Source organism: Eutrigla gurnardus (genome assembly GCF_963514095.1).
Source record: "Eutrigla gurnardus genome assembly, chromosome: 16".
In the NCBI taxonomy this organism is placed as follows: Eukaryota; Metazoa; Chordata; class Actinopteri; order Perciformes; family Triglidae; genus Eutrigla; species Eutrigla gurnardus.
In genome coordinates, this window is record NC_139927.1 from 7,233,290 (window position 1) to 7,334,403 (window position 101,114).

General features: G+C 43.2%; 8 protein-coding genes across 12 annotated transcripts; 2 read left to right on the top strand and 6 right to left on the bottom strand.

Moving 5' to 3' along the window:
* Positions 1 to 216: 216 nt before the first annotated feature.
* Positions 217 to 2,934, bottom strand: rps12 (ribosomal protein S12). Its single transcript, XM_084030807.1, has 6 exons — positions 2,863 to 2,934; positions 2,692 to 2,738; positions 1,785 to 1,901; positions 1,482 to 1,584; positions 1,117 to 1,218; positions 217 to 302 (listed from the first exon to the last, which is right to left on the bottom strand). The coding sequence occupies exons 2-6, from the start codon at positions 2,703 to 2,705 to the stop codon at positions 240 to 242; spliced, it is 399 nt and encodes a 132-aa protein (XP_083886933.1). The 5' UTR covers positions 2,706 to 2,738; positions 2,863 to 2,934; the 3' UTR covers positions 217 to 239.
* Positions 2,935 to 3,600: 666 nt separating this feature from the next.
* Positions 3,601 to 5,025, bottom strand: LOC311026885 (SH3 domain-binding glutamic acid-rich-like protein 3). Its single transcript, XM_084030601.1, has 3 exons — positions 4,867 to 5,025; positions 4,503 to 4,670; positions 3,601 to 3,912 (listed from the first exon to the last, which is right to left on the bottom strand). The coding sequence occupies exons 1-3, from the start codon at positions 4,909 to 4,911 to the stop codon at positions 3,850 to 3,852; spliced, it is 276 nt and encodes a 91-aa protein (XP_083886727.1). The 5' UTR covers positions 4,912 to 5,025; the 3' UTR covers positions 3,601 to 3,849.
* Positions 5,026 to 5,438: 413 nt separating this feature from the next.
* On the bottom strand, positions 5,439 to 15,452 carry LOC311026633 (scavenger receptor cysteine-rich type 1 protein M130-like). 2 transcript variants are annotated; one of them, XM_084030306.1, is made up of 17 exons: positions 15,316 to 15,452; positions 14,264 to 14,341; positions 13,991 to 14,017; positions 13,532 to 13,843; positions 12,224 to 12,517; positions 11,818 to 12,132; positions 11,032 to 11,319; positions 10,514 to 10,828; positions 10,081 to 10,380; positions 9,551 to 9,859; positions 8,863 to 9,177; positions 7,939 to 8,247; positions 7,542 to 7,835; positions 7,099 to 7,434; positions 6,899 to 7,003; positions 6,254 to 6,338; positions 5,439 to 6,143 (listed from the first exon to the last, which is right to left on the bottom strand). In XM_084030306.1, exons 2-17 carry the CDS (start codon positions 14,313 to 14,315, stop codon positions 6,002 to 6,004), a joined length of 3,798 nt encoding a protein of 1,265 aa, XP_083886432.1. In that variant the 5' UTR covers positions 14,316 to 14,341; positions 15,316 to 15,452; the 3' UTR covers positions 5,439 to 6,001. The 2 variants fall into 2 exon arrangements, with proteins under 2 accessions (XP_083886432.1, XP_083886433.1); XM_084030307.1 differs by lacking the exon at positions 15,316 to 15,452 and adding an exon at positions 14,474 to 14,611.
* Positions 15,453 to 23,392: 7,940 nt separating this feature from the next.
* Positions 23,393 to 30,277, bottom strand: sh3bgrl2 (SH3 domain binding glutamate-rich protein like 2). Its single transcript, XM_084030697.1, has 4 exons — positions 30,023 to 30,277; positions 26,921 to 27,106; positions 26,389 to 26,469; positions 23,393 to 25,359 (listed from the first exon to the last, which is right to left on the bottom strand). Exons 1-4 carry the CDS (start codon positions 30,065 to 30,067, stop codon positions 25,345 to 25,347), a joined length of 327 nt encoding a protein of 108 aa, XP_083886823.1. The 5' UTR covers positions 30,068 to 30,277; the 3' UTR covers positions 23,393 to 25,344.
* A 599-nt stretch (positions 30,278 to 30,876) lies between these two features.
* Positions 30,877 to 37,416, top strand: lca5 (lebercilin LCA5). 3 transcript variants are annotated; one of them, XM_084030308.1, is made up of 10 exons: positions 30,877 to 30,937; positions 31,664 to 31,739; positions 32,566 to 32,973; positions 33,331 to 33,572; positions 33,748 to 34,053; positions 34,195 to 34,332; positions 34,418 to 34,514; positions 34,637 to 34,773; positions 34,885 to 35,074; positions 35,158 to 37,416. In XM_084030308.1, the coding sequence occupies exons 3-10, from the start codon at positions 32,580 to 32,582 to the stop codon at positions 36,072 to 36,074; spliced, it is 2,421 nt and encodes an 806-aa protein (XP_083886434.1). In that variant the 5' UTR covers positions 30,877 to 30,937; positions 31,664 to 31,739; positions 32,566 to 32,579; the 3' UTR covers positions 36,075 to 37,416. The 3 variants fall into 3 exon arrangements, with proteins under 3 accessions (XP_083886434.1, XP_083886435.1, XP_083886436.1); XM_084030309.1 differs by lacking the exon at positions 30,877 to 30,937 and adding an exon at positions 30,949 to 31,581; XM_084030310.1 differs by lacking the exon at positions 30,877 to 30,937 and having other exon boundaries at positions 30,950 to 31,739; positions 34,888 to 35,074.
* A 201-nt stretch (positions 37,417 to 37,617) lies between these two features.
* On the top strand, positions 37,618 to 43,168 carry fam167ab (family with sequence similarity 167 member Ab). Its single transcript, XM_084030350.1, has 3 exons — positions 37,618 to 37,734; positions 41,040 to 41,476; positions 42,370 to 43,168. Exons 2-3 carry the CDS (start codon positions 41,141 to 41,143, stop codon positions 42,631 to 42,633), a joined length of 600 nt encoding a protein of 199 aa, XP_083886476.1. The 5' UTR covers positions 37,618 to 37,734; positions 41,040 to 41,140; the 3' UTR covers positions 42,634 to 43,168.
* A 2,583-nt stretch (positions 43,169 to 45,751) lies between these two features.
* Positions 45,752 to 53,002, bottom strand: ccm2 (CCM2 scaffold protein). 2 transcript variants are annotated; one of them, XM_084030678.1, is made up of 10 exons: positions 52,620 to 53,002; positions 49,283 to 49,459; positions 49,045 to 49,128; positions 48,667 to 48,850; positions 48,224 to 48,360; positions 47,853 to 47,988; positions 47,589 to 47,646; positions 47,358 to 47,493; positions 47,139 to 47,277; positions 45,752 to 47,030 (listed from the first exon to the last, which is right to left on the bottom strand). In XM_084030678.1, the coding sequence occupies exons 1-10, from the start codon at positions 52,647 to 52,649 to the stop codon at positions 46,735 to 46,737; spliced, it is 1,377 nt and encodes a 458-aa protein (XP_083886804.1). In that variant the 5' UTR covers positions 52,650 to 53,002; the 3' UTR covers positions 45,752 to 46,734. The 2 variants fall into 2 exon arrangements, with proteins under 2 accessions (XP_083886804.1, XP_083886805.1); XM_084030679.1 differs by lacking the exon at positions 52,620 to 53,002 and adding an exon at positions 49,984 to 50,118.
* A 7,125-nt stretch (positions 53,003 to 60,127) lies between these two features.
* Positions 60,128 to 98,187, bottom strand: xkr6b (XK, Kell blood group complex subunit-related family, member 6b). The gene is made up of 3 exons (XM_084030924.1): positions 97,436 to 98,187; positions 61,903 to 62,099; positions 60,128 to 61,214 (listed from the first exon to the last, which is right to left on the bottom strand). Exons 1-3 carry the CDS (start codon positions 98,002 to 98,004, stop codon positions 60,244 to 60,246), a joined length of 1,737 nt encoding a protein of 578 aa, XP_083887050.1. The 5' UTR covers positions 98,005 to 98,187; the 3' UTR covers positions 60,128 to 60,243.
* Between the last annotated feature and the right edge of the window lie 2,927 nt (positions 98,188 to 101,114).

Here is a 101,114-nt window from a genome sequence, read left to right on the forward strand (position 1 = left end):
GTATCATATATTCACGGTACGGAAGCTAGTCTTAAAATGCAGACTCTGCTCGACTAAGTTTAGCTACCAAACTGAAATGCATATCTGAACAGACCCTGACTTTACTCACTGCCAGTTGGATTCTAGCAGACTTGCTTTTGGACAGTTAAATATATCGTAAAGGGGGGGGGGGGGGGAAGAAAGAAAGAAAATAAATAGATCACTTCAGACAACTGCTTCAATATCAAATTTTTGACACTTTATTTCTTGCTTTTGAAGTATTCCTCAATCACATCCTTGGCTTGGGACTCCTTGCCATAGTCCTGCAGACAGAAAAACAGTTTGAGATGAAGAAGGTAAACTAAACTAACTTCTAAATTACAGCCTCAGCAATATTACTGGCGAATTATGCCATCACATCTGTGTCAACCAAAAGTAACGACAACAGACATGCCACACATTTCTTTGGGGCATATTTAGAAACTATTTACAAAAAAGGGGTCCTGTGGAGTCCGGGTCCGACTTTCAAGTTACTCACCAAAACATGCATAGTGCACAGGTGGTATTACTACAGCTCAACCCAAATTACTTGAAAGTACAGTGCATTTGCCGTTGGAGCAGTACTGTACAAAAAGACAAGGACCACGAGCAGAGAAGCTTAGCTTACGACAGCAACTCATCTAGAGACCTGGTGTGTTGCGCATTTTTTCCTCAGCAGAAAACAGACCACGAAGAGCCGCTGCAGTATGGACTCATGTCTTAGTACATGAAGCGCCAACTACTCGGAGAGCCATCCGAGCGCCCCGTATTTTGCATCTTACACATTTCTCCAAAACTCAGAGCCTTATCTCTTTGGAAACTAGAAATTAAAAATGGAGGTGCGTCGATTTGAATATACCACACAGTTTAGATTCATTACAGTGACCTGCCAAACATGCAGCATATTGACAATTGTTTATATTTGTAGCCATTCTTAGGGACCCCAGTCACCACAGGTAAATGACGGGGCTCGTACCCTGGCTTTCATTTAGCCAAGCGTTATCATCAACAACAGCTGCTAAGCACGAAGCAGAGCAGCTGCACTTGACTGGCAGATCTGGAGGAAGTTTAAAAACCCTGCAACAGAGCATGATTTACCTTGACCACGACACAGCTGCAGCCCACAATCTTACGGGGTTTGCCCTCACGGTCGATCTTGCACAGACCGACCCATTCGCCGAGCTTCTTGTTGTCGTCAACCTGGAAAATAAGTTTAACAGTATCGTAACTTGTGTCTTACCCAACAGGGTAACTGCAGTGAAGTGAAGGGCCACCTCTCAGTAATCAGCAGAGGGAGACAAAACCATCATCAGCACAACACATCATGCTAACTTTAACTCCACTGTCAGTGCACAAGAAACCTCAAAACAAGAGGACATGCCTGTATAACTGAAGGACTCTAAATGTATTTATTGACATGCAAACTTGACAATAAGGCCAGGGGTGTGAAGCAGGCTTGTTACCTTTATCAGGTTGATTTGATGCTCAGCACAGAGGGCCTCCACCAGCTTGACGTATGTGGGCTCGTCGCAGTTGCCTGCAAGGGCGCAGAGATGGGCTTGACGCCTGCAGAACATGGAATAAACTTGCATTAAAAGGCATGTAAACCATTTCAAATAGTGATGGCACATCTCAGACAGCAATCAGGTAAAAAAACAGCAGACTTCCAAACAAGAGTTCATTAGCGGGAGCCAAGACAGCATCAGCGAAACACCTGCTGAGGCCAAAAGTGCATATTGATGGAAGTAATGAAATTAAAAACGCACTTGTCCAGAGCCTTGGCAGCCTCACGGATACCACGGGCAAGGCCATCGTGGATAAGCGCGGTCTTGAGCACTTCAGGGAGAGCTGTGTTTACATCCATCACACCTCCAGCGGCGACGCTGCTATGACACACACATGCGGACAAGGGAGAAAAACAGATTTAAAATCACATTTACCAACATGGGCACGTCGAAATGGTGGATTCCAGGAGAGCTTCCAGCTATGTCAGAGATGGGATCTCACTCATTGTAGAGTGAAGGGGTATCCGACAAAAGAAAGAGAGTCATCATTCAAGCACCAGAAAGCTCACCGGGAGAGGAACTTGCATGTAAACAGGCGATTTGGGTTATAATGGCTTGTAATCTGACCCTCTCCATAAAAAGAGATGATAGATTACACACATTACCTTGTAGTGCTTCTGATCATATTACAAAAACTATTTCCCACATCTAGTGGGGATTTATATGTAGTACTATCATAAAAATATGAATATTTTGGGTTGGTTCAGCTAGGGGTCTTTTAAGTTCACGTTACTGCTTAATGTAGCTACATTTATAATACAGTAGTGTTACTGCAGCGAAATATAAATTAAACTTGTTTTTATTATTTATCATAAGGGCAGAGCAAGGACACTTAAACCGACCTTGCTACAAGTTTCGGCCAGCTTTACACCTGATCGCTGTAAAAGCTATGAAGTGGCCCCATACCCCGTTAGCATGCAAGCTAGCCAGTTAGCGCATAGCAAAATACCATATTACACCTAGCGTTACTTAGCAACAGTCGTTTTGGGTAACCAGAATAAGTTTATATGACAGAACTACCACCACCTTTTCCAGAAAGTCATAACCGTTTTTTTAAGTTACAAAATTGTGAGCTAACGTTAGCGACAAATAATAGCGTCATGCTCACCCTTCCTCGGCCATTGTTGATTATCGATGGATGGTGGACTTAAAGATCTGCAATAAACAACAGAAATGAAAGAAGAGTCAGTATCCAACGTAAACAGTTCGCTGTTAGGAGTTTATATATTAAGATGTTTCATTAATCCTTTAGATTGTGTCGGTAGTGCATGAAGCGTACCCTGTCCTCCTCTTGGGTAGCGGTAAAAGAGGACGTCATAAACGTGCGACATTTGCTATAAATCCGCCAGGACCCATCCTGTGTCCGTACAGTGGCGTCCAATGCGGTGCCTGTTGTAGTTTCAAATAAATATAAAAGATTGTGACATAATTACGAATAAAAAGGTTATTCAATAGAACTACGAAAGCCTTAAATAATTCAAAATCATTTTAATAAAAAAAATATTTGAGAATAAAGCAGTTTACAATGCAAAAAGCTCTACTCTAAATACATGTAACTTTTTCAATCCATCAATGTACTTTTAAAACTAAATGTATATACATTGTGTCATTTTTAAAATATTTACATTAAGTATTTTCTTAATATTGTGGCGCCCTGTGATAGTGAAAACCCCCTTCTAAGCACGAGGGTAATTGGTTTATGGAGGTCATATTCTCTGTTTATGCATGGCTCTGCAATGTAACTGGCATTATTATTTCACACTATTTCGTTCTATAGTGTTCACACTGTCCACCAGTACTTTGTGGTTATTTGCAGTCAGTAGGGGTAACTTTGATTAGACTGTTACACTGTAGTTGTGGTGCCACTTTCAGATTTAAAAGCCCAATCTTCATTGTTTCTTTGCCATTGTGTTTTATTATTGTGTTATAAACCCAAATTAAAGGCTACAGTAACAAAATCCGCAGATACAACTTTGTATTCCCTTTTGCAAAAAAATAAGACACAACAAAACTCATGTGCAACAGGCAGAGCTCAAACGATTTAATCATTCTTATTTTAATCATTCAAACTGTTCAGATGTGCAACACCAAAAATTCTCAGAAGCCGTTCCCTGAAAAGAAAGGCAAGCACCCACCACACTGTGAGACAAATGCATATCCCTGAGCTTTGAGCATCAATACGACTTCTGTCACAATACAATGAAAGGAAACAGAAACGTTACTATAGTGATTTTTATGTTTATTGTCTCATTGGTCTCCATTCCTTTTAGAGTTTGAGAAACTTCTCTAAATTTTCTTCCTCAATTGCATTTTCGAATGCTGTGTAGTCCTGCAAGAAAGAAAAAACGAAAGAAAACATGTCAGAGGTTATAGATTTGGGGGTGAGGGTGAAAAGCAGCTGTCATACAGATTTATTTAAAAAAAAACAAATCATTTTGGAAGGATCAAAGTTGCACTCCTAAAAGCAATAACAACAAAATCTGAATGGAATGATGAAATGATGACTCAAAACCCTCCGGGAGCAACCTGGAGTGTGTTGTTGGGGGAGTGATCTTTGTGTGCCAACATACCTGTGTGTTGATAGCGTGTGTGTGTGTGTGTGTGTGTGTGTGTGTGTGTGTGTGTGTGTGTGTGTGTGTGTGTGTGTGTGTGTGTGTGTGTGTGTGTGTGTGTGCGTGTGTGTGTGTTTGTGTGTGTGTGTGTGTGTTTGTGTGTGTGTGTGTGTGTGTGTGCAAACCAGTGGTTGGTGTTAATATTTATTTAATTGCTGTGTCTACGCCCTGCACAAGCAATCTTTTTTCTCCCTCTTTCCAAATGCAGGAAGTGTGTAAATGATTTGCACTTAATTATATTACTTTTGAGCAAGTGTTATTGTCAGTACGACTTATTATTACGTGCAGGTTATTGTGTGAGACTTACCCCGCAGTAGACGTCTCCATTGCATATTTGAGGGGGCAGCGCTCTCGGATCCCCTGCCAACTCCCTCATCAACTCCTTTGCTTTGGGATCCTGACAAATGTCGACAGCTTCGTAGTCGATTTTCCTGCTGCTCAGGACATTTTCGATTTTTTGCTGGTTGGTCTTGATCTGGAAAGGACAGCATTTCATCAGAAATATTTGCAAGAATATTAAAAATCATGTGTAGCCCTTTGAAGCCAAGTTATAGTTTGCATAAAAATGGTCTTCGCCGTCCACAACAAGCAGTTTGTCGACAAACACTAAATGGTCTATGAAGTACTCTGAAGTACAAGTAAAAAAAAGAAAGTGAGACTGCATACTTTACCTCTCGGGAAGCGCTCACGCTGGAATAAAACACTTTGATCGGCATAGCAGCTATTTTAACTATGAAACTTTAAACTAGAGTCAAACTGAGTGAAATGCAGAGCGAGAGAGGGCGTTCTACTATACAAGTATGTGGAGCTGGTTTGATGAAACAGCAGACAAGGTGAGCAGGTTTGGACAAGGCAGGACACACCCACTTGTGTGACTGCCATTCCAGTTAGCAGTATAGCCTGCTGGTGTTGATTGTGCAAGCACACACACACACACACACACACACACACAGTTCCACCAGTGGTGAACGGTAACTATGTACATTAACTCAAGTATTGTGCATAAGTACATTTACTTGTACTTGTATGCAACTTTTAGGATTTCCAGCCACTTTATACTTGGGTTTTTCCATTTAAAAGAGACATTTGTGAACAATTTATGATGGCTGGTTTTCATTATTGTGCAGATTAAAGTTTAAAAATGATTATTTAAAAGATTTAAACAAATTCAGAATGAATTGCCATATGATGGTGTGAACATTTTTACCCATCAAACATTCTGTCTAATGAAACGGTGCACGTGTTGTATGAAATACACATTTATTGATCAGATCACATAACACCAACAGCAAATTGTCATGCAAATCAAGGACAATGTAAGCATTATCTTCTTTCGGGTCAGTGGATTGTGATTGGCAGAATCTCGCAGAAAAATAAAAATCACAACAAGGAAGTATGAAAATGAATGGAAACTTGTATGCTATTTAAAATCACATTTTCAATTCTTTTCAAGCAAATAACACAGCATCTATTTTGAGGATATGCAAAGAGTACATTTCTAAATTATTTGTGTAAAAACACCCTTAAAACAGTTCCCTTTGGTGTACCTTAAAGGGCAACTGAACACCAGCTGAAAATCGTGTTGTTGTTTTTTTCTTTTGTTGCAGACATGCAGCAGTTTTAACTTCTCTCATTGCTGCCATGATGTGGGAACACCTGTGGCATCACTGTTGGGTGTGGCTGCAGGTGCAACAGACTTAAAACTTCCAACCAGAGAGAGAGAGTCATAAAAGCCAGCCTTCAACTATCTGGTGTGATGTAATTTCAATTTTCGGGAAATCACATAATTTTTTCCTCGGCACATTTTCAAGAGAGAACGAGGGGTTCGAGCTCGTAACACACTCTCCCAGCCAGGTCTTCAGGCACAGTTTCAACGGGTTTATCAGCGTTGGCGTCTTCCGGGCCGCTGCTTTCATGTGCACCTTCATTCACTTGGGTGTTGCGGTCCCTAAGGGGGAAAAGGAGGGGGATAATCTCAATCATAAGGGCGTCTTCTAAGTGGTTTGATCTAAAATAATCTTGGTCAATAACAGGGTTGGGTTTGTTTTTTTTACGTACCTTCCATCAAAAACTCCATTGTTCCTCTCTTCAAAATCTTGCTTTATTGCTCCTCCAAATCTGCTACTAAACTGAACCAGGGTATCTGAAAAGTACAAACAAAAATAAAAAAACAATCCACGAGAGCAACTAGGTCCATCAAAAACCATCATAGGTTTTTAAAACCAGGATTAACTGTATTTTCCTGTGATGTCACAACGACATATTCCATTCCATGCTTTACTACAGCGGAAATGGATGGAAAGCAGCCGAAAACACTGAACCAGAGCAGTAAACCTGCTAGTCGTAAAAAAAAAAAAAACAACCATCCGAGAGATGCTACACTCCTTCCAGCTGATGGAAGCTGCAGAATTAGATGATAATTATCTGTTGGTTACACATTGTCTTTATTTATTTTTTCATGTAAACTCAACACTGATGCATTATCACTAAACTTAAATCAATGTGGAGAAAGATATAAAAAAAAAAAAGGTCAAAGCTGGGGAGAAGTGAAAATGCAACTGTCGCGTTATTATTTTTTCCAAAGTTGATATAAATATGTTGCTCATGCAGCTTTAAACAATTTAGAAATGTTATGCCAGTAAGACAAAGGGGGCATCGGGGTAATTTTATCATTTGAATAATGTGCATATGTCTGCCACTTACCTGCCCCCCACCTCCTCTTTCTCCAGACCAGGTAACCTACAACCAGGACCAGCACCACCACCACTAGTGAACCCACAACCGCTCCTGTGACTGAGGATGCTGCTGCTGTAGGGGTTAAAAGGTCATGCAGTGGCGTTAGCGACACAGAAAACTAGCCATAATAAAATGAATAAACTCTGGTGGGGTTCTTTGGATCTTACCGCCCACAGAGACTTGGAGCGTCTTGGAGCTTTCAGAATGGAAAGACCTCGAGGAGATGTTCACGCTGTAGGTGCAGCTATACTCCCCTTGGGTTTTGGAATCGATGTCAGAGAATTCAAAGTATGCCAGGTAGAAGATAGTGTGACCAAACGATGGCAATATTTTACTGGTGTTGGTTTTCTTCTCTCTCAGAGAGAAGGAACCTCCGGGATATCTAGAATGAATGGAGCAGGTGACGGAGAAGCTGCTTCCTTGACTGACTGCTATTTTGTCGGGGCTGTAGATCACCATCGAGTGGGGAGACGTCAGGGAGATGCTGGGCTTCTCCAGTTTCACTGCAGGGTAGAAGAGCGATTTTTACAAACTCGTATAGGACATCATGGAACCCTTTCTCGCACGGTACAACGTCCGTGTTCAACAAATAAAGTGGACTGTTGTTTACCTGTGATGGTCAGTTCAGCAGTACTTCCTTGAGGAAAGTTAATGACTTGTTCGGGCAATTTCTTTTGATATTCACAGAAGTAAGACCCCTGTTGGTCGAAGTCCATTTTCGCAAAGACAAAGGTCGCAGCTTCGTTCTCAGAGAACTTTTCCATTTTAAATGAGTCTGCCATCCTTTTCAGCATGAATGTCCCGCCAAAGTGTTCTGTCACTACAGTGCAGGTGATCTCAACTTTCTCGCCCCAGTTTACATTTGGAGAGGGACTCAAGGTGATATGGGGTTTCTGCAGAGAACCTTTAACAGAGAAGTTGTAGTATAGGTTTTGTCAGAACCAACGCAGCTTCACCTCATACCAGACTTTCATTCACAGACTCTAGAAGTGAGGCGGTGCTCTTACCTAAACAGATGACCCCAGCGTCTTCACCGTGGCCGCAGTTATTTTCTCCAAATTTGGGATGCCTGCAATGTGTGAGAACAGCCTCTTGGCCGTTACACTCCACGTTATCCAGCCATATGGGACCAGTGCCTCTACCGAAGTGGGCGCTCGCAGGGGCGGAAACTGCATGACCGCAGCCGAGCTGTCTGCAAACCACATCGGCATTGGGCATCCCCCATTCGTCGTCACACACAGTCCCCCACTCGCCTTTATAGAAAATCTCCACTCTACCGGAGCACTGTCCCACGCCGTTGACCAACCGCATCTGAGCTGCATGTGAAAACAGAAGTGAGTCCAAATAAAAAATAAATACATAAAAAGAGCCCTCGAGACATGCATTTCCATACAATTCTGAAAAAGTGTATTTAAGTTGCCTGTGTGTGTTTTTGAATACGTTGAAAGCATCATTTTTTCACACCATCATAACCAATTACAACCGCCAAAAAGGAAAAATATAATATAATATATAAAGACATAATGATGTGGAATACTGCCTGATGTATTATATGTCACTTTTGCTATGTGAATGGTGTAATATTTTAGGAAATACCCTGTTGTGCTGAGCCACTAGAGCTAGTAGTCTGTTAGCTTATTTTGGGTAAGAAAACCTGCTAATCAAGCTAACTAATTAGCATGTTATATGTGATTCATAACTCACAGAGGCTAGCTGCTTCACAATTCTTCCAGATTGTATGCAAAGTTAAGCCAAACAGCTGCCAATTGTGTATTCATTTTATATTTACTCTTGACAATAAAGCAGACTAGTGTATTTCATAAAATGTCAAATTTTAAGGAATGAGTGCACTTGATTGAAGAAGAAGTAATCAATTTACCACTTCATGCTAACAAAATTGTGTCCCAACCGAATCGTTCCGAAGGCCTTACCTGCACAAACAGCGCCAGCATCGTGTTCGTGGCCACACGTCGCTGCTCTGAAACCTTTCTTCGAGCATTGCTGAAGGGATGTCGTGTTGTCAAAACACGAATTGCCCGCCTCCACCACCGATCCAGTGCCTTGGCCAAATAGGGCATTGCCGGGAGCGCTCATTGCTTTCCCACATTCCAGCTCGCTACAGATCAGCTGAGCTTTGCTCAGGTTCCAGTCGGTGTCGCACACCGTTTGCCACGTGTTGCCGTGGCGGACCTCGACCCTGCCAGAGCACTCGTCCTTACCATTAGTCAACTGGACCGCCAAACTTCCTGTAAAATGGAAGTAAATCAGTTCTATTGATTCATTCAAGCATAGCTTTACTGTAATACAGCCTTAATAGACAAAGTGAAATCATCTATTGTTTTCTTTCTTTTAGGGTTCAGCTTGAATATAAAACTAGCCTATACATTTTAGCACATGAACGAAATGCCGTATTTAGGTCACATGATAGCAATCAACCCATCCCTATGACAACCTACATTATCTGGGGAGGAAGACCAGAAAGTGGCAATACAGTATAGAAGCAAGTTTGGTAAAAAAAAAAAAAAAAACAGAAAGGGAAAAAAAAGGGCCATACAAAAAGAGAAATAATAATACAAAGAAATAGGAGAGACACAACTGTCTTTTTTCCTCTTTTCTTACCTGTGCAGATCACACCAGCAACTGAGGTGGTGTTGCAGGTTCTGTCTCTAAAGGGTCTTTGCGTGCACTGACCCAGCGTCAGCTCCGTTCCACCGCATTCAATCTGATCGATCCAGGTGCGTCCGCTGCCGTGGCCGTACTCGGTCATGGTGGTGGTCTTAAACGTCCTCCCGCAGTCCAGCTGTTTGCACACCACGCTTGCATCATTCACATCCCAGGATTCACCGCACACATTCCCCCACTGGCCTTTGTCGAAGAACTCCACCCTTCCGACACAGCGGTCGTGCCCATCGGTCAACTTCACGTTGCCTTGAAAGGAAAGTTACATTAATGGACAGTCCTAATTTGGTGTTTCGTCAATAATTTGTGTACTTTTTGGGGTCATGATTGTTGTTACCCTAACGTAACCGGATGACTTTTATTTGATTGGTGACACTACTAAAATAAAGTTTGTATCATTGTAGTTTATAACTCCTTACACAGTAAGTGACGGGGAATTTCTAATTAAGACCAATTTAAGTTCAATTCACCTGAACATTCAACAGACACCTCTTCGATGCGATCACGGCTGGCCCTGGTATGGTCTCTCAGCGTGCATCCGGCGAGAGAGGTCTCTCGGCCGTTACAGTGGACCTCGTATCCTCGCAGATGTTCGCCTTGACCGTAGGATCCGGTGAACTTGAGGGGATCTCCACAGTTCATCTCTCTGCACACCACCGTAGCCTCATTCATTCCCCAGTTGAAACTGAACGCTGGTGACCATTGTCCGAGATGGTAGAACTCCACCCTGCCGGAGCACTGGCTACTCCCATTGATCAGTCTGATGTCAGCTGAAGAAGAGAATTAGCCAGTTAGTTGGTGTTTGAAAGGAATACCTGGTTCAGATAAATGTAAGCATGAAAACACTGTGTGGAATAAAGCAAATGGCCTGCCGACAACAGAGCGATAACCGAGAGGATGTACCTAAGCACACCACACCGGCGTCTTCGCCGTGGCCACAGTTGTTTTCCCCGATGCTGGGATGGCGGCAGTGCAAAAGAGATGTCTCATTCCCCAAGCAGCCCATGTCATCCAGCCAGATGTCTCCATGGCCCTGACCGAAGAAGGCACCGGATTTGGCCATCTTAGCTGTTCCACAGTCCATGGATCTGCACACCACCTCAGCATCTTTGATGTCCCAGGCATCATCGCACACTGTTCCCCAGTGGCCGCCGTGCAGAAGCTCCACTCTACCGGAGCATCGGTCGGTGCCGTTCACAAGCCTTAACGGTGGATTACCTGAGGATAGGTCCACTCATGTAAAAGTACTCACTAGCTGAAGTTATCATGAAGTATTAGGCCTAATCCAGACTGTCAAATGGACTCAGTTGAGCAGCTATTAAGGTACTTACTTAGCTGCCATTATCAGGCTGAAATATTGTCTTTGCTATTCTAGTTGAATGGTGCCACAGTGCAGTATATCACTATCTTTTGTGTCTTACCTGCACATGTGAGAGAAGCGCCTTCGCACGACCCCGTGAACTCTCGAAGTGCACACTGGGAGATGGAGCTCACATTGCCAGTGCACCTACTTGTAATCCCTCTCAGTCCGCTGTCACCAAAATTCACGCTTTCTGCAGATTTTTTCGGAGATCCACAGCTGAGTTCCTGACACACCACCGCAGCCTCCTCACTGCCCCAGTTATTACACATCTTGCCCCATCGGCCGTCGTGGAAGACCTCCACCCTGCCGGAGCAGCGGTTCGTCCCGTTCAGCAGCCTGACCGTTTCTGCAAAACGGTTAAAGGTTGAGTAGGTGAATCTCTTCAGAAACACTTTCTGTTATAGAACTTGAAATCTTCGTAACATACCGATAGCAATGAATACATGAATTGCTCTGACATAAAAACATTTTTTTAAATGTCATCTGTGAACGTGGCAGGACTGTAAAAAACCCGTCCAATCAAGTCGGGCTGGGGAAAATAATTGGACGGCCTGCCTGTCTGTCTGCTTACTTCCTGATTGCGCGCACTCTGCTGATCTCATTGGGCGCTCTGGGGGGAGTGGCTTTGAACAGAGGTCTGAATGAAGGGGGCGGGACTTTTTCAGTAAGCCAATGCGTGAACTACTCTGCCTTTAAGAAGAGTTATTGGATTTAAAATGTTCAAGAGGATTTCATAAAATTGTGTCATTTGGTTGGTTGTTTGACTGCACTTGTCATGAACGTGAAAAAAAAAACAGATTTACATCACATTGAACGACAAGGAGTGTAGCGTGTGTGTTGTCACCTGAGCAAACAACGCCAGCATTTTCGTTATGGTTACAGTCGTTTTCTCCGAATCCTCTGTGCGGGCAGTCGGTGAGAAGCTTCTCATGACCAGTACATTCCATGTCGTCCAACCAAACCTGGTGTGGACCCGTGCCAAAGGCCGCCCTTTGCTTAGCCGAGATGGGGGTCCCACAGTTCATCTCTCGACACACCACAGCCACTTCCTCCATACCCCATCGGTCATCGCAAACTGCTCCCCACTGTCCCTCATGATAGACTTCCACTCGGCCAGAGCAACGATGCGTCCCGTTCACCAACCGAGTTTCTTTACTGTCTGTCAGGTGGGAAAAATAAAAATCAAGGGCACGTCTATTCAGAAGCCATCCATACCCACGTAAATTATTTTGAACACACGGCTGCCTTACGTGTACAGACGACTGTAGCATCCAAGCAGCTTTCCTTGCTGTCTTGTAACGGGCACTGGGAGATGGAGGTCTCGTTTCCAAAACAGTTGGATTTGATGCCATTCGTTTCGTGTCCCTCTCCGAGATTTATAGGCTCAAGCTGAGCGACAGGCTTGCCGCAAGAAATCTCCCGGCACACTACGCTGGCATCTTCCGTGTCCCAGTCACTGCTGCACACTTGTTTCCAGGTCGCATCATGGTAGACTTCCACTCTGCCATTACAACGGTTGGTTCCGTTGATCAACCTCACGTGTTCTGGATATGATGGTGATAGAAATGTTTAAAAAAATCAATACATGTCCAACTGTCCAAACTACAAGCTCCTCTAACAGATAATCAACATATTGTCATATATAACATTCATTCACAATTTTATAGGGTGTCTGCTGTAGTATTCATTGGGTGCAATCATTAGCCAGGCAATCAGTTGAAAAGCCAGGATATCAACTGTTCCAGTCTTATTGAAGTGCAATACATGATGAATACACCTTCACTCTACATCTTGTTGTTTTGTTCTGAACCAAGATGTAGAGTGAAGGTGTATTCATTGGAAGCATGACTGCATGATGACTTTTCACCAAACATCCAGACCCAATCCAAAAAAAGAAAAAGATAAAAGAATTAGGTCAGTTGTTGACTTTGAAGTTTTGGTTTATCTCCCATCTCTACCGCCTGCCCTTTGCTCTTGACATTTGCAGCAGCTGGGCATGCACCGACCTTGATGTGCTTCTGCTGAAACAAGGGTTGTAGCAATCATCTCAAAGTAGTCAACAAAATGATCAACTGACAATACAACCGCTAGATGTTTGATGCAATATCAGGATCATGAGCTGCTAAAATAAATGCTGCGATGGCTTATTTTCTTAACAGCTAAATTTCCCAATTTCACTTCCACATTTCTGCTCTTCACATTTTGAGTACGGGCCTTCAGCTTGGCTAAGCATAACACATTGGAAGCAGAGGATGCAGCTAACCTGGCTGAAAATGCACCAGCACCTCTATAGCTCAAAAATGAACACGTTGTCTTGTTTGTGTGTGTAATAATAAAAATGTGCATTTTTATGTTTCCTCTGCTTCTAGTTTTTATGCTAAGTAGCTTGTAATGATATCAATCTTCTGAACTATTTGCAAGATAACACACATGTCCAACTATTGCTTTCAGAAATGTTAAATGTGAGCTATTTGATGAAGTGTAATTGAGTGTTATCCTGGTGGACACAAGCGGGTCAAATGACGCACACATCACTAGGTGAATGAACTCCGTCGTACCTGAACAGATAACCCCAGCATCTTCGCTGTGGGCGCAGTTATTGTCCCCCAGTGGTCTGTGTGGGCACTTTAAGATGGAGGTCTCACTCCCAGTACACTGCACGTCATCCAACCAGATCATGTTGTGTCCCCCTCCAAAGAAAGCGCCTTTTTTGGCCTCAAGAGCCATCCCACATTTTACCTCCCGACACACCACTTCAGCGGTGGGAAGGGTCCAGTGATCATCACACACCGTTCCCCAACTGTTTGAGTGGTAGACCTCCACTCTACCGGAGCAACGTGACGGCCCCCACAGCCGAATTTCATCACATTCTATAGACAAAACAAAGCACAATAGCAGGTTGTGTCACCATGAACTGAGTAACAAACATTTTTTCATAAATGCGGGGTGCAGAAATTGAAATATTGAATTAATAGGCATGTGCTTTCATGTATGAAAAATAATTTGAACTTACTAACCTGTCAGCAGTGGTAGACTCAGTAGACCTAAACAAGAATGTCAAAAGTTTCATAGATATTTAAAAACATGGCATCCAAAAGTCTGTAATACTGTCATTCATCAAATTCATTACCAGGACAAACGAGATGTACCATGATGTGTCAAATTACAGTTTATTCTTTCACTTCCTTTTACTGAATACATTTCTCATGCACGCACTCAAGCTGTTAACTGCCAAGACAAAAAAATTCAAAAGGAAGAAGTCAATTTGAAGGATATAAAATGGAACTCACCTATTGAGAAATAATAAACCAAATGTAGTTTTTCAGCAGAAATGAAGATCATGTTGCGACTTCAAAGCAGATCAAATGCTGTCAAGGTACAGTAAAAAAAATGTTAAATGTTACTTTACTGTGTCATCTGTTTTAGGCCGAGCAAGAGAAGTTTGCTCATTTTTGAAAGTTTGTTTTTTTATATACCAAAATCTACGAGAGCCAACTTACCTATTAAATCCAAGCGCAGCTATTAAAATGAACTCAAATCTAAAATCAAAAGCCGATCACATGTGAAACACCCAAAGGATAGAAGCTCCATGTACAGATCCAGTAATTGCTACAAATAAAAGGGGCTGCCTGGACTTGGACTACAAACTGGAAGCATGTTGACATTTTGATCAATCATTAAAGACCGGGGATGAGATTTGAGGTCGAGATTTTGTTGTGTTTTACACAATATCTACATTACTATTTGAAAAAGACTTTCAACAGAAAAATACACCCTGTGTGTAAAATAATGCTGGAGAGAAGTTGTGATAGGACACAATAAATGATCTGCAGCAGAAAAATAAAAGGGAAATGTAGACCAGAAGGAGGTGTTTATGTCAACCTTCCATGAAGAAGTGTGAGATCGTAAAAAAAACTCTCCATAGAACATATGACTGGGTGAAATACTGTATGTTGAATAAATAATACTCTTATAATGCTGCAACAACTTTTACATCATTTTGTATAAAAAAAATGCACATTCAATTTGAAAATATGAATGCTAAATTAATTCCACATCCAGTTCCGTTTTTTGACTGTTATTTTGCAGTGGTATTCTTATTTCACTTGCAATCCTGGCATTAATTAAAAAATAGTATTTTTAAATGTTGCTGTATATCATGTATTTGGTCTGTCCTGTCCTGATTTTTGCCATCCTTTTTTTTCCTCATAATGATATCCAATATCAGGATTGTGGTGAAAAACAATCTTTATTGTCAATCTAATAATAAAAATCCTCCTCTCTTAGGTGCAATACAACGCTGAGCTTTAAAATATCAAATTTTTTACATATAATTTCTTACCTTCTCATCGGAATACCAGAATAATTATGGTCTCTGAGCCAACAGAACTATAATCCACTAAAGACTTGTTCTTTGACAGAATCGGTTCTTTTACTGCATCTTATCATCAACGTGACTCATAGGAACTGGGAATGGCAAACACTTCCCCTTGTGAATGTCTTAACATCAGTCATTTTGTATTTGTTCCATTTCCTGTTATGGACCATCAAATACTGCAGTCTTCCTTTTAAAGGTGGGAGAAACAGAATAATATCACCACTGCACCTTTGGAGCCAGAAAGTAATGAGAGAACCTCCAACCAAAAAGTGCCCAGAACAGACAACGTGGATAAAGATGCAATTAGTAAAATATTAGTAATGGAATTGTTCATATAGTTGGTGGATGATATTTTGTGCATATTTATGATGTAAATGAATATTGTAAGACAAATACTTATTTTAACATCTGTCTAGGGAGAACCTTTGGGCTAACACTGGCTCATTTATGTTTTTTTTTTTTCTATTGATGAGTAAGCACTGTCCCTATTAAACTAATACAATCAAATAAATCACATGTACAGCAAGTAGATTCAATCTGTTGTCATCTGAGTGCCATGGTTATCCCTTCCTGTTTTTTCTTTGTTTTTTGATGAATGTTGATTTAAACAAATAATAAAAAAAAAAATGTCGTGGTTTTAACCGCAGTTAAAGTTCCTCACTGTCGGATACATAAAGGCGGTACAAGATATTGCATAACTGACTATTCAGCATTTTAGGCTGCTTCGTTGGGCCATCTGTTTGCACACATAATGAATTTCCTTAATTTGCCTCCGGTTGCTCACACCTCAAACTTCCTCTTGATGCTGCAGTTTTGTCACAGTATTTCATATATAATTGATGAATCTCCCTTTTTTCCTCATACTGTATGTACTACTAGTAGTAAGCCGTATTATTTGTTATGTTGTGATTTTGTGTTGCAATAGGCATTTTAGAGTTGAGTTAAGTAAGTCAAACCCTGAAACCCGTGAGGATATGGTCTAAATATGTAACATCGAATATGTAACATAAGAAACTATTGGTGAATCGCTAAAAAAAATTGGGTAAGCTACTAACAAAAATTTAAAGACTTAAGACTTCATTTACAAACATGTTACCTTATGTTACGGCCACCTTCCTTATCTGTTCTGGGTATGTGTATCTCTGTTGTGCAGCTGTGTTATGTTAAGCAGGATGTGCGGTCCCTTGCCAAGGATTGGCTGGCGCAAGACCTGCCTACTTCCTGGTTCCAGCCGGTGATCTGATTGGTGCATCGCCTGGCAATCATCTCCAATCATCTAGCACCTTCCAGATCATCACTCTGTTAAATAGCTGCCCTCAGTTGTGATTTTGGCCCTTTATGATCAACTGGCCTCGTGTGTGTTGTGCTCCCCTGTAGTGAATGTGGTAACTGTGGTAAGGAAATTGGGCAAGGATCTTAGTGGGGTTAACTGACACCATCCAGACACCTGTCGATGAATTATGTTAGACTCACTAGGTTTAGAGGGTGCTGCGTCTTTTGTATTTTGATTATTGATGAGATGGATGAATTGATTTTGAAGTAGCTAATGGCTATCTCTCATTTTGGAGAGACCTCTTTAAGTTATATTCATTTCTTTGAGTTAAGCAGCATCCAACAGCCCTTTTTCCGTTCTCTTTGTAAACCCAGCAAATACTTTGTAATTTTACCAAAAACATTCTGGTTTATGTTGCTCCCCTTTTCCCCACGAGCCGGGTCGTAACATAAATGGGGGCTCGTCCGGGATCTCTAAATTGAGGTCCTAGTGCAAGTTATTTGTTGGCAGAGCATTGCCATTGATTGATTGACTGTTTGACAATTGGTAAGGGAGCGCAGCTGGGTAATTGGGCACCATGGCTGGGCGATTTGACTTGGAGTTCTTTGTAGCCAATCCTACCTTGAGTCAAATAGCTAGCTGTCGGAAGGATGAGTTAGGCCAAATTGCAATCCACTTCGGAATCACTTTTGCTAGACACCTGTTGAAAAGAGAGCTCAAAGCTCTAGTAATTGATAAGTTGGTGGAACAAGGGGTGATTGTAGAACCTGAGCAAATTGAGTCTGCTGCCATTGCTGTTGGCATCCCAGCTCCGGCTGAGGAGGGCCAAAGCCTTGAGGCACAAACAGCCTCCAGGGTGGAAGGCGGGGCAGGTGGGCGGGTGAAAACGCCGTTCACAATTCCTCGCTATGACCCATCCCCTTCGATCAGTACTGGCCCCAGAGACAAGGCCCGACTGAAGGTCCGCCTTGCCCGTATCCAGTTGGAAGCCCAGGAAAAGATCGTGAAAGGCAGGCACAGTTCCATCTTCAGCTGGAAGTAAAAAAGCTGGAGATTGAGGCTGACAAAGCTGTGAGGCTGCGGAAGCTCGAGCTTGAGACTCAGACAGCAGGACAAGTGCGAGGTGCACCTGCTGGTTCAGGTATGACACCTTCTTCCACCATCTCCCCTAATGTTGGTAAAACAGGATTTAATGCTAGTAAGCATATTGCTTTAGTGCCTGTGTTTCGGGAGACTGAAGTGGACTCCTATTTTGGTGTGTTTGAGCGTATTGCATTGCAGTGGCTGGCTGAGGCATGGTCACTCTTACTTCAATGCAAAATTCATGGAAAAGCCCAAGATGCCGTTGCTGCCCTCTCCTTAGGAGACAGTTTGAGTTATGATGCCGTGAAGACTGCAATTCTGCGTGCTTACGAGTTGGTCCTCGGCGCGTATAGGCAGAAATTTAGAGATCACAGGAAAGCTCAGAGTCAAACTTATGTTGAGTTTGCTAGAGAGAAGGGAGTTATTTTTGATAAATGGAGCACTACTTGTAAAGTTAATGACTTTAACTCATTGAGGGAGTTAATTCTGATAGAGGACTTCAAGAAATGTTTGCCCGAGCGCATTGTAGTGTATCTCAATGAGCAGAAAGTAAGTGCCTTGTCTGCGGCGGCAGTCCTAGCGGATGAGTATATGTTAACGCACAAGGCTACTTTCTCCTCAGGTCCTGCTGAGGGGTCACGCCGTAACATGGGGGTCGTAACCCCTACTGCTGAGGGGTCACGCCGTAACACGCCCCGTAACCCTGTCTCTGCTACTTCATCTCCTAGTCCGCCCCGATTGCAGAGTGCGGAGCGGAAGTGCTTCTACTGTCACCAGACAGGTCATATAATCGCTAACTGTTTGGTCCTTAAAAACAAGGAACAAAATGCTCGTGTTTCCCAGCCTAAAGGTGTAGGGTTGATTAAAGCTGAGTCTTGTGTAGTCCCTGAGTGTGACAAGCAGGAAGATATTGACGTTTGTTTTAAGCCGTTTGTTTTCGACGCCCTTATTTCTCTCACAGGGGAGCCTGCTGACCAGCGCTCTGTGCGTGTCCTGAGAGACACACCTTGCTCTCAGTCCGTTATTCTGGCCACAGTGCTTCCATTTTCTGAACAATCAGCCTGCGGTTATGGCTCAGTATTACGCGGCATTGAGATGGGATACGTCTCTCAAGCAGTACATAGTGTCCACATCGAGTCCAAATTATTTACTGGACTTTTTCCTGTCGCAGTCTGTTCCGAGTTGCCAATCCAGGGTATCGTTCTATTGATGGGTAATGACATTGCCGGAGGTAAAGTCAACCCTGCACTGGAAGTGTTAGATTCACCAGTGGGTGATGAATCAACTCCAGTCGCTCAGCTACCGTCCACTGTGTTTCCCACCTGCGCCATTACGTGCGCTCGTGCGATTAAGAATGAAAATGATGTCCCTGATTTCCTGTTAGCTGACAGTGTGTTTATGGCAGCTGTTTCAGATGAAGCTGAGGTGGAGAAAGAGGTGGTGAAGTCTGCTACATCTCAGGATGAGGTTGCTGTGCTGGGATGTTTTCCCAGCCCAGGCTCAACGTCCCCCAGTGATGGGGCACTCCCAGTCACCCGAGAGCGCCTGATCGCTGCGCAGAGGGCTGACCCAACATTGCAGAAATGCTTCTCAAGTGTGGTGAGTAACGGTAAAGCAAACGGTGAAAAAGTAACTTATCTGTTAGATAAGGATGTTCTAGTTCGTAAGTGGTCCCCTTTAAGTTACACTGATTCTGATTGGGCTGCTGTCTATCAGGTAGTTGTACCTTCGGAAAATAGACAGCATGTTTTGACAGTAGCACATGAAAGCCAATGGTCTGGACATTTGGGAGTGACAAAAACCTACCGGCTCATTCTCAAACACTTCTTTTGGCCCGGATTGAAATCAGATGTAGCCAAGTTCTGCCGTGGCTGTCATGTGTGCCAACTGGCGGGTAAACCAAATCAGCCTATTCCTCCCGCACCATTACATCCGATACCTGCGATAGGGGAACCTTTCGAACGGGTAATAATACTGTCGGCCCCTTGCCCAGAACTAAAAGCGGAAATCAATATTTACTTAGTCATGTGCGCTGCCACTCGCTTTCCCGAAGCCATCCCGCTGCGTAAAATTACTGTTGGGGCTATAGTGAAAGCATTGACCAAGTTCTTTTCCACTTTTGGTCTTCCCTGTGTGATTCAAACCGATCAAGGTTCCAATTTTCAGTCTAGACTATTTAGTCAGGTTCTTAAAACACTGGATGTGCGACATGAAGTTTCTTCTGCATACCACCCTGAATCCCAAGGCGCATTAGAGAGATGGCACCAGACGTTAAAGTCAATGCAGCGCAAATACTGTGTAGAAAACGAGAGAGAGTGGGATGAGGGGATCCCGTTCGTGTTCTTTGCTGCCCGTGAAGCCGTTCAGGAGTCTTTAGGTTTTAGCCCCGCAGAGCTTGTGTTCGGTCATACTCCTCGCGGTCCACTTAAATCCCTGCATGACCAATTTTTGTCCCTTAACACATCACTTAGTACCAATGTGCTAGATTATGTCAGTCAGTTCCGGGAGCGTTTGCATCGGGCTAATGCACTCGCTAAAGTGGCTCTGTCAGCTTCCCAGTCCGTGATGAAGCGTCAGTACGACCGCGCGGCTGTTCCTCGCCGTTTCCAGGTAGGAGACAAAGTTTTGGCCTTGCTGCCAGTTGCCGGATCTGCTCTTTCCGCCAAGTTCTCTGGTCCTTATGACGTTCGGGAGCGCCTTAGTGATACGGATTATGTAATCGGCACCCCTGAAAGAAGGCGGAAAAACAGAGTTTGTCATGTTAATATGTTGAAGTTGTATCATGCCAGAGAGACCAAAACTAGTCCAGTTGATTCCCTGCCGTCCCCGGCCCCTGTTCTGGGAAATACTTCAGGTGTCTCTGCACTGATCGTAACCGATCAGCCTTATCTGATGATTTGGAGCTGTGTCCCTCTGTTCACCAGGGGGTGCGTCTCCGGAACTCTCAGGCGTTGCAAGCGTTACCATCCCAACTACAGCATCTGACCGCTGAGCAGCAGCAAGATGTTGTCGATCTTGTTAGTCGGTTTCCCTGTCTTTTCAATGATGTTCCCACACAGACAAATGTCCTTCAGCATGACATCGTAGTAACTAATCCACGGCCTCTTAAGCAGCATCCTTATCGTGTTAATCAGATGAAGCATGAGCTGATGAAGGAAGAAACGGAGTACCTCCTACAGAATGGCTTGGCTGTGCCCAGCTCAAGTCCCTGGAGTTCTCCTTGTCTTTTAGAGGCTAAGTCCGATGGCTCCCCCAGGTTCGTAATGGACTTTCGAAAAGTAAATGGTGTTACAGTTCGTGATTGTTATCCCCCACCTAGAATGGAGGACTGAATTGACAACTTGGGCACCGCCAAGTATGTCAGTAAGTTAGATTTGCTAAAGGGTTATTGGCAAGTTCCCCTGACAGAGCGCGCCTCTAAAATATCTGCCTTCGTTACTCCCGATCACTTCCTACAGTATACGGTTATTGCATTTGGTATGTGTAATGCTCCGGCCACTTTTCAGAGGTTGGTGAATACCGTGTTGGCTGGATTAAATAACTGTAACGCCTACCTGGATGATTTGATCATCTATACTGAGACTTGGAAGGAGCATGTGCGAGTCCTTGAGCAGGTGTTTTCCCGGCTTGCGCAGGCAACGCTCACCATAAATTTGGCAAAATGTGACTTTGGTAAGGCCACTGTCATCTACTTGGGGAGACAGGTTGGACAGGGTCAGGTGCGACCTGTTGAGGCGAAGGTCGCCGCCGTAACAGAATTCCCCATGCCGACCACGCGTAAAGCTCTTCGACGGTTTCTCGGAATGGCAGGCTATTGTAGAAGTTTTTGCTGTAGCTTTTCTACCGTTGTACAGCCCTTAACCAACCTGCTCAGCCCCAAGGTAGATTTCGCCTGGTCTCCAGAGTGCCAGCACGCGTTCGAGAGTGTAAAGATACTCTTAAGTCATGCCCCTGTGCTCGCTGCCCCAGATTTCGCTAAACCTTTTAAACTTGAAGTAGATGCCAGTGCGGTTGGAGCTGGTGCAGTCCTATTGCAGGAGGATGTTAATGGTGTGGATCATCATGTGTGTTATTTTTCCCGTAAGTTTAACAGGCACCAGAGTAATTATTCAACCATTGAAAAAGAAGAACTTGCTTTGCTGTTGGCCCTACAACACTTCGAGGTATATGTTGGTTCCAGTTCTCTGCCAGTTGTAATTTACACTGACCATAATCCACTTGTTTCTTTCCCGCATGTATAACCACAACCAGCGACTCATTAGGTGGGCCTTGGTCGTGCAAGATTACAACCTGGATGTACGTCATAAGAAAGGATCTGAAAATGTGTTAGCTGATGCGCTATCAAGGGTATAAAAATAGTCCTAGTTGTAAGGTGGTGGTTTTGTTACAAACCTATGGTTTTCATCTTAAGGGGAGGGGTGTTACGGCCACCTTCCTTATCTGGGTATGTGTATCTCTGTTATGTTAAGCAGGATGTGCTGTCCCTTGCCAAGGATTGGCTGGCACAAGACCTGCCTACTTCCTGGTTCCAGCCGGTGATCTGATTGGTGCGGCGCCTGGCAATCTTCTCCAATCATCTAGCACCTTCCAGATCATCACTCTGTTAAATAGCTGCCCTCAGTTGTGATTTTGGCCCTTTATGATCAACTGGCCTTGTGTGTGTTGTGCTCCCCTGTAGTGAATGTGGTAACTGTGGTAAGGAAATTGGGCAAGGATCTTAGTGGGGTTAACTGACACCATCCAGACACCTGTAGATTAATTATGTTAGACTCACTAGGTTTAGAGGGTGCTGCTTCTTTTGTATTTTGATTATTGATGAGATGGATGAATTGATTTTGAAGTAGCTAATGGCTATCTCTCATTTTGGAGAGACCTCTTTAAGTTATATTCATTTCTTTGAGTTAAGCAGCATCCAACAGCCCTTTTTCCGTTCTCTTTGTAAACCCTGCAAATACCTTGTAATTTACCAAAAACATTCTGGTTTATGTTGCTTCCTTTTTCCCCACGAGCCGGGTCGTAACACCTTATCACAAAAAAAAGATTAGGAGTAAAATAAAGAGTAGGTAAAGGTGTATGTTCCTGACTGCTCATACTTTAATTAACTACCTAACCAGTTCAAGCAGTTAGAAGGTACAAAACATGTGAAGGCCTTCTCCTTTAAGTTATTTTTTTTTTTCAGAATTGTTTTCAGATGCGCCATAGACCATCGTAAATTGCATCTGTGATGATAAAAATGTAATCACTACATTTCTATGTTCGAAATATTGAGGTTTTATGGGAAATCTGACCTTTGACCCTTCCTCTGCAGGTTTAACCCCCTCTCTGAGATAGTTTTTCCGACACACAGCTTTCATACAACATCCAAATCACCTCTTCCAACAAAGCAGATATCGATCGTCTGGGTAAATCATTACAGAAATGGAGATTTGCATCATTTTCTGATGGGAAATTACATCACAACCCATCCGGGACAAGGGGGCACGACGAGCGTCCCGACAGGATGGTCATGTCACAAGCAGGATAATCGACCCGCAGAGTTGAAAGAAGAACAGATCAAACGTGACTCTATTATGAACAGTTCAGTTTTCTTTTGATTCAAATACAGACGAAGAAGCAAACAGCATTTCAGAAGTTGGTGAAAAAGCTTTAGCGCTGTTGAAGGTGTATAGTGTTTCTAATAATTGATAATTAGTCACCGGGATGGTATATTCGATCCAATAACTATTATCTGATTAGAATCCAGCTCCTCAATCTCCCACCCGACCACCTCACCGATGTCTGGATTCTGTATTCCAGTTCATTTTTCTTCTCCGGTCGCAATCACTGCACCGGTCCAAGAGGTGGTGACGTTGATCCACTGAGTTTATTCTGACTCCGTATGACATCAGCAACACAAAAATGTGTTTACATTTCTTGTTCAGTTGCCAATTTGCTTTTTCTGCACAAAAAAACAACTCCCCACCACTTAAACAAAGAGGCTTCAGATGAATCCTCTAAAAAAGGTGCTAACAGTGTGTACCGCAGCCTGAAGCCTATTTATGCCCTGTAGTTGGACAGAAAGACACAGAAGGCAAATGAACTTCAGAAAATTGCATTTTATAGAGTAAAGTGTCACTGAGTGTAATTCATTAAAATGCTACAATGAAGCACAGAGTCACAGAGAGGCGTTTTACATTACATAACAGTACGTACATCAGTTGGTCCAACAGTCATCACGTCATTTCACAACACATGAGGATACAACTCAACAACGCCTGAATGCCGTTAGTGTCGACGGTGGCAGAGATACATGGAAATACATCGTTGTACGTGGTTTAGAGGTCCTTTCACGTGGTGGCACGGCATTTAGGGAAGACGGATTAGTGAGGGTGCATCTGTTTGTGCTTCATGTGTAAACATAAAGGAATTGGTCAACCACCCGCCCGTGATAATTTAACAAGGACGAGAAGAGAAAATGCTTAGCGTTGTGTGTTTGGGACATAGAGTGCAGATTGTAGAGACGGCACTAGTTGGCCACGATGTTTTCAACCTATGTATTCATAAAACAAACAAAAGGGTGGCACGTTGACTCAGCCATATGGAAACACAGACAGAGAGAGAAGGGGAGCTTTGAGACTTGATTATCTCAGAGCAATAATAATATCTTATCTCCCGTCCTGCCTGATAAGACGTGGGAGGAATAATCTGTGAAGTGCACTCCTATGGCTCGTGTCGATCCCTCACTGTAACCACGCTTCGTTGATAACGGCCTGGATTAGAGGATACAGCTGGCACTGTTTTTTTATGCCGTCAACAAATCCCATGAAAAGACCAAAACCAACAATGAATTGATCCTTCGTCAGAATGAAACTGTTTATTCTGAGTCGATCCCACAAACAGCGTCCTGCGGTGAATACTCATCAGAACACCACATGTATGAAACTACTTGGCCTTTAAAAAAAATTAAACTATATATTTGAATGATTTAGGTCTTCAGCCGAGAATGGGCCAGAGACTGGGGGAAAAAAGCCAAGAACGTACTGAGAGACGGACGAAGACATTGTTGGTTTTTGATCTTTTAATCAATTAGTTTGGCAGTGGAATGTTACGAGAAAGACACACTCACTCACTCACACACTCACACACACACACACACACACACACACACACACACACACACACACACACACACACACACACACACACACACACACACACACACACACACACACACACACACAGGTGACTTTTGCTGCATTTTAGATTGACCTAAAGCGAACTGGTCTACTGATCCAAAGCTGCTACATCTATAGTTTGCACAGAACGTATGCTACCGACAGTGTTTCACCGTCATAGTGTTGAAGGAAAAAAAAATACGAATACGACCATCAAGAAGTGAATCCTCTTCTTCTGTGAACAAGTCTTTCATCAGAATCAGACACTTCTCGGAAACGCAAGTATGAGTGTTGAAAGAGTGTTTAAAGGTCAGCGGAGGTCGTATGGGGTGAAATCCACGGGGTCTGATGTTTGGCAACATGCTGGCATCGTAGCCGGGGGGGGGGGGGGGGGGGGGGAGACAAGGGAGATAAGGTGAGGCCATTTTAGTCTTCATATGTTAAGATTCCCCCAGATGTCACATACCAGCTGTTTGCTCCAGGCTATGACTCAGAATCCTATTGGGGAGACAATAATAATAGAGAGATTAAACAATTATAATTTACATTCATCGTAAATTTACTAGAACACACATGCTACAAAGCCAGACATCTATGCTTAACATGAACCATGTATCCTGCTGGTTCATAACTAATCAGATCTCCTCTGACTTAGTTATCCAATCAACTGTTAGAAGAGAGACATACAAAAGGGATGTGACTGGGAGGTAAATCAAATAAACATGCCTAAGTGATGAATGATGTGATGTTTGTGGAATATGAGAGGCACTCTGCTGTGTATTGTTTCCAGACCAACTAATCACTGAGATTATCTCTGCCCAATGGTTGATGTGGGAACTATGATTATCTCAATTCTAAGAGGATCTTTGGGAGACGCAGTAAGTAAATATTAATATTTGTTAAACAGACGAGGAGACAAGGCAATCTAGAAGGAAGCAGTGTAAAAAAGAAGATGTGATGTTTTGTAATGACCTGCCATTCCAGGATGGAACTATATGATATGGTGAAAGAGGTTTATGTTGTCTTTATAATATAATAATATATTGTATTTTATATCGTATTTTTCTACCAATATACCTGCACTGTTTGTTATTCAAGGTAATGACTGTCTAGAATGAATTTTATTATAGCTCCAAGAGAAGAAATTAATCATGAAGATAATTTCATAACTGTGCATTTAAATTGCAGATAATTATTTTAATTTTGATGATGATTAAATGAAATAATTATCTGCAATTTAAATGCACAGTTATGAAATTATCTTCACATACAATATAATTATTTTATTTTCAAGATGAATGATTAATATTTCATAATTTCATTAGAAATCTTAAAGAGATTCAGTATTATGGCATATAGTTACAACCAGGCACACAAGACCAAGACATAACTACTGCGATATCTTAAGGTCAAAATTTAGTCACTTCCTGTTTGTCGTTTTTGTGTGCGTGTGTGTGTGTGTGTGTGTGTGTGTGTGTGTGTGTGTGTGTGTCTTCAAAATGCCTATACATGTTTATTTTCCCTTACTTTCACTGAGGGTTGGGCACTGAGCCCGAGGAATGCAAACACAGTGTTGTCCTCCTTTGATTGGAAGAAGTCTTCATAGTCCTGAGGGAGAAGAGGACAAATGAGCACGTTACATAATCTCTATTGAAAGAAGGCCTGCCAGATAGTTCCTCCACTTCTGCTTTTATTGTAATTCAATGTCCATGACATGGCCTAGCTGTTGGATTACCTTGGCCAGTGAGAGTGATGGCAGAGCAGAGCAGATAATCTGCCCCAGCCATGAAACTGGATTAGGACCGGATTACAGAGTGGTGTGCAAGCTCAGTGGGGGACGTGAACTGGCAAGCACTAACTGGTTGAACTCATCCGCTTGCATAGGTAGCCCAACCTTGGACTGGACACATGCGATGCATTTTGGTGAGTATGAGGGAAAACTCCTCATGGCAGGCCTACCCTTAAAGACCGGATTTGCAAGAATACTGAGAGACAGAATGCAGTCCGAGTGGTGGATTGTTCATGGTAAAAGCTGAGAGAAACCAACACGCCATCGTACCCCACAGTATTGATCCTCGTTGAAGATCTGTGGAGGCAGCGGGTTGCCTTTCTCCGGCTGCTTGTCTCTGGGGATGTTGCGATACATCCAGAGCCTCTGCTCCTCCACCATGGTGATATCCACTTCCTGGAAGCTGATCCGATTGGCCTCTAGGAAACCCACCACTGCCTGCTGATGCTTTTTTACCTGGGAGGGGTCGAGAAAAAAACAATAAAAGAAAAAACAAAAACAGTGTAGTAGAGGAGGGTATTTTATTAATGTATTTTTTTTTCCTTAAAATATTTTAATATATTCATAATGTGTATCTTATCCACATCTCGGGCAGCAGCCACGGCACACTTTTCCTCTGCCCCTTGGACCCTACAGAAGCACTTACCTGGATATCGAACCCTGGCCTCCGGGGTCAGGGAGCAGAGTTTAACCAACCACACACACACACACACACACTGAGGCCCCTTGGACTGCTCAAATAAACCTTTATTATTTAAAGCATACATGATGATGTCCTGCACACTTTCTTTCTGGGTAGTTGCGCCCCTGCTGTAGACTATGCAATGAACTTTCCCACTGATGTCTATGGGGATGGATACAACAGCTCCCAATGGTATTATCCCCCGTGCATTCTCTGCAATGTTCTGTGTGTGAGTGAAAACACACAAGGATAATTTTAGAAGACAGAAAACTCCCATGGAAGGGAAAGTCGTAAACAGAGGGGCACAGTCTTTATGTTTTGGAGTTTTATGATTAGAATGATGTTAAATTGGCTTAAATGCAAAGGGAAACATTGTTTCAATAGAATGTAGCATCTTTTTTATCACATCTAGCCTGTATCATTTCTAAAGTCCAATAGCCAAAATCAAACTATCCATATATATATATATATATATATATATATATATATATATATATATATATATATAAATATATAAGAGTGTGTGTATGTAAGCGGTAGATGGATGGGTGTGTGTGTGTGTGTGTGTGTGTGTGTCAGTCCATTGATGTAGTGAAGCCGAGGGCCACAATGGAGCCATTGTTTTACCTCAAAGACAATAAGGGATTGTTCTGACGTGTCTTCTGATTGTCTGTGCGTGGTCATAAAACAGCTTTATCTGGACTCTCAAAGACAGTAAATGAATTGCAAATTTACGGACTGCCTTTAGAGAGAGAGAAGCATGTCTGTTTGCTCTGGTCAAAGGTTAAAACTCCATATAGAACGGCTTGTCTGGGTCTTTGCACCACATAGCATGGTCTCTGATATGGAACAAATGATACGACCTTCCTCTGAGCTGAAAAGCAGGCAGCGGGAGTCTAAATAATGAAAGAGGCTCCCCCAGTGAGGGTGAGTGAGAGTGTGTGTCAGGGGGCGGACAAGTTCAGATTTTTGGTACAGATCGCACCCCTAAACGGACATCCACAGCACAGTTTATGAGCATACATGCATTGTTTGGGAGCACGTTCTGAGATGGATTAAATGGAGGTTAAGACTAATCCTGGAGTCACGGACAGAGAGGGACACAGGGAAAGAGATAAATAATAATAATAATAATACATAAAAATCAAATCACAAGCAAAGAAAAAAATCAGAAAAGAAACAAAAAAAGATACAGGACTGTTTCCTCTCGGGATGATGTCTGATTTTCTCTTATATCGTGATTCAAAAACACTCACGATAACTTGAAAGCAGTGAATTTCCATCATCAGCTGAACAATAGAGATAAATTTAGATGTTTATGTGGAAATGTATGTATCCTTAATTTATAGGGAGACTTTATGATTTCAGATTATTTGATTGTTTTTCACTAAAAAGGATGTTTAGTAAAAGAAAGTATAGTGACGCTATAATAAAATGATATGTGAGTATGTTTGTATGCCATTTTAAGAGTTTGTGCATATTTTGATGATTATCATGATCATTTTGTGAATCGCAGTTATTTATTTTAGCAGGATAAACTTGACACGAAATGTCTCATCCCACTAGAATCTATTTTTTTTTCACTGAGGGTGTGTGTGTGAGTGTGGGGGGGGGGGGGGGGGGATAACCTAATTTTGCACTTTCATTCTGTGCTGATGATTTCCGCCTCACTAATCCGCTGTTGTTACACTGCGAACTGCTCATTTTATGAGGACACTGTATGTTTTGATCATTACTTTCACATCGAGCCCATTCTTGTGTTGCACATATATCTGTTTTTCACATTTCATCTCACTCCACACCACCATCTCACTCTCTCTCTCCCTCTCTCTACACATATCAATGTCACTTTAAATCGGCCACGGGATCCAGTCTCACCTTCTCTCTTTATTCAATCACATGTAACTCAATTCACAAGCATTCACAGTAAATTACATTCACATGAGCTCAACACTGACTGACCCAAATGGTGGACTTCTTCACGCTTGCACGACTTTGCTCCGTGTGTGTGTGTGTGTGTGTGTGTGTGTCAGAGAGAGATAGAGATAGTCTGTTGTTTTGAATGTATGTGTCATAGAGTTAAAAATAACTTTTTGTGTAAACACTCGCACATATTGCTCTCCCATTCTAGAGATGAAGCATGATAAAATAAATATATTACTCATTTCCCCCATGACCTAAGACTTGAAGCACCCACAGAGGAGTGTTGTTTGATGATTTTCTACTGGCACTGCATTTCAGACAGCTGGGCCTTCTCAACATGTGTCTGTTTTTTTCCCCCCAGGAAACAATCCAGCATGAGGGATGCTATCATGGTTGTTTTCATTATATCTAGTGTTTTTCATCATGCATTGCTACGTAAAGGAATTCAAAAGTGAGAAAAAAAGGTGTAAGTCCAATTGAATATACGATAATTAAAGAAATCTCACATCCGAGAAGAATACAACAGGCTGAAATTGACAAATCCACCCTGGCATTCAAAGATGTGCGTCTTAGAGAATAACCCGCCTTGCTGTTTGAACGATGCTGATTGCTTTTACTGCTTGTAAACAGTGTGAAGTCGCGCTCACAGTCTGGTACACACAGTGGCAATAAACGAGCAGAAAGATTCCCACGTGTGTGCGTGTGACATGCCTGCATACGTTACACAACTACACAAACAAGCTTGAAATCACATACAAAACACTCACCGCGACCGAGCCGCTTGAGGAGGCGATGTAAACCTTGACGACCATATTAATCCCAAATTACTGTCAGACAGTCGATAAACAACCTGTTTGGAGGCAGCGAGGAGGAGCGTTTATTGCCGCAAATATCAAGTTCAGCCGCCGGCGGTGTTTCAGGAGAGCGAAGACGCGCGTCTCCAGTCTTTAAACTGAGTCATGATAATAAAACACTGTGTGCTGCTGCTGCTGCTGCTGCTGGCCGTGACGCTCAACCAGTCTCACTGCACAGATACACACAGACATCATGCGAAACACTGGACTTCCGGTCATAGTTTTCAAAATAAAACATACAGCAATAGCATAGAACAACAATTATAGTGCGCAATATTGTAAAATCCACCCATACTTTGAGAATATTAAATCATTATGATTTGACCAAAATAAGGGGTCAGATTCACATTGTTTAAAGTATGCATGTGCGTTTAAGTGATATACCCAATTTAGTTTCTCCATATTTTTTTCTCAAATGGTGCCAATTAAAGAACTGACAGACTGTGTATGTATATGCACAGATACATTTCAACATGTATTGCACATGCAGCATGAAAACATAATAACAGCAGCTGTGAATATTGCAAGTTTTGACACTATACTGGTATGTTACATAAGGTCAGGTAGCAGGTCATGGGGTCATGACATAAATCTCAAACGCCAAGCAAATAAAGTGACACACTTTGTATGCAAATATACAATATACTTTATGGCATAAGCACTATGTGGTGCCAGATAAAATGAACATACAGTTACTACAATCACAACATGAACCACAGCGCCACTCTGGTGTTAATGCGGTACTGCATGGGGTGCTGTGGTTGCCATGGTACGGCATCAGCGGTAGGGCAGGAGCAAACCTCAAGGCGTGCAGTGGACCAAAGAAATGTATCTGGAAGCTTCTGGTTGTCGGGATTACTTCTTCCTGCTGTTTTGCTGTAGACTATTACAGGACGGTACATGTTAAAAAAAAAAACGGTAGCGATGACTGTTTCTAAAAAGGACGAACGTATATGCCTTCGTATGTTTGACGGTAAAGTTAGCTAAGTTAGCTTAAGTTCATGCTAGTAGTTGAATCGCTACGTAGCTAACGTTAGCCGATCGAGTCGAACCAGGAAGACGTTAATTACAGAGTTAAACGTAAACCAGACGAAGCCGGGAAGCTTTGAAAGAGTAAAGGTGAAAAACGGACAGGTTGGTGCTAGCAGTTACCACCTGTTGGTGTCCGTTTTTTTGTTTGCTATGATAGCATAATAAGCTATCAACAACAAGGCAGTCACCGTTAGCTAGCTTTCCACAACCCCTTATGGGGCCATCGCTCAGCTAATGTCTTATTAACGTATATTTTATAATGTTGCATATGTTAAGAGCCCACTGAGATGTGTGTTTGGCTTCGGGTAATTCACTAGACCCATTGTAGCTCTTAACGTGAACGTTTCCTCTCACAACAATCCACCTGTCAACAGCAGACGGCATACTTTAATCCAATCTGTCCGTGTCACTGAAGGGGGGAAGCTAGTAATACCACAAGAGTAAGCCCTTGATAGCACGCTTCTGTTTGTATATGTGTGTTTTTACTTGAGAGCTTGTGTCCTTAACTAGTGTCGTTATCAGAGAGACAGCCAGCCATAAGCACGATGAAACAGAAGACGTGAATGATGATGTCAACAGAAATGATGGCGATGACGTGGTGAGTGTCAGATTCTCTGACGTTGATACTACTCTACAGCCAGGCATAGTCGATGGTAATGCTACTTCATATAATTCAAGTAATTAAGCAATTTATGGTGATGCTGCTGTGTGTACTGTTGTTGCCATAGATACATGCCCATCAAGTCAATCTATTATTGCCAGGGCTGATGAAAGGGCGAAATGACTGCATAACCTTTATATTACATTATTACAAATATTATTACATTATTACAAACATTTAAGAGTCTACTAGCTACGAGTCCTAGATTCTGTGTTTATTATTCAGACTACTTATTTTTGTTGATGTTTCAAATAGAGCAAATGTGTGGAAATGTTTGACATTTGATTTGTGTAAAAGGTATAAATACCTACCCTTTAGCAGGCTGGCAACATAAGAGACTAGTAAATGTTTTGGCAGTCGGGAAAAAAACGTCTGTTTAATATGTCACCAGGGCAGATGGGGGCAGGCTTGCGTTTTGTATGTAGCAGCAGTGGTGTGGAGTAGTGATATCATGCAGCCTCATGGAAAATTCCACCTCATGAGTGTTGTCGCTTAGTGACCGAGACACACAATACGGAAATCCTGAGAGAAACCAGTTGGCCTCGCTTCTTATTACCGTTTTGGATGAAATGTGAGGATTTTTCCCTGAAGCAGTACAAATTATGTGGTCAGTTAACCAGGGGACTTTTACTGTAAATTTGTTAAAGTTGCTGTTAAATACGTCCTGTACAAGTAAGCCTATGTTATTGTTACATTGTAACTCAGAAAAAAATAATGTAATTCAAAGTTTCTTTCCAACTTTTTGTGTTTACATTTAACGCAGCGACAAGTGACATCATGGAATCTGAAAAGACAACTGATCCGTATGAAGACAACCGGGATGATGATCAGAGCCGCCAGTCACTCCGCAGTACAAAGATTGATTCCCAAACATCATCCGTCCAAAAGCGCAAAAAGAACATCCGGGACATAGTCCAGGATGAGGGTGAAAAAGACGGCGGTGTCGAGAATAGATCTAAAACCCAAATCAGGCGTTCGGATCCAGATCGGGACCGGGTCTCAGATGGAGAGGGACGGAGAAGTAGTGAGTCGTATTACTCTGAGGACTATGAGAATGAATCTCCTTCAGAACGCTCAATCTCACCATACTCCCAGTCCCGGACTCCATCACCTACACCTCCAAGAGGCGTGCGGGCGAAGAGGATTTCTAACAGCCCCCTCCACAAGACAGGTATATTAAGCAAGGGAATTAGAAGGATAGATGGATGCATGAATGAAACGTAACCCTCACTGGTTAAATTTGATTTAGTGTCCAGGTGATGGCAGTGTAAGGCTGATTTCACCAATGGTGATTTCTATTGAGACATGAAAATATGTATGAGCAGTTTTTTTCACCCTTAACATTGACTGACAATCAATTGTTCTTAATGAAGTTGCTTTTGAATATTGTAAACATTTGTAAAAGTTCTTAACAACACACACTATGATTTTGATTAGTCTTTAGCCTCAAACTTAGGATGTGCAGTTGTCCATTTGTTTCAGTAGTGGCCTGTAAAGGTTTACTGTCATTACCTTCTCTACCTTGCAGGTGGTGTGGGGAGCTGGGGTGCGTCCCGTCCGCAGCGCCCCGGTGGCCAGCCCTTGACCCAGCAGCATCGCAGGGGAGTGCGTTCACAAAGCAAGGAGTCCACTCCCCCTAAAGCCCTGGACCTGGTGACAAAAAGGATGCTTTCAGCCCGCTTGCTGAAGATCAATGAACTGCATAACTCACTTGCTGAGCTGCAACAGCGCACTGATGAGCTGCAGAAGGAAAACCGAGTTCTCAGACAGGTAAACCTATGCCTCTAGTTATGTATGGGTTAAATATATGACACCATATACCAGATACACACACACACTCATCTTTGCAAGAAAATCAATCACATAATCTCTTACCGTTAAAATTCTTTGTATCAACTTGAACACCTGCGCCATCCTCAAACTGAATTTCTCTTCCATGCTGCAGCTTCAGGTTCGTCAGGAGAAAGCCCTGCATCGCTACGATGACACAGAAAGCGAGATTTCACAGCTACTGTCGCGCCACAACAACGAGACCCACGTGCTGCGTGAGCGACTCAGGCGTACGCAGGAGCGGGAACGGGCAGCTGAACGCCGGATGAAGGACAGCGAGGAGCAGCTGCAACGGAGCCAGTCCACCATCGCGAGGCTGAAGAAGCTGGTCGACCAGCGAGAGTTAGGAGCCAGAGACGAGCTAAGCCGCAGGCTGGAGGAAGAGAAGACACGAGCCCAAGAGACAGAATGCAAGATTAAGGTACATTTATGTATTTACAGACATTGGAGACCCTCTGAATTGTATCTCAGGAGTTGCCTAAATATATCCGGTGTTCATCACCAGACTTGAGATTTTTTCCATGTGGATGGAAAGTATCTGTTTGTGTGTGTGTTTTTGAAGGAGCTTGAGCGTAGCATGGAGCTGAGCAGCAGCAGTTACCAGAGGCAGCTAGCTGCAGAGAGGAAGAAGACAATCAGTGCGCAGGAAGAGATCAGGATTCTTCAGGAGGAGCTGGGACGACTGACCAATAAACTCAAGGTCCATATACAGAAAAATATACTCAAGATGATGATATTATGATTGGTTATTAAAAAAAAAGCTTTGTTCTATTATTTTCTCACAGGAGAAGGAGAGAGAACTAGATGCCAAGAACATTTATGCCAACCGCATGATGAAACCCGCACTGAGAAAAGATGTTGACAGTGGCGCAAAGCGGAAAGGTAAGGCTTTTGAAAACGGATGATTTTGAATATAAGTCATGAAACTAGAGCTCTGTATGAACGTATCATGGTTTGGAATGAGTAGACTCTTAATATATAATCTGCTTTTGTTTCACACACAGTCCCCAGCAGAAGCAGCACCAAGGCAGTGCAGACCAAAGACAGGGCGTCGAGTCTGGATTTCCCCACACCTCCCCCTGCCATCAGTGATGCCCATGTGGACAGCGAACAGGCACCTGACGAATACCTATCACTCAAGGTAAATTCACTCCACTTCTCTTCACACCAACGCCCCCACGTCTTCCTCTGTCGCGGTTATTTCACTGTCATTCGCCTCTTATGACTCATTCTCTCAATCCATTAACGTCAGCAGGAGCCTGACCGAGGGGACAGACAGGCAGAGTCAGAATACAGACTTCAGAAATGGCAACAGCAGAAAATGAGAGACAGAGAAGCAGAAGGAGACAAGGAGAAGGAGTTGGTGAAGGAGAAAGAGGAGAAGCGGCAACTCAACCGGGAGCTAAATGTGCTTGAGGAGAAGGCAAAGACACACGGAGATGGTAAGATGAGCAAATCATGTGCATGTGTTTAAGTGCATATATATAATGTATATTATAATTGTATAATTGTCTTATGTCCACAGGCTGGGAGACCAAAAAAGATGAAGACGACAGAAAGAAGAAACGCTCCCCATTAAACCAGGAGGAAGAGTACAACAGGAAGCCTGGCCATGTTCAGGAAGAGGTGGAGAGGTGGAACCAGGGCACTCTGGCCAATCAGGAAGCATCTGAAGAAGCCCGTCGCAAAAAAGAACAGCTGCTGGCTAAGATGCGTGAAATAGACCGTCAGATCAACGGAGCCCAGGACCCCATGTTTGCTAAATCCGATCCTTCCGAGTCCAATAAGGCTAACAGTAACCATTCTTCTCCTCGTCTTCCTGAGCAGAGGAACTATAACGCCTCGATTTTTAACCTCACTGAGTCAGAGTCGGACAGTTTGCGTGCTGAGGCTGGAAGCAGGGAAGCTGGGAGGAGAAGAACAGGTGTGGAGGGTGGAGCTGCTGCGACGGGAATGGGGAGGAGAGCGCCACGGACCCAGATCTCCGAGGACGACCTGGCATTCGGAAGCTACGCCCCTTCTTTCGGACACTCAGCTTCCCGAGGTTCTTCCGGCTTCCCCCCGCCTCCGCCCAAAGAAGACCGGGAATCCGCATTAGAAGCAATAGGTGTTTTTAGCCTCAGAGGCGCCGAGACGGAGAAAGAAAAGGAGCCGGAAAGAGGAGGGGGAAAGGAGAAGAAGTCTAGCCTCATGCAGCAGCTATTTGGCGCCCTGGCACCACATGCAGGTGACGGTTTAAGCACCTCCAATAAAATGCAGGTCCTCAACAGTCCTACAACCACCAATGGAGTGCGTTCAAGAAGGGAAGGACTGTTCAGCTTCAACTCGGGTTCTTCCACTCCTCCAGCATCCTCCATCAACACCCTACACGTCACAGATAGCAGGCCTGCCATCCGTGCCATCGCCTCCTTTGACGATGACATAGAGGAACTCACTTTGTAAACATTAATTTAGAGCAACTTACTTCATGAGATGAGATCTGAGGGTTTGAGGGAGTCAGCAGGCCATCACTGATATATATATATATATAATGAAAACAATCTATGAATTCAAGTGCGAACGCTATTTATTTCCCAATAAAAATATCTATATTTTCAACAGAACCAAACATATAAGTGAAAAAAGTTTAAAATACTATATAAATGCAAACTAATTTAACTTGTTTTACAATTTTTTTAATGTTTTGTGTAGAAAATGTGTAATTTAAAGTGATCTTTGAGCATTTAAGTACATGTGCATGGACACATGGATGACAAAAACAGTTATAGTGTCGCTGAAATTCGTAATACTGGATGTTTGATCCTTTGATTTCTAAGGTGGCTTTTACTGGTGTCACTCATTAAGTTTGAAGAGATTTCTCAGTTTGCGTTCTAGTTTTTTTCTGGTAGAACATGACTGATAGTTTATCTGACCAAAAGAATGCAAAGCCACAACACAGCTAGTCAATAAACAAACACAAACTCAACGCAAGCAATACAGTCACAACGAAGCGGACTTTGGCGGCAAATCACGTTTCTTTGCGTTTCACATATTAGCGCTTAACCATATTTTGTAGTAATTATAGTTTTGGGTTGCTCTTATTGTTTGTTTGAGATTATACACTTTTTATGTGTAGCTTTAAATTTGAGTGTTTCTGCACAGTCAATTTTTAAGTCCTACCGGTACCACTAAGCAATAATAATAATGATGTTAAGACTGCTAACTGAACTATATCAAACTGGTTATTTATCCAACTTCATGAAAGTCATAATTTCCTGGAGGTTTTATAACTACCAATATTGTCCCAATATAAGGAAAATGTCATTGGCCCGATAGAAACATGCTGATTTCCTATTATCAAACGATAGTAAATAATTAATGTAAGGTGATTGGACGTTTGTGTAGTGAAAGTAAATGAATGTATTGAATGTTGTGTTTTTAAGAACAAAAAAATGTAAATATAAATATTTTCCCAGGGCCCTTGTCCCCTGCACTGATGTGTCCGATGTGATGGCAGCACTACACCTGCAGACAATCAGCACTAACTACAGTGTCTTTAGTAGAAGCTACAAACTATATGGACCTGAATAGACAACATGTTTTATTTTTATCTGTATTTATTCTTTAAACGTTCTTAAAGCTTACATTTCAATTTCAGTAATTGATACTTAAACAAACAAAAAAAAGCTCGCTTTTTGACACATTTTATTTATTCTGTCAGCATTTATTATACGAACTTCCGTAAAGGATGTGATCACTTTGTGTTATGTCTAATTTTTTTTCACATTTTGTATTTTGTCCAATTGCATTGTCACAGAAAGTGTATTTTTTTTGTCAAATTTAAAATAAATAAAAAAAAACGATGTTGCCTAGTTATCGGACTGTGGCGCACTTGCAGTATCCATGCGGCGGGAAGTCTGGTAGGGATTCCTGGGGACGTCTCCAAGCAACCAGAACCTGACGCAACCGTCCCGTCCCGCCCCTCCTCCGGCAGCTCTGCGCTCAAAAACAAGTGGACCGTGGCCGTGGAGCGGTTAGAGGATGATATGAGAGAGAGGAGCCCACTTCACTGATGTCGCTGCGCGAACTTCAAGTTGGACTGCAGCTGCGGGATTCTCACAAGGTAAACGAGTTACAGTCTGAGTTACAGTCGTCCCGAGGCTGCCGGCGGTGTCTCCGCCCGCAGCGCGAGGCAGCTGAAACCAACGTCTGCGCGCGTGAAGAAGATGCAGCCGCAACATCACTCCGTGTTGAATTAATAAGCTTTAGCGCGCTACTCTCTGTTTACACAAATTATGCTAGGCTAATATTATACCCCGGAGAGAAAACGATGAGGACTAGCTACATGTTGAGGAAAACGAACTTGCTCGAACAAAATGCGGGAAAACTGTACATAAAGCCCAAATTAAAGTTTAATTATTTGTTTTTAACTCCAGAGAAGGAGGTTAAGCTGTTTTACATGCCATATGAATGTTTAGCTTTTTTTTTTTTTTTTTTGCCCATAACACATTATTGAGCAGAGAACAGTGTGTGTGTGTGTGTGTGTGTGTGTGTGTGTGTGTGTGTGTGTGTGTGTGTGTGTGTGTGTGTGTGTGTGTGTGTGTGTGTGTGAGAATTGGCATGATAAGAACCCATTCCTTGAAGCCTGTTTAACTTTAAGTTATTGTGATTTGATTAAGGTTAAATAGTTAATGTTTGATGCTTACAATGACATTTACACTGTAACACAATATCTATGCAAATGTGTGTTGTATGTACTTTTTTTGTTTTGTAGAAAGTACCTTTTTTTTTTTTTTTTTTTTTTTTTTAATTATTTAAATGTATATACAAGCAGAAAAGAACACACGTTGATACTGATATCCAAATGGGTTTTCATCTTAATTTGTGGTTACTGTAGGCTGTTAATGTGGTGTACTTTGCTTTATTAAGTTTCTGTTGCCATAACGGAGGAATCCAAAATGTCACAGTAATTGGTTGTTTACCTTTTATGAATGGCTTTTATGTTCGGCTACTTATTCCTTTGCGTCACCTGTTGATGTGGATAATGCTCGTGTTCTTGTGTGTGTCTGCTCAGTTACACTAAAGCGATGAGTTACTCCGTGGTCATGTTTGTTATGTAGACCTGACTGCATGCATGAGACGGACTTCTTACATTCTCTAGCCAGACCAGGTTTTTGGCGTCTCATAACGCCACAAAATCCATTTTATTGGTGTGGTAACGCTGCTACTGGGTTTTGCCGAGCCATCAAATTCTGCTGCCAGAGAGGAATACATGGGTAATGCTGGGTGAGTTGATTGCCATTTGAGACATTTTGGATAATGACGATAAATGGTCTCTTTATTTTTCCTCATTTCCTGCATTTGTATTCTCCCCCGGTCTACTTTTGTCATTCAGGATATTTTGGCTTCGTTAAAATCCAAAAAATGTCCTGCAAGTCCATTCAAAAGCATGATGAACATGATTATGCAGCCAACAATCATCATGTTGACTCTGCAGTTCCTCCTTTTTAAATCAATTCCTTGACTACTTAACACACGCTTTAAAAATGCATGCGGATGGATTTATTTTCCCCCTCCTTCATTGGTCTCCTGTAACAATGCGGTCTCCAGAGACAGACTGATTCCTTCAGAGAATAAGGAGAAGAGCCATTCCCTTTATACCGCAAAGCAGCTACTCTTCACAGTCAGAGGTCTATTTTACCTTGCAGAACATAAGCCTATCATTAGATACAAGGGCAATGACTTCACTGCGGGTCTGCTGTGCCCATTATGGAATACCTCGGCACTAACCACTTATTGAGTACTTGAAGACTTTGTAAGAAGACACTGGGCAGACTGTCTGCTGTTATGAGCGTGTGTTTGCTATATCCTTTAAGAGGCTGCATGAATGATTTAGTTTGAGACTGAATTAGTCCTTCCTGTGGATCTAAACTAGGCAGATTTAAAAACAACACTGAGATAGTTGGAGGCCAGTAAATTGAATTATGTATGGAGTTTTAGTTAGTTAGTTAAGTTTCTTTAAATATGTGATAGAACTTTTAAACCATGCTAGATTGTCTGGACTCAAGTATGTCAACAACTATTAGATGGTTCGTCATGAAATATTGCATTCATGGTCACCAAAGGTCGAACCCTATCTTTAGCAATCTCCTGAATTTTCTTTTATGATAAGGAGTAGGCTTCTTAAATGTGCCAATATTGTTCAGGATTTATTTTTTGTTTGATCAGTTATTTATTTAACGTTTGTATTGGGGAGGATAAGCATCCCTACAGTCATAAAAGTGACATAAGGCAGAGTGTAATACCACAGTTCCCTTTTCTCTCTTGGAACGAGTGCAGCAAGCAAGCAAATTACTGAAAACAGCTGAAAAAAAGACCATTTTCTCTGGTAGCTTTGACCAGGAGAAAAGTTTCCAGTGGCATGCTTTATCATTCCTTTAGCAGCTGTGAGGCCAGTTAACAAGCGGCGCCTGTCATTTGTAGTTAGCTCCAAAGATGAGGTGTCATTAGTTACAGACGACACTGTGAGTGAGGGATGCGTCTCAAACAGATATTAGATGTGACACTTGAGACGTTTTCCCCGAAAGCTATTAAACTCCGGACACGGCCAAACCTTTATGATCGGACAAAAAGCTGCCATGTGCCATGTAATCTCCGAGGTGTGTGGTAAGACCTGTGAACACGTTTATAATGTATCATTTGATGGTTTGGATTCCTGGCTGACGGGGAAATATTTGACCATATGGTGTGCCGGTACAGATCTGAGGAGGTATATTATGTCCAGAGCCTGTGGCAAAGAATTATATAAAGCTTTAGCTCTAAAAGGAAACAACCATTAAAAAAAAAATACCTTTGTTGCCAAGTATCAAATGAAGTAGTGAGTTGGGACACCTTGAGCAAGCATTGCTGCCCACAAAAATAAATTAGTGCTCATATATTTGTAACGTACATTATTAGCTGCAAGTATTTGCTAGATTGCTGTTAAAAGAGCAATGTGCCACACTGCAAGTTGTCTGTCACACGTTGGTTAAGGCAATAAGCCCTGAGGACGGGAGGTGGAGAATTGCTGATTCATTTACAGGGCCTGTGTCGTTGCTATGGAAACAGTTTGTTCCTGTTAAATAAAAAAAAATCCTGGAGGTGTGTTCCCTCATCCATACTATTTGGTGCGTGAGGAGGCGAGTGCTCCATCTAAATCCGTTTACAGAACACGGAGAGAAAGTTCACAAACATTAATTCTGCTCATCGTTCAAGCTGTCTGAGATTTAATCGAATCGGTCATATAACGCAGCCTGTCGTCGTGCCACAGCTGAGGGGTCGCCTCGCTCCTCAGATGTCACATTCGTTTTTTGTCACTTGTCAGTTGGATGTGGTTGCTAGTGGCGTAGTCAGCTTTTTTTCTGAGCTTGCTTCTTCTCTCCTCTGCAGATCTAAACTCAGCCTCCAGGACACCAATGGAGATTTCAAGGAACTTTTAACGATTAACTTTCCTGCTAGAGGCAGTGGATGCCGGAAGGGCGAGCAGATTAATGATGGCGGCCCAATCGACTCCTGAGATTTTTGCTGGCAAACCCCTGGAGGAAGCCGAATGTGGGGTAGATGCGGATTTGCCTACGGATGACCATCTCATGAACTTGAAGGCCTTGACTGAGAAACTGAGACTGGAGACCAGGAGGCCTTCCTACCAGGAGTGGAAAGCTCGGCTCGAGACGGAAAGCTTCGGAGCGTCAAAAGGTGGAAAATGCCCGATCCAAGTGGAGCCTGAAGGGACAGTCGTCGCCCCCACAGAGCGCCAGTCGCCATCAGGTGCACTGAAGGGATTCGCGAACATCGATGAAGCTCTCAGTTGGCTGAGGCGGGAACTGGTGAGACATTGCTTGAATTATTTACAAAGTAAAAAATGATCACCTAACTGTGGAATATGGAGCAATTTGCTGTACGCCATCTCTAAAATATTTTATTTCGTGTAGTATTTGCAGCCAGTGGATGGCCCTATTTCTTGTTTAGGCACTTAAGTTAATACTTGACATTAAAATACACACTTTCATTCACATTTTTAATCTGAAGAGCCTCATAGTTTTGCAGTTAAAGCCATAATAGAAAAATAACTTGAAAGAACTGCTTTCTAGCTAATTACAATTTGGGCACAATGTCCAATTAGTGTCCCGAAGAATCCCATTCACGTCCGTGAGTGAGACTGACTGGTTTTCTGCGAGTGTAATCACTTTTACTCTGCTCAATTACTCTGCACATTCACCCGCAGTTCATAAGCTTGAAGTGAGCACGCAAAGAGGCGCGGCGGGAGGCAGAATCACACTTGCACACAGCGTGTGGCCACAAACGTTTTGCACAAACACTGTGGACGAGGGAGATGATTCCTGATCTTTTGCACACAGACAGTGGACAATTGAGAGGGCTTATCATGAGAGACTCGCTTGTGGATGTCCCGCTGTGAGTTTTCTTTTTTAGAAAGGACTGAATGCATAAACTTCCAGCAAGTCTACATCATGTCTAGGGGGTGCACATTGTTGTTGGAAACATAGTTAGCGGTAAAACACTCAAACTTAACAGAAAAGTTTTGGGACATTTTGGGAAGTAAGCTTATTAACTTTGCTGCGGGGAATTAGATGAGAAGGTCGATCCCACTCTCATGCCTGCACATAAAGATTAAGCTACATTTGGCTAAGCTTAGTATAAAGACTGGACATCTCTAAAACTCACAAATGAACACCCCTCTCTCCCTCTCTCCCTCCATCAGACAGACATGCGCTTGCAGGACCAGCAGCTGGCGAGGCAGCTCATGCGGCTCCGCAGCGACATCAACAAGCTGAAGATAGAGCAGACGTGCCACCTGCATCGCCGGATGCTCAACGACGCCACCTTTGGCCTCGAGGAGCGGGACGAGCTGTCCGACCTGCTGTGCGAATGTCCGGTCACCCCGGGGCTCGGCCTCTCGGCCCCGCTGAGACTCATCGGCGTCACTAAGATGAACATCAACTCTCGACGTTTCTCGCTGTGCTAGTGGCGTTCATGCCTTTTAGGGGCAGAAAATCCTGAAAAAAAAAAACAGCCTGTCGCATACTATCTGTGCTCCGGTGCAACGGACTGTGGTGAAAACCTTTTTTACCACAATTTTGTGAGGATGAACCTAGATGTAATCCCTGTCTGACAGTCCCTGTAATCAAAGGGGGAGGTTTAGGTAATGTATATTATTTAGAAAGAGTGTAGTAGGTACATATATAGAGTGTTTGCCACTAAACTATACATGGCAGCTATATACAGAAACCTCTCTGTCTTAAAACCGCAGCAGATTTTAGACCTTTAGGCCATCACGACTTGAAACAGAGTACTGGCCATTTTTACACTACGGTAAAGTAACCTCAAGCTTATTTCTGTCCACTTTTTTAAGCCTTATCAGTTTTACTTTTACCATTGTGGAGTCTATCTACAAGCCAAGATCTAACCAAGCACAGATTCACGATTTAATTATATTCTCCCTGTTATTCATGTCAAGAATATTCCCCCCCCCCCCATGTCCTGCAACGTTATCTACATTTTTAAATATGTTTTAAAAAGATGCCTTAATATTACTACAGTACATATATTTGAGTTTCCGTATTTGAGGTAGCGAGTAGTTTAGCATGATTTTTTTTGTAAAATTATGAAAATGTTTTATTCTTTATAATGACTGTAGGTGAACTCAGCAGGGTTTCAGGTCATTTGCCGAAGTAAAGAGTGTATTCAGCTCTTGGTTGGTGATTGAGCCACGATGCTACGTGACAAGGAAACGATAACTAGATCAACTTGATCTTGTGTTTCTGAGCCTATAAAGGACTGGAACATACCTTAAAACTGGTTTGGTTAAATATGACACCTCAATGGGCCATGATGAGTATGATTAAAGAAATGTACTGGAAATAAATAATCCTTTTCCTCTTTTCCGGTGGCTTCTTGTGTACAGTACACTGTGTCTTAAAGTTCTCCCTGAACCGTGGACAAATCTGGACGATGAGGCATGTACAATACTGAAGATTAGTCCAACTAAACCAGTAACCATAGTTACTCTTAAGCTTTCTGGATCAACCTGTTGGTGATAAAGACCTTTTTTTTTTCTTTTCTATTAGAAGACTTTTTTAAAGCTACTGTATTATAATAAAAAAAATACTGTGGGAGATTTTTTAATTCCAGAGGAAACAAAAAACAAGACGTTCTTTGTGCTCGTTCAGTCCAACAGCTGTCGCTGGGGTTTGCCATTTTATTAATTTCATGCCTAAAGCATCTCATTTGCATGACAAAATGACTTGACGGGCGTAAAATCAAGGCCCTCCGCTGCCGACGCATGAACACCAGAAACTCGTAAACTTGATTTAGGATGGTTTGGACAACAATATGATCTGCATTCTGTTTCTTCAAATAATGTTATATCCTCCAGTTAGATTCCCATACATCTTAAATTAGTATGCAGTCTATTGCTTTATTCACCTTTTGTCTAAGAGCTTTTTTCTCATGTTCACACTGGGGATGTAGCTGCCATCCTGTTCCAGGAATTTAACAGATGTAACACCACGACTGAGCTGCAGACACCAGCGTGAATGACTGACGGAAACCTCGGAAAGGTGAACCGCAGGGTGAGACTGGCGAGAATCCCAGACTGCATCTTCACGCCGAGCCTTTGTGTGGGAGTGCCTCGGTGGGCTGCATCCCATCTCGGCAAAGATTTACTGGAAGGATGAGACGTTTGACAACCAAACAGCCCAGAGATGAACACCAATGGACAAAGCGACTATTTTTAATTGGTGGGTTAATCCCCATTTTCTTTGGGATGCTGACCTGGATAATGTGATAACATGATGTATTCTTTTTTCTTTATTTGTGTCGCTTTGCAAAGCTAGAAATTTGACCACACTTATCAGTGAGTTACTGAAAAACACTTCACCAGCAAGGGCACTCTTTGTTTTTAAATGGAGTGGAAATAAGAGCTGAATCAAGCTGTTTCTGTTGGAGAAACCAGGCACGTTGCAGAGGCTTAGACTTGACCACACGATTAAACCCCTGGAGTGTCGAGACAGAGTCTTCTGGTTGCTGGAAAAAAGGTTTATGGGGTCAGATTAACGCTTGGATGCATTAAAAATGTCCGGGAGTTGCAAAGAAGCTGGTAAACCATAGCTTTCTATGCAATGGCAGAATGTTTTAAGCTTTATTAGTTTCCTTCAATCACTGTCTAAAACATTCATTTGAAGTTGTCCATCCAGTGTAGTCATATACTTCTACGTTTAATCCACTTGCCATTATGGCTCTAATCTAAAAAATGTTCCATTCGTGACTACAGTGATCTGTAGCGTGATCCTGCCAGGTGACGGGACGCACTACAGGGGATCCGGTCGTTGTTGTGAACATAATCGGCAAACTCTTTATAAAGCAGCATGCGATCTTTTAATGACTTAATTAGACCAACTGATCTGCTTGGTAATTACTTGCTGCGAACGAGGAGACACAATGACTCGCTGTGTTCTAGAAACTGGATTAAGGGGAGAATTTACAGGAGGCCAACTAGGAGTCCGCTAAGCACGGTTCAGTTACACTGAGACGTTAAAAACACCCTTGCTTGTGTCATGACAAAGAATCTGTATTAGCTCGGTGAGATCATCTGCTTTTTGATTACCTCATCCTTTTGTTCGAAAGCAGACAGTGTGGCTATTTGAACCCAGGTGTAGTGTTCCAGTCATGTGCAACCGCTCCTGTACAGAAGCTCTGGGACCAGCCATTCCAGGTCTACTGGGGAAACTCAAATAAAAGTAGATCTGTGAGAGAAAAATGCCTTAAAAGCCTGGTGGGAGCATTACAGAGTGGAATGTGCTCAACTCAAACTGCCCTGCCAATTTCTCGTCCCCCAGACTCACAAAACTAATCCCTAACTTTGAGGGAAACGACTGGCACGATTGCTTTGATGAAACTGAAGTTCCACAGCAGCTTAAGAGCGTCCATGCATATGACCGGTCAGAGAGGATCATAATCGGATTGACCCTTCACCTCTCGTGTCAGTTTTGGTGTGTGAAAGTTACATTCAATGAGGTTATTCTCATTTAAAACAGCTTAACAAGACGACAGGATTTGAAAAAATACAAAATAAACGGCCAGTGTAAAGTAGCTGTTATTTAATAACCATGATTTCAACAACTGTAGTTACAGTTCATAATTACCTGTCTTGTGTGTGACAGACAGCTGGCAGCAGTACTGCAGTGTAAAGGCACAATGACAGATAAATGTAATGTCACGAGACACAACAAGATGACCTGCAGAGGAACATAAATCATAACTTTACATCAGCCATAACCTGGCGACTGGCTTTGTCAAATACAGTCCTCACTCAATCGCCTTAACCGAATGAGAATATTTGTTTTTACAGCATTTCCTTGGTCAGTCTGAGTAAGGCAAAAATATATAAATGAGTAAACATTGATAACAAAAGGATAGTGTAAAACAAAGTGGTACACAAACTTATTGAGAAACAAAATATAGCAAAAACGTTACACTTTCACAGCGACACACAAAATGTGAAAAATAAATGAAGAAAACCAAAAGGTTCTCCTGGTGGAGGAAGCTGATTGACCTAGAGTAATACAAAAGCACAAAGTACAGCCTCAGTCTTAACCTTCTTAAACATGTACACAGTCCTCTGGTGGATCATCCAGTCTTTGAGGGTGTTCAAAAGAGACTGAAATAGACTCAAAGACTCGCTACATCGCTGACAGCCGTGGCAGATACTGCCAATAAATGAGTACAAATTCAAAGGAACTTCAAAAAATATATATCAGAGGCTATGAATCCCTACTGAAATGCAAAAAAAAAATAAAAAATAAAATAGCCAACTGTCATCTAGGGTCTGCATAAGTGCATTTGTTGACTTCATGTTTTTGTGGTAATCGGTTGAGGTTTTTTTACTTGAGGGACTGTGGAGTGACCTCTTGATAATTAGAGGAAAATACAATCAAGCAAAATCTTAGGTCAGTGCTAAGGGCAGCCTTCATCTGATCCGCTCAGCTCATGCCTACTGTTTTTGAGGAGTGGCTGCCATTACATGTCCTCAGCCCTTTGCAAAAAAAACAAAAAAAAACTTCTGTTGTCATGGCGTCACCCCCTCCTGGTCCATACTGCAGCCGAGAGCTTCAATGTCATTACTGATGTCGGTGATCATACGGTCCCACTCGTCTCCCTCGGACGCCTCCTGGCCCTCGTCTGAGGCGGCGCTTCCTCCCGCTGCTCCGTTGCCATTGGTGGTGGAATCGGAGGCGGAGCTGGCAGTGCGCCGGTAACGACCAAAGCTGTCTGTAATAATGCCTCGGCCGTCCTTCACACCGATGGTCTCGAGGAAATTCTCAAAGTGCTGGCTGTCCTTCTCTGGTATGAAGGGACGCAGGCCTGCAGGGCAACATCATAATGCATATGGTCAGGAATTGTGCCACGACGTCTGTCTTTTACCACATATTAACAAAGAAATAAAGATTACGAGGAACTAGAATTACGTACCAAGTAGAAGGAACTTCCTGCTGTCCCCATAGAGTTGTCGCAGGTTAATGCAGAACTCGTGGATGGAGGAACCATTGCGGTATTGGTGGAGCAGGGTGGCAAACTGCTGGATCTCCTGTGATGATAATTTTGTCCGCAGCTAGAAAGAGAAGAAATCTAGATAAGTCAAAACAAAAATGAAGGAAAGGGACAAAGAAAGAGGGTGGAATGTCGGCATACTGTGGTCATGTAGTCCTGCAGCAGCTCAGCAGCAGTGGTGCTGAGCTCTCCTTCACTCGCCGTCTTCGTCTGAGGGGATGCTGGGTTCGATGCTGATGGAGAGTTACCTTCTGCATCCATAGAGATCTGGAAAGGACTAAGAGTAGAATGCATATCTTTTAAGTCACGAGCACAAAGTAAAGATGTGTCAAAATCATTCTCGAACACTGTGCCATATATAGAATTACTTACAATGTGCCGGCTTCCGCTTCAAAGGCCTCCTTTACATCCACTTTGTTTGAAGAATCATCTGCAAAATACAAAAAAAAAGGACATTTGAAAGGTTCATATCCATCTTAATTTCTGAATCTTAGCTTGAGAAAAAGGTAAAACTTCAGACATCCACAGCGTAAAACAATATTAACCTACACAACACCTCTTATCAAGTTTCATTTTTAAAAATGGTTTCCGTTAGTTTGTTTTTCTTCTAGAGAGCTAGTCTGTTGTTTCCCTTACCACTGTATAGAGAAAGGTGTCTCGTAGGTGTTGTTGCACCATCAAAAATGGCTCTGTCCAAGAAGTCGATGGTTGATTCCGTGTAAACGATCTGAAAGACCTGGCTGAGCAAAAGACACAGCTCCTCTGCAGCGGCCTAAAAGACAACAAACAAAAGTCATTTGGCATTTTGCATTCAGTGTTACTAGAGTGAAGTTCTTCCTGCCTCACTTGGTCCATGCATTGCATCCTTTAACAAGCAGCACTGCATGTGGATAGGAACAAAACATCCTCAGTAAGTTAATGTGGTTGGCACCTTAAATCCATCATCCACCTGTGTAACTAAAAGGAATAAACTCTGCAGATTTCCATTCGCAGATGCAAAATAATACCTTATTATCAACAGCCAGCACAAGCAGACAGCAAACCTCCACAAGCACAGCTCCACTCTCTGATAAGGAGCTCAGGGTCTGAGACTTGTTGAGATCAGGACATGAACTGGGACAAGGAGATCCTCCCGACTCCTGGGCTGAAAAACACACACAGACAGATTTGATCATTCAAATGTTTAACTTAACCCATTTAATGCAAAAATCTAAACTTTTCTTCATATATCATTTCACATTAGTGCTAGAAAGTCCTGTTCTAGAAAGAGGGTTAAGTGCTTGTTTTAAATTGGATTTAATGTGATCAGATTATCCAGGTGTCGCCTGTCAACATGATCACTGTATGAAGCTCCTGCTCCTCCTCTGTAATCTCACAACAATAGGACACAGTTTACAATTTAATTTTAATATCTCAACACTAACTGGAACTCGTAAATGTTTTTTTTTACCCGTTTTGATCACCACAAGGTGCAAAGAGTCGTCCCTGATGTAGGAGACAGCAGCAATATCATGGATGGGCACTCTCAGGATGATGTCTTCTCCATCACGCCATACAAACTTTATGTTGTACGCCGACAAGCTCACCACTGCATCCTGCTCCGATGTCAGCTGGCCTGCCAACTGATGGGACTTCTGAGAATCATAGAGACATACAATGTGGGTTATTATCCCTGTTAGGATAGAAATTATGAATACCATATCTAAAAAGCACGAGCATTAAAGCTTTAATCAATCTTTTATGTGAGTAACTATTCAACACGCTGAAAAGGTGCAAAAGAGAAAGAGAAAGCAACCAACTGGTGGATCATGCTGAATCAGATACTTACCCTTGCATTGTCAATGAGCTGCAGCACTTCTGTGCGACTCGATGGGTTCAAGTATCCTGGGACTGATGTCAGCTGCCCCAAGTACTGGACAAGACACACACAGACAAACGTTTCACTTTAGAGTTGGACAAAAATATACTAGTAAACAAAACATACCGTAGTCTAATATGTCATAATTTCCTCCTAAGTGAATAGTGCTGCAACATTTTTAACACATGTGTAGGGTAGTCACACTCACTTTGACTTCCTTCTCAATATAGTCATTAAGTAGGATGTCTGGGTCAATGCGGTGGTCGGGCTGAGAGAGTGAGAAGGTGTGGAGCGCCCTGCGCTCAGTGGCCTTCTCCTGGGCCTTCTTGTCTCTCCCCTTCTCTCCTTTCAGGAAGACTCGCTTGAACGGAGACACGATACCAGGCTGGTGAATGAAGACAAAGACAGCGGGGTTGAGCTCATTAGAAGATTGTGAAACCGCCTTCCAAAATGCAGCAAGAAATTAAGACTCAATGTGTGTAGATATGTAACATTTCACACCCTAAATTATAAGATATTGTAATATCTGCCATGCAAAATTATATTATAAATGTCTCCAGGAAAATGAAAATCCACTACATACATATGATGCGCTGATAGTGGGATGGCAACACAGTGAAGCAATCAGAAATGCAGCTGCAGGTTTAATTTCTCAAACTCAAATATCAACAATTGCATGTGCACAAAGAAACAGCATTTCATAACACTGGATGGGGTTTTCAGTGAAAGTCGGAGCAAAACACGATGGATCGTTACATCATAATCATGACATCAACAATAGCTACCACACGCATCACCAGACAAAAATGTTCTCCCTGTTTCCCTAAAAACGTCTTTGTATTCACATAAGAACATAATACAAAACACTTCATAGCATGTTTCTAGCTCGGAGCATTTCAAAAAGCCTACCTCGTTCTCCATGTACCCTCTCGCTAGCAGAGCGATATAGCCTGGGATGCTGCTACGCTCACACTGTCTGAACTAGTCACCTGTTGCCTCCACTCACACACACAGTGACAGCTGCCAACTGGTGACAGACATACAGGATCAAGCACAGTGAAGGGGTGTGACCTCCCTCACACAGGAAGGGAAGGTTCTCTGTCTCTGTACTCGGGCAGAAGAACAGGAAGGGCACTAGCCACAACTTCCTGTGATGACACGATTTCATGCTTACAAAAAAAGTGTGACATCTCGTGTTGTTGTCAAAACTGCTTCACCGATGTGGAACAGAACGCAGACAAAACGGTATGTGCGGTGAGTGATGATCACTTTTGCACCAGATTCACATTTTATTGCGACGCACGTCGCTGCTAAACCACAGCAAGACTTTGTGCATTCTATTATTATGCTAACCACACATGTCATGTGCATTGTTATTTGCTGTGCAGATTCAGTGAGACGAGAGGTGCAGACAATCTGACTGAGTTCAAGCCAAGTTTAATCACCTGTTATCGCCTCAACAATGATGAATGCAGCAAGGGGTCAGAAAGGTGTATTTGACTCATTCTGGTTTCTGCCTGATGTGCGGACCGCGGACATTAGATCACATACTTTAGACTCTATAGAGCACAACCTACGGCCAGTGCATTATTTAACAGTACGTAGCTCGTGAAGACAAGCGCATTAACATTTTATGGCTCATCCCTGTGAAATGTGAGACAAAAGCTACCATGGCTGACCTCAGCAAATTCCCTCAAGATGAACAAGAACGTACGCCTTTGCGCCCCGATGACAGGTGGACTTCCAAACTTAAAAACCATGACAAGTTTTCTACAGCGACGTGGTGAAATGGATCATTCCGTGCTGCAGCACTTCCGTTACATAAGAATGTTCCTGATACATTCCTGATTTGTTAGTGTTTGTAAGTCATTCCCACTGGGCTTAAAGCAAGCTAAAACAATGCAACTGTCAGATTCTTGAACTTCTCCAGATAACTTTGACAGTTTCCATACTTTAAAATGTGTTCATATAAATCAGTCGGCAAAGGGAAAGTAACACTATCGCGTCACCATAGCAAGGGCACGCTTTCACTTGAACCTGTGATGATAATAAAATTATATTCTGTATCATATAATGTCAAAATTACATCCGTGCCAAATGCTGTACATTATCACCACCAAGTGGCACATACAAGAAGTGTATGCAGTAGCGACACAGAGCTCATTCCACCCTGACCAGTAGGTGTTTCTGACAGTTATGTGATGCCATTGTGTTTTAGTGCCATTATAACACATTTAAGCATATTTTGATGATAATCAGAATTGTATTGTGAATTGCAATGATATTGGCCAGGATAAACGTGACATGAAATGTTCATATCCTCCCATGCCTAGATGAGAATGTCTGGGTTACTTAATGCTGACAAAAAAAAACCCAAAACATTTCCTTGCCACAACAAAACCTCTTCACACTCGGATATCACTTCATTTCCTTCTAAATTCCCCTTCACATAAAGAGGAGGTGGAATTAGATGGGAAGTAACATGAGTGCTTTTGTCATGGGAGGGGGGGAAAAATGATGGAATGACCAGCACAATCAAGAGCAAAGATGTGAACCTAACACACTGGACTTCTTGTTACACTGGTGAGAGCTTATCAATGTCATGTCCTGGCTAGACAAGGGAGGAGGAGGGTCCTGCCTTTCATTTCCCTCCTGTGTCAATCAGAAGAACTAAAGGAAAATGTCCCTTGTGTCTTTTCTAAGGCATAAAGATAAAAGAAATGTCAGCTATGTGTCTGGACATACCGAACAGTCTCCATATCAAAACGGGATCATTAGGGCAGCGTGTGTGTGTGTGTGTGTGTGTGTGTGTGTAGTGGATGTGTGAGAGAGCAGGCTGGCGTGCCGATTCCCTTTAGCGTTGACTGACACTGATAACCGCTGCATCTGACAGCTGACGTTGAACACAGACCCTCCACGGCCCACGCCTACACATAACAACGAGGGTTATTACTCGGGGAAACCCGGCTGTGCTTTCATTACCTTGTTGCGAAGACCGTCCCTGTGGTAAAACTAGCGTCACCCTCACTGTTTACAACCCCACAACAGATAAGCCATCAGCCTGATTAATAAAAACAACGGCCCGTGTACGTGACATTTCACTTTTAATCACCGCGGTCACACGCTAAATGAGAACACATCTGGATTACAAAACGAACAAGGAGACGAGTGATGTTGATAATTAGCTATGAACAATAACACCAGCCACCCTGGAGCTCTTAGTTATCCTGAGCCGTGAACTAAAATATAACTTGAAATACTTCACTCGCGTTTAGGTCTCAGTAGGTTTTTCTTAAATTAGCGTTGCCATAATTTCATATCCATTCGGTAAGTGACATCTATCTCGCATTTAAAGTAAACCCGGTTAATTGAAAGCTCAGTAAATGTGCCAGCGTGTCAGAGTGACTGCTTTTGCCCCACTGGTCGCTGATATTTTCTTGATACTGTCTAAACTAAGCCGACAGCTAAGCTAGCCGGGTCTGACTAGCCACTAAGTTAGCACGCTAGCTTGTCAACTTGCAGTTAAAAAAAAAGTAACGACTTACCTTTTTCACTTTTTTCACATCATCCTCCATTTCTACGGATATGTCCTCTTCTTCATATTCAGTCCAGCGTGGAGATCCAGGTGAGACGAGACATAACTTACTAGCTACCGAAGCTTTTGACCAGCACTCATCTGAAAGTAGTTAGCTTGCTAGCTCAGCCTAGCCTAGCCTAGCATTGGTAAAGTGATGCCGGAATTTAAGCGGATAGCAAAACGCCATCCTGATTTTTTGCCTTACTCGACAACCATTAAGGGGCAAAAACACCGACTTGCCACCAATGTGAAAACGGTATGCTTCAGTGCAGCCAACACAACTAAAGATACAGCCTGTATAAGAGACAAACTCGGTTAAAACAGGCAAAACTTTTCAATAGTGCCGCCATTTTGGGCGTTGAACTGTGGTCCAGCATGCTTTGCTTTGCACAAACCAAAACAGCTGCTACTGTTTATTTCAGAGATAACAACCCCGGAGGCGGTTTGGAGAAGCGGTAGCTACTTTTAGTGTCACTTCACGGGCAGCTCGTTCAGGTAATATAATAAATACTGTGATACTTTTAAAAAGGGTTGAATGACAAAAACTTAACTCCAAAGAAGTATAACTATAAATGCGGACAAGCAACCTTTGAATAGGTGACTATTGTAACGTATCAAAAGTGCTTTATTAGAAGACACATTTCCCCCCAAGTTCTCATTAGCAAAGCACCAAATCCCACTTTTTTTGATAAATAAGTGTCCTGTAGGCTTTTTTAATATCATAAAAGACACATAAACACTCCTTCCAGTGTCCCATTAAGACATATGTATAGCTCTTCTTGACATGCAGCTTACAGATGCTCTTTATCCCTGTTTTCCCAGGACAAGGATGGAGACAGAGGCAGATGAGACAAGTGGAGAACGACAAAGGTGAGAGGATATGAAAGTGGATGAGAGACTCACAAGGTTGGCTGCTTGAGTGCCAACATAAGTACAGTGAATGTCAATGGCGCTTACTTTTTAATAAAGTCTGTCTGTCTGTTATTTTCCTCAACTATGTGTGTAAAGCAGGTGAACGTTATATTTGTTTGAAGTATTTCTAATTCAAATAGCAAATTATATATAATAGTAATTTTGTAGTTATTATGGAATCCCTCTATATACTGTATATTTTGAAGTGATTCTTCTTGCAAAATGTGCCCATCAAAAGCACTCATCCTCCATATCCACTGAAGCTAAAACTGGCCTGCAAATTAAATACAAGTCTTTTTACAATTGTTCCAATGTGCAAAATAATTCCTTCGGAATTTTTGAGTTAGTTAGCTAGATGATTTAGATCTGCAGCCCTGTTAAAAAACCCTTATTCAAACCACACAGGTGTGTTCACTTATTTTGTCTGATTAGCATTTTCTCAGGTCGATTGTCACATTCGTCAATATTTCATCATTGGCCATATTTGTGCAGCAGCTTGGTGCAATAATCCCCAGCAATCAAAATGAATGAAAACGCCTGTGCGAGTATGACATCGTACACCTTATGCAGACCACATGCTGCAGCGGCCTCCATCAGTTTGAAATGTGAAACATGCATGTGAATACAGTACTACTACATTGCACTTTCAAATACTATATTTATTTTTTCTCTTCTGGGATGAACAGTCTGATATATGAATCTACAGTAAGGCTTAACATTACATTGTCAGCATAATATTTCTCTTTTCATCTAAAAACCAAAATATACAAAAAGAACTGTAGCACCATATGTTATTAATAATATTCATATTGTTCCCAAAAATAGGACATCAGTTTTGCTTTTTTTTTTTTAAAGAACAGGGATTCCATGAAACAATTTACCTACATTTTTTATATTTAACAACAACAAAGAAATCATTCCTTATACGTTCTCAGTCCCAACATAGGTTGTTTGAGTACACTTTCATAAAGATGCTACAGATTGTAGCAAATTTGTTTACTGACATTGTGCCAACTTCTGGAATACCCCGAGTAAATCATATAGTCTAGGGAGTATCCTGATAGATTTGTGAAATACACCAACAAGCTAACACAATCTAGAAATTGATTGAATATAAACAAAGCAATATTTCCCAACGACTTTGATAACATTTTCAAAAATCAGCAGCAATTAATATGACAACCATAGTCGCATCATTGGAATATCAAATCCATTTTTAAACAAAATATTACAGCCAATTCTACAATAACAACAAAAATAGATACACACAGATACATATAGATGACAGGAATTTACAACACAGCAATCACGTTCTATATATTTTTTCCCCAAATTCCAGTAGTAGAAGTACATTTGTGCTCCTGTGCATTTGCCAAAAAAGATGCATTTGATCATCTGCCAGTTTCATTCTCTCAGAGAAAAGAAAGGGGGAAAAAAAATTCCTAGTGCAGATCGAATCATAATGAAACGAAAACATACCGTATGCTGAAACTAATATATTTAATAGTATCTGTTGTTTTTTTTTGTGTTGATTGGAAAATCAAAATGGCACCATTGAGAGTTGAGTTCTGCTGTAAACTGTGGATTTGAGGTGCTAGCTCTCGAGCATTTTGAGACTGCAAGTGCGTGGGGCGCAGGCCCCTCTCAATCTACCGGAAGGCAATGCTGTCAGAAAGCTCAAAGGTGGACTGCAGTCCACATCAGTAGCACCTTATAAATGTGTTTATTCAGCACCAGGTTATTAACAGAAATGAAAGAAGGAACCAAAACTAAAGGAAGAAAAATGCACCGTTTTACCATCTGAGCACACTGCTCCAGTAGTCAAACAGATGGCCGTGACACGAAGGTACAGACCTGAACCAAGTCACACACACTACGATGACCTGCTGCTACACATTAATGCAGAAATCAGAGGGTTTGGTGTGCAGTCGGGAGCACGCATGCTAAATGTTGAGGGTCACCTCACAATGACTTTTAAAGGCATGCTGGGAGGTGGTGTGAAAACCAGGAAATTAGGTTATTCAGAAGTGAATCGGTGATCAGGCCTGTATTGACGTTTCCGTTGTAAGAAAATGCAACATAAGTGTTTTGGGTTTTTTTTGTGCATTTTGTCACCGTCGACTTCTTCCGTGTTTTGTTCCAACTGCAGGCTTTATTGTTTTGGCTAAGGGATGTATTCTTCACACGAGACAAACTACACAGAAAGTTTACGTCTTGGCACTACAAATCATTCATCATTGCAAGACAGAAGAAGATCTAAAGGCATAGACAAAAAAATACAAAACGATCATTGACCAAATCGCTCGGTTTTCGTGGCTGGCATCGGTTAAGACTATCCATCAAACAAAACGCTTTTGAGTTCAACTGTTGGATTGCGGCTCGCTGAATCAACCAGGGGTCTGTAGTGATTCAGCGTGCACTAACATAATAGAAATGTGGAACGCTATGTAAGTACAGAGCATGTTCACTATTGCAATACTTTGTCTTTGACAGATCCAATAACTGGGATTCAAACTATAACCACCACTTGCTTCTGTCACACTGTGAAGTTTGGGTCGTAACACCGTAACTAGGAAAAACAGTGCAGTCCTGTGGGTGACAACTCGGATGGAACGGTGAGGTTTAATGGCGTCATGGACTGAGGTGCGAGCTCGGTGTGAACTTGGCTTGATCTGGTTTTTCGGGGGACACGGACGGGGAGGATGTGTTTCGGTGTTGTCATCGTCTCGGTGAGTGTGCTGGCATGGTGAAACAAGTAACGAAAGATATTGGCATTGTTGTTTGCGGACCTGGCTGCCATGGCTGGATTGAAGCGCCCAAAGTAACGAGGCACAATGAGGAGCGAGGAGAACGAGCTCGCTGTTCGGACGCCCCTCGCTGTGCGTTGTGGCTCTGGAGATAACCTCACAGAAATAATGCTCTGTAGGGGATTTTCTTTGAGACCTTGTTAATGGTATAAATTGTGGTCGCCTCAATACTACACTGTATAGTAATGGCTTCCACTTGCACTCTTGTGTAGCTTAGCTCTTGAAACCCATGTATAATTTAAAGAAAATAAGAAAGATACTCAACTAAAATTTGCTTATTAACCATCTTCTATCGTTCTTTTCACTAGATACCGAATCTGGCAAAACTATGATAGATACGTCAAATGTACTGCCTGTTTAATACAAATTACTTGTACTATTCTTTGCAGTCTTAATTAAAATCAATTAGTATAATTAACTGTCATTACTGCTATTCTAATGGCACAGTTAAGCAAGCGTAAATACTCTGCGTTTTACGACATCAAGCACCACTATGAAATGCAGCCCAGCTGTACATAATCTTGTTTATGATGCTGTATAATACAGTCGAAACGCACACACACACACACACACACACACACACACACACACACACACACACACACACACACACACACACATGAATGAATCACAGTGTATTTGCACCTGATTTGGACATGTGTCCATGTCTGGAAAAGGTCACCAGTGTTTATAAAGGATGCACCATATGCCAGGCAGCCAACTACCACAAAAAACGTCACCTCCCCTCTCCAATAATAAGAATGAGCAATCGTTGGTCAATCATTCCAAGAACACAAAAATGTGCAAACCATAATTTAGTGGCGCAATCCCAGCCGAGCAGTGGTCCAGGATGCAATATGTTAAGGAAAAAATGGAGACCCTTGAGGACATGCCTGGGGATGAGAACTGCATTGAGACACCCCTGAGTCAGCTGGTTCAGTGGTCTAGTTAGTTGGTCCTGAGGAACCCCTGTATTGGCTGTTTTGCTTCATTTTTTTTGTTGGTTTTGTTTTGTTTGTTTAACAATAATCATCATTCATTTATTGACTACCTGTTAACATGGCTGTTCATTCACTACAACAGAGAGGAACTACTCTGGCTACTATGGTAAACACTGAACGAGTCGGTTGTTTTGCATACTCATGTATATATCCATACATATGGTGTGTAGGACGTTTGCTGCACCCGAGCTGACCCAACAGTTCTCAATTACTCAGGGCTGAACATCGCTTTTAAGCCGAAGGGCGGCAGACCCTGGATGTTGAAGCTCTTGATTATGGCAGTGTACCTCATTGCATGTTCTCATGTCAGGATCTCCAGTTGTTCTGCCTCAACCCCCGTTGTTCAGTTACCAGAGAGTGTGAGAGTGTTTTTGCGGGAGTGCACCAAGGCCCAGCACCTAAGAGACGTGGGAAGAGGGCGGAGCAGCAACCGAGGGTGGAGTCGAACAATCGGCAAGAGAACAGAACTGTGGGAAAGGGCTGAGGAAACGCACAGGACGGGCATGCGTACACACCGACATGCAAGCACACTCACAACCCCCATATACACACTGTAGGTTTGTACAGAGGTAAAACACCCGTCTTCGTCACACCAGCATACAAGGAATCATACACCATGCTCCAGTCAGGCCCTTTATCACGATCTGTCCTCATGTTCTTTTCCAACCCTGGCAAAAAACCCCCTCTCACCTTTGGCCTGGACTTACGTGGCGACCGCCTTTTACAGTACGATGTTAGCAGGCACGTGTGGCCACAGCAAAGCAGGAAGCCAGTGAGCCAGGAGAAAGGAATCTCTGGTTTGTGTAGGGCTCTTGGGCATCCCTTGTTGGGTGTATTTGTACTAGTGCCTCATACTAAAGACATGCCAAACACTGCAATGTAAAAAAACACACACTTATATATATATATATATATATATATATATATATATATATATATATATATATATATATATATATATATAATATATATTTACGGATGAATCATTGAGTAAATAGATAAAATTGGAGTATGAAATGCATTCATTTTTTTCTCATGAATTGTTCAGTAGCCCTCTGAAAATTTGTCGTCAAGCTCCTTTGACTTTGAAGGCATTTTTTTTTTTTTTTTTTGTGTCATGTTTGTCATGAGTGAATCCAGCGGTCATCCTGTGTGTCTGTAGTGGAGAGCTCCCGCAGGTTCAGCTGAGAGATGTACACCAGCGTATAATTGCTGCACAGCAGGCCTGTGGATGGCACGCGTTTTTGCAAGAGCTCATTCTACCGGTTTGGGGTTGGGGGGAGGGGCAGATAAATTGGAAAGACAGTACTGTAAGATGCGATTTGGCTTCTGTTTCAACTGTGCTAGCAGGTACAGGTGCTCTGTGCACCCATATAAGAGTGTAACCTCTTTGAGGGCACACTGATGTTGAGGAGTACGCCGTTTAGCGCTGCACTGCAACAACATTTGTCGTCATGTAAAAAAATGGTGTGTTCTGGCAAAATATAGTTATGTCAATGACTATAAATGTGGACACGAGTACGCACTGAAGTATAATAGCATAGAAATATCTTTCCAAGGTTCGTCGTATTTTCTTCTTCTTCTTCTTCTTTTTTTTTTTTTTTACCAAGAACTTATTACAAGTCTTTGCACCCAATAAGCATATATTTATCAACCTAAAACATTTGTTGATAAGAAAACAAAACAGGGAGGTTGTATAAGGGAGTACTTTCTAGGATTCAGAAGGGAATGGTGGAGGATTCCTTGAAGGCCGTCTTTGCACTTCAAACTGAAATGTGCGTGAACACACATTTGTACCCTTCTTCCCTTTACTTAGACGCTTACAATCTTTTAAAAAAGTCTTTGGAATGTTTTTTTATTGTGATTTTCTACCCACCAATTTAAAAAAACGTTGTGCTCATTTCAACTACATTCTACATTCCTTTCATTGTGTTTTTCTTTTTTTTATTAATATATTGTGCTGTCACAACTACGGGCAAAAATGATCAAGTAAGGCTTGCTGTTACAGCTTGCCTCCACTGGAGGGCAGTCTGCACTGTAAAAACTGAATGTGTGGGTGGAACTGATTGAAGGTCAGTGTGCTTTTTCTCTCCCCTCTTCCATACATGATGCGATTACGATTTAGGATTTGAAATAAAAATAGTGCAGCCAGGACACACTTGAGCTCACACGGGGTAGATCCATTTTTGAAGTGCTTCTCTTTGACACATCTTTGATTGTGTCCTCTCTGTAATTTACAGGATCATGATAGAAATGTCAGTGCCTTTCTGATTCACGGGCTAAGGACTTGGTAAACATTATCATACATTTCAGTGATTTACATAAAGAATGGCAGTAAATGTTGGGATGTGCAAAGACTGTGCCCCCTCTGAGACTGTCCTCCATCATTCCCATCAGGCTTTGCGCCGGTCCCATGTCACAGGGACATACATTATGCCCTTCACAAGTATTCACAGGTTGAATCACCAATACAGTATAATGCATTAAACACATTTCATAATGAAACATTCATATGTTATCTACACACTCATACAGAATCCTCCTCTATCAATGTAGAGGGATTTATAATGATACTTCTGTATGATCACATCAGATACTGTAGGTTCATAATTTTTCTCTCTGTACTGTATGTTTTTTTTTCTTTTCAAAAATAAATCACGAATGTATGTTTAGACCATCTCGACAGATTTTCGGTTGACCAACACACATCTCCTGCAGGGAAAGTGAAATGATGGGGGGGAGGGGAGGGGGGGAGTGTCAAATGGAAAGAGTAATAATATCTGGAGAGGAAGAAGAGTGGTGTGTAAGAAAGGAAACGGATGTGCATCATAGTGTGTGAGAGGAGGTGACGGAGCTGTGGGAGAAAATGCCTTCAGAGGGAGGATTCGTACTGCAGGAGTTCATAAAGAAGCGGACCGTCCCTATACCTGATGCCCACCGCATTAGGGCTAATGTACTGCAGCACATTTATGGTCCTGCGCAGGCGCCGATCCACAAAGTGTGCATCCCAGGCTGGGTATCGTTTTCTGGGCATGTCTATCTTGATGAGAGGACCCTCAGGCTGGATGGGCCTGCCCGCTGCATCCACAGGCTCTGTGGACCTCACCTGGAAAACCGGAAGGCAGGTGTCTGTGGCTGTTTCATCTGACTCCTCGTATTCCCCCGCCAGACCCCTTGTGGGTGTGGCCTGAGAGCCACGGGGGCCTGGTGTGGGAGCCATGGGCTCGGCCTCGGGGGGTAACGGAAGGCCCCACAGAAGCTCGGCACAGCAGGAGCTGGCCAGCACCCTCAGCCGGGGGCCCATGGGGTGTAGGACCCCGTAATAGAGAACCATACAGGCCACACCTGAGGCAAAGCACAGGAAGACACCACAGAGGGCAAAAGAGGCGTAGGCGTCAGTGGTGACTGGGTCACGGTACGCATACCAAAGGAGGCTGAGGATGGTGTTCTCTAACAGTACCACTATGTAGTAGGCCACCATTCTGTACCGCGTCCGGCCAGCACGTACGTTGAACCAACAGAAGACATAGACCACGGCCACCACCATGTTGAACAGTACCTCCTCCCACTTGGACATGCAGAAGTCGGTGCCGCCATGGATGACCCAGAAAGCCATGGCGCACCAGTGGAGCACCACAAAAATGCCAAAGTAGATGTGGAAAACTGAGGCGAAGAGAGCGAGGGAGAGCACCCGTGACGAGATGGTAAAAAGGCGCCAGAACAGATGCACCAGGGCGCCTCGGTAACTCATGCTCTTCTTGTCGTCACGTGAATCACGCAGGAGTTTGTGGTAAGAGGCTAGCACCCAGGCCAGGGACAGGAGGGAGGACATGGCAGAAAGACCTGGGAATATAGACAAGAGAGACAGAGTAAAAGAAGAGGAAAAACTGCAAGAATGGCAAGAATGAGAGATACTGACATGCTGTGAAGTGGTTCTAAAAACATCTAAAATAGAGTACATCCAGCTTCATTTCAAGTAAAAAGCATAACCCAAATAAGACATCTTGACCTGCCATTCCACTTACTGTATACACAGTATGTTTGATTTCAGCCAAAGTGATTTTTAGAAAGCCACATTATTACCAAGATCATCATAGGTCATTCAGTCAACACAGCCTCCATTCAGGGCACCAATTCAGTTTCCTTAAGACTTGTATAATAGCAGAGACAGCAGATATGTCAGAGCAGTAACCTGCTGCATGAAAAATGATAGAGGATTATCTGCAGAGCAGCAGCATGGTGCCTCTCAGCGAATGTATTGATGGCATTTCTATGGACACCCAGACAGGGAAGGGTATCACTTGTTATGATTGAATTGCCATCCTCGGGGAGCTGCGTTGCACGAGGAAAACTAGAATCGTAAATGAGGTTTCAAGAGTGATGAATGTTGGAAGCTGGATACAACGGCAGAGAAAATCCTGATATTGGAAGTTCACCGAAAAAGGTGCAAAATAGGGACGCATCGTGCAACAACCACAGTATGATATAATGCAATGAGAGTTCTGCGTTGCTCATATAGAGGAGCCCTTACACTGCAGCCACTCAGCCTTGTTGCTCTGGATCATGATGCAGAGCTGCAGCACCAGCTGAGGGGCACTTTCTAAGAAGGTCTCTAGCAGTCGCAGCATGTTGACATCGGCATACTCGTACATCATGGCCCAGTAAAAGCGCCGCTGGTTCTCCTTCTGCCGGTGACTTTGTATACCGAGGTACATGGTGCGTATGTACCTGCACAGAGAGGGAGGGACAAACAGTTAGACCATCCAATAATACATATGCATCCATACAAACAGCCCTTGGAGTTTCTACAACACTAGAGGGCATACTTAGCTGTACTTTTTAATACACCATGAAATATTGCACTCTGCATTCATTAGGAGTTAAGATGTTTACAGATGGATAAAATGGACTGATTTTGATTGCCAAATACACTTGCAGGTAGATGTAGTAATTAAAAACAGTAAGAATAAAGACTAAACACCGATGTAAGTGCCGAGAAGAAGCTTCGCTGCAACAAGTAACTACTTGCACATCTCAGCAGCTTCACTCATTACAATTACTATACTATCCATCCATCCATTTTCTACCACTTATCCTGTATTTTAGGGTCAAGGGGGGGCTGGAGCCGATCCCAGCTGTCATTGGGTGAAGTCAGGGTACACCCTGGACAGGACGCCAGTCTATCACAGGGCCACAATTACTATACTACATTAAATAGTTTGGCCTCTGGAGATAGTTATTGAACTGGTTAAAGGGTGCATATAGTAAGCATGGCGATGATGATTCTCTAAGTGCACCACATGACCCATATTATCAGCTGGGCAAGCAATTTTTATGACTTATCGAGTTTAATAATGGTGAAGTGACTCTGGTGAAGCCAGGGAGACTGTAGGTCCATAATTCAGCTGAGAACTGGCAGCTAATTGAATCAAACTCCTGTTGCCATCAAAACTTACCACTGCTTTGATGGCATTATGTACTGCTGAGCAAAAATAATGTAATATGCCCAGGGCTGTGATATAGCTAGTTAGGTCATAATCTTATTTGGATATGGATTTTTGAATGTAACAATGCGACTGGAGCTGCCCAATTAACGTGCGCAGAGAAGGAAAACAACGAGCGATGATGAGGAAAGCATTTGGCGGATCAAAGCTTTGAACAGGAATATCACAACTTATGATGCGCAGTAACAAAAAAAACATAAATGTATCCAACAAAAGACAGTCAAGGCAACCGCAGGAAGCGAAACTGCGGTCTGGTGGTGTTTTATCCTCTCAGTTCTGTAAACAACTCTCAGCTCTTCAAACATCTTAACCCAGAGAGAAAATCTCTGAAATCAGTGTGACAGTTATAGTGGTTTGTAGTTATCTTAACGGTGGAGTCAGCCATTGCATATTGGGTGGTATAGCTGCAGGGCCTATCTGCCTGAGCTGGCAGAGTGGCCAAATAAATCCAGCACTTGATGTGAAGGCAGTCAACCGAGGACAATAGTGTAGCGAGGACAGAAATAGACCAGACAGAAGCACTCCCCAAAACAAATTGAGAGGCCATGGATCTTAATTCCGTTCCTAAAAGTGAGACACAAATCCACTGCGGCATAACAAAACAAAAGCAGAAAAATGCTTGTTTTCAACGTAATTAGCTTCTGCATCAGCTATTGGTAAAGAGATTACGGTTTAATTTGAAATTAGGCGGAGAGCAGTACGCTGTAAATAATGCATCGCCTAGCAGGGTCTGATTGCTTTTGGTTATTGTTTTGGCGATGATTGAACCACTTCCCCGTTCTCCTCACTGGACCTTCAGTGAAATGTGATAACGGGGGATATGAAATACATCTGGTGCACGGAAAGCATGACAGGGAAATTGTTTGTTTTCCTGGGATCAAACCATGAAGAAAATGTTTAGACATTGTTTTGATTTAAGGCATTATTGCACTGATCTCGAGATAATTGAAGCAAGTTTTTCAGAATTGTATAGAGGACTTCTCTTGTGATCACTAAATTAATATTTTATGGCCAAGAAAAATCAGCATGCTCTGCTGTGAGACCACACACACACACACACACACAAATATGTATAAATACAATATTTAAAGGATGTAGGACACCTCTGAGCATCTAAATGTAGTCTAAATATAATTGTTCTTGTTTTGTCCAATGTAGAAAAGCTTCCGCACAGAAATAGCCACAACATTAGTGTGGGCATTTGATGACCTATTCAAATGTGTGGATAACAAATATGAATCATTATAACCAACATTCATGCATATTGATATGTCGACACATATTGTGCGTTATTAACCACACGTCACGATAACAAAATAGACCCAGCAGTGTTCTGGCATCGTCTCGAGCCAAGCCTGCTAACGCAGTAATCTGGCTGGGTAAGGGAATTCAGGAGCACAGGGATGGTGGTCTTTTTCTCGGGACAGTGGACAGAGGGAACAAGAGAGGGGGCAAAATGGACAAAAGTATTTTCTTTTTTGGGGGGGGCACTATTATATCCAAACGTGAAGGCTGGCATTCCGTGACATTTTCAGTTGGACTGGTAAATGTCAGATGGAGCAAGTCAACCCCTCTCCCACCTCTAATGACATGCCACCGACACACGGACCTACACAGGCCAGATGTCTCCATCCCCCAATTCCCATTAGTTTGTGTGTTCCACCGATGCGTCTCACCGGTCTGTAGTGCCTCCATCAGAAACAGTAATCTTCACGGTCTGCACAGCTGTCTCACTTTGAAATAGACTCTACAGCCACATTAGCATCTGCCTGAGGCTGAGGCACCGCGCGCGTTGAGCTAAATGCTAATGGCGGCACGCTAAAATGCAAATGTTAAGCAGAGGTGAAGTACGATAGAAGCTGATGGGAGTTGCATTAGTCTTGCAAGTATTTGGTCAGTTGGAAGATTTTGACTGGATGAAAAGTTGATTAGGAAGTCATTAGGATAGATCATCTGGGAACCACGAATGGCTGTAGAAATTTGCTTTGACCTGCTGGTGGCGCAAGATGAATAGTCAGGGAAATACCAAAGTCCATCCTCTGGGATCAAATTTCATAGCGATCCATCCAACAGTAGTTTGAGACATTTCACTAACAGACGATTCTATTCTTAGAGCCTTAACGCATCAATGTGGCTAAAACAAACGATAGTACAACCAGGTGTGGATATCTGGTTAGATATTCGCTGATCTAGGATCAGGTTTGCCGTCACTACTGCGGCCCATCATTCGTTTTAAACTGACAGCCTACCGTATGTTCAATAATTCACACTTCAGCTCTGATATTCGAGCAAAAAAAAAAAGAAAAGTTCTCACTGTACGCCGTTTCACATCCACCCCTTTTCCTCTCTGACGGCGCACTTGATTAGTTCATATTCCCTTGGTTGTAGCAAAAAAAAAAAAAAAACCTGTACAGTTGAACACTTTGGGTTTCACGGCTGTCAGAAAAATCCGAGCTCACTCCATCACGTCTGCAGCACACACATAGCGCGTGCCTTCGCTAGAGACTCAAACACGTCCCTCTATTGTGATGCACACTGTTAACACTCCCACTGCGCCGTTTTCACATGGAATAACACAAACGGCTTTCTAAAAATAAATACACACAAACACACAAACATGCTTGTCTGCGCTAGGTAATAGGCAATTTCCTTTTTTATTCCATACACATTTGTCAGATGGATCCCTCTCTGTCTTCCCCGCCCCTCGCCTCCTCCCACCCTCGCATCACTTAGGCCGACAAACCACACCCCCACCCCCATTCCCTTTTAGCTCCATAGCTCCTCTACAGGGCTCCTCGTGAATTATTTGTGGCGAGATCATGGCGATCGCTCATGGCTCGTTAAGCAGCGTATGCATGGCCTAACAGCTCGACGCTGTGCCGGGGTCCTGTTCCAAGATCAGCCGTCTGCCGTTGGTGGTGAGACACAGGCAACCATTAAACCCCCCCCTCCACACACACACACACACAGATGCCCGATCTTCTGCATCTGAAAGACACAAATACAAAACTGTAGGTGCGCATGAGTGCAGATTTCAAGATCTGTGAATAAGCTTCAGGGACAGGTAGAAACACACACACACACACACACACACACACTGCGTAGACGACTTGGCCCTGCTGTGCCCCCTCTCCTCCATAGTCATTGACCGATGAGTCATCCAACCACCATTACACTAATCCCTTGAGTGGGTGGTTAGAAGTATCACACACACACACACACACACTCACACGCACGCACAGACCCAGCCAAGTTTAACAGCATCTGTCTCCTAAGTCATGCTCGTGGGAAGGCTCAGCAGCTCAGACCGCATTCATATCTTGGCATAAGCTGATTCATAAGAAGATCACAAGTAACATTACAGCAGCATGAAGCAGAGCTTATGCATCGCCTGTTAACAGGTGGAAGAACGCTAAGCACGGGGGACACATACCATACGCAAGGCCTGAGGGTTTATGAAAAAGTGTGTGTGTGTGTGTTTGTGTGATTAAGGTGGAGGCGATGCCAGCTGCAATGAGTCACACCCTGAGTCTCACCGAGGGGCCGCACATCGACTCTCAATGAGATTTAAATTTGTCTTCCTCTTTTGCTCAGTATCGTTGCATCTGTGTCGTTTTGTTTTTTCTATAACTCCAACACTCCAAGATTTTATGTAAGAAAAGCTGTGTGTGTGTGTGTGTGTGTGTGTGTGTGTGTGTGTGTGTGTGTGTGTGTGTGTGTGTGTGTGTGTGTGTGTGTGTGTGTTTGTGTGTGTGTGTGGCACCTGTAGTGTTTGGCTCTATCTCCATCCTTTTGGTGCTTTTTCATCTCATTGCCCAGTTAGATCAAATCAGCAGTTCAGTCCATCACAAAGGCAACTTTACAAAACGGCATATTTTTTCTTCAGCTTGTCTAAGATAATTTGTCTTATACTTAATCATTATTCAAACCACCATTTGAAATAGACTTTGCCCTTTGCAAGATGCTGACTTGAAATGATAGACGCCGCACAGGAGTAACAATTACTGTCAGATTTAAAACCTCGAAAAGACATGTTTTGGCAAAGTGCTTAAATATTATAAGAAACTCAACATACCTGCAAGTTGGTAGACATAAAATGAATCAAACATTTAGTTTTTTTATTTTTAGCTATTTTTGTCTGCTTTTCAGCTGTGTATGCATGACAGTAAATGTAATATTTTGGCAGGTTTGGACGGTTGAAGTGATTAAATATCATCTTGGGCTGTAGGAAATATGATATTTGTAACTGTATCTGATGTATTATAGACAAAACGATAAATTGAGAGGATTATTGACGGATTAATCAACAATTAAAAATTGTCAGCCCTGCTGCATATTGATCTGGAAGCTCAGGATTTCTCAGGGCTTTGTCTTTCTTTCTTTTTGTCCTACCTGAGTTACCTTCATTATATAACATTTAATCACTTCTAATCTAGTGGTTTCTCCATGTCCACTGCTTTTACAATCTCCCCGTATAACTTGATAGCATTCCAGTTTGTAGCTGATTGTAAAGTGGAGAAAAGAGACATGAATAAGATAATTTATGTAATTCTCCTCCCTGGCTCTGTACTGACCTCTGCCTGCCTGAAGGAGTCAGTGTGCTTCAAACGAAGCAGGTGTGCTGAGGTGTGAAAAATAACTTCTCTTCCTCGTCCTTCACCTGCTCCACATTTATGGTCTCCTTCTTTTTGTCTAAACTAAACATCACATGTGTGAAACATTGCTGTGGCTTAATATGAAAGTATGGAAGTGGACAGATTCCTCCAGTCTCCTGGAGAATTTCTACTTATAGTCACGCTGACTTTTGAAGAAGAAAGTCAGTAACTGTGATGTCAGAGTGGGGTTTTATTCATCATTCGCAAATTTTGAGCCAAATAAAAGCATCTCACCTCCTATGGTTGAGGAATAGGGAAAAACACTTTGTGGCTCAATGGGCTTCCCCTTTAACAGTGTACCACTGATCCTCCATCAGATATGTCTTTATCCTCCTCGTGGTGGCGAAGAGCCCCCCGGATGAAAGTCCGGCCGAGTTGTGATCTGCAGGCGAGTCAGATAGACTCGCGTAGAAACACGTCACGATCTGCGACCGGTGCCTTTAGGGGCGATTGCTGCACCGAGAGCCGCTGAGTGTTGAACGGAGACCACGTTGACATGATGCGAGCTGAAAGCGATTGGGGAGCGGCAAGCCGAGATGAGAGACGCCGCATCAAGTCTGCTCCACCCCGTCAGTTCTCAGAGTGTGTACTGGTTAACCACTTCTGACGTCTTGAATAAATATCATCACTGTAATTATAACACGTCACGCCTATACATCATTTCATGTGGTCCGTGAGAAGAAGTGTTTGCTTTTATTACTTCGTTGGAAATTATCGAGGAATAATTGGGCCTTTTTCCTGAGAAAACATTTCGGCATGTCACTAAAAGTGTGTAAACGGTAAGATTAATGACGGCTGAATTCCATTTAGCTGCTTTAGTTTCAGGGTTCTGCTATTCACTGTCACACTGGCTTACTTTTTAAATACTTTGAGTTTTTATGAAAAAGATTACATGATAGAATACAGAATACTACAATTGAATCACATGCCACACAATCAAGTGTAACGTTTGTCCATTTTTATATTGGCCTATGGTCTTTCTTTTAAGACCAGACGTTGTGGTTTACTGGCACTAAATAAAACAGCCATCAGATATCAAAATGTCTGCTGTGGTTGAGGCCAACAGCAGCAACTGATCTCAGTTCAGTTAATCAGAATAGGTTTTCAGTTGTGACCCACTGGAGTATCTAATTAGGTTTTAATGTAATAGCATTTGTAGCTAGCTTTGTTGTAATTAGTCTGCTTCTGTAACACAATAACACACCTTGGTGTAAGCACTTCCACTGACATTTAGCCCTGCTGCTTACATCATACATTTTGGGAAGACGCTTAGCCTATCTGGCTGTTAAATATGATAGCTTAGCTTAGCATTAACTGAAAGGTAAAATAACTAGCATGACTGTAGAAAGATAAAAAAAAAATTAAACTATAGTAGAACTCCAGTCTTTATGCACTATTTATGCTACAGATCTTTACATAGTGGTAACTACATCCAAAGTGGATGAGTGAGGAGGAGCAGACAAAGGATAAGGGAATGGATCACATGATCAAGGCATCTCGGCCTTCAGATGGCCGACAGCCAGAGATTACGGCTGATCGAAGATAATTTGGGGTTATTCTCCAATAATGGACTAAAGCATGATGCGGATAAGGAGGTGCAGAGTCTGTATCAGTGCTAAAGAGAAGCCTTGCCTTTCAGAGGCAGAATGCTACTGCTGACTTCTGCTGGGCATTAGCAGCTATCGACAGCGATGGGGCCGCACCAGCCCACATCCAGATCGGTAATCTAATGAAGGGCAGGCTTAATGAAGTTATTGATTTGATTCAACTGTTGAAATTAAAACTACATGAGGTGACTGAGGGTCTACACCAAACCTGGAGGCACTCAAAACATCTTCTCCCCGAAAAAAGCATAGTTTTTTTTTAATTCGTAATCCAAATCCGCAGCAGTATTTGTTTGTTTTTGCGCTCTGTGGTTACTAGGGTAATATATTCATGTAGATACTGTTATTGACCAGATGTCACATGGTTTTACTCGTTTAAATCATTAAAAGATACTTCAAACACTAAAACTGAAACATATATGGTGAATATTGCGTTGATTAGTTGATTCTTTAGGTCTAATAAATGTCTAAAAAGCTGAAAACAGTTTCCGAAAGTGCCTTCAAATGTCTTGGTTTGTCTGACAATCAATGCAAAACCTAAAGATAGTCAGTAAAATGTCAAATAAGACAATGTAAGCTGCAAATCGTCAGTATTTAGAAATTGGAATTAGGGAATATTTGCTTGACAAATGACTCAGATTGTTTCAGCGCTAAACCACAGGTTAAGAAAACGAAATGGTAACGTTACTTCATGTAAAATGAACAATTTACACAGCTTCTCCCCCACTGCATGCTGGGATAACTCCTCTCTCATATTCATTCCTTTTCCTCTGAGTTTTTCCAGGACATTGCTGGAAATAGCTTTTTGATTTGGTGTTTGTTTTTTTAAAGGTTAACGTGTCAACGCGCCGATATTTCCGAATTACCTTCTCAAACACGCGGCACATAACAGCTGATTTTGCAGCTCCGCGTGTCAAATGTACTGTAGAATTCTTAACCTGAGGTACACATAACATGCTGACACATGACTTCCCCTGCCATTGTGGGAAAAAATGTACTGTATGAATATTAGGAATGGTGGTTAACGTATTACAGGAACAGCAGTTTGTTACTCTGCTTCCTTAAAATGCATTCTTAGGAATGAAACACCCTGATCGCCTGAAGTGAAACTCACTCTCTCTCTCTCCCCCCTTTCCTCACTGTCTTGTGTATCACCCTCCCTCGCCCCACCCCTCCTGTACTGTTTCTGTGGCATGCTCCTCAACTAGAAGGAGGGCCAGATTGTGTACGGATTAAGAAGAAAAGGCTTGACCCACTTGCTTTTCAAAGAGCAACAAACCCAAAAGAGCCGTGTGGAGGCTGGCTTCCATTCAGTGTCGGCACTTCTTGTTGTCCCGTGCAAGACACTTGAAGCTCATGTTTATTGCTCTTAAGACTATAATTAGCAGGGCTGGCTTATGGTGTTAAAATGCTTCCCTGACTTACCAGCTGATTGAAAGTGGAATTCTCCTCTGTGCCTGCAAGTTTTTCTTCCACCATTAGCACACAACCAGAAAACACATAATTTTCTTTTCAAGGTTTGATCGGCTTGCTTGCAGGTTAGGTGACATTATGCATTTTTCAAAGCCCGAAGATAACAAAAGAACGGAGGCGAGAGCCAAGTACGTGGAGGAGAAGAGGCTGGTGGTGGTGGTGGTGGGACGGAGATAGAGAGAGGAGAGGCAGTGCAGATAACCGGTGGAGGAGAGCAGGCGAGAGGAGGAGAGAATAGAGAGTGACAGTGTGATGTAGTGACAGAGGAAGTGGGAAGGAGGCGAGAGGCGGCGAAAGCGTCCAGACAAAGACGCGAGGAAACGCCACTAGAGGTAGAGAAGGACCTGGGGAGTGAGAGGAGAGTGAGAGGAGGGGAGTGAGAGAGAATGAGACCCAGGAGGTAAACTAATCACCGAGCACGCAATGCAATTTTCTGGCTCTGTGCCTCCACTCCACCACACTCCTCCCTCCTTCACTCCCGCTCCCTTCCTCCCACCATGCACCCCCCCTCCTCCTCGTCTCCGGGGCTCTTTTTACTATTCCGCTCACACACTGTCTCTCGCTCCTCTATCTATCAGGCCGTACCATTTCAGCTCACCCCCCCCCTCCCCAATCTAATACTGCCCAGTAATCCCCTCTGGCTCCCACGAATGGATTGAGCCATTATCATTCAAAAATAATAAAAAAAAAAAATGCTGTAGATGGAGAAAAAGAGCATTTTAATGAGGAGTGTCCGTGTCTTTCAAATTATATTCATTATTTAGTTCTCATATTAAACCTTTATGACGTCTGTGACAAAGTGAATGATGGGGAAATACAGTCAAAAATGATACCAAACGGAATCCGTCAGTTTTCATCTGTGCATGGTGTGCATAGTGTGCCTTTCCCCCTAAGGCGACGGCATTTAGGAAATATTTGATAACGCTGCAGTAAAGGTTTGAAAGTGTGTTCAGTCTCTCTCCCGAGAGCGGCGGCGGTGGCGGCGGCGCTTGCCTGCCTCGCTGTTTTGCAGCGCCTTGATGATGATGATGATAGATGTTCGCTCCAGACATGCAAATAAAGGAGGCGGCTCCCTAGAACCGAGCACATGCTCTCGCTCTTAAAACGCACACACCCACACACACACAACCAGTACAAGTGTTTGACTATGATCAACTCAACCATTGATAGATTAATCTTCCTTTTCAGGGGGATGCCCCCGGAAAAATGCGGAAAGCTCTATTTTCACTGATTCGTAACATAGTGTGCTATTTTGAAAGATAGCTCTTCTCGAAGAGGAAGATGTGAGTGCGTGAGAGGAAAGAGCTCATTATTGACGTGCTGTATATGTCACCTCATCCATCATTACTGACACCGCCGTCACTATTAAGGCTTAGAAGGACACACACACACATTTAGTGAAGCATGTAGGGACAGACTACAGGATCAATTTCAACAAGCTTTTCAAATTGTCATTCTTACACAATCGTATCAGCGTGCACATTCTCACTCTGTCTCTCATGTCTGATGAGTCGCACATAAAACATCTACACACACGTGCACACACAATCACGATTTTAAACCAGGCATCACACCATCAGACAGTATCACTACGGGAAAGCCCCGAGTCCCGTGCTAACCTGAGGGGATCCAATGACAGAAAGCATATGTGTGATCCCCCCGACTGCTAGTCGCTGACAGGCCCGCTGAGCAAAACCTGTTGTGACATATCAAAATGTCAGCCTGGCAGGCGCAAGAATGGGGAGCTAGCGACGTGACAGGGAGGGAGAAAGCACATTAAGTGGCCAACATAACAACCATGCGGGGTACTTTGAGGTCACAGACACGCGCTGGTGCAGCGAGGCTGCTCAGCAGACTGAGAGAGATATAGTTACTGACAATGAGGAGGGGGAAATTAAGAGTCATCATAGTTTCCTTGAGAGAAAAACACACACACACACTCTCTCTCCTGCTCATTCCAGCATTTTCAGCCCCACAAACAGCTTCCTCCCATCACCCCAACACCGGCTAACACAATATGATATAAATCCTCTGAGACAGCAGCCTGGATTCATTGTGTCAGCTTTTCCAGCTCTTTAAAAAACGCGCACACAGACACAAACATACAAGCACAGGCAGAGCAGCAGACACAACATGCACACATGTACACACTCCTGGGTCATACCTTTCTTGGCTGGGGGATGGTGAGATGGAGGATAGAAGGAAGAAAGAGGAGGAGAGATCGATAGCGGTATCCTGGGAATCCTTCCTTTCTTCCATGAATCTATGCAGGGAAGAGCGGATGCTGACGGGGCAAAGCCCCCCCTCCAGACACTAGATCTAGGCCTCTGCCCCCTCTGAGGAGAACTTCATCCCTGCCTCCTCCAGTCCGCATGCCGGAGTGTCCTTGGGCAAGATACTGAACCCCAAATCACCCCCGAAGGCTGAGCCATCGGCGTGTGAATGAGTTGGATAACATTAGCTCCTGGTGTGCGGGCGGCTCCTCTGCCATCAGTCTATGAATGTGTGTGTGAACAGGTGAAGGCTGAATGTATTGTGAAGCGACTTGAGTTGTCGAAAAGACTAGAAAAGCGCGATATAAGTGCAGCTCGATTTACCATTCTGGGTTCAAGTGGTGAATGAATGGCAACCTAAGTAGACATCCCTCATGCAGCAACTCGTATCGATATAAAGAAGTGTGCATGATAGCAGCGAAATCTCCTCGTCTGAACCTCGGGGTGAATAGGGCTGAAATGCGTAGTGTGCGTGTTGTATTGATAACATGACAAAAGGGATATGTCCGCTTTCAGTATAGTTTAAGGTGGTGGTGCAATCTAAACGGGATGTCAAACCGTCTGACAAGTAAAAGCTTTGTCCGGTGATTGTATAAAACAGTGCTGCTAGACTTGTGGACTACAATGTCAAAACCACTTGTGTGTCTTGTATGTTCTTCCCTGTCTGGTCCCCTTCCACCTGTGCCCTTGGACCTGGTTCACAGTCTAGTCCTGACAAAGATTTCAGGGTCCCATTGTCACTTCCTAGACACACCGCTGCACGAGTCACCTCATTTCCTAACTGCAGTCCAGTAAAGTGGAAAGCTTTAAACGGAGTTTGTTCAGCTGCTATGTTACGGTAACGCTGTAGTTCCGCTCCATCCAATCACGCGTTCCTTCCCGCCTAAAAGAACCGCTAGCGAGCGTAAATGGAGCCGTGTTTCGCTCCATTAAGGCTGGTTTCATGTAATGTAATGTGAAATGGTGAAACACAGGTTGGCCATTACCGCTGAAAGACACTAAGTTCAGTGGGAGGACGGAGCGGTTCATTCATTTTATGATTTAATAAAAAAAGAACTCTGCATGTATAATCCACATTACCTCACATGTGATTAACCCTATAATTACTAAGACACAAATTCCTAAATTATATCATTATTGTACAACTTTTGGATGAACTCCATAATGTGACAAACGCCTTTGCCTTCGATCTCTTCCTATACTGCTTCAATAACACTATTTTACCAATAACGTAAAGCTTATTTGAGTTTAATTGAGACCGTGAGAGAGCGAGAGAGCATCTTTGGAGAGGCCCGCTGACTCCCGGGAGTTGCTAAGTGATGGTAACTGGACTCCAACATGTTGCAGTCTGGGAAGTATCCTGATGAATAGGGTGGAGAGAGGGCAGCGGAGAGGGGACGGGAAGCAAGACGGGAGAAAAAACCTAGCTTCGTAATGTACGGGCACGGCGCCAAGGCGTCCATTTCATTCACAAAACCTCCGAGCGTGTCCAACCAATCTGCTCCGACTCAGCCCAGGGGAAAGGGACAGGAAGTCACCCTCCCTCCTCCTCGCCCGCTTCCATCCTCTTCTCTTTCTCCTTTTTTTCTGATTTTTACCATCTTCATTGGGCTTCCCCCTGCCTTATTTATTTTCTGCTCAAATGTTACCTTTTTTATTTATTCATGAAGCATCACTGTCGATGTGCCAAGACCGACCAGCCAAAGCAATGTTGTTCTGGGACTCCCACACGGTGTTTATTCAAATCTTTTCCGAGTGCGAAATGTGGGTCACTTGGCATGAAGCACGGCGCATCTTTTCTTTCATTTTTAAATCAAATGAAATCAAATGTTAATTGTACCTAAAGACTGACCATCAGCTGTTTACGCTGCAACTGCTGTAATTAACTGAATACAAATTTCCAAGGTCTGGGTGCCAATATTTCACATCATTAATGATACAGCAGACTCTTGAAAATAGAAAAAAAAAAGAAAAATTCATATAAAGCATCCCATCCCTAATGTAGCAGCTCAACTCACCCTGACCCCTGTAGTAATTTGCAGTCTGTCTGGAAATAGAAATGTGCCTGTAAAAGATCTGAAACTATTAACTTGCATCATTTTGGATGAGATACAGAAGACCTTTAACTCATAAATACACCTCACACACACAGAGAATACAGCTTGCAACGACCTCCAGTGACATGTTGAAGGTCACGCAATCAAAGCACATAAGTGCAAACTCTATCAAACTGGTCTTTCAGATTAAGGGAGCCCCAGCCCGGTGGACCTCTATATAATGCTTGTTTATCGCAGGATGGGGATCCTCCAGCTCAGAGATGCCTCGCCAGGATTCTGTGACTCATAACTGTTGTGTGTGCGCATCCGTGGGTGTGTATGTGGGTGTTTTGGGGGGAAAACAAAACCTAGACAGATTTCTTTCCTCGGATTAACCTTCGGTGGGCCCGTGTACGTGGATGCACATGTTCAGCTAAAAAATCTGCAGATCCTCCCCGAGGATAAGAAGTTATGGGCGGGTGGACGACCAACAGGGGTTTTGAAATAAGGCACGAGGATCAACAAGGAAAAGAAGAAGAAAAAAAAATCATATGCAGTGTGATTTTGTGATTCTTAAGCAGCAGCTTGGAGCGTGACTTTAGGAGCGGGTGGGGAGCCGGGGAGAGAGGAAGATCAGGAGGAGGAGGAGAGGAAGAGAAAGTAGGACAGAGATGTGTGGGCCTGGCTCTGGAAGGACGACGGCTCTAATCAGGACCGAGCAGCTGCTATTACTCCAGCACACTCTCCCTCACTCTCTCCGGGTGGGGAGGCAAAACCCGACTCATGCTTTTAGGGGAATCTAAATCTCACAAGCTCCTGTTGGAAGCGGTGTAAAAAGCAATGTTCTCTCTTGTCTTGCTATAAGAGCTGTACATTATTTGGTGGAATTGATCTGCAGATGAAACGGATCAATTAGGGATTGATGAGGATCCGTCTATGAACTTCACCATTTTGGACAGTGTCTTTATTCATCCACGTAGCGGCGATTGATTGCAGCTGAAGCCTCCGCGGCAGGTCTGTCAAGCATTGGATTTCTCAATATGCCAAAGCTGCACGCCTGGAGTAAGAGAAATACTCTGCATGCAATGAGTTTCCTTTCCCCCCTTTTCCATAACCAAAAACACAAGAATAAAACTGTAGGAATAAATTGCCCATATCTGCTCCCAGGTTGCCGACAGATTGTTATCTCACCCTAAAAGCCTAATTTTAGCAAGTTAAAAGCCAAGTATATGTAGGCTACAACAAAATCCCAAAGTCATATTATTTTGTCCTTGTAATGTCGGAGCAAATTAGTTCTACACTGCAGTAGAACAGCACTGTCTCTTGCACATATATATTTTAGTCTGGGACATGCAGCCTCAGTTTAAGCACCATATCTATATATGCAGCCATCGGATTCATATGAAAGTTGCCTTTGCAGGGTTTTCATTTGAAAATGAGTCCATTTTTAAGATTAAACAGTCAGACAGAGGCCATATTTCCAATCACCATGGAGCTAATGTTAGTTTGATAGTTTGAAGATGGAATTCTTAAATTAAAAAAGAAATCGCGTCCCACTTATCGTCAAAAACGTATTTTTCATGAAACGTTCTTACGTCAGCCTCTGTGCAGCACTTGCAAATTGTCTTTTTCATGCAAGTCACCAAAGCCCCGAAAAACCCTGTAACACACCCTGTAGCGACAACACCTAGAAACACCTCGCACTGAAATATTAAATAGCAAATGGGAAGCGACAGTCTCTCGGAAAACTCAGCACTTCGTGGGGGGAAAAAACAAGCTGTCAACATCTGTGCCCTGGAAGCGCACGCAACTCGAAACGGACAGTTAAAGAGATGGAGAAAGAGATAGAGGACACGCTGACATCTTTGTCTCCCTGGCTGTGGGCTAAGGTGCTCGTCTCTGACAAGGGAATGTCGATCTATATCTGAAGTGGGAAGCTGAACCGAAGGCGCTACAGTGTGTTGGTACCTGCTGCCCAGGAGGAGAATCCTACAAAACGCCCCCCCAAAAAAAAGCAAGATTGTCTTCCTACCAAGAGGGAAATACACTGCGTGTGTGTGCAGCCACGAGATACGCCAGCGAATCAACATCCACACGCTGCGTTGTTTGATGTGTACCAAGTGTGATCTACATACAACTGTGTGTGTGTGTGTCATCATTTGCTATCGCAACACAGCCATCTGTTACATCCCAGGCAACCGTTCCTATGTGTGGCTGATGGAGAAGGAATTATGTGCTCTAATTAATTCATAAGGTTTTTTTGTTTTTGCAAAAATGATCACAAGAAGATTAATAAGTTATAGAATATAGTGCATCTGAAAAGACCGTTTTTTTTAAAGCAGAGCAGAGACTTCCACGCTTCCCTTCACAACAGCTGATGTCTTTGTGAGACCAAACAACCGATACTGTGAGTTTTCTGGCGAAGGACAGCGAAGGCTTCGTCACGCCGTTGTGTTGGTTCAGTCACCAGCTGATTCATTCATGTTTCACAATGACTGGCTTATTAATCAGCTGGCTACCATTTGACTACTAATGTCCAGTCATTCATATGTAAACAGACCGGCCATTAGAACTGCAAATGGTCTTGATATACTGGGAATGGCCCATAATCGTTCACCAATGACGACAGCGAGCCATATGTGTCTCACCTCAGCTCCCCAGGATATGTTGCATATCCCCATATTGATTTGGATCAAATTTAAACACGGCAAATATGAGGCCAGCAAGTGTTTTAGACTATTCACAAAGCAGACGGGAGAAGGAATGGGGTTAATTCTCTGTAAGTGAATTCTCGTAACCTTATTTCCTTATTGGAAGGAATGAGGTTTCTGTCGGAGTCCCACCGCGCCGCGGCAGCGTCTCAAAACCAAACATCTGGGGGGGTCGGATAATGAGCCAGTGCTGCGCCCGGGTCACCTCGCCAATTCACATCGGACCACATCAAACGGCCGCATCTCGAGTCGGTGACACACTTCCATCAAAGGCAGCGCACAAGAGAGAGAAATGTCTTCAGAAAGGCTCAATATGTCACGGCCGGGGTCGTGCTCCTAAAGCAAGGCCGGGTTATAAGCAGCTTTATGAAGCACACACACAGACAGGCAAGTGCATTAATGTAAATGGAGTCAGTAAACAGACACACAAAAGGACTGTGCACAAATGCAACACATACAGTAGAGTCTACGGCTAAATATATATGCAGCTCAAACTACAGAGCCTTTTCAAAGGAGAGTTCTCCCTGTACATCGGCCGTTTGCAGCTCAAAGACTTCAGAGGCGTGCACTTTCTTGGCTTTTCCCTTCCATTCTCCTCGTGTCTGAGTGCAAGACAAGGCAGAGTCGACTTCAAACAGTCTCGTCCCATCGAACAACACATCACAGCCCCGCCAGCTCTACCTTTGAAACGCCGGCGTGGGTGGAGCATGCTCAGTGGCCGCCCGGTCAATAAGTCATTAGTGGAGGCTTTAATGGCGGTTGCTCACCTTGTGAGGCTGTGCGCTGACCCAGAGTCAGACCAGAGACCACCGGCATACCGTTCCTTACAGATCCAAAGGACAGGCGGCAATGAGAAATGTTGGAGGACAAGTTCACAGACTGGTATCTCGATTGTCTTCTGTGTTTTTTTTTAAAGCTGAGATCGATTTATTTTGGGGTAAACAACATTATTGGTGCCTTCATACAGACATGAGTGTGGTGTCAAGATACAAGTGTACAGGCACTTTCCCCTTGAGTAGGTCAAGCTATTAAAATAGCTGTAAAGATCAACATCTTACCTTCACAAGCATCCGTGTGTAAAGCATTGACACATCCTTAACCCCGCATGGTTAGATTGTCTTCTGTGGCCTTGCAATACAATATTTGCCCCTGAGAAGTCCTCATTATCTAACAAGTGCATTAGAAGGCCAGGAATGTAATAAATACATACCTCGTACTACAACCAAGACAGGAATAGCTTTAACCGGGTCAAGTCACGCTGTGTAGACGTTGTAAAAAAGATGTGATGGCGAGATCTGAAAGCGGAAAAACTCCCAGCCAGATCATTCATGAGGCCTGGAGACCGAGATCAAAACCTCTATGCACACTGCATAGGCCGAGACGCTTAAGAAAGTCTCTTTCATGGCTCCTCTCGTGGTGACCCGCGCTGAACCGTCAGTGTTGTTACCTTCAATTCCGTATTTCTTTGCTTTCCTTTCTTTTACCCAACTTTGTCAAGGCTCATCTCATGAAAGGCACAAAAAAAAACCTTCCGGTGCGATGACAAACTGCTTTGTGGCTTCGCTTTACTTCATTTTGGGAATGTGAAAAAGATAGTGTAAAAGCACACACATCTTTTTTTCTTCTTGTATAAACAATTAAACTTAAAATCTCACTTCATTATGTATCAACAAGTAGAAACATTAAGGCAAGGCAACTTTATTTGTATAGCACCTTTCATACACAAGGCAGACTTAAAGTGCTTCACATCATAACACGTCATACAATAAAGTGAAAAATTAGAAGAATTAAAAGAAAATAAAGGCAAACATTACAGAAAGACAAGGAGAATACAAACATATTTGCAATACAATGGACAATAAAAACAAAGATTTAGCAGAAAGCTAAGGTGAACATGAAAATTAATGTAAAAGAGTATTCTATAGGTAAAAAAAAATCAGGAAGAGGTGAATAATCATACCTTTATTCATCTTGTATAAGGATGTACAATTCCTGTGTTATATAATGGCCTAATTGTCAGAATGTGTAGCTTTCATACACGGTTCATGTCGACGATAAGATTCTCTCTCAAAGTGGAGTCAGTTTTAATTAGCACTTCAAACATAAGTCTGGTAAATGCACAATCTGCCTTTAGTGAATTCATGTACCAACAATGGTACACATCTGAAGCCTTTTTTTCTTCCAATAATAGGATGCATTGGCTTAAATCCCTCCTCACTTTGGCAGCCGCATAAAAAACACTGACAGCCAATGTGTTTGTAGGTGTGCCCCCCCCTCCCCCCCCCCCACCCAAGTGTACCCTAGCCAATAAGCTCCTGCTTGATTTAAGTCAAACACTTCAAAATAACAAATTCATCAAAACGTTTGAATGCTGCGGAAGTGTAGCACTGAAGTAACGGTGCACAAAACAGTAATTACCGTGGTGGAGATGGAGGTCAGCAACAAAGCAGAGCCTCTTGCAATGTGACGAGTATTAATAAACAACATTTCAGGGTCTCCTCTCATGTGTTTCTCAGCTTCACCGATTAAATATAAAGGTTTTTTTTTTTTAAATACTCAATTTTTGCCTGCTTCATTTTTGCATGTGTGCTGTTTGTTCTTCATACATGTTGATTTAAGTCCACCACCATCCCTCTAACCTCAGATCCCTCCATCCCAATTCCCTCTGTCTCCACTGGGCTTGCGTGTGAGTTAGTGACTGTGAGAGAAGCTGTGATTTCCAGGGAGAAGCAGGGGGGAACTGGCTCAGTGACGGCGCAGCCTCGGGCCTTACACACAGCTCCTTTACCTAAACCTCAGAGGAGCTGCCTGTAACCGCAACGATACCTGACAGGCGAAGAGAGGGGGGAAAAAAGAGAGAGAACCATGTAATGGTGGGTGGAGCCCCATCACAAGATACTCACATGAGCGCTGGTTGTACTCTAGGAAATAAAACTAAAAATAAGCCTGAGCTGCTGGGACGTGTTATGTAGGTCATTAATTCGGCCCGTCATCCTCTGTGCATTGATCCGGAGGAGGCGCATCATTAAGAGGCCATCGTCTCCACTTAAAATGTCAGAAATGACACCAAACCCGGCTTGCGTTATGACATGGAATTTGCCCTCTTTCTCACTTTCGTTCCACAATTCAGTGGAGCCGAAGGAGCAAACGTATAGTTTCAAGAATTTACACTTTAGGATGTGATCATTTGAGTAAGTCTTTCTTACAGAAGCTCTAGAATATCCATCCATCCATTGTCTACTGTTTATCCTGTATTCAGGGTTGTGGCGGGCTGGAGCCGATCCCAGCTGTCATTGGGCGAAGGCAGGGTTCACCCTGGACAGGACACCAGTCTATCACAGGGCTAACATGTAGAGACAAACAACCATTCACGCTCAACCATTCAAGAGTCACCAATTAACCTATCCCCATCCTGCATGTCTTTGGACTGTGGGAGAAGCCAGAGAACCCGGAGAAAACCCACGCTTACACGGGGAGAACATGCAAACTCCACACAGAAGGAACCCAGGGCCTGACCTGGGAATCAAACCCAGGACCCTCTCGCTGTGAGGCGACAGTGCTACCCACTACACCACCGTGCAGCCAGCTATAGAATAATTAGCTTTTAAAATAGGTGTTTTATTGTGAATTATTGGATTATTTTCCCTGAACTGTAACAACAAGATGTGAGCCTCGTTAGTGCCACTAGTTTCACTCAAAGTGAATTTTTCCAATTGTTTCATTTGAATGATGTTCAGAAGCCTGAAGCGGTATGAAAAAGGAAAACTGAGGACTTTGGACTAACGAGTGTGGAACGAATGAGGTAGAGTCCATAAAAAAAACCACATGACGTTATTGTCCAGAGCAGATCTGCCGCCTCAAGCAGAGCACCAGAGCAGCTCTGTGGGAGGCTTTTGCCTCTCATCACCCTGCAGAATAACAGAATAAGAAGGCTATTGCCATCTCTACACCAGACTGAAGAATCCGCCCACCCTGACTCTCCAGCAAGTTGAGTGGATCCCTGCTAGGTGGCGAGTTGGCATGACACCATCTGCAGAGGTCTTGAAGCGCACCCACACTTGGACCTTTAGGGGGGGTTGGCTTCTACGAGTGCTAGATGCTATGGTAACTCTAACTGTGTGAGCTTTCGAAACACCCCGCATCCAGTGATACTCGCAGATGAAATGGAGCTGGAGTCGGATCGTGTGTGTGAGGGATGCTCGTCTGCACACAGCAGATATACAAACAAACACGGTCTTCCAGATTCTTAGGGAATATCCCGCCCGCCCGCCTCTCCTCTCAGGATTCCATCCAAAAATGTCAAAGCAACCGCTCACATCGCCTTTTGCGCGATCAGTCCACGCTTTATTCAAAGCCAGGAGACGAGTGATGGGAGAAATGGAGGGACGGCGGCGAGGTGGCGGGCAGAAAGGTTCACGCGACGTTTGGGATTAGTAAACACTCTTCACAGAGTCAGATCTCCACACTGAGATAAACACCATCTGGAGACCAGAGAGCGTCCGCTTCGCCGTGTTGCTCCCACACCTGAGATTTGTACCACAGGACCTTGTGTTCAACACAATCCTGCCGGAAGCTGAGGGAGGAGAGAAGGGAGCTTAGCACCCGAAACGCTGCCACAGCCAGGGTCGCCTTACACTTAATCATGAATCTCTGCCGCATTTGAATAGCTAGTAACATCTGGTGGGGTGGGGGGGGGTGAACATCTGCATAGGGGTGGGCTTAGCGGGTGTAATGGGGTTTTTTTGGTGCAGAGGAGACTCTTTAGAAAAAAGGGGGGGGAACGGCAGTGGCGAGGCTCACTTAGAAAGTCCTCAGTCTCCTTCTTTCTTGCAATCTGGCGACTAAAAGCTCTCAGGGGAACAGTCACTCTCGGCCCACTCGTTGCCATGGCGATTAAATGTCAATCAAGAGATGGCGGGGCTCTCTACATTAGATTTTTATACACCCACATGCGCCGACACTCCGTCTCACACTTCCCTTATTCAAGCTGAAAGGACTATGGAGAATAAACGTAAACATGTGTAGGCGGAGTTCACCGATCGTGTCATGGAAATCATCCGTGCCTGACGTTGAAAGGATAACATTTAAATAAAACATTCATCTCTCTCTCTATCTATCTATCTATATGTATATATATTATTTATGTGTGAGTGTGTGTGTATATATATATATATTCCTTTCTCCAATCTTTTTCAATATTTGCCATTTACTCCCCACTCATCTTCCTCTCTTTGTTTCTGTGGCTCAGTGCTGTTAAGTCTCAGTGGGGCTGAGCGAAAGTGACCTCGCAATCGACTGTTAATGCAACTGTCAGCGCCTGCTGCCCGCCAAGACTCTGTGGGGTAGGTCTGGGGAAAGAAGCACAGAAACAGGCGAGAGAGAGAGACAAAGAAATGACTGTATGAGAAGAAATATTAGAGGGGGAAAAAAATGGGGGCCCTGGAGTCGAGAAAGCAGTAAAAATGTGAAGCATAAGATTGCAAACAGAAGGATGGCAGACGAGCTCAGTGAGAGAAAACGTATGTCAGTGGGTGAGCAGGAGCAGAGTGGGTTGCAGAAGGCAGACTGCTCACACTCTAGAGTCACCGAGGTCACCCTGCGACAAGGCTGCACACTGTAGCATCACGGTCAGCAGGTCAGACAATGTTTTCTACCTCAGTGGACAAAACAAGGTGCCCATGGGTGCGCCTACCAAAGTGCAGTGTAAAATAAAAAGGCCTATGAGACAGCTTCTGAACTGGGATACCTTTCTGTTTGAATTCACTGTTGATACACTTAAAGCAGCTATATTTCGTGGGATTCTGTCCTATCTTCCACATGGCCTACTTTAAATGAGGATGCCTCTCACCGCGTCTAATCATAAGATTAACCTCAATAAATACTATTATACACTTCCGCTCTTTACTCTCTGTTGGAATATCTTTTGATGAAAAACACGCCACAGAGAGGGGTCGTGTTTTATCTACGCACGGCCGGATCCGAGTGTGTTTGGGATGAAAGCAGGACAGCAGCGTTGGTCTGACTGGTCAGCGCCGGCCTCGTTCATCTAGGTCACAGTCTGCAGCGGGGCATTACCTCATGAATAGTTCTCGATACTCGAGGCTCTGTGATTACAGGCCGTAGACAGTAAGTGCAGAATGTGTGCAAATACGGGGAGAAGAAGAAAACTGGAATTTTGAATACGTGTCATTTTGACACGTAGCTGCAGATAAGTGGAAAGAAAGGTAACACTTCCACTGTAATTCATGGGAACTGGAGGAAATTCAAGTGTGAAGACTACCTTTCTCACTTAAGTCGCACCTTTTCCTGATTTTAATTATAAGTTGTGGCAACGATGTATCACTTTGGAGGATGCTTTTAAAAAATGAATCATAAGATTTCTGCATAAAAACTGATTTAGAGCTTTTCAACAGGGAGTTCGGGACTCCTTGGGGGGGCGCAGAGTTACTGCAGGGTTCCCCAAAATTATTTAATCCCAACTTTTTTTTCTTCCAAAAATTTAAATAATAGGAAAATACACCTTAACACTATGGAAATCTTCTTGTTTGTTTAAAATTATGTTGTGAAATTGTGATGTAGAATTAAAATATGAATCTGTCAACAATTATTACGTATACATACATCATTACAAAGTACTGTTATACATGGCACTATAGGTTGCACTACATATTATTTAATTTTATATGATATGTAATAGGGGTTCCCTCCACCATCCTTGGCCTGAAAACATTGAAGACCTCTGATTTAGAGAGTATACATTTTACAAAACAAAAAAAATCCAGAAAGTCACCATATTTTCCCATTAAAATCCCGTAAAGTATTTAAAAATCCATAGCAGAACAGCTTTATTTACAGATCATGCGCTCGCCACCATCACTGCTGTTTCCCCCGACGGTTCCAACACTATGAAAATGAAGTGTTGGATGTTTTTGTTGTAATTCTGATGGGCAGATGCTGTGCAAAGAGCTAATTAAAACTATTCATGGGAGTTCAGCGGCGAATAATTAATTGCATTATTACTGTAGTGTCAGATGATCTATTGTAATACTTCTCACTGTAGAACAAATGAGTCTCTTGCAAAACAAAAGCACAGACCATTTTCGCAAACCTCATAATCGACTTCCTCTGCAGCCCTTTCCTATGATCTCTTTGTGCTCTCTCCATCTTTTTCTTTCTCTCCTTCAGTCTCTCTCTCTCACACACACACACACACACACACACACACACACACACACACACACACACACACACAGCCACAAGCTTTGATGTGAGGCATGTTAATGACTGGTTAGACACTTTGAGAGAACCTTAAGCAAATTAATGTTTTGGCTCAATTAATTTCACAGTGTCTCTGGCAAGGACAGGTGTAAATGAAACCTGACACATCAAATCATCATCAACAGTCCAAATCCGAGGGGGGGGGGCGTACAAGCACACGAGCCAGACGGGTACACAGTCAGCCAAAGTGTAAAAAAGACTGCACAGCATTAATAGCATTCGGCTTGGTGCATTACAGTCATGTAACAGGTACGTGCAACTAGATGGGTGGGCAGAACTCATAAGACTCATTATTATTCAGGGGGGTTATTAGGAGTCATGTCATGATATGCAATCTAATGTTATATTTTATGGAATCACATAAAGACGGCAGTTAAAATGTGACTATAGCCTTCTTTAGTGAGCCTTCCTCACTGTTCAAAATGCCCATTTCAGCTGTTCAACAGCACCATTTATTTGATGTGTGCTTTAATAAGTCAATTGCCACGGTCCAAGGGTTTTAAAGCATAGCTTAGTTTCCTGTTCTATTTTGAAAGGTTACTCTCCTCGTGTGTCATGTTTGGTTTTTACTTCCTGCCTGTGTTGATGAGTTGATCAGCCTCTTGTGTATTCAGGCCGTGTGTTTCTGGCGTCAGGTTGTTTGGTATAAATGTTCCTTTTTTCTTGTGTTTAGCACACAAGTTTTCTTTTGGATAAACTCCTATAACCTGCCCGCTGTTGGACTCCCACTTGTAAATTACCTTAATCACTCAACCTGCCGCTCTTCAATTCTTTTTTTTGTGTTTGGGTCTGAACCTCCTTCCAGAGATTGTGACATAAAAACTGCAAACGCAGAAGAAATACACGGCCAAGTAGTCGGTTCTCCGTCGGCACAAAAGCTTCTTCTACACAAATCAGAATTGAAAAATCGTCGTCCTCATTCCAGATGAAAGGAAAGACTCATTCATTGTGGTTAACGATTTACAAAGATTTATATTCTACAAGAAACACAGCATAATGTAAATGAATCACTGTCATTAATGATTAATGTCGAGATTCGTCTTAATAAGGAGGGACTTCAAAGCTGTCTACCAACTGTACGTCTTTGAATCAGAAGCAAACTTCAGCTAAATATTTAGTTCATGGTTACACACCGGGTGCAGCAGAGGTCATGCCCTCTGGATTTGGAGGGGGATGTTGGAGTTAAAGCAACCCGTTGACTTTTGTTGGAAATCCGGTTATTTGCCATTTCATGCCAGTTTGTCAGATCCTTTTGTTGAATTGCTTTTAAAAAATCTGCTCACATGAGCCAAGTATTTTGACAAAAACAACACAAACTTAAAATGTCCCGTTTAAAGTGTATCAATGCCAATGTATTGGTCTAATTAAAATTAGGATTGAAGGCCTAAAAAGAGAGAGTCCTGGATGAAAATGTAAGAAATGTACACTAAACCCCGAGGTGAGATAACCTTTTGTGATTTAAGCCATTTCTGATTCATTTTGATTCCCAAATGACAAAAAACGGAGAAAAACTATTGTTTTTGTATGCAAATTCTTGAGCACATTTAGAAATAAACATGTAAATTAGCATAAACATTACATTTGAAATGAATCTCACCCTTTGGCAGCCCAGTGGTTGAGAATATAAGCTGTGCTCGATGATCCTCTGAACTCAAGTCTTGATGAGAATCTGCCTCGAGGTCTCATTTGGGGTTCGATTACTCCAGGTGCACACTGAACACTGGAGCGTAAAACCATCACTGTGCAGATTTGACATCTGCTGTGAGCCTGTGGTGCATGACAGTGCTGCATGTTGCTCCATGTTTTGTTACATTCACTTGTCTTCAAAGAGCAGAGATTTGTGCCCAGTGGGAAGGTGAGAGAGGGAGTAAAGCTCGACCATGCCAAAAAAGACAAAGAGCAGTCTGGAATCTCTCGTGGCAGTGGTAGTATTCCCAGAGAACAACGGTTTCTCTCTCGGACATAAATGGTTTGGAAAAAACCTCAAAGTCCTGCACAGAAAACCACATATCAATACAAGTCCCAAATAAACGAGTAAACAGACAAACATCTGACTTCTTGATTTTGAATTCCCAAGGACTCTGCAGTGCAGAAGAAAAAAAAATCCTGTATTGTTTAGTTTTTTTTTTCTTCCCCTGCCGAACCCAAATGTTAAGCTTATTTCAAAAGGCTCCATATTAAACGTCCCGCTAATCTTGGCGCGTTCTACATAAAAACTCCACAGAGCATAAATCCATTTATTTTAAATCCACTCAAACGTGAGGGGAGGCAAACATAGAAAGCCGTCTTCAAATGTTCAGGTTGAAAATTGCCCTTGTTTTAAAGGAAGCACGGGGAGACGTGTTTGACCTGTCAGAACGCATTGAGGTTAAAACGTGTCGCCGTCCGGGCATGAGCGGTCTGGGAAACACTGCAAATGTAGCAAACCGGCTCTGTTTGTGTCCCTTTTTAAAGGTGCAACATACGAGACACAGGAGTCAACACGGGAGAAGCTCAGACAACAACACACACAGAGGGAGAGCGACTTAAACTCTCCGTTACACTTTATCTTCACATGGCAAAGAGCGGTTTGCTGCGATGATCTGAATGTCATTCTTTAATTTATCATGGCTAAATGTATTAATTACAATTAGCTTTAGCTGCAATAGCGATATTTATGGTGTGTTTTTTGTTGTTTCTTCCAAACTTGTACTCCATATGGAGGCAATGGAGTCGCGGCAGCAGCTTTTTTTAAACGGTCATGTCCCTTAAAAGAATACTGGACTAATCCACTCAGACACGGTGGCTGAAAATATCTCACTGACTCCATTTCATCCGGAAACCACTGCAGATAAAGCAGAAAGCAGAACAATGTGCATCCACATCTTATGTGGCAAATACTAAATACGCCTTGCATTCTAGAAATCCATGTGGTTGTATATGTATATATATATACAGTTATGACAGATGGACAGAACACTTTGTAATTTCTGCTTTGAAAATGCAACATAAAGGAAGTTTTCCAGCTTGCTGTTTTTCAAAATGACGTGCGCTAATGAGGCTTTGAACCCGTAATAATCTGATTAAAAACGTGACACCGTGTCTTTATGGAGAGCCGAACTTTCGCGAATGTCAACGCGTCAGATGTTTCACACGATACCATACGAGATGAGTCACGCGCTTCTCGACTCGCTCGTCGTAGCATACGGCCCGAAGAACATTCACACCTCCTGTACATGCGTTCACACTCGCATTCATTTGCATACATACACGTTTAGACGCATGTATGCGTACGCAGGAGGAGCGCAGAGGCAGGTGGTTGAAGTGACACTTTTTTTCTGGTGTGTTTGTACGGTGTAGCGGCGGCAGAGTGACATCAGTTAACTCTTGTTGCTTTTGCCTGAGTGCACAAATACCCTGAGAGGCCTAAGGCATGCAGGCTGTTATATGTAATCCACTCTGAGGGCAAACAGGGAGCGAGGATGCAGTGGAAACAAAGGAAAAGATGAGGGCCCTGGTGAGATCCCGTTTTTTTATGACCGAAAATAAAACCAACACGAATTGCAAGAATGCAAATCGGTTTGCACAAACTATTACGAATATTTCAACTTTCAGGATATATGCTGATTTCATTTGTTGTCCAGAGTTAGAGAAGAAGTTAGATACCAAATCTGCGCCAAGAGATGGTTAGCTTAGCTTAGCTTAGCATAAATGCTAGATATAAGGGGGGAAACGGCTAGTCTGATTCTGTCCAAACGTAAATAACGTAAATAACCAACTCGCACCTCTCCAATCTAACTACCGCTAATACTCACATGATCACACGTACTCATCCGCTCGCTAATATCCGTTAGCCGATGATCTGTTGACACAATTACTGATGATAGAAGTTCTTCTAATTTACTCCTTCACGTTTGCTTGTTAATGGATGTCTGAGGAGGGAAAAAAAACAACCTGTAGAGGTGTATTTGACTCAGTTCTCAGTCTGTCACAGTGTTTGCATGCTTTTGTCATTTCTTCTCATTCACATTAGCATGGTGACAGCCGGTTCAGTGAGCCGAGACAACCTGCACACTCAGCACAACGGCACCGTTTCTTTGTGAAAGTGCTCCTTTTGGCTTTTTCGCAGGCGGCACGTCTTCGCGTTGCTCATTTCTCAGCGAGTGTAACAGCTCACTAAGCAGCGTATCACCATGCGAAGACGAGACTGAGAAGAGACTACCGCGGAAAAAACCCTGCGAGTGTGACACTGCGAGCGCAGGGGAACTAACGGGGGCTGTTCAATTATTTATAAGCAGAGATTGTCTGTTTATCAAACTGACGCCTGGAGCGTCGACCGTGATTACACTCAAACAATGGTGGTCTTCTCGGGAGCGCTGCTGATGCAGCTTCCAAGACGGAGCTCAGATATGAATAAAAGCCCAAAACGGCATCGAGAAGAGCTGTGAAGTGTGTCTGTGTGTATTTTCAGAAAAGTGTAAACATATTATTTTTAATTAGTTGTTGGGTAACAATTTGATTGTATTTCTGTTTACTTGCTTTTTGGAGAAGAGTTATAGCTCAAAACTACATCATAGAGTGCTATACATGATGTAATCGTGGTTTTATCTAAGTCTTAGATAAATCAGCTGGCCAGTATGTATATTCTTCTCTAAATTATAATGAAATGTGCATTAGACTGGCATTTTTCTAGCTTCTAGTTATTTAGATATTATTGGTTACATAGTTATTGGTTACTAACTGGTGTAAGCATGCATCATATTTTGTTTTCCAGTAAAATCTAAAAAGCTTAAATAGGCATTTTTCATTTCAGCCCGACTTTACAGCAGCATTGAAGTTACTTTTGTCCACCGCTGTCACACAAACTCCCAGCAAAGAGCCATCACACTATATCAGGCTACGTTCTTATGGCTGTCTGCTGAGCAAGCAATTGCCTACTCGAGTGGAAACGGAGCATCGTGGCCATCCCACTGGAGACCTTCCATAATCTCATTGCATGTTTCTGTGCAGAATTGCATTCGCCTTTAATTTATTGGGGGTTTTTTTAGAAGATGTTTGATATTAAGTCAAGTTCTTACTCTATTTATTCTTAGTTTGTGCTTCCAGATCATTTGGAAATATATCTGTCTCTTTTAATTCCTAAATGTCTCCACCTACCACTTGTTTTCTTCCCCCTCACGCTGGGTAGTTTGTGTACAACTAGCTTATGTGATCTCCTGGGCAGCTGAGTGCAGCTTCCCGCAATAAACCAATATTGTTTTGACGTGAGCTGAAAAGTGGCTGACAGCCGGCACGGCGTTGCACCGTCGGGCTGATTGGGATCTGCAATACTCTCAACCCTTTCATAATAAAGGAGTCATTTGATTCAGTGGTCGTATCAACATCTTATTCAATGCGCCTTTAAAGACCCTTCAAATGCTGGTTAAAACATCTCCTCTTTGTAGCAGCTTGTATTGATTTTGACTATTGTGTGTACTCTGTTCAACAGACCATAAATAAGTGTCGGCGAAAAAGCTGCAAATCCAAACGAATGCCATGCAGTGTGAGAGGGGAGCTGTTAAGCCACAGGTTGACTCGTGAACCGAGGTGTAACAGTTTCCTGCAGAAATGAGACGTTTTGTCAGACGGAGGGAGCAGGAGGACAACGGAATGTGGGCGATCTGAAAATGGGCTCTGTGGGGAGTAAAAGATGGGTGGTACGGCAGGATGAAGAGAGGGCGGGGGGGGGGAGGTGTTGGAGTTGTTATGGGGCAGGAGCCAGATGCTCCAGTTTCCTTGACGGAAATGGAGGTCAAGTGCAGCTTTATGCGAAGGCAAGACGGGGAGTGCGGCATAGACATAAAAAGAAAGATGGAGGAGAGGGAGGTGGCATGATGGCTCTAACTAGTGGTAAGGGACAGAGCATTTGAGCCGAAAGCCCGATTCTTCTAACGGCAGCAAATAAGCAGAGGATGAGATGGCGCAGAGGAAGTGTGGTGTCTCCTTCCAGGATGGATGGTGGAGGATAAAAGGCTTTATGAGGGGCCTAAGAACGTTAATAGGTGTAAGTGATAGGGAGGGATAAAAATAAAAACATATGTTAACTTCGCCAGGAGGAGAGATGATAATGTGGTGGTTTGAGCTTACGGAGAGCACTAATGGATTGAGAGAGTGTGCGGGGAGAACCCACGATGATCTCAAATAGTACGTCTGGGAGTGTGGGCCTCACCTACTTCAGGAGAAAGATAAATACATATTAGGAGTACAACTATTCGGCTGCGGGTTTCCCGATGAAAAACAACCTTTGCGTGCCAGCATTTCAGCTCACACCGGATCTCCTCTGGGTCCAGGTAATGATTTTCTCTGAGCAGGATGCGCAATGGACTACAGTGAAGAAAAATGTGCATCACACAAGATGCAGAAAGTGTTTGCTGTGAGCGCTTCTAAGGGAAGGAAGAGTTGCAGTACGGCAGATTTAGATTTTTGTTTGGAGAATGGAAATAATAGACTGTAGGGAGGATTGAGAACACAACAGAACTAGAAGCCGCCGTGAACAGAAAACAGACTTCAAAGTCAATAAACCTTCAACTATAAAAATACAATTTAAATCTAAAAAGTAAGAGCCAGCTTAAAAGGATTTGAATGACAAAACCAAGTCTGTCTCTCGATACTTTCTGACCTCCCTGCGACGTCTGTGCACTCCAGCACATTGGTTGCTACTGACGACTGAAATTGAAAAGATTTTTTTATTTTTATTAAATGGTCGTAATTTCATCCACAGCTGTGCAGTTTTTTTTAGCAAACATCGCTCAAAATCGCTTTTTCGGGACTACTTTCATCTGTGGATTAATACACATGAAATGCTCTTGTGAATATTTCTGGCAGGCAAAATGCTGTTTGTGGAATTGAGTCAAAAATAAACTCCGGTGCCCGCTTGTTTATCATCTGAAAAAAAAAATGTCACAAATATGGTGTAACTCACTGATGTGTTTTTAATGGTTTTAATCTGTGTACTCTAAGGGAAAGTGTGCAGGAGATGACTTTTCATGAAATGAGAGAGCCAGAGGAAGGTGAGAGGAGTTCTCTCTGATCCGATCGCCTAAAGAAACAGGACATGGAAATATCTAATTCTGCCAAGGACCGTGTGTTTGGGTGTCCGTGAGCAAGAGAGAGGCCGTGATGTGAGACCGGGGTGTATATAAAAAAACAGCTACTCTCAACTCCCCCTGAGGTGTGGTTTGTGTATGTGTGCGTACACATATGTATGTGACCTGCATGCAAATCGCTGTCTGGTAAGCCATCTGCCCGTGTGCTTAGTATTCCTCCGTGAGTGCCAGCCTGCCTCTGTCTGTTGACCGGCGTTGAGAGGCAGCAGGGATGTAACATCGGGGGCCTTCGGGCTTCTGCTACAAAATATTGTTTTGCTCAGGAGGCAGACCCGAGGCGGTTAAATCAAGCATCATCATAGGCTCTTTATCCCCATTCATTGTCCCTGCTCTGGACTTAAGAGCTCTCGGCAGTAACAGCCGGCGTCCACGCTTGCTGAAATGGGACTGCAATCAGCTAGCATGTTAACTACTCATCTATTTAGGGTTTTACCCTTACATACTGTACACGAGCTCGCCAACAACACTCTGTTATGATGCATGATGGATTAATAGTGTCAATAGTGCATCTGTCTGTTCATTACGATGTGGAACATTTTGAATCCAAGCAAACAGCATGCTGAATGAAACATTTTCCAGCAATCGTCTCTAATTCAATAACTCAGCTTGAACTCCAATCCTGATGACTGAACCAAAAACAGCAATTGAGTCCCCTCAGATTTTTTTTCTTCTGCCATTTGAAAGAAAATGAAGCACATATTTCCGTGTCCTTTGAGGCTTTCTGTCTTTTTACCCCTCGCTGCGACGCGTTCCAGAGAAATGCCGGCTTTTCCTGCGTTCTGATTGGCTCCCCCCGTCACATAATTGGGGGTTTTCTTAGAGCACTGGGATAAAGGTTTGTCCCCTGTTATCAGGGCTAATGAGAAAATGAGTAGTATAACACTGATATGTTCCAGAGCTGCACTGGAGGTTTAATGTGGTGTCTGCAAATAATGCACAACACAGTCGGATGTGTATCTTAATAAAGATGTGTTTTCATCTTTTGTTCAGTGCATTTGAGGAACTGGGGTTCCAAGTATTTTTATGTGTTTCTTATAAAAATGAAGTGTGCAAACATCAAAACACTCCAATTTGTTTTTCATATGTCTTTGCAACAATAGGAAACAATTGGATTTCTTCTCCCCCAGAATTATTTACTCTGCCAGCAAACTGAATAAGCAGCCCAGAGCCAGCCAGTCAATCAGTTACATCCTTCTCTCCAAAAAGACTTTAGCGGGGACGAAATGTTCCCATCTTTCGCCATTTTAAACTCTCAATACATAATTATATGGATTGTCACCAATTCATCCAAGCCTTCATTTTCCCTCTTTCACCTTGTCAGCTGTTTTTTTCCTTGACAGGGCGGCTGGTTGCTTTGTATCATCTCAACGTCTTGCCTCACTGCGTGTACAAATCTTTTTTTGGCAACTACTGGCAGCCCAGCCAGCCAAGAGAGGCTTTTGACGACTCCTTCCCAGTCTGTATTAATATTAACCAGACTAGGAAACCGAGGCAGATGTCAACCATGAGGCGGTTTTCCGCGGGCTGTTCGGTGTTGAGCTTGCTGTTGTTCTGGCTTACAGTGTAATCCGAGCATCAGAAGTGTGGTGTGAAAACATCTTGTACATTTGCAAGGGAGGGAGTCCCCACTTCCATGTCTGCTGCAGCACTGGAGAATCCCTTGACAGTCCCTACAAATATGCAAGATTAGAAATGTAACACTGTGAATTGCATTTTGGCACTTAACTGGAATGTATTATGTTTGTATATGCTGTCAAACAAGCAGTAACACAACATACGTTATCATAGACACAATGTAACATCATGTAAGAAACAGTAATTAGCATATATCCACTCAAATGGTACAAAAACTTAAACTAGCAGGGCCATCATTTTAGTGCTGTTATAAAAGAATGAAGTCTCGGTTTACCCTTCCATGAACACAAGAGTCCAAACGTGCACTTAATGCTGACGTCTCATTTCAGAATATCCAAACATGACCCATATCTTCTGGATAAAATCGTCATTGTGGTTCGTGTTGCATTCGTCTGGGAGATCGTATGAGTATAAATCAATACAGACTCCCATGTACACGCAGCGTACAATACTGTAAAGCTGTGTGACGTTAAAAATACCAGTAAAATGCATGAACAGCTTTAAAAGTCAGAATTTCAGCACTGGACAGCTCCCGGGTCTTGCTCAATGCATCTAATCTTATCTATCTATCTATCTATCTATCTATCTATCTATCTATCTATCTATCTATCTATCTATCTATCTATCTATCTATCTATCTATCTATCTATCTATCTATCTATCTATCTATCTATCTATCTATCTGTCTATCTATCTGTCTATCTGTCTATCATTTAGTTTAGTCATTTAGTGTTAGCATGTTGAAATCTGTAGTCAGTGTTTTATTTGGAGGTTATTCTTCCCGTTCTTTATTCTGAGAAATAAAAGCTCTACAGACCAAATGTGATGTCGAGCTGCAGACAGCTCAGTGGTTAGTAGCTGCCTCCGGAGTGCTGAGATGTTGATCAGTATTTGAGAAGCTGCTGAAAATGTCCCATTATACAATATCGTCACCTCCAACTGTAACAGAGAAGAAGAAGAAGACGACGACACCCCGTCGAATTCTCCTGAGATTTCCCAACAACAAAGCGCTTCCAAAAACTTTGCACGTGGATTTCAAAGACGGGCGCCGTTCCCTTTTTCAGTCAGATGCTAATTTGGGTTTTACACTGATTAAGCTGTCCGTCGTACCGACGGGAGACCTCTGTGTATGTGTGATCCACCGTGTGCCTGAGCGCACGTGAGCGGAATCTCTAAGGCTTGAGGGGACACCGTCAGCGGGGGGGGATTACAGATGGGAGAGGGATCCTCCCCGTTCTGTCAACAATTAACAAGGAGATGAGTGCAAAACAAGCCCGGTGATTTTGTCACCGGCTCGGTCCTCAGGTGCGCGGAGGGGAAGGCGGCAAATTGAATGTAGAAAATGAAAATAGGAGCAAATAATGAGACATGATGAGGCGGTGTTTTGACTCCTGTCAGCACTTTCAGCTTGTTTTCTTATATTAACGAAGGCGAAACATTTCACAAGCTGATCCTGTATAGCGTCTTGTTACCGACGCTGAAGAATGGCAGTTGCTTTGAAAACCTGTCATGGAAAATGATCATTTAGTCCCCACATTGTGGCAGAATACTAGAGATGGCACAGTCAGACAACGTATTGCACCATGACGGAAGTAAACCCTAAAACGAGCAAGGCAGCAGTGTTTTAATATATATCGCACCCCATAAGAAAATGGAACATGGTAATATTATGCTACCCGTTGGCAGTGTGGCCTCTCACAGCGGCTAATGATCTCCATATCAAGTGTTAGCCCGGCGGATTTGAGGTTGTGAACTCTCACTAAGCTGACAAGAGCAGCTTTTGACCCTCAACCCCCGGAACCAGCAACCAGGCGGATCATGTCCGAAGGGAGACAGTGACCTGACAATGATCCCTCGCCCCGGGCTTTGTGCCGTCACAACATACCGACAACACATTATGCTTACTTGAGTTCCTTTTAAGCAAGTTTCCACGCACTCTTTTACTTTAATTTAGTTTGATTTAGCCATCCTGTTTGGGCCAATTTCTAATATTTCCAGTCAGGGTGCTTTCTATGGCTCCTCTGGAACTTTGCTGTCTTATATCTTGTTGTTTTAATACATATCACATGTTACTGATCATACAGACTAGATATAGCGTGTTATTTTGTGAGTTATTGGATGGAATTTGTTACCTCCAGTCATTTCCAGTCATTATAATGGAGCTAAGCTAACCTGCTCCTTGCTGTAGCTTCATGGTGAACATAAAGTACATCCTACAAGTGAGACATGACATAACACACACACACACACACACACACACACACACACACACTGCTTCATCCTGTCCACTGATGCCACAGGAAGCTGTCTCTTGTACAACAGAGCTTATAGGCATCCATGAGATGCTCTCAGTGTATCAACCACAAACGACGTGTGCGAGCAACAGTTCCCAGCACTCTCCATATTTCCCACATACAGATGTGTGAGCAAAGTAATCAATTGAGCCACGGTAGAGTAAATACACTGGAGCCAACACGACTGCAGCCAATCAATATAACAGCCTTCAGGTGTCGCTCAAAATGAGTCGGACGAGGAATGCAGAGTGGATTGGGTCATTCTGGGGGAAAACCCGCCTCGACAGGGGATGCACCTGTGTGCAGCTACGAAATTGAACTCTGCACATGAGTGTGGGATGCTCTTTTGGAGGCCACATGGAAATAAGTCTACATTGGGAGCGTGGGATAGGTCAAACTAGATGAGAAGGTTTGGGTTTATTTAGCCTGTAGCACAAATGTTCTCATGCATTAGACCACAATCATGTCATGGGTCGTGGTGAGGAGGAGAGGCAGCTGTCAAGCACGAGTAACAGAATCGGGGGTCTCAGTGTGTGATGCATAAAAACATTACAGACGTCGAGGAAAAAGAGAGCAGAGCAGAGCAGCCGCCATGCGTTACTTTCCCCCCATTAAATGCCAGCCACTGCGTCTGGCTGCACCAAAACAACGAGCTCCGACAGAACAGCCCGAACGGAGTACATACGCTGCGCGCACCACTGGCACATTTTACTACTTGCTGTAGCTACATGTCACAGATTGCGCGCAGACGCGTAAGCCCCCAGTGCACCCCCCCAAGCATCCGTTTTGTATGACCAAAAAAAAAAAAAAAAAAAGCGGATTTGAGGACCAGAGATGTCGAGCGTCGCAGAGGATTCGATGACATCATGTCTGTGGAGGCGAAGATGTAGTTTTGTGGGCCTTGAAAACAGATGTCCGTCTGGCCTCTAGTTGCAGAGTTTGATGCGGGGAGGGAGAGCGGGTGAATCGAGGCGACGGTGCCTGACTCACACTCAGACACGCACACACTCACGCGCACACACTCACGCGCACACACACACACACACACACACAGGTTTTTCGGCTGCTACCTGCTACCTCTTTGAACAAATAGCCCTCTTCCCTCCCCACACAAGCGCAATGGCGCACTGTGATGAAACAATCGCGGACTGTGCGGTGTCTGTGCAGCTGCATAGCAGTTTGATTTTTGGCCGAGGGCACGAGGAACTGCTTCGAACGTATGTTGGAAAACGCGAACAGGGGGCATGTGTGACACCACATAGTGGAGAGAGTGCGAGGCGAGCGTAATGGCATCACCACGGTGCTACTTTTCACCCCAGTCATGTACACAACGACGGGTTATACCAGGTGACAGCCGAGGGGAGGTGAGAGGGCTGAGTGAATGGATGGAGAGTGAGAGCAGCTGCAAACGCCGTGCTTTTGGGGGGTTTTGGATTGATTCTTTTGAAAGAAAAGATAAACTGAAAGTTTGTCTTACCTCCACACTTGTCCCAACTGAAAGATGTGTATGACGGTCTGCCAGACCCAGACAGAGAGGCGACAGCACCTGTCTCTCTGCAGACTGGCCGTGGCTCTACGGCTACTCAGCCCCTCGACGGAGCCCAGTCCGCCGCCAGTGTAATCCTGCACAAACCACCTGAAGCTCAGGATCTGGACCAGAACCGAGGGCACCAGCACGAAGAACAGGGTCAGGCCTGACCACAGGAAGTCCTGCTTGTGGTAATAGTCGATGGCCAGCCACAGATCGGTCCCCACGTCCCAAAAAAAGACCAGCAGTGCCAGGATGATCCACAGGCAGTCCAGCCAGAGGCGCTCCTCCTGCGGTGGCCGCGCCGCATCTCTCCCCTTCCCCTTCCCCTTCCCCCGGAGGTAATGCAGGCAGGCGCTCCGGCAGCCCCAGTAGCACGACGAGGTGTTGCAGCAGTGGCAGATGTGGAATGAGCTGCTGTTCCGTGTGTCGTCCTCTCCCGTCCCGACCACCTCGTCCAGGTTGTGCAGCTGGGCGAAACCGGTGACGACCCCGCGACCATCGGATTTCGCTGCCATCTTTCCCTCTGATGTTCCCACCTCCTCCGGCTTCCGGGGTTCGTGACGACACTTCCCTGACACCTGTTTTGCACCCCAAATGTTGGAGCCATCTAAAAGCGGGGTGTCAGCGCGTCGCCGTCGCTCACTCGGTCCCCGGATAGCGCGCCAGTGGCGCCACGGACGCAGCGCATCTCGTCTCGCGTTCCCTCTGACTAACTGCGACGCCGACGCGAATCTAATCTACAAAATGCACACAAATTGAATTTGGAACTCACGCATCCAACTGTGGTCGACCACTTCGTACCTGTGCATCAGTCTCTCACTCCGCTGCGCAGTTGTTTCCCCTCTCTGCAGCTCTCCTCCAGCTGCAAGCTGAGTGCCATGCAGACCGTCCCTCCACTGTCCCACCCCGACGTTATTCATCCCCTCCACCTCTCCCTCTCTCTCTCCCTGTCTCTCTCTCTCTCTCTCTGACACACACACACACGCGCACACACACCGGATCTCCCTCTCAGCGTGGTTGCCATCTAGTGTCTCGTTTTGAAGCCCCCAAAAATATGCGGGAGAGGGCTGCATGATGTAATGCAACATGGCTCACCACCACCAAAGGAAGTCTTTCCTGTTGTTTGTACATTTGAGTCAGACACAGTGACACATGTGTGGGGTCACTTTTTGTAGATGGGAGGTGGAACAAAAACAAAAGCTCTCCTACCGACGAAAAGAGCATCACACGACCGGTTTATTGCTCTATAGAGTTTATACCATGTGCTTAAAAAAAGACATTTCCTGGAACTATATTTTTGTTAGAATACTTATGATATATATTATTTTTTTAAAGAAACTAGACATTTCTACCAACCTCCATGAATAATACTAATGGCGCGACAAAAGAGCAATATACTGTATAGGCAGCTTCAAAAAGACGTCTAATTGATCTATAGGTGAGATCTATATTGTCTAGAATGGTTGCTAAGAGACATGTTGGAAGTCGAGGCGTTGAGCTTTTACTGAAAAGTGACTGTTTCTCCTCCGGCAGCATGCGCCAGTGAAGCTCCCTGCAGGCTCAACAGCACTGTGATTAGACTGAGCCCACGGAGCTGCCACGCAGGGTCATATCCAGTGTGAGATTGATTGGCTCATGCATGTCCTTTTCTTTCACTGGATCTGAACGGGAGCTGTCCAGTGCTGAAATGGTGCTGAAGCGATACAACTCTCAAACAGCCTTTTTTGAGGGGAAATAAGAACAGGGTCAAATGTCAACACTTGTGTCACCTTTAAGATGCACACCTAAATTCAGTTAAACAAATAAAAAAACTGCTTTGAATACCTGATTTGTGTCTTATATTTCATATGTTTTACCTAAAATCACATCTTCTCCTTCTCTCTCGTTGAAAAATCTGTAAACATGTTTTGTGTATCAGCAGGTGGATGGGGAAACAACTTCCTGGTGTCAAATTCTGCACATCATTCTGTACAGTGAAGCTCAGATATCCGAGTGACAACAAACAAAATACATGTTGTTATTATTATTATCATCATGTTCACCTCTGCTGGTTTCGTCATGACAAATCACATAGGAGCAAAATGTCGACACATGAGGAAAAGCTTGACTAGTTTGCAGGCTTTCCTCTCTCTCTCTCGGACGGCCAGGGTAAGAAATACCGTTGGACCAGTGAGATGGAGCCCAGAGCTACATTAACTCACTTAATTATGTCCGATTGGGTTCGTTGAACCAGGTCTTCTCTGGTTTCACACCAAAACACCCATATGTTTTCTCCCATTATAATATACCTTACAACAGCTATGGGCCGGGGGTTCACTGATGGGCCTCATCTAGTGGTCTGCAGAGGTACTGCCTAAGAGTCAGATACATTTGATTTTAATCTAATCATTTACAAAGCATTTTTTTATCTGAATGCACTCAATAATTCACATAAATATATATAGTAATTCAAACAGAACCTAATTTCACTGTTACATTTGAATATCACCATGAAGGTTAGTAAACACCACAACACTATCTGTGTGTACTTTATATCATAACAGTTATTACTGAAGCTATCACAGAAATGACCATAATCTGCAAAAAATGTGTTATGTCCCCGCAGGTCTACATCTTGTAAGCTTCAAATCAAGATTTGCCTTTGTGAATTGTGACTTCTTTATCTATCGGGGACAGTAAGCAGTGGGGGAGTCTGTTCTTTGTTTCAAAAGTGCAGGAAAAGAAATGAGGGTATATAGTCGTTCCCTCTGGGCCAGAAAAAAAATCTTTAAATATGATCAAATGCACGCAAGAGAGTATGGTATCCTGTTTCATTGGAGTAGCCTTCATCTTCTCTTCTTCCTCACATCTGTTGGCCTCCGCGGTGCCTTTCGAGCAGCACACCAGATGCACACTCAGCTCTAATATCCACAGGAGACAGTAGGCAGTTTATTGCAGCAAAGGCCTCGCAGCAATAAAAACAAAATAATCAAATCAGATCACATCAATTCACATTATAATTCAAGCTAACCTATTTGTCACAAACCGCCTCACAGGGCAACAAACGGGCATTAGTCATTTTAAACGACAACAAACCACGGGCCTAATATGAGTGTGTGAGACAGAGAGAGGTGGGTGAATAGAAAAGAAACGTTAATATAATACAATGCAGGAGTAGAGAGAAGAACTCAGGGGCCTCTTGAGGAAGAGATAAGGATGAATACATCAGACGGCATGTGTGATTTCCACTCATGGACAAGGAACCTGCAGAGGGAGTACTAATACTTTCTCCGTCAGCTTCGCTTAATGTAAATCCTGCATCCTGTGAGCAAAGTGTTCAGGTGGCACAAATCAATGATGCATTGTGGGCAAACCTATTTTATGTTTCGTGCTTCAGAGGGATGACTGTGGAATCAATACCAGTTGTAATGAGAAGTCTTTTTTCCCCCCCAGTTTGTGTGTGTTCCTGCTGCTGAAGTGTTTAGATCACTATGTCACACAAATACTAACCACAACACAAAATAATGTAACGTGTAAAGCAATCAGTGTCATTTATCCGTGTATGCTGACGTCCATGTCGATGGATTTTACAGCTAGGCAAAAGGGAAACTCACCAGAGGTTTGAAAAAGGGGGAGATTTTCAGCA

Bases quoted from the DNA above. Each gene is read 5' to 3' on its own strand.
- rps12 (XM_084030807.1), bottom strand. The intron at 1,219-1,481 runs GTAACAAGCCTG...CTTATTTTCCAG, and splicing joins ATCAAATCAACCTGATAAAG to GTTGACGACAACAAGAAGCT. The intron at 303-1,116 runs GTAAATCATGCT...TTCTGTCTGCAG, and splicing joins GCAGCTGTGTCGTGGTCAAG to GACTATGGCAAGGAGTCCCA.
- LOC311026885 (XM_084030601.1), bottom strand. From the start codon at position 4,911: ATGCCGATCAAAGTGTTTTATTCCAGCGTGAGCGCTTCCCGAGAG. The intron at 4,671-4,866 runs GTAAAGTATGCA...TGTCCTTTCCAG, and splicing joins GCGTGAGCGCTTCCCGAGAG to ATCAAGACCAACCAGCAAAA. The intron at 3,913-4,502 runs GTAAGTCTCACA...TCTTTCTTGCAG, and splicing joins ATGGAGACGTCTACTGCGGG to GACTACACAGCATTCGAAAA.
- LOC311026633 (XM_084030306.1), bottom strand. From the start codon at position 14,315: ATGATCTTCATTTCTGCTGAAAAACTACATTTGGTTTATTATTTCTCA. The intron at 12,133-12,223 runs GTAAGGCAGCCG...CCCACCTGACAG, and splicing joins TGCTACAGTCGTCTGTACAC to ACAGTAAAGAAACTCGGTTG. The intron at 10,381-10,513 runs GTACATCCTCTC...TCTCTTCTTCAG, and splicing joins CGCCGGTGTGGTGTGCTTAG to CTGACATCAGACTGATCAAT.
- sh3bgrl2 (XM_084030697.1), bottom strand. From the start codon at position 30,067: ATGGTCGTCAAGGTTTACATCGCCTCCTCAAGCGGCTCGGTCGCG. The intron at 27,107-30,022 runs GTGAGTGTTTTG...GACCCCTCCCAG, and splicing joins CCTCAAGCGGCTCGGTCGCG to GTAAAAAAGCATCAGCAGGC. The intron at 26,470-26,920 runs GTACGATGGCGT...CTTCTCCCTCAG, and splicing joins ACGAGGATCAATACTGTGGG to GACTATGAAGACTTCTTCCA.
- lca5 (XM_084030308.1), top strand. From the start codon at position 32,580: ATGGAATCTGAAAAGACAACTGATCCGTATGAAGACAACCGGGATGAT. The intron at 34,515-34,636 runs GTAAGGCTTTTG...TTTCACACACAG, and splicing joins CAGTGGCGCAAAGCGGAAAG to TCCCCAGCAGAAGCAGCACC. The intron at 34,774-34,884 runs GTAAATTCACTC...CATTAACGTCAG, and splicing joins ACGAATACCTATCACTCAAG to CAGGAGCCTGACCGAGGGGA.
- fam167ab (XM_084030350.1), top strand. From the start codon at position 41,141: ATGATGGCGGCCCAATCGACTCCTGAGATTTTTGCTGGCAAACCCCTG. The intron at 41,477-42,369 runs GTGAGACATTGC...TCCCTCCATCAG, and splicing joins GTTGGCTGAGGCGGGAACTG to ACAGACATGCGCTTGCAGGA.
- ccm2 (XM_084030678.1), bottom strand. From the start codon at position 52,649: ATGGAGGATGATGTGAAAAAAGTGAAAAAG. The intron at 47,989-48,223 runs GTATTATTTTGC...GTTGTCTTTTAG, and splicing joins TGCTGGCTGTTGATAATAAG to GCCGCTGCAGAGGAGCTGTG. The intron at 47,647-47,852 runs GTAAGGGAAACA...TGTATTTTGCAG, and splicing joins ACACCTTTCTCTATACAGTG to ATGATTCTTCAAACAAAGTG.
- xkr6b (XM_084030924.1), bottom strand. From the start codon at position 98,004: ATGGCAGCGAAATCCGATGGTCGCGGGGTCGTCACCGGTTTCGCCCAG. The intron at 62,100-97,435 runs GTAAGACAAACT...CTCTCTGTGCAG, and splicing joins CAGTTGGGACAAGTGTGGAG to GTACATACGCACCATGTACC. The intron at 61,215-61,902 runs GTAAGGGCTCCT...CTATATTCCCAG, and splicing joins CAAGGCTGAGTGGCTGCAGT to GTCTTTCTGCCATGTCCTCC.